Raw genomic sequence first — 120,406 nt, forward strand, 5'->3', positions numbered from 1 at the left:
CTATTATAGCACTGACAGAGCTTGTGATGGGAGCATGACTTCGATTACTATAATTGTGCTGAAGTTTCCCTTTGTTTTCATATAATTTTTTTGAGCACAGCTGAATTAGAAAGCAAGTTACTAGATTTTGTAAGAGGAACACTGAAAAATTTATACAATACCTATAAAGAGGAATAGAGAAGTTTAGAGTCTGGGTCTCAATAGCTGGCAGTCAGAGGTGTGTCATCTTCTAGTTTAAATAGCTAAGGAAGCCTGTAATTACATTATTGCATTCAGATAAAACAAGAGTAAATCTAGCTGACAGGAAGAATATAACAAAGAAAACCTTGTTTAATGTAACAAGGCATGTGTGCGTGCACACACATGCACACAGAATTTTAAGCAAACGCTGAAGTTCCGGGTTTGGTTAAGTGCCTGGCTGCAGCACTAACGCAAGTGAGAAGAAAGAATGAGAGCAGCACAGCCGTGATGTATACAGATGAAATAATGTTGTTTTTCCATGAGACACTGTAATTCTGAAGAGCTTACAGTTGAAAACTACAGTAAAACTAGGCCAGTTACTTACTTTTTTTGGCCTCCTCCACTTTGTCTTTGGCACGTTTTTCTGCCTGCAAAAGCTGCTGGATTCCCTGAGACTGGCTGGTCATGCTGGTTGCCGGGCCAGAGCACTTCTGCGGGGACCAGGGCTCGGGGGAGCTTTATACAGCTGCCAGCTCTTCCCTGTGCTTTCTGTTCTCTCTGTTATTCCAACAGCCTCCCGGATTGCGCCCAGCCAGCCGGCTCTGCCTGGTTGCTGCCGGCTGAAAAGGCCTGCTAGTGCAATCAGAACAACAGCAGCAAGGTGGAAAGGAATGTTCTCCCCTCCTCAGGGTCACGGGAAAGCTGAAGTGTCCGATTAACACGCTGGGAAGAGCACTCCAAGTGGCTTGTAGTTTAATGTGTGGGGTGGTTTGTTTGTTCGTTTTGGTTTACTATTTTATTGCTGAAGCAGAATATAGTTGGTTTTGTCAAAGCAACTGAGGAAAAAAATGTTTCTTGGAATTTCCTTTTAATAAAGCTTTCCCTAAATGTGAAGAATCAGACTCAGTCAACAAGTAGTTCTGGTTGAACACCTTCTGTTTGGTTTTACTTCTTAACGTTATTCCTTAGAGTTTTCTCACTTAAAAAAAAAAAAAAAAAAATCTTCATTGGGAATGAATTTGTTGGGGACTACAGTTCAAAAAAACCGTGTGGTGGTCGTGCGCTGTGTTTTAATCTGCCACGTGGGAGCTGAGTGCTGTGGTGGGAAGCTGTGGGATTAGCTCCAAGATCCAGGCTCTGGTAAGGTGGGACTGGTGGTCTACGTCATACTTTCAGGTCCTAAAACGGACAACAGTCTAATGAACATGTGAGCGTGGCTGTGGATGCACATCCTGTTCCGTACGGTAAGAGAGGGTCTTGTGTGCTGCTGCATGAATAAGCAGCATGTTCGTATTTTGAATCCTTATTAAAAAGAAAATCCATTGTCACCAGTACTTTACACATTGCACAGGAGGGGAAGATGCATAATTAAAAAATATGTATATATATATATTTTTTTAATACTTCGTTGTGTGAGTAAAGCATATTTTTATATTGCAAATTCTTCTGACACAACTGTGTTGGGACTAGAGATCATCTTGTGATATAAAAGGGTTTTTCTGGCTGCGATTATATATATACACACACTTACACGTATAGAGGTATGATTTCTGCATACCTATTATAAAATAAGTATATATAAAAATTATTTGGTGCTCTCTGCTAATGGCCTTTGCTGTAGGGCCCTTTCTTTTCTGGGGCTTCCCAGGGCAGCTGTGCCATGCTGTCTACTTGCTGCAAGGCAGTTACCTGGTCCTTATGGGGAATGCGTCCTGTTGTTATGAAGTTTTATTCTTTTTCCCCCACAAATAGCTGCAGGCTTGAGGGAAAATGGAGGGAGAAGCCTCTTGCCCTATTAGTGACTTTGGCTGTGCTCTGAATGACAGCAGCACTGAGACTGTGAACAGGAAGGTTTTTTTCATTTTCTGATTTGTGATATTGTAGAGTCAAACTCCACTCAGGCTCCTTCTCGGGAAAATGCCTGTTTCTTACCCCGCATTAGTCACCAAGTCTCTTCCTTCATCCAGAAACCATGCGAGATGCGTCTACATTTCCAGCGCTGAAATCAGAGGGCTGCTCTAGCTGCAAGAGAGCAGGCACGGCACTATTTTTAGAAGACTTTTATGTATACCCTTGAAGTTTATTTTGTTCAGACATAGAAGTGGAAGTTGCACAGAAAATGTGGGAAGTGTAGGGCTAGAAAGCCTGTTGTGCCGCTGGGGCTCAGCTCCAAATGATCTGACCAGCAAAGAAACGCAGAAGTGGAAAATGAAAGTAAAAAATGAAGAGATTTGTTTTACTTGGGGCAGGAAACTTGGGCTCAGAAATTTAAAGCAGTAGTTACTTAAAAATTAAATAGGAAGCGGAAATGTCAGGCTCGTCTCAGACATCAGAAGTATATTCCAGGCAAAGGGTCTTGTCAAGCAAATTTGATTGCTTACAAGAAATGTTACAAAATGGCTAACAAACTAAACACCTTCAGAGTTTCTAGATTTTGGCAAAAGCATCAGGAGTCAGAGCCTTTGATCTTTTTTTTTTTTTTCCAGAGCAGTTCTCAATGCTGTAAATATGTTATATAGACCTCAGTAATGATCTGAATTTTGATATTTACAATCTGTTAGTTTTAATTAATATTTCAGAGAAAATAGCTCTATATGATGAATTTTTATGGAAAAAAAAATCCACACGAACAGATTACAAAGATCTTCTGTTGTTTAAAAAATTCATCTATTTATTGAGCAGATCATGTGAGCTACAGATGTCACAGTTCACATATTTCAGTGTTTTTCTGAATAAAACAAAAATCTCAGTTTATAATTTTGCTTGTAGCTAGTTCATACCCAGGGTGGTGGCAGGCCATGCCGGCACTCCTCACGGCATCGGGCAGGTACTGCTGCACCTCTGCAGGGGAGATGATGAGCATTTATTTTGGCTGGTGCTTATACACATTTCGTTAGACTCCACACCAAGTACTACCACTGAGACCTAATTTTAAAGCCTGTCTGATGATGACGGTGATGATCTCAGGCCGCGTTGACACTGCACCTCTGTGTATCCCACTTCATGGATAATTCATTAAAATAAAGTAAGTAGGTTAAGCCACCAACTGACCAAACAGGCTCCTACTCCATCACGCAAGCTAATAAGAAACTTCTCTGTGCTGCAGTCGCTGGCTTTCTTTCCAAGTCAGCTCCAGACTTATTTAATTAGAGAAGCTGTTGTGGTGACTGGTGATGGCGGGGAGGAGCGGTGGAGAGGTATGACCAGAGGGAGTGAGGGCAGAGAGAAGTTTGGTTCGTTTTGTTTCTAAAAAAAATCCTCCTCCCTTTTCTTCTCTGTATCTCATCCAGCTATTTCAGTCCCCGGAGTTTCCTGAACTTTTTCTGGTTATCCCCCCAGACAGAAAGGGAAAAATGCTCTCAGTTCTGGGATTCTCGCTCCCCCAAAGCAAAGACGCGGAGCAAGGAAGTGAAGAGTCTTACTAGAGGTGAGAGACTGTGCTGAGCTCCCCCTGCTCACCCACAGCCAAAGCAGCAGAGATGCTCTAAATCAGGCATTTCCAGCTGAGATGGAGGCTGTGCAGCTGCTGGCTCCTCCCTGCAGCGGCAAGATCAGGCCCAGTGGGTAAATTCAACCCAGGGAGATTGGGTTATTTTATTTGAGAGAAAATCTGGTTGCTGTTACACAGACTGAGCCTTGCCTAGCGTGAGTATAACAACTTCTCAGTCTATCTGCCACTGAGGAGTGAAGGCAGTGCTGTGGCATCCTTTTATTGTGGTTTAAGGGTGCACAGGCTCTTCTGTATGTAGGAGGGCAGCTGGCAGAGTTTCCGCTGAAATGTGTTCAAGTTGAAGGTCTCCCATGCATTGTCTCTGTGGGTGTATTTCCCAAAGCACATATATTTTTTTTAATCACTTTTTTATTATAAAATAGACTCTTTCCAAACGAGCTGCTATGACTACTAAGTAGTACGCTTTGTTCAGGCAGCGACATCGATCCAATGATAAAGCGTTAAATCAGCAGCGCGTCAGGCAGGGCAGCTGGTGCCGATGCTTCTGTGTGTCAGTCTGCGCCTTTTGTTTTGTTGCTCTAGAAAGCCTAAGTAAGGAAAAGCAGGGTGCACACCTGCACAGCATCCTGCATCACAATGGGGACTGCTTTTCTGGTGAAAATGGAGCACCTTCACTTGGAGTAAGGTCTATCATGTCAAGAAAGAGTAGTGGGCTTCTTTCAGCTTTAATGTCAAAAGGTCTTTGTGCATAAATTAAAACGTACACAGTGAAAACCATCACATTTCTAAACATCATGGCCTTTTCTCTCTGAATTCACCATCCATGTTTGCTTATATTAAGAGGAAAATAGTTATGAACTTTGTACTGAAGTTGTAATTATGTCTGCAAGCTAGGATTCTCGCTGCAGCATTTTCTGACAGTGACACTGAGCAAGAGCAAGAGCTCTTCTCACATCAGTGCACTACCCATGCAATAATTCTGGTAAATAATAATAGAAGTTAAAAAAGGTAAAAAAAGCTATAGTCTCTAAATCTTCCAGGTTCATTTATAACTTGACCATCAGTATGGTTGTGATTTTATTTCCTGTTCTCAGTGTATGGTGTGTTCATCCCAGCCAGCAAGTAAGAAAGGAAGCTCCCACTTAGCAGATTGCTCACTCCCCTGCAATGGCATGGAGGAGAGAATCAAAAGAGCAAAAGCAAGAAAACTTGTGGGTCAAGATAAAAACGGTTTAAAAGGTGAGGAGGGAGTGGGGAGAGGCTAAGCAGTGCAAAGGCAGTCACTCATCGCCTCCCACAAGCAGACCGATGCCCAGTCAGCCTCCCAATAGTGGCTACTTTGGAAAGACCAAACCCCTGGTGTTATTGCTGAGCCCGGCATTACGTGGCATGTCCCTGCGGTCAGTCCGGGCTGCTGTCCTGGCTGTGTCCCCTCCAGCCTCCTGCCCACCCCAGCCTGCTCCCTGGGGCTGCAGAGGGAGGGACGGGGACAGCCTTGACACCCTGCAAGTGCTGCTCAGCAACACCTAAAACATTGGTGTGCTATCACCACAATTTTGGTCACAAGCCCGACATGTGCGAGCTGCAATGAAGCAATTAACTCCATCCCAGCCAGACTCGGCATGCAATGTTGAATTTCACGTTTCCTCTTTTTTTTTTTCTTCTTTTTTTTCGCAGTGCAGCTATTTGCCATCTTCTTGCCCACCCTTCTGCATACAGAGCATGCCTCTTCCCTTATTACATCCTCCTGATGATTTTTAGCGTTGCTGCCTTCCCCAAAAGAAGTTTGCAGCCTCACTAGTGTTTGCATGCAGGCAGGGAGGGGAAGTGGGGAGTCATGTAAGTGTATTTTGAACTAGGTAGGCTAACCAACAACTTGCATCCATGTCACAGCTCAACATGCACTTGAAGAAAACGAAGCATAGTATATCAGAAAATTTCAGTGCTGTCTCAAATTAGATCTACCGAGATCGACAAAGATAGCACAAAGAAAACAGTTCAACTTTGCAGCCTAGAGGAGCTGGACCTGTAGTCCTCTGTACTGTACTTATGTGCTGCTGCTTTGTCTTTAGCTCAAGGTCATTTAAACCAATTTGCTGAGCTTTGACAAAAAAATCTTAATTTTTTACTCAGTCATTTCATTGTATTTCATTACAGCTCTGAGCAACACCAGCTTAAACTGAAAGCGAATAAAAGGAATAAGAAGGATTTCCTTTCTTCTAGTGAAAATATTAATACTACAATATGAAGAAGGAAAGCTGTTCATTTTAGTCCTCACAAAACAAGTGATTATTTGGAAAGGTAAGACACAAAACCTGGGGTGAAAAAATGATGAGTGCTGGCAGTCTGTCTTTAGGACCAGAGGAGATGTTGCCTTAGCTAAGCTAGCCCCTGTATAATTTCCTGACATTATTCCTGAAGCAATTATGAAAGTGATGGGGGTGTTTTACTCCTTATTTTGTAAGACCTGCTTTTGAATTAGTGTTCTTAAAACAAGAAATGCGTACATGTACTCATGCTAGTACACGTGTAGGTACACAAGCAGGTGTTTGTGCACTGAGATTTAGATCTCTATTTCTTCACTTTCCAGTGCCTTCTAGGATTTTTGGTTTAATAAAAAAACCAAAAATAGAACTTGCCTTGTCTTCGTAAAAGAAATCGGAACATTAACTAATTTTAGCCTATTCACCACCTTACATCATGTCTCCAGTATTTCTCTTCTCTCTCTCACTCCTCATGTGGCTGCGAGAGTAGCAAGTCTTGTATGTCAGGCAGTTCCTCATCTTAGAGGGGGAAGGACTTTTCTTGTCAAGCTGTCATGCAGTAAACACACTTTTTTTCCTCCTTCTTCCTTTTTTTTTAGCCAGTCCTCAGTAACTCATAGGGGTTTGAGTTTTGCTTTCCAGAAAGCAATTCTGCTGCTAAGGATCTCTGCATGTTCTATGTAAAGCTTTTCTCCCTCTTATGGGCTTGGAAAAAAAGATTGAAATTCACCATTAGTTTTGCTTTTCTTTCAAACACTTCGCTTGCAAGTAATTTCAGAGCTTAGCTAAACTGAGCACGGTTATAGCATGTTAAATGTGTCTGACTTCTAGTGTCAGATTTCTTTAAAAGCTGGTTGATTTATGCTGCTGTGTGCAGAGTGTAAAACACGCCAGCACGTCTGCATACAGCACGCTTCACATTTTCCCACTGTGCGCAATTTTGCTGCTTTATCCAGCAAGGAGATGTGTCTTAGGCCTTCCTGACAGATTTTCCTTATATTTCCCTTATATTTCCAGGGCTACCACTGCAAAAATTGCATCAGATTATTTTCTCTAAGGCAGCATCATGCGTCAGTGTTTCTAACCCACCCCTTCAGGGGGAAGAGAGAGACTCTGCTCTAAACTCGGCTTTTGGCCCAGTGGTGTTTGAGGTTGTCCTTTGTGTGGGATGGAAAATAACAGCAGTGGTGATCCAGAGAGAGGCCAAAACTGTTGTGTATCATTGTCCTGGAAGTGTAATAGACTGAAATGGTGCATTTCTGACAGGAATTGTGCTTTTCATGGTGGATCTTAGAGCAGGGACCACCATGGAAGAGCTCCTCACGGCTCCTGTGGAGATGTTGGCTCCGTATTTCTGTGGTTATTGCACAGAAGTTTTAGGGGTCAGACTCTGCCTGGGAGAGGCAAGGAACAATGAGGAACGAAGTACTGTACAGCAGGAATGTTTTGGAAGTTCCTTATCTACCCACAAGGAGTATTTTGTGACCCTGAGGAGAGACACAAGATTTGGAGTATCACATGGCATTTTAAAGGAAGTGTCTGACCTCCCATCTGTGCTATTCTGAAGCCATCACGAGAACAAAACACACGACTTTTTTTCTTTTTTTTTTTAATGATTTCTATTTTTAATATAAAATGGAACTTCATTAACATATAGTTAATGTTGTTATGAAAAGTTTTCTCTAGTAAATATATGGTCAGACAGGAGCTGGAAATGACAATATAGACAAATTATTATCAATTTGGTTCTTCTGAGCAACTGCCTAATTTATCTTCGAAATATATGCCTGGAAAGATTTATTTTTCTAGAGAAGGAATGGCATTAGACTAGTATGAAAGCACAAAAGTGTTCTCTGTATTCATATCTGAGGATATTGTGAATATTTGCTCTTTTTTTGACACTATGGGTAACAGCAGAAGCAGCATGGATTAAACCTTCTCTCACAGAGCATGGCACAGGCTATAATAAAAGTCTCTCAAAAGAAAAAATCATTGCTTTGAAAAACCTCAACAGATACATTAAAAAAAGATGCTTCATGCTTATGGGAAGGCAACCCTTGATAAAAGGCTACAGAATATTGGCTCTCAAAACCCTCTTGAAATTAAATTAAAACCATTGAAATTCTTTAGTAAAGGCCTAACAAGTAACAGCTTTTATTATGTCAGTGTGTCCTACTGGATCTCTTCCTTCTAAGCCACCTGAGATCCTCCTCTTAATAGCAGAGGTGATTGTAGATACGTGTCCTAGAATTCAGAATATTACAGCAGTTTGGCTGTCCTTTTCCTTTCTCCCCCTTTTCTAGGTAGGGGTGAACAGCTTACGCCGAAGTACTGAGACTCTCAGAAATTATTCTTTTTCTGCCTCTTTCTAGCCACTCGACTGCTCCTTGCTTTCAGAAGAAAGCTGACTCTGGCTTTATGAAATAACCCGTGGTAGTGTGGAGAGCAGCGCCTGCATTTTGTAGGTGCCAGCGGCTCGCTCTCAGCGCTGGCCGTCCAGCCCCTTGTGCTCAGTGTGACTCCCAGGTGAGCTTCTGCACCCCCCTGCATGCGCGGCACTGCAGCCCTTTCGCTCACCCCCACAGCTGCGCTTGTGAATCCCACCTGGGAAGGAGAGGCATAGAAATGGTGATGAAAAGAAAAGGCTTTCTCCTTGTGAGGTGGGGCGGGAAGGACTCACCTGTGTGCATCATCTAACTGTGTTGCGTTACAGTGTCAAGATTTTTGGGTGTTGTGGAAACTGACTACAATAACAACACGTCGATATATTTTTCATCATGTGCATACTATGTCTTATATATTCCAGAAAAAAAAATTGGAGGAGTGTTTTGAAGCATTACAGGTAGAGCACTGTAATTTCCCAAAATAAATTACCTCCTCTCATTGTAATGTCTTTGATATCAGTGTTTTCTCCTGACCCTCTCACATTTCTGTTTTTGCAGTTCTGCAGTATGTGAAACGCTTGTTATTACAGCAATGATGATACTGAAGAAACAACAAGGCTCTACAGCATAGAGAGTTGTGTCAATAGGTATGTGAATTGAAGGGTGGGAGGGGAGCTGGCGGTAAGAAGTTCAGAAACCTGACGCTTTACAGTAACTTTGACTTCCTCTATACAGATTTTTTCTCTTTTGAAGTTTGCAGATGAAAAATATAAAGGGATGACTTGGTTATGGGAAACCTCTCCCTCCCTAGACAGTATCTGATAGGCTTGTTACCAACAAACCAAAGGTTTGCGTGAAAATATACTCATGCCTGTGTCTAGATGTATGTTGTGCTGGTTTTGAGCTCACAAAACTTAATAACATCTTAACATCTCTATATTTATGGCAGAAAAGTGACCTTAAAAATAATTTTGCAAGGGGAACCTTCGGAGCTACCTGCAGGAACATGATGTGAGCATGTTGAATCCTACCAGCATTTGAGGATGCAGATGCTTTAATTCCCGTCTACCAGCAGTTTTGCTTGAAGCTCTGGAGGACCAAGTTAGTGGTGCAGCAAAGAGGTGTCCTCAGTCCCCAGAGGCAAGAACTATGGGTGCTTTGGCATGACAGGACCTCTGCCACACAGCCTAGGCGCAGCCTGTCTGTGTCCTGGTCTAGAGAGGATGCAGAGATGAGACAGTCCTTTCCTGTACTGCGTGACGTCTCTCAGGTTGTCTAACAGCTGCAGGCAGCAGTGGGGAACAAGCACCCACCTTCCTTTAATGAGTGAAGTTTCACTTCTGGTGCTTGTTCAAGGGATGTAAAGTGAGAAAACTGCTGCACACATCTAGTCTCTAAATGCCTCCTAGGGGAAGTGTTCTCCGGCTTGCACTAATATCCACGTGGGAAAATGGCAAGGTTGCATTTCCTCCTACAAAATCACCAAGAGCTCAGTTAAGTGTTTTTAGGCCTATGGTTTTCAGTAATGTTACTAAATCACAGCCTCTGCACAGAAACCTTAAAGTGGCAGACTTCGAAATTTGAGCAAAGGAAAGTCTAAGTATTGGGAAATGGCTGGAAGATTTCATTGCATTTACTGCAGCGATTACACAGACTTCTAATGCTCAGAGTTTTAGTAGAAGGTGAGTGGCAGTTGTCTCTGCATTTGGAGGAAACCTCCACATGAAAAAGAATTTTTTGAAGCAAAAATATTTCAGATTCCCTTCAGAGTGGAATGACTGAGGGGAAAAAAGGCAGTAAGGGTCGCTCCTTATGCATGGCATAAATGAAACCTTTGCTTTACTTTTGAAATTATAAAGTAAAAATATTTTTCTTCATAGACTGTTCATTCCAGAGGTGTGATTTTTTTTTGTTGTTCTTTTTGTTTTCTAAGTGAAATGCCATAAAAATGGAAAGAATTTCTAATTCTGCAACTTCTAATTGTAGAATTTCTGCAGTTTCAGTATAAAGTGTGCCTATGTCTCTGTCAGTGATTGGTACTGACTTTAAAGGTCATGTTACCTATCTTTTCCTCCCCCTGCAATTTGATTATTATATTGGGCAGTTATCTTAAATCGTAAGCGAGATTTAAGAGGTGGCTTTTGAAAGCCTTTTTTTTTTTTTTTCCTTCTGCATAGTTTGTGGTATCTTCCTCTGCTGTATTTATATTGTCATCCATGGTACCATTATTGATAAAATAATGGTATCAGAAATATATACTGGAGATATTTTTATCTCAAAACCCCTATATCAAATAGGCAGGAAATATCTATATTTATCTATTTGAAAACCAAAACATAAAATTCAAGTTTAAGGCAAAAAAATGGAAAGTATAGTCTTAATTATGGACGACTGGATTTTCATAATAAATAGATAAATTTAAGGTGCCACAAGCTTCATACACAATTCTGCAAACTGCTTTCAGTTATAGCTCTGTATGTAAATCTATAAACTCTCTATATTAAAAGAATGCTGGATTCAGTTACTGATTCATAACAGAATTCACCATCCAAGTTTCTGCAAGAAGCGATGTCACTTCAGAGTCCTACCGTTTCAGAGCTAACTTGTTAATTATGCAGGAAGTACTTAGGAGATAATTACTTATGTAATCTTCTTAGCTATGTAGATATTTGCAACAACAGAACCTTGACTTTTTCATAGTATTCGTATGCTGGGTGTGACATATAGAAAAATGGATTGTCATATTTTTGTTTTTCAAATACGCAACGTGATTTTGAACAGTATGAGGCATTCAGATACTGTGATTGATTTAGTGGGAACCGACTGGTGGTTAGTAATATTTTTTAATTAAGAAAGATAGTTTTAAAAATGAACAAATTTTTTATTTAATTAAAAATTCATAGTTGCTAAGGGAGGTGAATGGGAATGAATGCAGACATTGGGTAGCCTTATCTTACTTTTTAGGTGTTCTTGCTGCACTGGAAAGCATCGCCAAATTAAAATATAAAATACGTTATTCTGATTGTGCGTATGCTGAACAAGTACTATTGTGTTTACAGTAGTGGGAAGAGATTTCCTTGATGAAATCTAGAGAGCTGCTGTACACAAATAGCAGACACTCCTTCTGTCGTGTTTTGTAGTGTGGAATTTTTTTCAGTCCTTAGTGGCAGTTGCAGATCAGGGAAGAATCTTCATTGGAAGTGAGGTGGCTGGTGTGAACGCGTGTTGGTGTGGACACACTTGTTGATGAAAAGCTCTACCAGTCCTACTCTGTGCTGCAAAAATAGTTTTAAAGTCTCTCCCCCTCTCCCTGAACCATCTTAGGGCTAATTTCAGAGATAATGAGAAATATAAATGTGGGATTCAGAAGGCAGAAGTATTTATGTATAAACCAGAAGGAGAAAAAAAGTTTTTAAGAGAAAAGCCAAAAATAAATGCAATGGTCACTTTGAATTGCCTAACTAGACACTACTGCTTATCTGCATCTTTTATCTTTTCTACTCTTCTCTTCCTGAAATATAGTTTTAATATGTTCCCAAAGTTGATTTGAAACATGCAGCAATAGAAGACTGTAGAGCACCATCTCAGGAAATGATTAGCTAGTGATACCAGAGAGTATGTAGGTTTCTGTGTGGTATGACTAAAAATAAGAAGGGATAGCCTTTTTAATCTGGCTAGCTCTATGTGGAAGGAAGTGTGTATACACGTGCGTATACGTGTCTGTATAGACACATACAGATAGTTATAAAAATGCCAGCAACAGCATGAAAATTTCAAAGCTGCTCAAATGCACTGTAATACATTTCTGCTGTTTATTGGGTGCATTTTAAATGCAGTTTATCTTTCCATATGGACTGCATTTTCAAGCTCCTTTTCTTTCTGTCCTTCACCTCATCGGAGTATTCATTTTCTTTGTGCAGAAGACCAGCAGGATGTCGGTATTTTTTTTTTTCTTTAGTAAAGACTACAGGATTTGGCCTATAGTTTTAGTGTAGATGAAAGAAAAAACCAACCAACCAACCAAAAAAACACAAGGAGAATCGGGACCATTTTGTTCAATACTACACCACTGTTTCCTGTAATTGCCTTGTACAGTTTGCAAGTCTTTCCACTTTATGTAAATATATCAACTTCTGAAAAAATGCCTTATAGCTGTGAGGTGGGGCCTTTTGAAGGAGGTTTTCTTTTGAAGATTCGTGGGTGTCTTAAACACACATTTTTTCTTCAAAGTAAATCTTGTAGACTCCCTGTCACAAATCCTTCTTGTTAGGAATTCTCCTTGAAGAACTGTTTGAATTTCAATATCAGGTATTTCAAACAAACACATCTAATGCCTCAATACATTTTTCTTGTGGTCAGTCAGTGGCCCTAAATAAGAAAGAGAACCTCTGATAATTTGAAATCTATTCCTAGCAATCCTTTGAAGAAAAAAAAAAATCTGAGGTTTTTATAGTTACTCCTGAAAACTAAGAAAGGGAAAGTAACTGTAAAGTAAACTTTCAATTTTTGAAGTTGTTGAAAACAACCAAAAAAACAACAGTCTTACCAAAAAAAAAAAAAAAAAAATTCAGAAACTTCTCACCCCTTTCCCCCTTGGTGAAACTCTTCTGGTTTATATTCATGTAACAGTGTTAGAAAGCTACAAAATCAGCTGGGCTAGCAAAGCTCTTGGGACATCGTCTGCCTGGATCCCTTGCTCAGAGGAGCGTTAGCTGCTCACAGCCTTCCCGAGTGAGTTCTGACTCTGAGGATGGGTGCTCTGCAGCCGCTCTGGGCAGCTCATTCCACCAGAGGACTGTTCTTGTGAAATTTTGGGTCTTGGTATAGAGTTGTAATTTTGCCTGATGCAATTGGTGCCTGTCGTTCCTCATCTTTTTCATTTTGCACCTCTAAGAAGTGTTTGACTCTGTCTTTTCTAGAACCACCCACCAGGTTGTTCAAGACAACATTAACATTTTTTTTGGTCTAGATTGACATAGTTTCCTCATTCTCTGCTGCTTCATCATATGCTCCAATTCCCTATACTTTTATAAATAAGATAAATGAGAGGTGCAAAACTCTGTTACAGAAAACAATGCAATAACATATAGGTAGGTTTTTGTCTTGCCTCCTAAATAGAGGAAATAATTCATTATTAGGGTGTTTATCATTATCAGTTTAAGCTGTCAAGTGACCAACGGTTGTGTTTAAGTTTTCTGTGTTGAAATCCTATTCTAGCAGATTTTATTGACTGCAGGACAAGGGATCCATTTTCCACGTCATGCAGGAGTGAGGCCATACAGTTTTGAAGCGTTTACCTCTGATTTTTTTTTCTGTGGCTAAGAATGGCTATTTTGTTTGATATAATTTTGAAACTTCTGATATGTTGTAGTGCAAAGGTTTTGTAGGCTATAAACATGGAAGGAGAAAAGGTACATTTACAGTTTGGATATGGCGAAAAAAATATCATCTCAAGAAAGATTTGTAATAAAAGCTTGAATTTTTGCTCAGTGTCTCTGTGCATTTGTGGACATAAGGAAGTGCGTACCTCATCTTGGATTTAAAGCCTTTAGCTATAAGACAATTAAGAGGAGCACATAGATTACTTGAAAGCTTGTCTGGCTTATATTGAATTGTTATGAGACTCCAAAAGCTCAAGGACACCATCTTGTTGGTAAGAAAACCAGAAGTGAACTTGCTTCTTGAAGTCCAACCTCATTTTTACAGTCAGGGTCTCCAGGAAGGAGAATCATAAATCTGGAATGTTATAAAATTTTTTTCCCATCGTTCAAGGTCAAGCTATAAATCTAAGCTACCAGGTCTGCTGCTAGATATGTATTTCCTGTGGTTCACAGAGCTTAAAGCTTCCGAGAAGTGACCCTGTAAATGCTATCAACATTAATTTTAGCAGCAAATGTGAACATTAACCTTGCTGAGCTGGGCAGTAGGAGTTGCTTAAAATGAGTATATGATCAAAGGTTTTTGTGCAACCTGGAACACAAAGTGTGTTCCATGTTGTACAAACATGGAACATGTAAAGAATCCTCTAAGCCTGATAACCCTTTCAGATAAAATTGACAATTGTTTTGCAACTTCATACACCTGTAACGTACTCATATACATGTTCCTGTATCCACTGACACACACACTGAGAATTCTGTGTATCATTGTGCCTTTGGAACAGTCCTTGGGACCTCCCAAATGCCTGTTGAGCTGAGTGTAGAACACAACCACCTTACACCTGGATAGAGTTGGATATAGTGAAGCACATTGTACGAGCATTCATGCTTTCTCTACTGAGATTATTACCAGCATCTTGCTTTCATCTGCAGTGCTTTGCGTGGTCGCCACTTCCTACTTCATGATCTACTTTTCTCCTTTGCTCTCCTCCTCCCACTTCCTTCCCATATGTATTTACATTCTTTGTCCAGAACACGTGTGCTGCATGGAGCTGGATTAATCAAAGCATGCATTTCCCTGAACAGTAGCATGGTTAGGGGACATTTGGTGAAAAAAAAGACAGACACTGTCAGTACACATCCCCAGTGTATAGGAGAAGGACAACACAGATCTCTGCCACTAGTAATATAGTATGTCTTCCAAATATGAAAACGTTCAAATTATTCCAAAGAATGCTGCAGAAATGGCCATAGAGCAACAGCTATGGCTTTCTAAACACAGAAAACCCAACCAAGTGAGAGATGTGCTCTCAGCACTTGTACTGGGCAGAACTTCAAATTCCTGCCCACTTCTGCAACCCTCCACTGCCCCAAGCAGGGTTTGGTGGTCCTGCAGGACCTGGGAGTCGTGTCAGGCAGGCTTTAGTTCAGTGCAAACTTCAAATCACTCAATGTATCATGACAAGAGCTAAGAAACCAGCTTTTCAATTTAGGAGCACCTGGAGTAACTGAAAAAGTTTTGCTGAATCTTTAAAGTAGCCCTTAGATGAGAATTTGGGTAGTATTTTTCTGTCACTGCACTTTTCTAATTCCAGTAAGAAAGCGCTGGCTCCTGTGGCACCTCAGATACAAAGCCAGACTGGTGATAAGGAGCTCGGTACCTCTGACGTACAAAATGAAATCCGAATTATTAATTAGATTGTACCCCAAGGACCAGCCTTTTCATCCAAGCAATCCAAAGGTAAGACGGCGTGCACTGACATAAAAGGTTTCAATTAAATTGACTTTGGGGAGTGTGGAGCTGGATATCGACACTGCTGTTTTCAGCTCCCAGAGTATTTCTTACCGTCAGGGACCTGCAGTGGGCTGCTTCAAAATGCCTTGGCTGACCTCCAGAAAGCCCGTCTTGAAAGACAATACCAGAGACAACATGAGTGAAAATGTGGCGTCACCCGTGTCGCTTGGATTTCACTAAGCCAGAAGAGGCTACATTCACACCCCCAGTTATGATTTTGCAACTCGGCCCCGTTGATGGGCCTTGGTAATTATCAGACAGGAACCAGAAAGTGAAACCAGCTTGGAAAGCTGAGAGCAGCATTACTTTGCAGTCCAGGTGGAGGCAGAAGCAGAAAGCAGCAGTCAGGAGATTTTATGGTTTTTCAGTTTTAGCTTTTTTTTTTTAGGCCTCATAGTCTTAAACTGACAGTCTGGAAAACACTGCTGATCTTTCACGGTGTAATTGACAGTAAAGGCATTAAATGTATCTAATGTTGCAGTTAAACAAAACTTGCTTCCAATATATAAACTGTTGATAAACACAGCATAAAAAGTAGTATCAGCAGTAAAGTAGTTTAAGTGGGTATTTGCTTGGATTAAAGATAGATCATCTGATTGACAGGACATTTGGTTTTTCCTTTTGAGCTTTTACTTGATCAATAAGCAATTTTAAGAGGTTTTGAAGATTGGTGTAGATAATTTATGAAACTGGTTTTACACAGTTTAACTATCGTAGATTGTGCAAAGCAAATGATTTTCTTCCTTAATTAATTTGACTGTTAATGAAAGCATAAAACTCTTGAAAATAGATAAACAAGTAAAGATGTGTGATTTTCAGTGAGTTCATGTCGTTGGATGGCTAGATAAAGAATATTTACATTTTCAGCCTGCTAAGCTTTCCAACACTGAGCCAGAACATATGTCAAAACTAGAATTTCTCAAAAACACTTTTTCTACTTCATGTTACCCCTTGGAGCAGAGCAGAGGCCACTGTGGAAACAGCAAAGAAAAGCTCTTCCCACCTCATTTTGCAGCTTCTCTTTTCTTGCCCTGCTTGTGTTCCTCATGCAAATGAAATGGAATGAAGACTGAAGTCCTCACCTCACCCCAAACTCCCCAAAGTTGAGGGTTTAATTGGAGCTGGGTTTCCCCAGGACCAATATTTGCTGCTCTCACTGTCTGAATATTGTAGTAAGATGGGAAAAACATTATTTGTAGCTAGAAGGAAGGGTAATTCTGACCTTAAAGGTTTGTGATTTAAGAAGGCAAGGTCTCTGTGAACAGTGGTGAGAAAATTTAGACGTTGGTAGGTATTTTCTCAGGCTAAGGTGGGAAACTTGGAGAAAGAGAAGTTCCAAAGGTAAGGAATAGCACAAAGGAGAGGTTTTCTGGGTCAGAGACAGTGGAGAGCAGGTCAGTCTTACTTTGCTCACTACAATCATCTGTCTTTAAATTATGTTCCTGTTTACAGTAGAAGGAAAACAAAATGAAAGTATTAATTGCTTTTCTTAGAAAAACTTCTTTGTGAATCTGTATTTTTCCATAGTGGTTCATCTCTTCCACCTAAAATGACAATGTGCTGGACAAAGGGGTAAATCTGTCAGAAACTTCGCCTCTTCAGAATGCGTCTCCATTGATCAGTATGGGGCAACTTGCTGAACATCAGCAAAATGAAAATAGAGCTGGGATGTCAAACTGAAATGAGATTGATATCTTTCTTGGTATACCTTTGTCTGAAGGAAAAAACCTTAATTTTCATTTACCTGTTTACAGGCTTGATAGACTGACTTTACTCTATGAACTGGCAGTGTTTAGCTAACAAGTTTTTCTTGTTTTACCTAAAAAGCAGTTTAAAATAATGCCTCTATATTTTAACCCAGAATTTCTTAAACTTCAAAGTGGATCTTCTTGTGAGAAGAAGATGACAGACAGACCCTCTTGCTAAACAATTGTTGCATGGGGTTTCTTCCGTGATATTTCCTAGCATACTAAGTATAGGAAATGACACTTGCTATAAGGCAGAAAGAGGATGTGCAAATATTTTATGCTGATCTTGGGTGGGGAAGAGCACATGACCTCAGTTAGTATGCCAGCCTGCACTTGATATGGGAAAAATGAGCTATTCTTGCTATGCCAGAATTTATATTACTAACACTTAATCACTTTTTAAAAAACAAACTGAAGAACCAGTAGAAGAGACCAGATTTTTGGCAGTGTACACATGAGCACAAAATATAAAATTCGCTGCTGTAAAATTGTGATATTTCTTTGTAAGACACTTGAAAAGCTTTTTTTTTTCTCTTTTTAATAAAGAAATCTGATACTGTTTTACTGCTGTCATGATTCAACTGCTTATATACTCTGAGAATTCCAGGTATTTTGGGAATATCACAGCATGGACTTTTTCAGCATGATAGATTACAAGCTTTCCCTCCTTCTCCTCCCTCCCTCCCTCCCTTCCCTCCTCTTTTGGCTATTTTTGGCTATTTTATTGTGTTGTATGCAGTAAACGTATTGTATGTGTTTATAAGCCCACAGCAATATGTTTCTTGAGCTTTTCTGACACAGTTAAAATAGTTGATTTGTGCTAAATGTCTTTGAGTGTTTATTACAAAATATCCTACAGTGAAATAGAAATAAGCTATAAAACAAAAACAATGAGACGAATATTTTTGTTTCAGAATGTTTAATTTCCCAGTGTTGTCTTTTCACTTACCTGTCTCACTTAGGTATTTACGTGGCTCTCTGCCACAGTTTGTCTTGCACAAGAGCCTACTGTTTATCTGACTGTTACTTTAAAAGTATGTATTTCCAATATTCCTGCACCTCTGTTAGCTGACCTTAGTTATACCCTTAAACAAGAAGGGATAGAGAAGCATTAGAAATTGCATAAATGACTTTATATCATTACTAATTTTAATACTTTTAATGAAATTGAAATGCTTAATTGAGTCTCTTGCTTTTGCTCAGATTTACTTTCTGCAGTTCTCATTCAGATGAAACACCAATCTACCCCAGGAGGATGACTGTCACTGAACTTTCTGAATACTGTAGAAATTTGGAGAAGGCCAAATGAATAAGTGATCTAAAAGGATCAGCCACACCATCTTAAATTTGGTAGGTCCCAGCTGCAGGTCTCATTTTTCATGAATAATCTAGTAGTGTCATCATTTTTTCTCTTCCATTGTGATTTTTAATCTGCAGTAAATGTTTCTGTGTCCCTGTTCAAAGACCATTCTTGAGTAAAAGAAAGGATAAAATCGGTATGGAAGTAGCAGAGAAAATGGGAAGGCTGATAGTTTGGTAAATTTGGATTTAATGTAACCATTATTGCAGACAACTAATCAATTTGAAATATTTTTACCAGGAATTACATACAACATGCAGCAAATAACCTTCTTTCTATGCACGAAGTTTCACAAAACTGAATAGAAAGTGTGTCTGGGACAATACTTTAAAAATGTATTTCAAAAGTCTATGTCCCAGGATGTGGCTTTGTGGGATTTTCAATGTTGCAGAAATCTTTTTATGCTACAGAAACATCTCAGGAAAGTTTGTATCTGCTTGTACTGAACTATTTGCCAATATTTCCTTCCAGTTTTGATAATTTTAAAGAAGCTTTGAATTTACTGCATGTGCTAATTACTTTGTTGGGTGTTGGTTTGTTTTTTGGTTATGTTTTTTTTTATTATAGCGTGAGAGTAAACAAAGACAACCAGTGTGTCTTTAGACAGACTTTTTCTGAATATCAGCATTATGATCTTGCTGCATTTTCAGATGGCTTACAGTGTGTGTGTGAAACATAAATTGAAGAGCTTACAGGCAGAGGAACTGAGGGAGGGAGATGTGACGTAGACCCTGATGTGCAGGGTAAGTCTATGGGATCAGTCTGGTTTCCTACCTGTTTCAAATTCAAAGATGGATGTTATGGGTTAAGATTATAGAAATCTTCTGGACCCTTTTAGCTTTATGACAGTAGTTTCTTGACAAGCCACTGAGGAAGAAGTAATGCCTGCCACATGCTTATCTTTGGAGGCATCTATCTAACCCATTTGGACAGCCCCAGAGAGAAAAATCATGTCAAAATGTGGAGAAGGGTAAGAGATGGGCTATCAGAAGATGACCGACAGCATCACTGTAAGCAGACCAGCCTTCTAGGTAAATATTTGTGGTTTATGCTCCTAAATACCTTGCTTAGAGGCATTTTTGTGCTTCCGTACCATAATTACTGTAATCAGCTGTGGGAATACATTTCCATCCAAAAAATAATAATAGTTTGGATGCTAGGAAAGCATTTGGTATAAAGTTAACCTCTATCTTCTTGGAAAAATGAACACAAATACTCTTGGACATAAGCGCTGTCATTTGACAGATAGCGAAACACCAGGAGGACATGCAGACCACGGCTAATAGTGGACGACATTGAATCCGGCATCCTAGGTGGGAAGCAGTCTGCGTGGAAGCAGAACACAGTGCTAGAGGCGAATAATGCACGAGTTAACATCATGGAAGTTATCTACTTGGGAAAAACGGAAAAATGGACAGGGAACTCACAGAAAGCAAGCTGGTCTACTTGTTTATGACACAGACTAACCAGCTGTTAGCTCAGAAGTATTATATTGTAGAAAGATAGCTCAAAACATAGGTTCAGTAGCCTACCTTCACACTGGTTCTGGCTTGCCTCAGGTAAGTTTGTGCTTTAAAAAAACCCTAAAAAATTAAAAGTCCCCACGCTGTTTGGTTATGTCAAGCACTAGCTTCAGAATAAACAGCCAGGTCTTTAAGCAGGCTGCAGAGCACACAGGAAACAATGTCCAAGAGATAAGAGAATGTCCAGCAAACTGCAATGGAATATGTGAGTGCTATTTTGAAACCAGAATGGAAACACTTTGGGAAAGATTGTTTCTGTAGGCATTTTATTCTTTCTCTGTGTGGGCTCTTTTGTGTTGCCTGGTGTTGCTGTTGCTTTGACTTCTGTCAGGCCTTCCACAAATATGGCACAACGATGACTTTCTGCATGGTGTAGGTAAGGCAGCACTTACTGCAGAGTATCATATAGTCATGGATAATTTTGCATATAATTTGGGAAGATTAACAAGCAGATTAGCTAATAGGAAGCAATCAGCAATCAGTTTTGCTGAAGGTAATAGGGGGGATCCTGCACAGAGGGAGCTTGTTTAGTACCTCCAGCTATGGTACTCCTGAGTTTCAGTGGAATTGCGCAGAGCACAGCTCCCTGCCAGGCATTCAGCTTGTGACTTTTTAAAGCTGCGGTTGTTCATTTGCTGAGACAAAGTCATGTGAGTATCTGTAAGAATCTAGAGGTTAGCACTAGGAGAAATGAAACTGGAAAAAAAAAAAAAAAGAGAATTGGACTAAGAAAAGGAAAAAACAAATAAGAGTTCCACAAGGAGTGATCCATGGATAGCAAATATTCAAATAAATGTCTCTCCTTTTCATTTTCCCTTTCAAACTGGATGACAGAATGATGATGGAAGGATATGAAGAAAAGACACTGTGGGTAAAAATGTTGATGTTTCGTAATGAACTCATTCGTTATGCGATGTTTGAATGCTGTATATGCTAAATCCTGAGCTGTTGTCAGCATCCAGCACTCACTCAAAACCAGGAGGAGGAGCAGATGTTCAGCACGAATCTGCCTCAGTGCTTATGAGCATGCTGCCACTCTCTGAGAGCAACAAATCCAAAGGGGGCATGCTAAACAGAGGTATTCAAGAACGCCCATTTCACAATAACTGTGCCTAGTGTTATCCTGGAATGGTTTTATGCGTAAGCAAGAAGTGCCTGACACTTCCGAGAGATTATTGTAGATTTATTGCTTGTTTTGGGACGGATTGTGAGTAGTGCCTCAGGGATACCAAAATGTGATCTCTGTCCTGAGCAGGTACAGCATAGATCATGCAGGCAACAAATGAAGATGTCAAGTCATCATTGCTTGAGGGTTGACAGCACCATAGCAGTACGCCTGCACAAGGAGCTGTATTGTTTACTCTTGGCCTTAAAATAATTTGATCCAATACGACATAATAAGTAAAAATGTTTTCTTTCTTCAAGAAATAGTTCTTGGCAATTGCAAAGAAGCCTGAAAAAGTATGCGCAAAATGGATCCCTTAGCAAATATTCAACATAAATATCAGAGTATTATAAGATATATTCTTTAGCGTGAACAATGTTTTCACAGTAAGGTTGTCAAATTAATTTTACAGGATGAACTGCGTTATGGAGGTAGCTCTCTTGATTTAAAGAGAATTGCCCTTGGGACGAATTTATCCCGTGTCCATTAGTGTTTGCTAAGGTGTGCGCCTTTAGATTCTGTGGAACTGTTTAATTCTGATGTGCAGCCATGGCGAATATCAGTGTAACTGAGCTGAGCCATAAGAGCTGACTTCCATGCAAAGAAAATTATGCAAAACAGAGAAAATGTGCATATTTTTAAATCCAAGTGATGTATGGAGTATGTAGAGAATTTCATTTTTATTGAATTGCATGCTCTGTACTTTATTCTTTCAAGGCTTCTGAACAAAAAGAAAACAAAGTTGGGTTCTCAATAATACATTTCCTGAGAAAATTAATTTATACATCTGTTTTTAAACATCTTAACACAAAACAACATCAGGTTTAGGTACCAGTGGAGAACACATTTTCCCGAACTAAAAACCAAACCAAAACAAACAAAACCAAAATAAAAAGTGCAACCCACTTAACATTTTTTGCAGTGAATGCCAGAGTGACACCACATTGACTTTGAGAATCTGGACTTGGAAGTTGTGTTAGGGGAGGAAGCCGATTTGCCCCATCATTGTTTGGCTAAACTTTTAGGGAAATGAACACAGGGTGAAACCGAGCAGCATAAAATCATATGAAGAGAGAAAAAAAAGCGTGCAGTTCCATTGGCCTCTTTCAGTCACAGTTTCTCCGGCTCTGAACCTGGAGCCAGCACCAGGAATGATGCTTTTGGGTGGCACAGGCACTGCTGGTGTTAGTGTGTGGGGTGACCATGGCTATTATTTGATGCCTGATGGCAGATACAGGGTGGCCCAGGCTTTTCGGGGGCAACCTGCAGCAGTCCAACCTGAGACACAAGTTTATTTGGCTTGTACGAAAACGCTGCTCGTACCGTGGTTACCGCTACTCTTGCCTTCCCTCCAACGTTGCTGTTACATGGAGGGAGGAAATAAGGCAGGAATCTGTACTGAAAAGTGCAAGATGCCACACGCCCTGAACTGCTTCCTAGTAAAGCTATGGTACAGCAGGGAGCTGTGGAGAAGTTGTCATGTTTATCTGGCCTACACGGGTACCTTTTCACTCTTCAGTTGTTACTCGTTCTTCTCCCTTCTTAGAGGTATTTGAAAATGCTGTGGCTTCATTTTGCAGGTTTCCCACCTGAGTATCATTGTCTTCATGGGTGACTTCATTCCCTGTGAGCTCCTGCATGGGCAGGTACAGCCCAGGCTGTCCACTTGGTTTTGTCTGAAAGTCGGTGAAATACTTGGAAAGGAAAATCTGCTTAACCACAAAATCAAGCATGTTCAGATGTATTTTATCTTCTGCGTGACGAGATCTGGCCAAGCAGGACCACTGCTAAGTAGCGATGCTTTCAGTAGCCAGAAATGTGAGATGCTTTGTGTAGCTGTGCTTGAGGATCACACCATGCCCAGTGCACTCTGTAATCTGATGCCTTTTTGCAGCACGATTTACAAAACAGAGCTACAGAAACGCCTCCTGGTAGAAAGGAAGTTGACAGCAGCTCTGGAGGCCGTTAGAGATCTTGGTCTCTCTCTCGGCAAGCTCTAAGGTTGTTTGGGATCTGGGCAGACCTTTTGCACTGTCTAGGATCGGTTACTGAGTAACTGCAGCATATTTGCCTGATGTGTTATGAGAGATTGTACAGGAGTATGGGCATGTGTAGTGTTTTGAGGATCACACCTCCTTGCTCTGATGCTGCAGTCCCATTAGCAGTGAGAACCAGATCTTCCTCCTGGCTTAACTAGGGCAACAATCAACTAGGTCCAGGGCTAAGACTCAGCCCTGGGAGCAGGAACAGTTGCCCTCCCCTTTCTCTTTTAGGCAAAGAGTTGAGGGCTGGCACTGAAAGGTCCATCTGTGGTGAGACCCTTCTTTCCACCCAGCTCACGTCACGCTGCCACAAACAGTGGATATGCGGTTAAAAGGGAAATACTTCCCTGCCGGAGAGGGACTCTTGGTGCAAGGGCTTGCATCAAATGCTGTGAGCATTTATTAGACCTAGCCAAGGGCTGCAGAGGTGGGAGAGAGGAGAATTGGGAATCAGGGTGGATATCTTTATCATCATCTGCTTATTCAACAATTATTATTCTCATGCGGGGCATCTGGGTCATGTGTAAATCAATACAAATCAGAAACAGTGGGAATTTTCATTGCATCTTTCCAAAGAATGATTTGATTTTTCTCCCTGTTTATATAACCTCTTTCAGAAATCTATTGCAAGGATAGAGCATCTGAATATACAGAATCTAATAGTATGTTTCTTTGAGACTTAATTTCAGTCTCACAGTCGAGTCAAATGGTTTTTGACGATTGTCAGTCAAACCCATTTGTGAATTTTAGGTGTTGAAGCTAAATATAGCCTGCATATGCTTCTGTAAACTATTAGCTAGTTCGGAAATGCAACTTGTTTTATGTTTGTTATTTCTTGTGAGTTTGTTCTATTTGTTGTTTGCCTTTCCAGTCAAAAAAAAAAAAAAAATTGAAAAAGGTTTACACTAGATCTGGAGTGGTTAATTTATCTGCAAATATATGGTAGCTTCAGCATAGAAATATTTCCAAATGGCATCTTTAGTATCATATAACAAAGATGTAAGTAATAAATCATTTTAGATAGTACAGATGAATCAAATTATTTTATGACTATGATTTCAATGTATTTTCATGTAAAATTATGTGAATTGCTTCATATCAATATTTGCAACTCATCTAGAGCAAGGACATACTGCTTTAATTCTTTCTACTTTGAATTCTTTCTTTTACCTATAGGTCAAGGGCTCTATTAGTTAATTTTTTTGTGTGAGGCAGGGGGTATGCATTTGTGATCTTTTCTAAAGGCTTTGGATGTAAATTGAAAGGAAAAGTGATTGTTATTGGCACTTCCTATTTTTAGAATTTTATTGCAGTTGTGATATAATTGCGCTTTGAACTGATGTTTAACTGCACAGAATATGGAGATATATTTATGGTAATTTAACAAATCAGCTGTGTTGCAAGCTAGGTGAATTGGACAAGGAAAGATTTTCTTCTTACCGGCTTTTTGTTTGCTTGTTGTGGGTACTTTGGCTATTTGGATAACTTACAAAAGAGAGAGACTTCCGAAGAGATGGTTAACTTAAGCATCTGCATGTTTTTAATGTCATTTTAGAACTCCTTAATAGTACTAATTGGTGGTACTGGCTTTGATTCTTTCCAGTGCAGGGGAAGTATAGTGTGATAGTTACATACTGGATGTAATCACTTGGCTGATTAAAAGTTAAGGCTCTTTCTTGAGAAAGTACTTATTTTAGTAGCCCACTGCTTAAACTGCAAGTAGAGTAAATTAATCCTCTCCCACTCTCCCAGAAGTGGATTTGGAATTTATCCTTGGGAAGAAGACTGCAGTTTATGTTTGGGAAAAGACTTCATACGTTCTAATAGCCTTAAACATGCTTGTGATTCATTCTGAGTGAGCCGTGAATAGGAAATAATACGTGGGGTGTAAATGCATTAAGTGTAGCCATGATATTTATAGATATGTTTATAGAAAGCTGCAAACTGAAGCTATGTGATATGGAGCTCAATATAAGATGACGAGTGTAAAATCCCACTATAGCGTATTTATAGTATCACTTTTGGCACATGTCTGAACCACACTAGAACTGAAATTTCCATACCTTGTAGTCTGTTCCTTGGCTTGCTCACAAAGCAGTGATCTTACCTAGCAAAACTGAGCAATCTCTCCTTGACAGAAGAATGAAACAGAAGAGCTTATATCGCGGCCATCAGCCAGCCCTACGCTGTAGGAATTTCCCCTTCAAACCATCTTATTCTCTTTCTTTTTTTCGCAGCAACTGCTTTTACGGACCATGTTTTCCACTCAGCAAGTGTACCACAACCATTCCTTGACCTTCTCTGTGGCTGAGAGGAACTCAGCTGCCCTCCTTTGCTCACCAGTGGAGCTGAGATTGCTCTGTCAGTTCCGAAGGTCTCTGATATACGCAGCTTTATTTCCCATGACATTTAGGGTTTTCTGACTAATGAAAATGCTAGCAGAATATACTGATTCCCTCTGGCTGATTCTATGGTTTTGCTTAAATCTGAACTTTCTTTTGTGTATCTTCCAGCTTTGTGTTCGTAGTTGATAATTACCTGCTTTCAAAGGCTTATTTTGAGAGGAGAAATCTTGAGAGAGTTTGCTTCTTATCACACACTTCCCTCCTCCTTCTTAGACCAGGTCTGCAGCTGTTTTGAGGACTCAGTGACTAAAATGCACATGGCATCTCTCAGTGAAAATATTGGCCTCTTAATTAGAGTCTTTGAAAAGCTAGTGTTTTAGTACCACAATATCCTTTATTTCTTCCTCAGTTGTCCATATTGACAAATGTCAAATAGAGAGACCACTGAGATTTGAATTTCAAATGCACTGCTAACAGATGGAATATTAAAACATCTGAGACTAATCTGAAATCAAAGACACTATGTAATTTCTATGAAGGTGTTTGTTCTCTCTCCATTACAGGGCAATGGTTCATTGCCAGAAAATGGGCACTGAAATAATTTGCTGATTGAAGGATCTGCTCTTGGAAAGAGAGATTTTTCTTCTTAGCCCTTCACTGAGACTTAAGATATATGGTTTGAGTCTCTGAATCCTCTATGAGTTTTGTTTGTAACTTCGGTTAGTAATTTTAACATTTGATGGTTTATAATTTCTCAGCTGTTAGGTGAGAGTAATAATATTATACCTGAATAGTATGATAGCTAGAGTGTGTCGTGTTGTCACTAAGTGATATCTATGATATGTTGCAATAATTAAGTGCTACAGAGGCTCTGTAAATACTGCACAGCCTGAAGAGGTCCACTGTGCAGGAATTTGTCTTGGGGACACAGCTTGAAAAGTCAAGTGGAGGTTGTATAAACCCGTTGGGGAAAGTCGGGTGGAAATGGAGCCTGGTTCTTGTTGAGAACCTTTATGCGAAATTCTCCACAGGGTATGCAGTGTGTTCATCAGATGGCACACTTCACCCTTCTGTTAACCTGGCTTTGCCCAGGATAACAGAGACTAAGGTGTCAGTACTGCAGACAATGTGTGGCTATAGTCCAAATTCAGTTTGTGACAACTCCAGGATGATGAAGTTATTGTATATCAAAGTTGGAGACTTTGGAGTGTCAGAATGGTTATCACTATGTCAGTTTTGTTCTGAACACGTTTACAATATAATTATTACAGCCAGTTTGTACAGAGACACACCGCTTAGTGGAAGCTAAGGTTTTGGCCTATGTTATAAGACTTGACTCGAAGCTGGATGTGTAGAAGCTGGGTTTAATGTTATGAGGAGTTTGATTCCCTCATGTCATTTGTGAACTATGTGAATTTGCGCAACTTTTCCTTGTATGATGCTTAGGAAGTCTCTGAAGGACTTATGAAGAATAAACATAAATATATTCTCTTCCCTCCTTTATCTGGCTTCTGACAGGATCCTGCTGATTCTTTTAAAATCTTTGAAACCTCCAATAAAAGAAGCAATTCCAATGTTTATTCCCTTTGTAATCTACTATGTAACAGGCATTTGTTATCAGGTTGTTGAGTACTCTCAGTGCATGTCTCTGGTGTACCTTGCATCAACTCTAGGAAAGGGACCACAATCCTCTGGCACTATCATAGTAAAGAATTGCATTGAGCTATCTAACAAGGAACCAAACATTACAGAAAACGAAATTAGACTGCATCTGTCTAGTTGTTGTGTGTTACTGTCATACCTAGAATTGCATCCTTGCAGAAAGATTCAGAAATACGTCCCATGTTTGACGGGTTTTCATTTAATCAGCAGTCACTTTACTTGAGGGTGCATCTTTTTATGAAGGCCTTGTTGCCATCATAAGGGGTTTGTTGACTGATGATCTGGGTTTCTCTTTCTCTCAACAGAAATCTCAAGAAGCATCCATGACATAGAAAGGACTCAATGTACGCAACAGAAAAGTGAATATGAGGAGAATGACTGTTAAATCCAGCACTTTGAAAAGGTAAGTCTCATTTAGATCCTCAGTAGAAAGAAACGGCTGAAAATAATCTATTTCATTTGAATTAAGGAAGCTGAGCATTGCTGCAGCAACTTAAGAAAAACCCTCTTGACTTCCTGGAAACTGAAAGACTTTTTTTTGAAGAAGTAGTTGTCTCTGACATCACTGAACTGCATAGCGAGTTTGCGAGTGGTTAGTTGGGGTAACAGAGGAAGCAACTCCTTTACAGATAAGCAGGCAGTGCAATGTACGTGCCTAGTTATTCTCCTTTTTGGTTCAAGTTTTGCTGAGAAATTCTTTTGCAGCCAGATAACACTTATTTTACTTTCCAGAGAGAGACACATGCTGTTTCATAAGGATACGCCTGATTTCCAGAAATAACCATGTTTTTGTGGCTTAAACTCTTAGCGTTCGGCGTTGCATTTCTGAGGCAGGATGCGTTTGTCAAAGGTAGGTAGCAATTGATATTTCTTTCTCTCATTTTGATCCAATAATGTCCTCTGTAGAAGTTAAACAAATTAAAAGCTTTGCAAATTGGAGAAATAACATCTTTGTTCAGGGAACTAGAATACAACTGTATGCAATGGTGTCAGAACCTAGATCAGGAAGACTGACACATACTGTACAAGGCTCAAATGTCCTCTTCATAGTCATACGCGAGAGTTTTAAGAACCATTTGAAAAAAAATTGTACTTGTATTTGAAAAAGAACATATTTAGAACTCTTATGTGAACCTGCTCAATGCAATCTTTGTTTGCTTTTATCTCACAATTCAGTACTTTGTTTTCTGTCTTTAAATCGTCCAAGAAAAAAATCTTCTCATCCATTTTAGCCACTCCCTGACCTCAGAATCTGCTTACAGTTCCTTAAATTTTGATTTTTACTGCAGTGGGGTTAGTAAAAAGATCTAAACGTTGTAAGTTAATATCTACAGTGGTGAAATTATTTGTTTTATATAATTTTTTTAAAAAATTTGAATTATGTATGTATTTTATAAAAACTGCTTCTTAAAGAGCCTTCAAAATTTTTAATTTTCTGTCTGATTCCCCCACTGCAGGTGAATTTGTCACTTGACTTTTTAAAAATTTTTGTAAGAGAGTCCCAGAGACTGATCTCACAAAACATGCTAGGTTTGACAGATAATGTGAGTAGCAAGAGAAGCAATTAATTTTGACGTAGTGCTTTATATAAAGACAAAAATGGATCTCTGTTTAAAAAAATATTTTCTTGAAAAGAACATGTAGCATTTTATGTATATATACACCTTCCGTCAGTTTAGTTAGTTAATGTAATTTGGGATAGTTGACGGCAGACGCAAAGGCTTTTCTCTGAAGTAATGTTCACCTTGAAAGGTAGCTCAAAACATGTATTTTGAAATGGCAGGAAATGATATGCAGGGCTTAAACCTCTTTTCACATACACTGAATTTACGTATGGTTCTTTCATCATGTCACTATAGTAACTCCAGGTTTTTACTGATGTAAGCAAGAAAATGATCTGCCTTTAGTTGATAACCAGCTAAGAGCAGCATTTGAAGCCTGAGCATTAGTTCACTTGCCCTTCAAAGTCTCTGAAGAGAGGCAGCACTGAATGAATCTGGTTGGTAGCTGTTGGATATTATAAGAAAACAAGTGAACGCTGTACTGCAGAGGACAAGAACAAAATCTCTTGCTTTTCCTGTCCTTTTTCTTTTTTTTCTTTTTTTTTTTTTTTTTGTAATCTGCTGTCCTACTTTCCTTTTTACAAGTCTTTCTAAGACTTCCCACTGCTCCCTTTTCTCCAGAAAGGGCAGGTTACTGTCTGCGCTCTCAGCCACCTCCACAGTCAGTCGATGTGTTAGCTAACAGAGAGGGCTGGAAGACAGAAAGAGGGATATTTTATTTCCAGTAATAGTTTGTTGTTTTTTTTTTTCTCTGTCCACGCACAGCAGTCTAGCTGGAGCTAGTTCTTTTCTACATACTTTTGCTAAACAGAAGATGCTCAAAGAAATGACAAGTTTTAACTTCTGACTAGTACACTTAAAGCAATTAACAGTCTCAAGGTGTAGTATCAAGTACTCAGCCTCACAGGCCTTGTTTTCACAATGTTGTTTGACACAGAGATTGATTCTCCTGGCAGGGTGGCAGAATCATTATAGTTCATCTTTGCTGTGTAGATTACTCTGCCGTGTAGCTATGGGCAACTGGGCGGTCTTCTGGGGAGGAGTTTGTTAATGGAAGAGCAACATTTGGAAAAGGTGGTGTAGAGTTTGGTTTTATGGCAAGAAAAATTTTCAGACACTTGTTAGTAAGTATTAGGTGGGCTTTAGGACCTGTTTTGTTATTACTATTGCTATTGTTGTTATTCTCCAAGAGCCTACTGCACTTAGTCAATTTAAAGACCTAACAGGAGAAATTTTAAGGTTGTTCGATTTGCACCACAAGCACGGACATCCTCTAAAACATATCTAATTTCCTGTAATCACCAAGCCACTTATAAGAGCATCAACTACATTAAAACAAAAAAGGTCAGGAATATCTAGATCATGCACAAAGGCCTTTTCACTATGTAAACAGGTCAAATAAAAGGCATGTATCCCGCTGCTTATCCTGGCAAGAAATAGATGAGTAGAGGAATTTGTGGATGTGCCCATACGTACCAATATATGGAACCAATAAACACCAAACTTGGAGTTTGATCTGTCCTTGTAAACATTTCCCTGCTGAAACATCTGATTAATTCATCACTGTTTTGTGTGTTGTTTCTTAGTTCTTCATCTCTGCATAACATGGAATAGCTAGCTTTACTAAAATCTTTAGATGCCAGATGTATGCTGCTTAACATCTTCAGTGTAAGGTTGATAACATAACACCTTCTAATATTTAGGTTGACTTCCCAATCAGAAAAATAATGCTAAAGTACCTGATACAATGTATCAATGCCTGTTTATGCAAAAAAGGGGAAAAAACTCCACAAACATAAAACCGAACAAACCCCCAAACAAACGAAAATAAAAGAAAATAAAAGACTAAAAAAAAACCCCAAAGAACCAAAAACCCACCCCGAAAACAACACAATTAAAAATAATAATAATTAAACCCACAAACAACCTCCCTAAACCTCCAACACCCTGCCGACCCCCACAAAAACGAACAAAAACACCAGACCAAACAAAACCCCCAAAACAACACCAACCACAAAACAATCGAAAAAATACACACAGAAGAAAACCTTTGCTTCCTTATAGAAAAAAGAAATGTTTATAGGGCAAGCATTTTTTTTCCATTAGATCATTAATTTCAAGTTCCTTCCCCACCGCCGCGAAAGTATGAGCAATTTGACAACTTTCAAAAGCCTTCACCCACTTGTAAGTCACTTCCTTTATGTCAGGAAACTAAATAATTGCTTGATAGTTCAGGGTGCGACTTCTTTATTTTCCAAGCTAAAAGTACCAAGTTTCAGCAGGCACATGCGGTCTCCATGCCCAACAGCTGGGGAGGTTTCCACCTAGAAGTGTTGTGTTTCCTCTGCACAGGCATCCATGTCAGTACAGCTCATCCTATGGCTTTGACTTTCTGTGAAAAGCTTTTTCACAGGTTGGTCTATCCCTTTGGAAAGAGTCTGGCAGACCTAAGTTTTGAGTACTGGAACTCAGTAGTATTGGCTCATTTTGCATGTAGGGTAAAGGATGAGGGGAATTCCTCCGGCAGGAGGGGTAGGTATTAAGGTAGAAGAAAGTGAAGTGAAGGCTTGAGAGCACTGCCTCTGATATTTTCCTCGTATGGATGCCACACTGTAGGTTCTGTTCAGGTCTGTATCATACTCTTTTTTTTTTTCTTTTCTTTTCTTTTTTTTTTTTTTAATAGCGGTGCACTTAAGGCTTTCTGAAACACATACCTCAGAGTCCTGCACCCAGGGACCTCTTAATCATTTGAAACAAATTCCCTGCTTTTCACATGTTGCACAGCTCCAATACTTTACTCAAAATCAAAAGGAGACAGTTTGTGCATGCACAGGGGTGCAGGGAGTCCTGCTCACCTCCTAGGCTGGCCACGTGCAAGCCAGTTCTCAACTGGAAGCCATTCAGTTTCATGGTATTGTACCTAAGCCACCAGCAGGACACGTGTTAATTGGAGCACAGCAGCACACTAGCATAGCTACACAATTTCTGGACAAGAATTAGCTATTGATTTGGACCAAACATGTAATTTTCTTTACTCGTTCACCTAGACCCACACAAACATAACGAGCAGATGGCTGGGTTGTTGATGTGGTATATTGATTATAACTGCAGATAGGGCAAGAGACGACAGTTCTGGACTAATGGGTCTTATGGTCTTACTTAGTATGGAAAAGGCATTTGCTAGTCATTCGGTATTCGTGCACATCAGTATATTGACATACTGACAGTATTTTACAAGTATAGACCTAAAGCTGCAAAACCGCCATGCAGAGACCAGTTCTAAAGAAAATTCAGCTCTTACTGGTGTGGTATGTCGGAACCATTTCCGTTAGTTTTAGTTTTAATTTGGTCAACTTACGTTTATATATTTAGGTTCTGAAGAACAAATCAACAATGAGCGGGTTAGAAACATTGCATTTATCATGAGATAAGGCAGAAGAATTGGGGGGAGGAAACAGGGTGAAGTGACTTTTCAAAATGTTCCTACTATCAGGAATCAAGCTCTGCTTTTCTGCCTGCCGTGACCTATCTGCAGAGCTGCCTGCCTCCGTGGGAGCATGTGTGTGCATTAAACAAGTAGGCAGTCTCCACAGTGAAATTGCGAATGCATTGAATATAGTGCATAAAAATTATCCCATTTTCTTTTCCTGTGCAGCTGCATTGTGCTATATTCTGTACCATGCTGGGAGCAAGGACAGGAGAACAGCAGTCCATGAAAATGTTCTGTCCTCTGTTTACGTTCATGATCTAGTTTTAAGAGTTAATATCCGTAAGCATACATCTAGCCCACCAGGAAGGCAGACCAAATTAACCCACAATGAACTCTCTGCTGTCAGGGCTTGACTTCTCTTCGTACTCATTCAACTACCTCATTTAGAGTTGGCTCGAGTGTCTCTGCATTACCGCGTGTTTTGCAGCACAGACTTGCCCGGAGTCTGGCCACTGTCATTTCCCTGCGTTTGGGTGGCTGTTCCTCCCATGCTGCCAGCCCCGGGCATGGGGACCATGGGGGTGGCTGCAGAGGTGACACCCGAAACAGCAGAGGAACGAGAGGCATTGCAGCAAAGTGCCATGTGCTGGGCAAGGCTCGCTAGCGTGAGTTCAGCTCCTTGTGGCTGTGAGAGAACTTTGGAACCCTGGCCAGGAGGTGTGTTACAGATGTCACAGCTCAGGTAGGGCTGGCCTGGCTGGCTGCGCCTTGCTCGGGACAGACATGCCCTTTAAGCTGGCTGCTGGGGCCGTGACTGCCAGCCCTGCCTAGGACAGCGATGGTCCCTGAGCTCTACTGCTTTCTGCATCCTGTGGAAATGTCCATTGCTCACCTTGATTCATCTTTAATCGTATAGAACTAGAAGTCAAGCAGTTCGTTCTTTCAGGCAAACTCGTGAAATACAGAGCATCCGAAAGCTTTTTGACGGAATAGTTTATTCTCTTCAAAGCTCGGTTTAGACCCTGAAGCACTTCTCTGCAAAAAAGGTAGAAAGTTTTAAAGTGACAAAACTCTGTATTCCTCCTGTAAGTATCAAGATTAAAACAACAGATACAGTTGTGAAAGCTGTTTTTTTCCCCACAACTTTTCTGTCTCTCGGACTGTTGTACTGTGTGTCCCAATGTATTTCCAGGCTATCCATACACTTGCGAACACATCTTGTTCACTGGCATTTCAGTAACTGTTACAGCATTTTATCTATTTCCAGGCTCCTTTCCCTTTCAAGTAAAGCAGTTTGGGGCCTTCAGTGCCAGGATTTTAGAAACTAGCTGTGAGCACTTCACTGCCAGCTTATATTATCCGTAGTGTTGGGCAGCTGACAGGATCCACTTCTTTTCTTTTATACCATTACCTTGCAGTACCGTTCTTCCAGTTATTCCCTCTGTGTCAGGGCCTCCTCGGCTAGCCTGCTTACTTGGGTTTCTATTCTCTAGTTTCAAAGACCCCTCTTACAATCTCTCTTTTCTTCATTCACAATCCCACCACCCTGCACAAAGCTCCAGAGGTATCTTTTGTTGTGTATGAATGACTTTTTTTGTTGTTGCAAAAATGTGGACTTCCTGGAGCAATATTTTTAATTGCCTTTTGAAAGATATTATTTTCCTGACAAAAAGAGAAATAATCAAACTAGCTATCTAGCAACAAAATGAAACCACGCACTGAAGCTTTCTGTGCAACATATAAGGAAATAGCATTTTGTTAAATGAAGCATATATGTCCTATATGAGCTGAAAGATTTTACACTCAAGGAAATGTAGTACAATACGGGGCCTCAGCTGAGATTGTACAAAAATATATGGCTAGTAAAGACTTTCTGGGTAATCATATACACTGCAGAAGCTGTGAAATAAATATTTAAGATAATATTAGTCCCTGAACTGTTTCTGGATGCTTGTGAGTTAGGACGTGTAGGTGGAAACAAAGGTAAGATAAATGGCAGAGCATAGTCAAGCTTCTAGAATAAGATCTAAGAGACAGAAGTCAGCTTCAGTCTTGGCTGTCTCAGAAACTCAGGGTGTGAAGTGTCATTTCTCCAGATCTCAGTTTCATCATCTGTTAGGTTGGAGATAGTAATTTTTTACCTTGTCAAAAAATGTAGAGTCATAATTCTTTAAATATTCTGAGGGATGCTTGTTTCTTGCAACCTGTAAACTACCACAAATTCACCTGAACAAACCAGTTGTGCATTAGAGTATTTTGAATAGTGTATCTGAGCAAAGAAAATGAAAAGTATGAAACATGACTTGTGCATAAATTTCTACCTTGTTCTCAGTCCTAAAGCACAGGTGTTGTCGATGGAGAGCCGTTACTTTTGTGCTGAGTAAAAACAACCCATACTTTGCTTAACTTCAGCAAATCTGAAATTCTCTAAAACATGATCATGTCAACTGTAGTCTCCATTTTAACCAATGTTGGGCAAAATAACTGAAGTTGATCAAAAAGTCCTTGTGAGACACACGAACAGAGCTGCCATTTTTTCCCTTCTGGTGTCTGCGGATGAGATGAGGAGGTGTGCTAAACGGACCATCGCTGCAAAAGGCTTCATGTTACAAAACATCCTCCAGACTTAGGGGTAAATACAATAGCGAGCCCGTCTAGTAAATTAGATGTTTGAGGAGTCTTAGTAAATAAACATAAACCAACTATTCTAGGGAAATGCAGGCCAAGCTGTGTCAGCGTGTAATTTAAATCACATGGTTGCATAATCAAAGGAAAGGTGATCAATGTTGCAACTGCAGCACTTTAGTTAATCTTGAGATAGACCTCAGATGTCTCAAATGAATGCAGAATCATGTGCACATACACCTTAGAGAAGTCATTTGGTTGTAATGAGTTTTGGATAGAGTATCTGGAGGATTTCTTTATTCCTATCACTCCTGGAAAACTTTGAATGAAAATGAAACATATGTTTTTAAAATGATGTGTGGGGTGGTTTTATTTTTTTTTAATTTTTTTTTACTCGGTCCCTGCCGGCAGTGAGAGATTGTTGCCGTAGGTGTCTCGTAAGCAATATACGAGTTCCCTCATCTCCAAATAACGTGTGTGAATGTGCATACCAGTACCATCTATTTGTGTGTGTGTGAGTGGAAGTATAATATTTATGATACTTGAGACTGCCCAATCAGTACACAAAAATACTTGGCCTTATTTGCACTTTCCTTAGTCGTTCTGTGCTTAACTGTCCTGCCTCAGCAGAGCTGAAGACTTCTCTACATCCTTCACACACCTGCAGTCTAGTGTGTCAGTCTGAAGTACGAAACGTGGTTGAGGTCTGGGGGAAAGACGTGAAACAGCAGTAAGAAATATGTGTTAGTACAACTTAGCAGCATTTCTGATTTTCCTGTCCTAGTCTGCTAATCAAATGACTTAGAAATAAATGTTTCTGTGAGGCACCCAGTGCACTCATTCTCATTCTTAGAAAATGTTAGGAACACTAGTAGCTTAACCCAGTGTCAACTTACATACTTACATTTCATAAGGTTTACAGTGGAATGGTGCTGAATACGAGACAGGCAATTAAAGGAAATGAATGTGAGATCTGTAAAGTTATTTATTCTTGATATAACGGACCAAAGTTTTGCAATACTTACAGGTTTTCTAATACTCTGAGGTGAAGCTTTAATAAAATCCGGTAATGCGTGGCCTCCTGCATTTAGCACTTTATACTTTCCTGAAGATGGGCTAGTTTGGCCATGAGGATTTAGAAGTGATAAAGTAGACATATTTTAATATGTAGTAAGATAGTATTTATAGAGGCATACCATTTATGGAAATCTCACCTACAGATGCCTTTTGAATCAACACAGGATGTATTAATTTGTTAGAAATCATAGAATAGTTCAGGAGAAAAGGTCCCACAAAAATTCCAAGATTTGAGGATCAGATTACTCCAAAAGCTAATAAAAAAAGCGACAGCTGCATTTGTCTTCCTGCTGTGGTTAATGCTAGACTTAAGGGCCTGCAAAGACACAGTTTTGCACCACCCTGAATAAACAGACAAGTGTTTGGTGCAGTAGCTTTTGTGTTAACGTTGGGAACAGAGGCATTTACAACGTGGAAGTGATTCTGCTCCAGACATATCAACAAGTGTGTCGTCATTGCAGGAGGGTGCCTTAAATGGCAAGGGAAGGATTGCTTGCAAACCACAGCTTCTGAAAAACACTCTTCACTGAGCAATGAAGACATTTGAATAACACTGAGCATGTCAGATATGCTATTTTGGCTGCTCTTTCTGCAGCTGATGCTCTCTGTTTGTCTTTGCAACAGAATTTCTGCTCACCTAAGTCTCACCTCAGTGTTGATGTCAGTGGAAAGTCCGAAAAGACTTTCGAGTGTCTTATAGGATTTATTTTATCCTTTTGTGTGTGTTTGGTTTTGTTTTGTTTGTTTCATTTTGGGTTTGTTGTTGTGGGGGGTTTTTTTCTGTATTTTGTTGTATTTTCTTTGGCTTTATACTAGAACAGGAAAATCAGTCCACTTGTTTTTATTTTTAACCTACTAGGGCTCTTCAGATTCAAAGTTCTGCTTTCTTGTTACCTTCCCTGAGAAAGCTGTTTGGAGGAGACACTCCCAGTTTTGGCTATAAGCTCCAAAACGCTTGAGAACTGTGGGGTTTTTTTTTGTAGAAATGACCAGATTTTCAGAAGACCTCAATGTATTGGTCACTGAGACAATGTGAAAAATTGGAGTGTGCAGCTGCAAGTTAATATTTTCTGCAAGTTTTTCTGAAAGTGTGAATACGGAACACTTGGGAAGTCAGGAAGAAGCTGCTCCTGTGCATGTGTGACTGTCTGACCTGTGTGGACAGCAGGGCTAATGACCACAGTCATAATCAAACGTTCTTCTTGGGCCCAGTGCCGTATAAATGTAGGAGGAAATACGATCTTGGTCTCAAAGGGTTTACGAGCTGATCCTGGACAGCATGGATACTTCTTAAAAAGGAATGGTGTAGTGGCAAGAGGAAAGACAAGTAAGGGAAAAAGTAATGGTAGCGTATGTGCCCAGCTGAAGAGCTTGCATAATCCCTTGGCTATTTATTTCTTTTTCTCAGAAAGTGACATACAACATCTTATTTAAAGCAACATGCGACTGAATAAGTTATTGCCTGGATCCAAAACAAACTTTCCTGCATAGGGCCATGTATTACAGGTCTCACACTGTGCTCTTATAACTTCTTTATGTGACAACTGATGCACATATTCCAGGAAAATAACTCTTAATGACAAAACTACTGCCAGTGAAAACTTACAGTGCTCCAAAGCTTCTCTCTTGGTATATCGAAACAATAAAAAGTCAAGTCACATACAAAGGCACTATATTTATTTGCAATGATTATTTTCTCCAGCTGTTTAATCTTTTCATTAACATATTGCATTCTCTCACCAGCGAGTGAAATACAGCAAGCAAACAACGGAATGTGTAGACGATGTGTTACAGAGACACACATATTCACTGTCTTGTATGGGAGAGCATATAATCTCACCCCTCTGATTCTCAATTCTTGTAGCAGGCACTCTATCTGCAGATGAGCTAACGTGAACAGCATCTGGATATGAAAAAGAGGGACCACATTCAGTTCAGAAATTTTTTATGTTGCTTTTAGTGTTCTCATATCTAAGTGCTTATAAATAGTAATAACAATAATAAATTAATTTTGACCTGTAATTGACCTAACAGATTTATTTAGACTGAAAAAAAAAAAAAATCACACTATAACTCTTTTTGCTTCAAAAAAGCAAGGAGTCAAAAAATACAGAACTTATCTTCAGGGCTGCACAGGATGACGTCATGTTTCCTGAATATCAGATGGTGAACTCTGTAGACACAAGCTTTGGGAGTTGCCTAAAATTAATTCAGGTTTGACCTGGATCCATATTACTGTATAGGATATTTATTGAAATATTTATTGAAGTCTACAGAGGGGGCTTTTTTTGTGGAATCGGTTGTGATTCATTTGCTGAGTTGGAATTCAGGGTCATAAGGACTTCTGAGTTCTAGATGGCTGCAAGTTTTAGTGAAAAGATTTTGTTGTGAAATGCTAAGGGTTTGGAATGGCTATGTTTGCTGTTACAGCAGTTGGTCATGAAATACAGCTGTGAGTAGAGTCTTGGCTGAAGTTGATGTATTGATTAATAACTGTTTAATAATATTGCCTTTCTGTAAAATCTGAGCTCTTTCTGTTATGTCAGCTTGTCCGTGTGGCAGTGAGCAACCATAGGTAGCAGCAAACAGGTATGTAACTCTACATTGTTTTTAAAAATATCACTTAAAATCTTTATGATAGTCTTTGAAAACCACTTCAAGGATTGACAGAGTGATAAATCCTTTAATTTCTGGCTGATGTCAGATCTTTTCAGGGGTAGTGAATGCAATTGGCATCTTTGTAGTGAGTCTTTCTGTAGTTACAAGAATGAAATTCAGAAAGAAGTTCTGATCAGATATGAAGCCAGCTGAGGGGAGATCAGTGTTGTGGGACAGTGAGTCAGGATGTGATGGAACAGCTATTGCTACCCCAAAGCGTCAGAGAAAGGATGATGGAACTGATTTAAGAAGAGAGATTGGATGCTGGGACTGAGATGGCAGTGGGGAACAGAGCAGCTGGAAAGAAGAGGAGACAGAAAGACATATAAAACTATTAGAAAGGCAAGGCCTGAGATAGGAGCCAAAGTCCCTGAGTTTCACCACTCCTGTGCTGTCAGCAAATGTCTGCAAAACTCATTGATAAATGTCCTCTAGTGCTGTCTGACACAAAAAGAGAAAATGTCCTAATGCTGTTGGCACCCCCTAACCCCAAGGGGCGGATCTGAGCGAGGAGATACACACATCCCAGTCCTGCTGATAAAGCCTGGGGAGAGCAGCATCGTGCCCTTTCATAGAGTTTCTGAGGGGTTTTTTGAGGGTGGAGGATGTTTTTAAAAGCTAAGAAATCACGTGTACAGAGTGACACGAATTTTGCACATCTAAGTACCCAGTTTTCGGGAAGTAGCCTTGTCTCAATATCTTATGGAAATTTTTGATGTCACACACCATTTTTCCACTACAGGATCCTCCTCTCTTTGTAGAGAATGAAAATACATCCAGCGTATTATTATATCTGCGTTGCTCCATGTATAGTTCAGGCTGTGTTTACGGAATTACTGTTCAAAACTTTCTGCAGCGATAAATATTAGTTTCTTCTTAAGCTTTTTGGTGATGGTGCTCATCTTTTGTAGCTAAGTGCCACACACAGATTTTCATATTGTAATGACAAAATGATCCAAAGAGAAAATCAATCTATTGATTCAGAAAGCTTAATCTGAGACAAGCACCATACTCTTTAAAGCACCCCTTCAATTAATTTGCAGTTTGGAAATGTCACCACTTTCGCAAATTGGATTGGTACAATTAAGATAAGAACCTGTCAAACACAGACCAATTATTAATGACTGCTGTATGGAAAATCAGTATAAGTAGGTTTTGTAACATGATACAAGAATTCTGTGAAGAGCTGGAGTATAATCCTGTTACCTAAACAAGCATTTTACTACTTAGCTGTGGGGTCTCTTTAGTTTTTGTGGTCCATGGCTCACTAACTCCGTGGCTCATGCAGAGCGTTAGCTCTGCAGGCAAAAAGTGTCCTCACCACACACTCTGGAGCGTCTCTGTGCTGCACCGGAAGAACAGTCTGCGATCACAGAATGAAGGAGCTCGGCGACTGTCCATAAGTCTTAGGAAAGGAAAAGAACTAGGGCTTTGCACTGGCAACACCAGTGCACATTTGCCAGCTCTTGAATAATTACCTCTGGTCCGCAGACTATGTCTTTTGGGACAGCTTGATTTTATTATAAAATAGCCATCGGTGGGTTTGGTTTTCTTGTTGGTGGTGGTTTGTTTATTTTTGCTTTGTTTGTGGTTGTTTGTTTGTTTTTGTTAAAACACCTAGTGAGGTCCTGGTATACATTCAGTTCCTTGCAGGAGTGTAGCACCAAACCTGCCACATTCCTGCACCTCTTGACCAAGGGGAACCCATCGGCAGCTTCCTTTCCTACTTATTTCTGAGGATTACAATTGTTTCTATCGTATTTATGTCCATAAAAGTGACTTGCATTGTGTTAGTGTTACCATTATTTTGTATTGTTTTCAGTTGTTGTTATCAAAATGGACATTGCATTGTTGATATTGTTTATTTGACAAAGGGCTTAAAATGTTGTTTTATGAGGCATTCCTCTTTTTTGCAAAAAGGAGTGAAACGTATTAAAGTAGATGCCACATTTTAAGTAGATCATGTGAATGTTGATAACATTTATAACGATCTTCACTAGATCTGTGCAATATCAGGAAGTGCGGAACATGTTAAATTTCAGTTTGGATGAAGGGCAGTATAATTCCCATTTAATAGAGCACACAATTGAGATGGAAGTAGGAGGGACATCATACTGAACAATCATTGCATTGTATCTGTTTTGAGCTGTAGCCTTTATTTTTATATTCTTAATCAGCACCAACACTTGTGAGGTGGATGTTGCGAGGAAATTTAAGTGCAAAATATTGTACAGAAATATTTGATATCTTTTCTCAGGTGTAGGAGATGTTTGAGAAGAAAAAAGAAAACTGATTTGTTGCCTATTTCATGTCTTTGTAAATTAAGACATCAAGCAGGTTTTGTGTTACTGCTCTAATGCCAAGATAAGAATGAAGTAATGAAAGAAAACAGTTTAGTCTCTTTGGGTCACGTTTGGATCCCTGCAGCACAAACTGATTTCAGTCTTTCTGATAGCAGGCAGGACTAGTGCAGAGTTTAGCTCTGCCGACTAGTTAACCAGTACCCACTGACTTGCTGCTTGGTCCCTTGTCTCCTGTCACCAACTCCAAAGCCAGGGAAGAGCTGGACTGGGGGCCAGCAGTGGGAGAAGGATAAGATAACTGTGGAATCTGATAAGATTGTAATGCTGAGCACGTTTATAGTCATGGAAATAATGTCCTTCATTTTCTTAGTGATTATTTCTGATTCATTTTGAGGGAGAAGGACTAACACTCTTGAACTGATTCATCGAGATAGGTAGCATCTTTGTCTCTAGATGAGTATGGAAAATTACCTGACCTTTGATAGATATTTTGATAAAAGCAGACACACAGGCCTAGGCTGAGTTTCCAGGAAGTGTAGGCAGAATACTATCATTCTTCCACCTATAACAAAGATTAAAGGCAATTCTTGAAGGGGAGGGGGAGGAATTCTTGCTCAGAAAAGTTGCTGAGGATGTCTCTCTTCTCCAGAGAGTTAGCATGTTGTGCAAAAAGAATGCAGAGGGGAAGAAGAAATGTCTAATTAAGAAAACATCGTTCTTTTTTCCAGTCAGGAAGGCATCTCATTCATCTTAATAATGGTTAAAGCTGCACTACTGAAATTATTACAGTGCCCCTTCAGAAATTCTTACCTGGAGAAGCTTTCAAACTATGTGAGAGTTTTGCCTGAGAAAAAATAGCTTGTCTTTAAAATAAACATTAGTGAGATTTTACTAATTTTACTAATTTAAATCCGTGCCTTTGAGAAAGCGAAGAGTTATTCACTAGTTTAAATTTGAGCCAACTTCAGTGGGATTCTTTATAGTGAAGCTACAATACATCACTGTCAAGCTAGGCACACAAGGCTTGATCCCTCAACCACCATCCGGAATTCCCAAACCATTAATGGGATGGCAATTCTTTATAGCGTGTGATTTTAAGTATGTAAATAGAAAGACAATAACTCTTCCTAAATGCCGAAGGGTTTAGAATAGATTTCTGTGATCAGGAATGTACCTGAACCTTGGTTATTTGATACATGTATAAGAGGTTTTGAGTGAAACATGATGTCAGTGACCATCTTCTAGGTGAGACAAATAAATGTAATTTCCTTAAAACATCCATAGAACATTTTTCATTACAATATTACCTTGCAAAATATTTGTGTCATTAGAAGGAAAAGTATGTATTTGCAGAAATCAGGCCACCTATTTATTTTAGAAAGTGCTGCTAAACATTAAAGGAGATGCAAAAGAAAAGAGCCTTGGGACACCTGTTCGTCACAGCAAATTGTCACCTTATAGAGCTGATATAAAATTTTTCTGCTTCATAAATGGACTTCAATGCACTTTCCTAAATATCTTGCTGTTACACAGAGCTCAGAACGCTTTAGCAAAGAAAAGTCATTATTGCCAGGTTAAATGGAAACAGATCCTGAGAGCTGACTTCTAAAAGGTCACCTGGAAAGTTGTTGGACAAAAAGAAATACTCTGGAAGTTTTGCTGCATAAGAAGCCAAAGAAAGGAGGGGAAATGAAGACAAAAGACGGAGCGTTTTTGAATTAAAACTTTTAAGTTTGTGTGTGACTGCTGTTTCATAAAGGACGTCACATGTTTTGTAGCAAACTCAAGCAAAAAGTCATCTTGAACAAAGCAAAACAAGAGGAGAGTGTAACATTGATTACCGTGCAAAACAAACCCTTTATTTAATGAATCTTGTTAGTCAATCAGCACAGTGGTGGGAGAAGCTAGGTACAGAAACCCTGGGTTAACCTTCTGCATAAGGTGCTTGTCACCCTACCGAAGAACAGACACAAGAACTTAATCTGATATTCAGCAAAGACTAGCAGGAAGACATGAGGGTATTAATCCTTCTTCCTGGGAGAAGATTGCCGTCAGCTTCAAAAGAAAATTTCTGCCTACTTCAGGCAGGGGTATCACACTGAAGCACAAAAAAAGGGTTGCATGGACAGTTGGGGAAGATCAAAGGGTGGGACCTTTCAGACGTTCTGGAGCATGAGCAAGAGTAAATCAAGAGCAGAGAATTACCAATAAGGCACTAGCAATTTTGCAGCAAGAGTCAGTACATTTAGCAGCTGTGTTTAATTTTATGATCTGGAATTATTGTGGTACTGCAGGAGGCAAATGGACATGATCAAGACACTAAGAAGAGGTGTTAGTGAGGCAGATTTCTATATAGTTACAATCTCCTCTCCTTGTAAAAGAAATCCAAACCCAAATTCAAAACAGTTCAGCTGTGCTGGTGATGCAGCCTCCTAATCTGTGTCAGAGTTGCACATCTCTTTGAGTCCCGTTTCACAATCTGTGCCCATAAACCAGTGTTTTCCCTGGAGGTGGAAGGTGTTGCAGAGCGTGTGTGGTTGCAGTGTTGGTGCAGTCACAGAGGCAGACGAGAAGTCTCACTACCGGAAATGTGATCGCTAGGGAAATGATTTGTCATAAAATTCATTGTAATGCCATATTTCAGAACAAAAAGTGTTCCAAAGCTTTTAGCTCAGAAACAAACTCAAAACCAAGTCCCTATGACTTCTCATACTGCGACAGGAGATTTCACTCATGATGAAGAACACTGGGAATGGCTGACAGTGTGTGATGCTGAGTATTTCAAGTGTTGGATGTTGATTTCTTGTTCACAGATTTCATCTAGGAGCTTCACAGTACAGTTGTTGGAGAAGAAACCAGTTCTGTTGCAAATACATCCTAGCTTGGTCTCTCTACTCGTTATCTTTATAGTACGCTTGCTTTTCGTATGCTTGCTATTGTTATAATATTCAAAATGCTTTCTGAGTTTCAGTTTTTTGACGATTCTTTGCTAAAAAGAATTAGATTTGATGTTTTAAGTGTCCAGTGCTTACAGTCTTCCTGGTGCATGTTTAAAAACATTAAACGTTTCAAAAACATATTGCTTTTGATGCAATAACTAATGATCAAATTGGCGAGCACCAGCCCAACTCATGCCTTCTTCATAGGTGAAGCCTTGCTACAAGGAAATTAGAAGTTGAAAAGATTTCTTAAAGTTTCTCAACTCAGACAGGAGTTGTCTGTATGCAGCAGGAAAAAAAAAAAGGGTTTAAACATCATACAGTATAGATTCTCCAGATCTGGGGGGATTTAAAGGATTCTCTGGAGATGCAAGGCTTGTTCGTCTTCTGCAAAACCCAATTCCTGCCACTTTCTTGGCTTACAGGGCCAGAGGCAATTCAAGGACACATCTAGGTCCATTGCACTAGCTTTGTACTGTCAGCAGACTAATGATTCATCAGAATGAACTTTCCGTATTTCTTTATATAAATATACCTTTAACCCAGGGTAGGAAGCCTTATTTTCAGTGGCACTTATCTGTTTATCGGGGCAACTCCATTGAAATTGACTTATTTTTCACTGTTCTCTGATTTTTGTAATTCTGTTAAGCAGACAGAAAGAATTTTTGTTTATTTTATTTCTGGTTTGGGGGGTGGGGGATTCTTGTCTGTTCTTTGATTTAAAGAAAGTGTATTGATAAGAATCTTTTTCAAAAGCTTAATAACGTGAGCTAGGAAACAAAAAGGTCCTTAAAAATTGTAAGGTAGACAAGAAATATGATGTGAAATGCCCAGGCATAAACATCTTTGACTGGATCCCTTCTGCAGGTAGGAACATGCTCTAAGCTGCCTCCTGCAGCCTTGGCCCTCTGGCTGTCCAGGGGATGTCCTGCTCCCTTCCATCCTGCAGATTTAGGCTTCCTTCATGTGGCAACCAGAGCGTGGCAGATGGAAACGCTTCCCCTTTGGTGTCTGGTATGCTTAATCTGGACCTGTAATCTTGGAAGTGTTTTCAGCTTTGCTGACATAAAGATGGCCATCCATTTCTATTGATGCATTAAGGATGAAGTCTGGGGCCTTCTGAGGGTCTTCTAGGTTGTTAAAAAGTAACAGAGGCAATCAAACAGAAGGCTAAAGCTGCCTTTTGACAAAGTTCTCCTGCAGTTGGCCACAGAGAGATTCCCGTTCACTTCGCGAAAGTGCGAGGCGATGTTGGAAACCAGGGCTGGCTACAACCTGTTAGCGGTGTGGGAAAGGGCACAGCAGTGTGACGGCACAGCCTGTTTGCTTCTGTGAGCAGTGGGGAAGAGAAGAAAGGGGGCCCATTGCCTTTTTTTTTTTGACACTAGATTTTCTTTTACGAAAGATCTCTGCATATAGCTTCTGAATGTTGTCTTTAGGAGGTAAGCTTCAGAGCTAAATGGTGTGGGATTCACCCAAAATTTCTTGAAGGACTTATGAATATGAACTTAAAAATAAAACCCAGCTCCCTAAGCATCAGTTGCTATGGTGGAGGTAGTTAGTGTATTACAGTAATTGTCTTTTTAAAGGTGGCTCTTTGGACTTTAGATCAATGAACTTTCAGTAATTAAATAATACTTGAAATAGCAATAGCAGAACTATAAAAGGAAAAAGTACTTTGGATGTTTGTACTGGGCAGCTCAGACCACCCTAATCAGGACAGTCACTGGATTTCCTGTGTCTGGTATAATGCTCATGGAAGGTAAACTACAAACAGTCTTATCTCTTAGATAACAACTATGTTGTACTGTGATGTACCACAAAGCCTGTGTTATTTTAGAGGCCACTTGTTTAGTGCTTTGTAGCTGAAGCAGCACGCTAAAAATGAAAGATGAGTCAGTAGGGCATCTACATTTTCTGCTAGTTTAGTTTTGCAAAATTCTGTGTTTTCAGATGGTGGTACGCTGAAGTCTGAGTATTTTTATACGTTGCTACTATTCACCTTACCTCAGTGAGGAAGTTTACTCATTTGTGGGTTGACAGGCAGCCTTGCCATGGGAACGGGAAGGCGCTTGCTTACAAAGCAAGCTGAGGGCTGGTTTGCTAAGAATAGACCAGTGCTCTGCAAAATGGAGATAAAATTAAGGCACCCACATCCCTTGAAACCATATAGTTCTTGCAGGCTGCCATTTACCAGGAAATTGAAAGAAGTCCTTTAATTCCAAACACTGTTAAAACACCAAAATGCTTGAAAAGTTCTGCTTGATTTCCCTTCTACTCTATCTAGTTGAAAGCATGCCTTGTGAGCTAGATCTGCTGATGCAACCGAGCCTCGTCCTGGTGCTGTCAGAGGAGGAGCAAAAACCAGCTCTGGCTGCTTGTCTGCCATGTTAGTTTTGCAGGTGAACATAAGTACATTCCCATCATTTGTAGTTAACGCCGCAACTCTTCTTGTACATCTATAGTCCTTATTTGCTATTAGTTCTGTCTGTTTTACCGTCATTCAAAGGATGTTACATATATAGCCTTAAATTATTAAAAAACATAAACCGTGTGCTATTTCTGGGATACATATACATTTCGGATGAAGTCATAGATCAGGTGGAAATAGCCGTTTTCTTTTTATTTTTGTGTTTGGGAAGAATAATGGTAGGGACTTAAATTTTTATTTCTCTTTAGCAATAAACTATTAAATGAGGCTGACTGTGTCTATTTTGGAAACTCCTCTAAATTGTGTAGGTTATCATCTGAAAAGAAACAGAAATTTTCATTAGTTTACCTGAAGCCAAACAGTATTTCCCCAGTGAAATCTGGTCAAGACTAGGAAGATAAACGTAATGCCATGGTCACACGTCACAGGCTTGCTGGGCAGGCAGATCTAAATTACTATCTCTGTGGAAGACCAAACCAATTTCTTTGATCTTATCACCTCTGAATCTCAGAATTTCTGACCAAGTTGGCAGAGAGACGGCAAACTGTCGAGGCATCCCAAAATAGGCAACCTCAATGACAATTCTGAAGCAACTGCAAGTTCACAGTGAAACTCTGGTGTAAGAACACGTCGGTGTTTAGGCTATGGAGACTGGACACATCTTTAGATGGAGATTTTTGTGCTGTGGAGGCATCGGAGTCATGGACCAGTTTCTTGCAGATGCGTGATGATAAGATAATGACTAGAGCCAGGCAGGGAGGGATCAGCCCCTTGAACATGGGCCCATTGCAGTTTAGAGCCAGGCTGCTGAAACTGCTTCAGAAGAAGCAGAGAATAAGGAACTTCTAACCATCGGGGGGCGGGGACAAAAACTAACGGCAAGAAATAGTCTCTACACATGGCTTTTGCAATTTGAGGCTTCCCAGCAGAGAGTAGCATTGTCTGGTACATGTGCAGAAAGAAGTGGAGCCCAGCAGGACCCACAGCTAGTCCCAAATGGATCGACACTGCAATGTGAGCTGTTGTGTCAGCATTAATGCAGAGCCTGAGAAGGAACACATCAAGACATTTTGTTGGAGAAAGCTACTGCTAGAGACCAAACTTATTTAACAACAGTTTTGTTACTTTTAAGTCTTCAAATAATTCTTCTGCTCCTTCCTAGTGAGGTGGTGGATTGCAGTGGGTTAGGTTTACTTTATGTGATATCTCTATATCTCTGCCAAACCAGCATATGAAGAGTATGTGAAACTTCAGGTGTACTCATGGGTAAACACCAACACTGACCTCTCAGTTTTGTCCCCTGGGGTCCAAAGGCAGAAGCTTAACAAGACAACGGGAACCCTCCCGTGGTTAAGCCACTCAAATCTAAACTGAAGCTGAATTATATTGAAATGGGAATTTGACCATGTGGCTGTAACGGCAATAACTCATAGCCAAAAAGGATGTGATTACAGGATACGGCAAAGCAAGACAGAGAGCTCCCTGAGCAAGCAGTAATGCAACTAGCTGCAGAAGTAGGATTTTTACAACCACACTTGGTAGCGTAGTGCCAAAGCTCATTAACAGTGATGAGGCGAAAGATTACTTTCATTAGCAACTGCCAGTAACTTCAGACTGAAAGACAACACGTGCTTGGTGATGAAGCCGTTTTAGCATTGTGTACCTTCGCGCAAGTAAAAGCACCTGCACTCCTGGCTGTTCACAGGGCGTAAGCCATGGTCAAATAGGTTGTAGTCAGTCTAATTTGAGAAGTTGCCCATGATATCAAGTGCAGTGGGATCCCACGCGGCCACAAGCCCCTCGCCTCCGCAGAGCCAGCTCCTCTGCTACAGCCAGTTTCCCAGTCACCCGTGACGGGGGTTGAACAGGGGGGATGTCAGCTCATGTGGGAGATGCTGGGGACCCCAGTGCCATTTCTTGCATTTTTTTGGAGAATGCTTTTGTAAAAGCTCCATTTCCATTTATCAGAGAACCATATTCCTTTGGGGTAGCTATCTGTCTCTGAGATCTGCCAAAATGAATTGACAGCCTTTAGTTCAATTTTCTTTTATACCATCTGCTGTGGTCCTAGAGGAATGGCTACTCATCCCCTAACAGAAACACATGATGTCCTGGGTAGGGAGTTTCATTCCCTCATGACTGCTCCTTTTTTTTCTTGGGAGTTTACTAATCATTGTAAAGGTTTTCTTTGGTGCTGTCAGCCTAAAGAAGGCTGGTGGTTTCCTGCCTTATCTTTCACTACGCTATTTCAGATTGCTTTACACCATCATCGCTGCAGATGCTGTTGGTCTGTCCTTAATGCCTTTGGGTCTTGGTTATGTAAATGTATGTAAAGACCATAACTTATTTTCGAAAGGAAAGACCTACATGGCGTTGTGTTAACAATGCACAAACAATTGATTTTGCAGCAGACATTATGATGGGCAGAGCATCATGCATTCTTTGCCATGCAATTCCCTACAAAACAATCTTGTACAGCGAAGTGGAAGCCAGAAGCTAGAATTTAACTTTTTTATAGATTTTTTCACACTTTGGAGGGCAATCTTGAAAACCCTAACCAGAATGCTGCAGCCTGTTTGAGTCTTTGGCTATAGTGATCTTAATTGCCTTGCTAATGGTGGGCACCATCATAAATTGCCCTTCATCATTTTAATATAAATGAAACTGCCTTGAAATTTTCAGTTTGCGGTATGAAGTGTTATAAAACCAGACACAGAGTTTGGCTGTGGGTGCCGTAGACTGTGCGGGGTTTTAATAAGAGTTCTGTTTATCCAAGCACTCCTGGCAGCTTACGTGTGGGTGCAGAGCAGCCCGTGGAGAGCCAGGTGACTCCACGCTGGAGCTGCTCTGGACACAGCAAGCGGCAGGCAGGGAAAAGGCTCCTGTGGCCTCCTGAGCCAGCAGAGCTAATGCTGAAATAAGCACTCTCAGTCCCCTCTTCCTATTTGTACTCGTTGCTGAGGTGCTATTGGGGATCTGTTCCATGCTTACGTGCTGTGGCAGTCCTGATTCAGAGCATCATCTTAATTCAGACTATGGGCTTAATTCCTGCTGAAGTCAATGATGAATTTCTGCTTCTTGAAGTGCTACTTAAACACCAACTAGAACTTTTTGTCTCTTTTGGTTTCTTCATACTATTAAATCTGTGCGGCGTACGTATGAAATGCTGTATAGGTGCTAAGTAATATCTCCAAGTGTCTTAATCTACACAGTTGCAAAATTTCTGACTCTTAGTTAAAAACGAAAGAGCATTTAATTTGACCAGGTCACATGATCATAAATTAATCAGCATTTAAACCAAATGCCGTTAAAGTATAGACGTTGAAAGAATAAAATCTTACCCGCATTTGCACATACTATGACTTTCTGCTTCAGCTTTTCCATCTGTCCTCACAGAAGACATTACACATGCTACTTCCAAACTGCTCCATCTATGAGTATGTGAATATACAAACTGATACTTGTTTTACAGATCAAATCAGGTTTCTGACCTCCTGCTTCCAAGTGGGAGTTGTTCTTGCTGTTGTCATAAGATGTGTAATGCTACCATATACATCGTTCTTATTATTAGACATCAGAAATGTTTACAGGTCTGCTGAATTTCCTGGCTTGTGCGTTGCTGTGCCTATATAAAGAGTGCAAAATTATTTGGAGCATGAAATTGGATTTTCTCTTAGCTTTGGCCTGAGGGCTTTCCATGGGTCCCTATACTTTGAAAGGTCCATAAAATTATTTTCCTAAATAAATTATTGTCTAGCATTTTTATCTAATATCTTTGATTTTACTTTTCTTTCCCAGACTGCTCACCTAGTATTTTTAAAATTAAAAATCACATAATAAAAATAGGAAAAAAAAATGAATGCTAATGCAATTAGCTTGCCACATTCAAAAGATGGAAGCATAGAATCTCTATGTTCCTTTCGCCTTTGATTATTTAAAGCAATACTGAAATTAGTCTTGCTCAAATCTGAGGAACATGAGCTTTAGATTTTTCAGGTTCTCTGCTGGAATATGGGGCTCCACAGTCCCTGTGAGCAGAGTGGAATCCTTCCACCATTCTGAGCCTTTATTTTCATCTCCTGAAACATTCAGCATACACTGTCTTTTAGAAAAGAATGGTCAGCACAGAATTCAAAGCAAAATCAGGTGAGCTGTTTTCCCCTCTTTTTGCTTACGATTATCAGATAGATTGTTAGTTAAAGTCAGGGCTTACACCTCAAGTTTGTTATAATGAAAATAACCAATAGAGAAAGAGGAAAAAAAAGGACACATCTAAAATGTAGGTAACTGCCCTGAGTTGGCCATCAAAATTGATGATATGATTTTCAAAAGAAAGGTGAAGAAGGCAACGAGATTGAGAAACTACTTTCGCTGAAGGCTTTTATTGAATTCAAGAGGAATTGTGCTGCTCAGCTCTCTTCAGAATCTGTTCATCATTGCTTCTGGCAGGACATGAAGTACAGGTCTCTTCTCGATTGCACTGGCTCAGCTTCCCTGAAGGGGCAGAGCCCAGGTTTTGCAATCCAGATTTCAAGATAGCGAGAGGCTTTTTGCATGTGCCTGCACTGTGCTCTGGGAAGTTCAAGTTCTAGGATTTTCTCTCTTTGCAGCCCTACAACTGTTCCTGTTTATGCAATCAGACGATGTGGGCGTATTTTTTCATAGCACTTTCAGATCCCTTGTCTGCAAACTTCGTGATTTTAAATGAATTTCTACTTGCAATACCCCGGTTTAGTAGGATAGCGCCATTGTCTCCACTTTGCACGGGATGTTATAGAGGCACAGAGATGGGCGGTACATCCAACCACCCTCCCACATTAGTAAATGTGGAATCCCTGGGTAGGACTTGGTGACAGTCCCAACTTTCCTCATGCTGACTGAGTACAAGATGGATTTCAAGTTATCTATCAAATGTAGGAAATTTTGATTAGTTTAAATACTGGTAATTTCTGGTTTTCAATAAAAAATGGATGATTCTGTATTAGTTTATACAGGAAATATATAAAAATACTTTTCTAAATGGGCGTTTTTTCTAAAAGGTCTTGATATGCTTCACTGAATGATTTACTTTTCAAAAAGGAATTTTGCATGAGTAATGCTGGTGGAATCTGATCCTGCGATGCTTCCTATCAACATCTTGTGTGTATATTTTACTGTGTTTTAAGTTGTACCCTAACAAGTATACAGTAGATTTAGCTCTTGATCAGTGAATACTGTTTGTCACAACATTTTATGCACAGCAAGAATGTTATTCAGTGGCATGTTTGATGAATGATATTCGATACTGATCATTTCTGGCCTGAATGTCTGAAGGAAAAACAAAAGAGTCGGGATAGTAACTGAGTTCAATCCCTCTCTCCCTTGGAGGAAAGCGAGCTCGCTGGCTGCAGCTGTTGGTTGGTTGCAGTTGGTATGGGAACAGTTCTCCACTGAGCTGCCTGATTTTTTCCCCCTCTCTACTCCCTATCCTTTTAAGAAACAGAAGCTAGATGTCTATAAGCCAGTGCTGGTTAGGATCTCCTCTTAATGCTGGGAGAAATCTGGGTCACAGGAGATGACTGAGACTAGCAGGGTAGTTTAGAGCATTGCTGCTTGGAGATGTGAGGCTGGGACTTTGGCTCGTGGAGCACAGGGACTGCTGAGGATCCTGTTAAGCTCGGAGCAAGAAGCTGTAGGAATAGAAATGACAGACTGCTGGAAAATGAAATTTTTGTGGCGTGTCTTTATTCTGTTTTCTGCCTTTCTGCTGTAGTTAAGGATCTTTCAAAGGCTGGGGCTGTGCAGGCAGAGTAACTGAGCACAGTAAGACCCAGCGCTGTGCACTGGAGGTACAGAGCAGTGGCACGTGTGTTGCTCTGCTGTGGAATAAAGCAGCCCATTTTCTTGAAGCCTGAACTGCACAATCATCGGAGAATTCAATTGAACAGTCATGTCAGTCTGGTGAGCAGATAAAGTCAGGTCCTCACTCTGCCCCCAGTGTGCTCATCTGAGCCACGGGACCTGTTCTCATCAAAGACAGCAGCTGACTCCCCCCAGCCCCAGCCTTGGGCTCTGTAACAGGGACACCTCAGCAGCAGCAAACATCACTGCAGTCCTCAGATCACCGCTCCCGTGAGCTGCTTGGCATCTCTTCAAAGTGTGAGAAATGTTGTATTCAGGGCACTATCTGAAATACGTGATTTTTGCAGCAATAGTGCATTACTGGGAGCTTCACCTTCGTGAGAAGAACCATCCTGCGGGAACAGTGCGGCTACTGCCTCTGCATTTACCTGTGTTGCTACAGCAGACGTATTCTGCAGCTTTGGAAAGACTTGTGGGGCTCTGGCTGTTTCTGTCCCCAGCCCCTAATGCCGAGGGTCTTGACAAGCAGGTGCTGTCAGAGGGTCAGAGCAGCCCCCGGGAACCCCCGCTGCACCTCGGCACCAGTGCTGGGTGTTGCTCTCTAGTGGGTTGTTGCTCCGTGGTTCATCGCACTCTGGTCTCGCTGGCTTGGGGCTGTTTGCTACCGCTCAGCCCTGCTTGCCCTGCCCTCAGCCTTTCACCAAGGTGAAGGCATGGCACTCTTGTAGTGCCTTTATATGTCCTTTTTCATTTAAAGAAATCTGCAATGCATAAGAAAAAATGAAGTGCTTTGTTAGGGACTAGCCATTTGTGAGATAAAAGTTTGGATTTGTGAACTTGCCTAGCACTAGATTGTTGTTTGGGGATCCTGTTTGTAGCATAGACTTTTTGTAAAAATTTGTGAATGCCTGACTCAAGTTCTGTGGTCGGTTGATTTGTTTGTTTTTTAATCTTAATATTACCTTTGTAATACTGGAAATGTTCTTTTCCTTTTCTCCATCTTATCTGACTGAAAGGCATAAGTTGTCCTGTACAGCATCCATAGAACATAGCACCAAGCAGTTGTGGTTGGGACTGAGGGATAATGATACTTCTTCATTATAAATAAATTAAGAGGAAGCAACCTCACCTTGAAAATCAGACGTCCATCTAAAACTCTCTACTGGCTCAGAATACAACGTGCATCTAATGTTTTAAAATCAAAAAAAAAAAAAAAGAGAAAGATTAAAATAAATGTTCTGGTCTCTTTTCAGAGCCTGTGTGTTTTCTTCCTATTTTTGATTGTGCTTTGATCCTGTTTTGTAGGAGAGCTGAGTATTTGCAAATCCAGGTGATGTCAGTAGGAGACATAGACGTTCAGAGCACCTGAACATCAAATATTTGTCTCTGTTACCTGCACTCCTCATTCCGCTCCCCCAGACCAGTTAGCTATTTTTGTTCAGGTCTTTAACATAACAATGGATCAGAGAAAAATATTAGTACAAAAAGGAAAAGCTCATAGACAGCTGTGATTTCTGGAAAGAAATGTTCATTTCTTTTTAAAAATCACTGCCTGCATCTTTTTGAAAATCACTGATTGGAGTCCCCATGGATACAATGCTCCCAGTAGGTAAAGAGCTGTTGATCCAAGGACTTGATGCTAATGGATCCCTACCAAACAGGTGTTTCAGATTTCAAGAGGTTTTGTATTACCAGTGGCTAAAGTGCTGCTATTCATACAGTGCTGAACTGTTTATGGTTTGACATTTGAGGTGATTAAAGATAGTTTAGAGAAATATTTCCAAGTTGTTTCTGTTTTGCGGAGTAGAGGAGTCATTTTCTATTGCTGGCAAAATGAGGTAAAAAGTAATGTGCAGTCAGGAAGAGATCTACAATACCAGATAATACTTTTATCTTGAAGGAACTCAGAGGCAGATAGAGAAGCAAGTCAGATATTTAAATAAACCATGGTCCAATGAGACAGTCTGAGATGAAGAAGTTTGCCCTTACCTCACACTCTCACCAACAGTCAGTTCTCAGCTGCAGCCTCCTTTTCTGCTCAAAACTTTTGAGCACTGAGCTGCCTGCAGCTGTGCTCAGTAGCTCCCCAGGACTGGTAGAGCCAGCAATTGCAAAATCATGGGAGCAGGAATTGAGAGGACAGGGTAGTAGTTACATGTCCTTTCCTCCTTCTGCTTGCCACAAACAATATGCATTCAGCAAATCCACAACCAGCCTGTTGGTATCGTTAAGTGGAGCGATTTGGAGCAAGTGTTTCTTTCTGCTCATGGTAGATGTGGGAAAGGAAGATCAAGACAGGTACAGAAGGGCTAGAAAAGTCATCACTCAAGTTAGGGACTGGCCCTTGAAAACAGGCAAGTTTAGTGCGGTATCAGCACGAGTCTGGCTCTTGACTTTATTCATGCTCACAGACTGAAAATATACAAAAGGCAAAGCAAACATTGTCACAGGTTTTCTTTTACATGTAGCACAAAATTGCCAGGTGAATATGAAAGCCAGTGTTCCATTCCTCAGGCAGAGGTGTTTCTTAATGACTGTGGGCAGACAGTAACCAGCATTTCACAGTAGCTGTTCCAGGAGGGTTTGATATCCTCCCCTCCTGCAGACAATGCACATGGTGACAAGTACTCCCTGCAAAGCAGCCTGGAGTGTATCCCCAAGATTGCCACCCCCCACTGTATCATATTAATGAACCTGTACGACTAAAATTACAAATGCAAATTTGGTGAAAAGGAGTTTAATAGGGAAATTTCATGACTGCAGTAGAGAAGTTGTGGTTTAGCACTGAGATAGGCCTGATTGCTTGAGCATGTGGGTGCTATGGTAACTCGGTTTCACCATTTGGAAGCACTTAAGCTCTAAACCACAGTATGCTGCACCCTCTTCCTTTTGAGTAGGGTTCTGTAGAAGAAAAACAGAAGTAAACACCACGAGAGAAACCACAGAGCAGCAAAGGCGTCGCTAACTGGAGTTGTACAAGTGGGTTGCTGTAGTTGAAGTCCTATGAACACTGAGCATGTCATTCAAGTGCAGCGATAGCAATGCCTTCCTTCTGCCCGCTAAATACACAATATTCCTGGATATTTACGTTAAGTTTGCGACAACTGTGTACATGGTGAAAAGTATTTGAGTTGCGGCTTCTAGTTTTTGTTCTATTTCAGGTTTCTACTTCGGAGAAATTCTAGATACCGTTGGTAACGAGCGTTGTTTCCATGAAATTAATACTTTTTGAGGGAAATTTCTGGTTTTCTCTGTTTTTATTTTTCTCTGGAAAAAATTAAACTCTTAAATTTATTTCGTATAATCAGAATCAGATTTTTTTTTTGATGATCAGAAATATTTCATTTGATTTCAGGTTAGTTGAGAAAAAAGTATTATTTCCATATTTTTCTTGTGTTTTCCTTCTTATCCTTTCCTTAAGACGGGCCCTGTATCTTAGCAGAAGTTATGCTTGGTATTAATTTGTTTGAGCTGATAAATGTTGACAAACTTTAATGTTTATACTTCCTTCTCTTTTCTGAGCCTGCAACATTGTATTCCTCCTTGTATCTGCCAGCTATAAGTTCTTAATTCCATCTCTTTCTTCTGGCTGCTGCCCTTGTACTTGATTGCTGGTTAATTTGAATTTTTGGCCTTCTTCAATGCTATGAATGCTGCTTAAGCCTTATAATCGACTCAAATTGAGGAGAGAGACAACTCCTGTCCTGGAAGCTGCACAGCAAGGAGAGGGTCAGGCATGTTGGGAACCCAGAAGAGGCATTAATTTCAAAGGTCGATCTTCATTTAAAAAATAACGCCACATCCTCTTATATTTAGCTGTAGTGTATTGACAGGATCAGGCTCTCAGATGATGATTGCAGTGTGTTAAGGAGCCACTCTGGGGGGCCATTAATAATGAACTATAAAAGCAAATGTTTTGAGAAATTCAAATGGAAACTATTTTAATTTTCATTTTGGAGGCAGAATGAATGTTACATCCTGATGCCAAAACAATTGGTATTTCTCAGTCAAAACATTTTATAATTTCTTTTCAATTAAAATTTACAGTTTCAACTTTTTATTCCTAATTTCTGGTGAAAATAAATATTGTAAATATTGCCTGTGGGAATATAAGTTCTGATATTTATTTAGTTTTAACTCTCAGCTGCAGTCACTGTATAGCATTGCTACGATTGCTGTAAGGCTATGAAGATTTTTATCAATTAGATTATGGATTACTTTGAAGTGATTTTGTGGCTGCATCTTCAATGACCAAAAGCGTAGGCACCCTTTGTAGGAGCCTCTGAAATGTCCCAGTTAGCTGAGAAGTTTCTGCATGTTAAACTCAAATGAGTGATTCGTTTTTTTGACTCAGGGTATGCAAAATTTCACATATTTTTAATGTGACCTTTATCTGGCATTCTTTCAAGCAGTTTTCAAAAAACCAGCAGTGTCTTCAGAAACTGGAAACAGTTTTTCTTTATTATTTTCTTTTTCCTCCCCAGAGTTAGTGATAAATAATAAAATGTAACTCTGCAGTTTGTGATTATGAAAGCATTTCAGCACACGTGATCCTTCCTATAAAATTTGAGGGTTCCTCTGTGGTATAGAATTACTCAGATGTTTAAGTGTTTGCTAGCCTACTCAGAGGCCTGCCCAGATTTATTTGTAAAGTAGCAATGGATCCCTTTATTTTGTGTTTGCAGCAAAAAGAAGCAGTAACATCTCTGTCCCTGATACTCATTTACTTTAAGGTCCCTTTAAGTGGTTCTGGCAGCACAAGGGAGCCTTAAAGTAGGTGTGAATTACATCCTATCCCACTTGAAGTTTAAAAATAAATCAAAGAAGGGTGGCTGGCAGCATTTTGTAAGGCTCTTTGCCTTACTCGCCCTTCACCTCCCACCAGGAACTGTTCTTTTTTTGCAATCTAGTGTTGGCTTGCAGTGGAGCTGACTAATGTCTGTGCTGTTTGCTAGAAGACCCCCTCAAAGAGCTTTACTCCATCTGAACGAGGACACCACATCCTGTTGCGTTCTGTGAAGAGCCCTGACCCTGCTGCAGCGGGGCCGTTCGGCTGTAAAAAGAGGGAAGACAGAATCAGGACCTACCCTGGCTGCTTTGTGTGAAGTGCTGCTCGGTGGGGGTTTCTGGGGTCTGTCCAACATGCTGAAGGGTGGAGAGATCCTGGGAATAGGGCAGCAGCTCTGCAGAATCACTAAGCATTTTTCCTGGCAGAAAAACCTGGCTGCCTGGTTTTGCAGGCGTGAGGCTGAGAGGAAGGATTGCTTCCTCTGCCCCTCCCCAGCTCTGGCCAAGACATACGGAGTGCAGCTGGATGTGAAGAGCCTGCTGGTAGGGTACCATGCTAGATAAAACACCAAATGCACTAGTAGCAGAAAGGGATCCTCCTTTCCATGTTTCTCTATGCTGTGTGCATCAGGGAATGCAATGCGCAGCACTCCTTTGTGAAGAGGGGACAGCCCGAGATGCTGGTGTGCAAGCGCCGCCCCCTGCCCAGCCCAGCAGGAAATACAAAACCGTGTCCATTTTACCCACTGTGCAAATTAAGCAGCGGAATGGAGTTAAACGGGACGTTCCCTTTCATCAGCTAATGTGTTTTTGCCCATATAAACGTGGTGAAGTTTTTAGGCTCTCAAGACGGATTCAGCAATTTCTTCACCTTATCACCTGGAGTTTCCTTTAAAAACACACGCGCACAGGAAATGTGTGCTGGCTCAGGCCCTGGACTAACCTGGAACACAGTGCCTTTTAACGTATCCTAGGTCTCAGCTGTTTTCTGTTGAGTCTCTTGGTCCTGCCCAGTGGAAAGCATTTTCAGTGTGTTCTGTCTTTCCTGGACGACATCAGCGAGCAGTAACTTCTTGCTCGGGTGCGACCACAGTTCACTGCAGCAAGTGGAGAGTCGCTACCGCAGTGGCGATACAGCAGCTTCTGTACCTCTAATGTGACATGTGCAAACTGCTCTCCATGGGATTTGCCGTATTTGGCATTTGTTAGTTTTGCAGCCTTGTTTCCTTCAGAGTTTTTCCATTTACTCTTCTTGTGGAACATTGAAAGGTTTCTTCAAAATATGGTAGTCTCATATGTCACTCCCAGGGCCTGTATGTCTTTGAGCTTTCAGGAGAAAGGGTGATCAGCTCATCCGTTTTAGGTGTATTTCATTGACAGCCTGTCATTCCACCTGAAACCTTTATTTCAAGCAGTAGCTGTGCTCTGTCTGCCAACTGGTAGCAGCAAGGAAAGGGAAGGAAAGCGATGAGCCAAGCTCCTACCTGCCTGCGGGATATGTGGCTGGATGTTTTTGCAGGGTACCCGACTAAGGCCAGACCCACTCAGACGTTACTGATGGGTTGCAAATCTTTTGGGTAAGTCAGCAGGAACCAACTGCTGGCCAAATCAAGAGAAGGGAAAGGGAAGCTTAGAAAAGTTCCTTCAGCAGTAGGAACTTTTTTTTTATACTTTAATTCTTCCACTCGGGTTATCTGAGCCTATCCTACACATGCTATCTTGAAAATGTCTTATAGCTGGATGCAGTTTAGGATTTGAGAAAAGGTTTGGGATGGTTCCTGTGTAAACCCAGACCAGCTTGCTTAGTTGGGTAATTGTCAGGCTTTCATACCCCACAGCATGTTTTTTGGGGGTTGTACATCCTCATTAGATTTTAAAGATATTCAGCCTTCAAGATTCCGGAGTCATGTTTTAGAATACAAACATGAACAGTTTTTACTTTGTTAACATGAGGTTACTCAGACATATTTGTTAGCTGTGGGACATTTTGGGGTAGCAATATGCCTATGAATATTGGTGTAACACAGTCTGATGTGTCGGGATCGTTCTTCATTTTCCTTTCATTTACCTGGTATCTCTCAATCAGGTTAGATGGGGAAATTTATCTATCTGCTCTGCTGTTTGAGGGGATTCTTTTAGTGTCTGCTGCCACCTATCGAATTCTTTTCAACTGCATCATATTCCATTGCTATAAGCATATAATAGAATAGGGTCATAGAAGAGCGAGAGACATTTAAAATGCTTAGAAGGACATAAAACTGCCATGAAATGCTGTTGAAATACTAGTGCTTATTTGGAGGGGGAAAAAAGGGCAATCTAGGAGTATTGTTTTAAGAAGTGATCTGCTGGTCTGAGCAGGGCAGCTGGACCAGGCCATGCCGTGAGGTCACTTCCAGCCTCGTGTCCTCTGCTTGTGTGTAACGTTTAGCACCTGTTGCTGTGAGTGAGCGATAAACTTCATGCTATATTTAAGCTAGTAGCGGTATTCCTAACTTTACAGCAGAAAGGACCTGGAAAATTACTTTCACAGGAATCTTAAGGAACTGAAGGAGGCAACCAGAAATATAACACTGTGACAAGATTATGAGCTCTTTTGCTTGTATTATCTTACTTCACTTGGAAGAGAGAATCATGAAGTATATAGTTTTGTCTCCATCATGTTTGCATTATATATCAGTAAATAGCTTGAAAAGTATTTCTAAATGTTTCACTGGTCTCTGAGCAGGGTTTCCTTTAGGATTTTTTTCTGCAACTCCTCTTATTGTCTTCTTGGAAACAGTTATTTAAGTGAAGGTTAATCTGTGTAGATGCTCACAGAAAATTAATTTTGGGCTTGAGGTATATTTATTGTGCTGAACCAAAGGAAGATATGGGAAGAAGGGGGAACAATTGATTCTTCAGCTGATAAGCCAGCCGTATTATGGAATTTGGAGTAACCGACTGTCAGCTTTCAAACACTGACTTTAAAAAATATTAAGGTACTCTGAAAAGTAGTTGTTCATGGCAGATGTGAGTACACATACGTGTTAGCTTTGACAAGGTTCTTCGGCAGTTTAATGCGTTAATGTAGATTATATAATTGCAGTTAATAAATGTTCTAGTCCTTACCGGAGATTTCAGATGCTGAAGGTACATTGATAGTTCAAAAGATCATCTGTAATTTTGTTTCTTATTTGTAACATCTCTCAGGTTAGGAAGCTACATCTACTGTTCTGTAGTTCTGAAAAGTATATGTTGTCCTTTGTTTCAGTGGTGATACATAGATAAAAATGAGTTAACATACGAGAGCTGTTAATACAGTGGCTTCTACTACATTTTTAACATACTATAGTCTTGCAATTCAGACTAATTTTATTTTGATAGTTTCTCATTATTTCAGACAAACTATAGGCAGGCCCATATCATCATCTCATGGGCTGGACTTTGGGGAACACTCCTCCCCACTTCTGTAACGAATGAAGTAGCTAGCTCTGCATTACTATTTTTAGATGACCTTCATTTGACTTCTCTTGATACTTTTTCTTTCGAATATCAGACAACTGGCTTTTTCAAAATTTTAATTTGTAGGAAGAGATCTCGAATAATGCACAGTCCACAAAGAATTCAACTGCTCACTAGAAAAGTACTCACAAGATTTTAGCTTTTGTTTACATTCATTTTTATATCATGGCATTTCATGACACTTCTGAGCATAAAGAAATTGCTCGCTCTCCACAGGGGAGATTTGAAAGTTTGAAGGAATTTATTTTCAAAAGAGTAGAGCTATAACAGTTGTGAAGTACCACGCAGGGAAGCTGAAGTAATAGATAAATTATAAACAGTCAAGTACTATCTGAAAAACACGCATGCCAAAAACACCAAAAAATTCAGGAAATCGCAGAATCACAGAATGTTAGGGATTGGAAGGGACCTCGAAAGATCATCTAGTCCAATCCGCCTGCCGGAGCAGGAACACCTAGGTGAGGTTACACAGGAAGGCGTCCAGGCGGGTTTTGAATGTCTCCAGAGAAGGAGAATCCACAACCCCCCTGGGCAGCCTGTTCCAGTGTTCCGTCACCCTCACCGTGAAGAAGTTTCTTCTCAAATTTAAGTGGAACCTCTTGTGTTCCAGCTTGAACCCATTACCCCTTGTCTTACTGTTGGTTGTCACCGAGAAGAGCCTGGCTCCATCCTCGTGACACCCACCCTTTATATATTTATAAACATTAATGAGGTCACCCCTCAGTCTCCTCTTCTCCAAGCTAAAGAGACCCAGCTCCCTCAGCCTTTCCTCATAAGGGAGATGCTCCACTCCCTTCATCATCTTTGTGGCCCTAAAAGAAATAAACATAGTGGGAAAGAATTAGTAGCAAAAGGCAGAGAAAGGAAGAGCCAAGTGAGCGGATGAAGGTTTGTGGACAGTCACAGCACGAATGTGTGAACGAGTGGGTTGGTTCCTTGCTGAAAGCAGAACAGGTGGTGTTAGAGACAGACATCGTGAGGGGACAGGCAAACTTTTGGGCTAGCTTTCACGATTCTTATGTCAAAGTGGAAGCTTCTGATCCTCAAAATGAGAAAAAGACATAGTGACGAGAAAAAACTCACGGTTCCAGCCACTGCCGTTTACTTTTGTCTTCCTCACAACAGAAATTTTACATTACAGAAACACAAAATGTTTTGGGTCAGGATTTCAAAGCAGGGTGTAAAATTGAGGCTTGCTTTTATAGATATGAAAAGATCATAGCTCCCAGCTCAAGTCAGGAGGTAATTTAAAACTTGGAGATAAGTTATTCAGAGAAATTCTTAAGTATCAGCAGGCTGAGCCAGGAAGGGTGCTGCCATTTAGAAATTAATATTAGAGAAAGTAAATGGCTTTCAGGAATGCCAAGGCTTGGCTTTCCAGGTCTTCTATAGTGAGGATTATAGACAGGTAGGATTTTTCTCACCAATAGAATTAGTGTTGGTATCTCTTCATAGCAATGAAGTCATTCATCATTCAGCAAAAAGTCTCCCTCTGTTGATATTGCTTGCATTTGTATGCACTGCTGTGTGATGATGTGAAAGATGTTGAGGGTCTTACCTTTTGGTATTGCAAAATACACTGATAAACATGAAAACATTTTACTATCCCTCAGTAAAATCTGTCCTGAGAAATGCGGTTCAGAGAAAGCTATACAAATTGTTGGCCCTTTTCTACTATAGATGAACTTCTCACCCTCATGCATTGTTCACCTGGTGATATCTTTTCCCCACTGTGCAGCAGGAGATGAAAATCTGGCAAGTGCTAGCTCTCCTTCCCCTGCGTTGCCTCCACCTGCACGCTCCACATCACTCTCACCTCCAGGTACCGCAGCATTGCTGCTCTTCTCCTGTCTTAGCTGAACTGGCATCTACTGCTATCATACATGGTTTATGTTGTCTGAGGTCAGTTATATTAGAGCAAAATTTGTTGATGTGATGGGGATGTTTTGGTTTGTTTCTTTTACTTAAAACAAAGGTGGGGCTTTGAAACACGCTTTTCAAAGAAAGCAATTAGAATTCAGGCTGTTGTTATGAGTTCATGTTTTCCGTATGGACACCCCTTCCCCTTGAGCTCTCAGATGAGAGTTTCATGCTGAGTTGTCACAGTGGCACTTTCCTGCAATTCCTGCAGCGCTCTGTGGGCACCACAGCAGTACCTGATGCTTGTGGGGAGATGGTCCTTCCTGGGTCAACAACATGAGACAATAAACCCCAATCAGTCTGGGCTTTTTGCAAGCTGCATGTTAATTCACCCTCTTCAGCTGGTGTTTTCAAACACCTGAAATCAGTGAACATCCCCCAACCCTGCTAAAGGATGATCAAATCTCTTCACCACAAAGGCATCCCAGAAGAATTGGTGGGAATTTGGAACGAGTGGCCTTGCAGACCTAATCACAAGCCATGCTCTTGCAATAAATCCAAGCAGATGTGTTGCACAGCCTGTGCAGGAGCTGGAGAGCAATGTAAACGTGTTCTTTTCACCAGTGCAGGAGAGAGAAATACAATTCAGACAGCGGCTGGCAGCCTTTCTGCTTGCAATGAGCTTCTCACTTTCATGCATTGCTCACCTGATGATATTTTTTCCCCACCGTACAGCAGGAGACGAAAACCTGGCAATCGCCAGCTCTGCCTCTGTTACGTCACCTCCACCTGCACGCTCCACATCACTCTCACCTCCAGGCACCTCGGAAGGTAACGGTGAATCTGGGACCAGGGCATTGCTGCTCTTCTGCTCCAGCTGAACTGGCATCCACTGCAGCCTTCCTCATGCTGTCTCCACCCCTCTGGCCATACAGCACAGAGTCCCGGCTCAAGGAAAAGCAATTTTTAATGTGGGCAATATCAATCCACATATCATATGCTTGATGTTTTGGGGGTCTGGTTGTTGCTACATGCCACTAAATATTAAGAATGTGTAATTCCCTGGGGAAAGCTCAATTGATACTTGGGAGGAAGGAATGTTTCTTTTTATATTTGTGGCATACAATTGTGTTTAATTCCTTGAAAGCTTAATTTACCCTTTCTCTCTCTTTTTCTCAGGAGTTGAAACAGCAGCAACTACACCTGGTAAGAAACTCCTAATTCATATGACAGAACTGCATTGGTGTGTTTTTCCTCACAATTTCTTCTTTCCTTTTCCTGCATACAGATATATTGCAAAGCGTGTAATACCTTTTCATTTAGCCCACTGAAATGAAATACGCCGTCTTAAGAGACAAGAATATGATAGAAGTCTGGGCTTGAGTCATGAATTTGAGTATATTTTAAAACCCAGCACTTAGCATGAAAGAGATGCGGTCAGCGCCAAAAAGGATTATACTTACTGGATGTTCAGCTGGCACCTCGGGCGTTCGGTGTGCCTTTGCTCGCTAACAAACCCGCGGTGCCTCAGTGCGAGAGTGCTCCAGCACAGCGGTCCTGCCTGGTGTGCAGCCTTGCGTCCCTCCTCGAACGGGCAGCCTTGCAGCCTTAACGAACTGCTGTGCCTCTCACCACAGGTGTCTCTCCTGCAGACAGCACGCACCTCTCCACGCACGCAGGCTCCGTCCTTGCCGCGGCACTCAGCAACCCACCGCGCAGCAGCACCGCTGCCCTCACCACACGCACTCCCGTCACCTTCAAGAACGCTTCAGCAGGTTTGCTGCCTTCCTTCAGATGCCACTCCCTGCTCTCGGAAATGCAGGGAAAGACTAAGAAATTACTGTAGAGGAAAACTAAGCATTTCCGCCTCAGAGCAGCCTTTTCCAGCGTATGGTTCATCAGATAGAAGTGGTGTCTGCAATTTGGCATAGTGGCAATACCATAATTATTTCCAGGATCTGGTATCTGATGGCCAAGTCTTGCAGTCATTACAAAAGTATCAAAATACAAGGGGCTGTCAATGAGGTTGTTGCCAAAACAAAAGCAACAGGAATGGATCTAAAAGCAAATGTAGAAACCTGTCAGCGGTTTATAAGCTGGGAGATAAATATTGAGATATAGTAAGTAATACAGTGAGCAAGGTATGTGATCTGGCAAATGAACACTACTGGACTGCTTGTTTCTGACAGAGCACAAGCGCTATCCATAATTGTGTTTTACTGTAAGAATATAGCAAAATGATATAGTTTTTCCCGGTCTATAATTATTAATGCCACTTTTATGGTGACTTCATCACGGATTATGCCTAAATAATGACAAGAAAAAATTGTCCTTGTACACTGCAAAATTAATTAGTAAGTGCTATATTCCTAAAAATTTGCTTTCCACTTAAATACTCATATTCTATTTTATTGGATATATTAACATGTTTTTCTTTCATCATTCTTCTATAAATTACAAAAATCCTGGAAGACAAAAAAAAGAAAGTGGAGAAGGGCTGTAGAGTAAAACATTTCTGATGACATAGCCATATGAAATAATTAATTTTACTTTTTAATGCTGATTATGTTGTTTATTTCCTTACAGATGATTACAATTCAACATCCTTGCACAGCACCATCTCACCAGTCAGCATGCCAGCAAACACTGGGATCATCCCCACTCACACAATAGGTGACAAACTTGCACACAGTTATTGCAATTATGATACTACAAGCACAGAAAATGTGTTAGAATGAGGGAATTAGTTTGGAATTTCTTTTATCAAACCAAGGCATACAAGTTAGGCAAACAAATGCATTAAATGTAAGGGACTTTTTAGGAAACTTATTAATAGTTTATGAGTAATGCTAAAGATACCAGATTTGCTACCTGTCAAGCAATTGAAAAATAGAAATTATTTCCACACAGTGCCATAGTAGGAGGGTAAATCTGTCAATTACTGTGTCCATACTCCTCTTGATATTCACTGAAATTTGCTCATGAAGCAAAAATGTGTGAATAAATGCAAGATCTGTGTGCTCCTGTTTTCCGGTGCCTTCTCTTTTGTTTCACTCAGCATTAAACATTTTCTTGAGATCTAATATTGCCAGGACTTACATTATTATTGCAACTGGGCTGTAAGGAATTACTCAGTAGAATATATGTGTGTGCTTGAGCATCTCGGTAACTCTCTACCGCATCCTCTTAGTTCACCTGCTCATTAGGGGCACCGGGCTGCCAGATGTCTCCCAGCCTGGAAGGATGCAAATCTAAGGCCTATCTTCTATGGAAAAAAATAAGATATCAGTCTCTTTTGGTAATACTTATACCTTAGTATATTATAAGTAATTGTTTTCAGGATGAAGTTCTCCACTGAAGCTTCCATATAGATTTTCTAAATACCAGCTCATAATTTCTTTTGGATATTTCAGTGTAAAAGTAGTCGTAAAATGATCTGTACTGTTGTGTAAATCTCTTTACAAAGGTAAAAGGAGCTGTGCAAAAAGTAGGTAAATTTTATTTCTTTATTGACATTGGGTACTCTTCAGTTAGCCGTTCCACAGCGTACATATCCTGGGAAACTGCTATAACTTATCATACCGCTAAGAGAGTGTGTGATTTTGGAATATTCTTGTGTGACTTTGTATGTAGAAATGTTGTTAATAACCAGTTTGATTTGTAGTCAGTGATGCCATTGGAAAATTATGAAAGACACATGATTCCTAAAGTAACTAGTTGAAAAATGAGGTTGTGTGTAGCTGATGTTTTCTTCTCTTTTTTTTCAAATGTGAGTGAAGTGCTAGATACAATTACTTGTGTTCAATATATTGAATGAAGAATTTGGGGCAGTACCAGTCAACTTTCTCCAATGTTCTGTAAAAAACAAACCAAAACAAAACACTCAGACACAAAAACCCGGCCCTGCTGACCTGCACCTTAATTTTGTTCTATTTTCTTACAGAAGTTCCCACAGTGACAACTGAAAAACCTTGTGGTAAGAACCAAACCCCTTGTTTTTCCTCAGTTTGGAAATCTGACTAAATTGGTAAACCCAAACACGGAAAACAGATCAGTAAAACTGATCAGTTAGCAGCTCAGTTTTTTTCGTAAACTGTCTTCCAATTCCGGAAGAGTAGGATTAAAGTTATTAGCATTTCTGGTCTTCTCATCTCCATTTCCAGTTCTGTTTAATTGCCCTGCACTAGGCTGTTGATACCAGGGCTGCAGAGGAGATCTGTCTTCATTCCACTAGGCCCTCCCTAATTTTTCCCCATCATGCTGATAATCACATGCTGCAAACTGCAATTCATAACTAAAGTAAAAGTAAAGTTTGGACATTGGTTTATCTCTCTTCAAAATCAGAGACCTTTCCTTTCTAATTTTCAGGAGCAGACCATAGCCATTATTTATTAGACGGTAACGAAATTCTTTGAATAAGAAAATTTGAAATTTCTGTTCAAACAAATGATTCAGTGTGTCAAAACAAAGTATTTCACTTTGAACTGACGTTTTTAAATTAAAGCAAAACTCATTCTGGAATGTTCATCCTTTTAATTTTTTAGTTTTCCTAACTAGAGAATTATTTAAAATAATATTTTCCTAAAGAAACTTTCTGGTTTGGTGAAACATTTTTTTAAAGTAAAAGATTTTTAAAACAATAAATAAATAGGAGGTGCTAATTTTGCTGTATTTTCTGATTCTTAAACTACATATGGTACTGGGGGCACCACAAAACATTTAACAGTTCTTAAAATTTGTCATAAAATCATTGTTTGCTCTTTTATATTTTTCTCCTAGACGACATTAAGCACAGCATAACAAGTGGCGACAATGGAACGGCTGAAGTTACACTGAACAATCTCAGAACAAACGTAAAGTATGTTATTCTGGAGGCTCACGAGAACTTTACTGGGGATTCCGGCACCTATAAAGTAAAATTAAAGAGATGCAGGAGTTACACAGTTGAATTTCAAAATTGCACGTATATTATTCCACCTATTCCACCTGGTAGGTATAGAAGGGGATTAGTAGTTTCGGGGGGTTTTGTTGTTGTTGGTTGGTGGTTTTGGCTTTTTGCTTGTTTGGTTTTGGTTTTGTTTTATTTTTTAACATGCAGTAATTCAGCTTTCCTGGATTTCTTAGTCTATTCTTGTCTCTTCAGACAGAAGGTTTTCATACTTCATGCTTGGCTTGCAAGATATTTTGCATTTTGAAGTTGCAGCTTAAAACTCTTCGGGATTTTCTTAAAGTAGGATGTAAAAAACCAGTAATTTTTTCATTGTAAAGGATAAAAGGAAACTTTAACTACATTGGCCATATGCAGCATGGTTCGCAATAGCAAGAGCAGCCAGCACTTGAAAGCAACTATTTATGCTGGATGTTTTGTTCACTAAAGAGATAGTTGGATTAAAGGTTTCATTTATTATTTGAATACCACCAATGTCTTCATCTCATTGTGAAATTATTTGTATTAATGTATTACTCTGTACTAATTGTATCTTCGTATTGCAGCACAGGTCAACAAATACAAAAGAACAAATTGCTTTTTAAAGAATCAATATAGCCGATGTCACAGTGACATATAATATTAATCCTTTACAGAGAGCAGCAAGAGTCCTTTCAAAGTTGAGGATCAAACCAACACATCTGCAAAGATTTGTTGGGAAGACTCATTGTCCTGTGCTAATGTGACTGTTCACTGTACAAGTAAGACACTTCTAAGATATTTTAAATGTTGATCACTTACTTATTCAGTTATTTTTAAAAGCAATGTGGATGTTGTCTTTTGATGTGAGACTGGCAGATTTGAATTTATTGTGCCAGTTCGAGGAAAAGCCTGTTCAGAATTTTGGGGATTGCCAGGTTGGGGACTATTGTCCCCATGGACTGAAGATCTGGGGAAAATTCAAACCTAGAGAGCTCATTTCCTGAGTTTACCGGCTTCACAAATTGCAGACTTCTGGAGATTTTGAAGTCGTGCTTGGTGGCCTGAAGGGGAGCTGGCAGTTTGGAAGTCCTGCAGTCTGTGGGTCTGCTATGAGCTGATCCCTTGCAGACTGCCTGGGCAGCTTTGCTCTGCAGGCTTCAGGATGTCCATAGTCCAGCCTCTCTGCTCTTAGAATCAGAATCGTTTTAGTTGCAAAAGACCCTCAAGATCCTTGAGCCCAACCATTAGCTCAACACTGGGACTAAACCATGTCCCTAAGAACCTCATCTACGTGTCTTTTAAGTACCTCCAGGGATGGTGACTCAACCACTTCCCTGGGCAGCCTGTTCCAATGACCAGCAAACCTTCCAGTGAAGAAATTTTTCCTGATATCCAATCTGAACTTCCCCTGGCACAACTTGAGGCCATTTTCTCTTGTCCTGTCACTTGCTACTTGGTAGAAGAGACCAACACCCTCCACGCTACAACCTGCTCTCAGGTAGTTGCAGACAGCGATCAGGTCTCCCCTCAGCCTCCTTTTCTCCAGGTTAAACAGCCCCAGTTCTCTCAGCTGCTCTTCATCAGACTTGTGCTCCAGGCCCCTCACCAGCTTCGTTGCTCTTCTCTGCACTCTCTCCAGCACCTCAACGTCTTCCTTGTCTTGGAGCCGGCCAGCCTGAGGATACGTTGTCTCAAAGGCAGCTGGTGTGGTAGGGAAAAGATGGATGCTCCATGTCCTCGTGTGTCCCAGAAAAACGTGTGATGAATGTCCAGGACTGGAGATTTCGTATTTCAGGGAGCCGAAGAGCTAAGAAGCCACTCCAGGGTTCTTCCAGACTCCCATGAAATGTTTTGATTTCCGCGGGAAAACCGGTTTCTTAGAAAGCTTTACTGATGAGAAGTAAAGATCTACGCAAACTGAGTTAGTAGAAAAGAACCTAAATCCCAGTCATTGGGTTAGGTTGTACACTTTTCTGTTTGGAATATCATGATAGTTTATTACAAATTATATTGAACACATATGGTAGAGAAAATCCCAGTTAAAATGGTACCATGTACTTTTGGAGCTGTGAAAAATATTGATTAAATTCTTTTTGTGGCTACAGATTCAGTCGTCTTTACAATATTAAATGAAAGTTGTGGGACACTGGACCCTTTATTACCCAACCATGAGTACGACTGCAATGGTAATGCACGTTTTTTTGAAAACGATGTTGTCAACCAAGCCTTCAACATAACAACAGATCATGGTTGTAAGTGTAATGCTTATTTTTGCTTTATGTTCTACATGTTTCTGGAAACCCCTACTATGAATCCTGCTATCTCTGTTTCCTGGGGTTGAAGATTTTTGAAGCAGCATGCTCTGCCACTCCAGCTCCTGGTCTCTTGCCCTTGTGGTTTTTTGACTGCAGTCACAGTCTTGCTTTGCCTCTCCAGCCCCAGTCTCAGTCTTCCAGGTGGATGCCTTCCTCTCCTTCTCTCAGAGACTGTGATTTTTTATTTTTTTGGAGGATGGGAACATGGCCAAACATAAGAAGTTCGAATAAGGACAAAAAAAAAAAAGTGCAGGCCTAGTCAAAAACAAGTGTTAAATTGTTGATTTGAAGACGTGTGATAAAATAATTGCAAATAATATCTCCAGATAAAATTATCTATTTTTGAAAGCATTGTCCTTGGAAATAGCTTAGTTTTTTTTCTGAATTAAGAAGGAAATTGGCCTAAATCAAGTAACCTGCAAATAAAAATTCAGACCAAACATTTAAAGTTTGTTAAAATTATAAGGAAAGCAAAACAATGTATTATATTTGGACATGTTGGACAATTTTAGTAATATGTGATATTGCTGTATTCACCTTGTCCTGAATTAATAAAATGTATGAAATTACTCTAATACAATACTTTACATATACTCAGTTTATACTTATGTATAATTTCTTTAAATGAAATAGACTACCAAAAAAATTACATGTTGGTATATTGATTTAGTATCCAGTTAGTCTTAAATCTAAACTTAATCAAAGTAGGTAAAAAGAGGAATATTTTGCATTTTCATTCAAACATTTCCTTCCATCCCTGTTATTTTTCTCTTTACAACAGTTCCAGAAGCACCAGAAGACCTTACGGTAGTTTCTGATGCCAGAAATGTATCAGTGGAATGGAAGCAACCTAGGAACACTTCAAACGGTCCTATAAATGGCTATTTGGTGACCTGCAATAGCACAGACAGACGTAAGTATATGTCCCTTCAATATTCAATAATTCATTTCATGTTTTAATATTTACAGAGCACCAAGCATGATGCACTGTCAAACCATATTGGAATATCTTCAAACCGTGCATAAAATATACTTTTTTTTTCTTTTTTTTTTTTGGTACAAGTCCCTAAGTTTCTTTCCTTCGAGGTTGTTTCAGTTGAACCATATGGTTATTCAGTTTACCATTTTAGGACACAACCCTGTCACTTTTCACTTCTCATGCTTCTTGTATCAATTTATGACAAGATCATCAGTTGCCTGGTCAGTTTGTAGCATGGTGCTCTCTGTCTCAGAAAATGCTGCTGTAGCTGGTTAATATATTCTCTGAGAAGACAGGGACCTGGCTTCTGAGTAACAACAATGCATGTAAAAGTCAGGGGTCATAAGTATGTTAGTTAGCATATACATGTATAGATAGGCAAAGCCAAGTGGTTGTCTTTCTCTAAATGGTTACTCTTTTCAAATGTGCTGCTTTAGGCCACCTTACATTTAGATGGATAAGTCTGTGTCCATTATACTGGGACTATGTTTTTCACATGTGAACTTTTCTTCAAAACAAGGACTGGAAAATGATGTTTTGAAAATGAAGATCCTGATACATGATTTCAGGGAATATATGTCAGGTTTTAGCTAGGTCTGGGTTAATTTATTCTTCACATACTGCATGTTTTGTAAACCTTGGCCTGCCACAGGACCCAAAGGCTGTCATGCCCCCGTGCTCCCCAGATACAAATACTCTCTCCCATTCTCCATGCCCCGAATCTGACCGCTACTCAAAAGGGTGGCAGCCCCACGCACCAGTTTCTGTGGTTGGTCTGGCTCGTTCAGTGCAGGAGACCGAGGTCCTGTGCTGGGGTGCAGGGAGGTCACATCTGAAGCAGCCAGAAGGAAACACGGAGGGGCTGTTGCTCCTCAGTTCCCCAGGCCACCAACACCCCAGCTGCAGTGTGGGCAATAGCTTCGTGCATGTTGCTTCTCATGCAATTCCTTGCTGTCCTGCTTGCCGATCCTGAAAGCACACGACTTCCCTCGCATCATACCAGAACAGACTTGCCCAGTGTACAGAGTGACTTCTGACATCTGTCTACTAACCCCATCCCAAGCTGAACACAGAAGGAAGCATCAGCTTCTCTTTATCAGTGCGCTTTATGTTAGGCTTTGATTACACCCGTTTAAATGACATACAAAACCAGCATGACAACAAAACAGAGCAAACACACAGCTTCCTACCTTTTTGATTGGGGAATGTATTTCTTCCTCTTCTTGAGCCTTCACTTAGCATTACTACTCAAGGCAAAGCAACTAATTACAAGGTAATTAAAATAGAAATTCACATGACAGTGATTTCAGGTGGCTCTGATGAAGTCTAAGAGTTCCTGTGGCCTAATATAAATTTCATTAATTTAATTAATTTCTTTTTTCTTTTTTTAAGAAGAAGAAGTCTACGTGACTCACCATATTTGCCAGAATTTAGTACCTTATATGAAAGGTACTGTGTCTGTGACTCCATATACAAAAAGCAAATATGGTCATGGAATATTTATGGGAAAAACTGAAACATATGACTTCAGAACAAAATCAGCAGGTAAGTCTCTTGTTTGCTAACTGTTATGAACAAGGGTGATACTAGCACAGGGAATATGTACTTTCTTATTGTACATCATTATACTTTACATATTTTATTACTATTAGCCAAGAACCTGATCAACACTAAAATAATTTTGACATTCATAAAATTAGTGTATTTTTTAATTTATGTTAATATATTTTTAATTACGCATTTAGTATTAGGATTTTTCTTACATATACTAGATTAAAAAAAAAAAAAAGACAAACTTCTGCATTCATTTGAATTTCTTGATAAGATTCTAGAAAGATCTGTGTCCCAATCTAGAGAAAAGTTTCAAATTAAACAAAAAGACAATGAAAACCATTTCTTTTTTCTTTGTGGCAAGAAAGCTACCCAGACGTGCATAATGTACCTTCTGTTCTAGAGTTGAGTGTTTGCTCAAAGCAGACGTGCATTCCCCTGGTTGCGCCAAAGCTGATGTCTGTTCCGGGTTTTGCTTACTTTGGATGTACATATGTATATGTACATGTACATTTCCCCCCCCCGCTTTTAATCCTCAGTTATAGAGCCTTGTACTCTTCTAGTTTCTTCTTTGAGATAGAAAACAAACAAACAAACAACCACCCCAAAACCCACGTATATCTAATTTCTTCCGGTACTTTCAGCCCTAGTTCCACCACCTCTAGACTCAGCTAATATAGAGATACAGCTATAGGGAAGATATGATGGTTTATACCTGGTAAGATACTAGATTAATGTTTCCTTTAATTTCACTGAAGAAGCAAAAGATTTTTTTTAGTGAAAAATAAAATACTATTTTTGTGCTAGTGATGTAATGATAGTTTAAAGTGTTGACTTTTTTCCCTCCCTACTAGCAGGAATAATTAAATCTTTTGTTGCTTTTTAGCACTCCTGAGAAGTATGTAGGAATGGATGTATTAATATAAGGGCATTACATCTGCCTGTAGTTTTTATTAAATGTGTTTCTGTAGAGCTTTGGGAAATTCAGGGACTTCTGGCAGACTATGGTTTTTAATCTGAATCCGATCCTTGTGTGGAATAGGTAGACCTTTTGTATCCAGTTTTATAGACAATTAATGAAAACATTTCTCTTCCTATTACTCTGGTCATTGAGCTAACAAATTTTAGTTTATAGTTGAAAGAATACACAGATGAAAATTATCACCTGAAGCCCCAAGGGGAAAAAAAGATGATAAATTAATTGTTCGATAATGTAAACCATTTGATCTGAGACTTAACTGAAACAGAAATTGAAAAATGTCTTTAATTTTTAGACAGACCTAATTTGAGCATGATCATGATTTTTCTTTCTGTGATAATCTAGTTAGAGCATATTATATTTGGGAGCCCTCACTTTCTGGGGCTCCACCCATATTTTAATAACTCAGGTGAAGTTTACTGTCCAGGATATAAGTTTATCGGTCTGGAAAACAACCTCAGTTCCCTTAATTTTTCAGAAAATAACAAGTTGCTTGCCTTCATGAATTAATGGTATTTACTAAACCTTCTTCAACTGTTACAACAGTTGATAATATGATCAAGCAGATAGCGGAAGAATTTTATGGCTTCTTGAACAAGAGATTATATCAATAGAGCACAACTCCTCGGAAGCAGAAAAACCCTACATTTTATGAAATATTGTTTAATCTTCCACAAACACATTTCCTCTAGAAATGTTCACTTTCTCCTTGTCACAGCTCTTTCAGTAGTCTGCTGAATAGGAATCTAACATCTGCCCTGTGAATAAAAACGAGCAGATACATCATAACCAAGCACTTAGCCAAATAAAGTATCCTGCCACTGCCCACCTGGGATGTTTGATCTGCTCATAGAGCCTCACACATCTTAGCTCCCCATATCAAGAAAAAAGCAACTGCCTTTTACTTTTTTTTTTTTTTGTTAAACATGCTAGCTTGCAAATGAAAGGTCTCTTGGTCTGTGTCCCTAGTCTGAAACCCATTTGCTACAACATACAAAACTAGAGTTAGAAAGCACAGATTAGACTTAAGAGATTCCTTATCATTAAAAAGGAAAAGGATTTTGTGGGTTTCGGCCAGCCTTAAGGCAATGTGACACTTTAAGCAAAAGAGGATTGTATTTCAAATATTAAAATATACTAGTAACTCCTGGTAGGAAATTTCATTTGCAGAAGTTTTGAAACATACCCTCACACAGAAAGCTGTTTGTTCCCCTGTCTTGTCTGTTGTCCCATGTTCCTCAAATGAGAAAGTGATGTCAGGCACAAGAGGGAGAGTTCCCATCGTGTTACCTTTGCAGCCTGTCAGGAGAGCTCTGATCTTCCCAGCCTTTTCAGTTCTGCTTCACATTTTTTCCAGTTCAGATAAACCTATGGTTAACTCAAAATCGATTTTATTTATCTTGCTAAATTGGAACCGAAATTTTTAAGGAATAAAATGTATGAAATTATTAAGAGAGAAGGTAACAGACGTACGTGAACACATGCAACTGTTGAAATGTTTGGTTTGAAATGATGAGAATAGAACCAGTAACAAACACTTCTTTTGTGAATAGAACCACAGCCAGTGATTGATGTTAATGCAACATTGACAGCTGATAATGCTGTCCAAATTAAGTGCAAAAGTCAACAAGTGTATGGAGCAAAAAGAATATTTGAATTGACTTGGGAAAATGATGGACAAAAAAACTACAGTAATGGTTCTTGTGATTTTAAAAGAGAAAATCTCTTGTTCTTGACAAACTATACATTCACGGTAAGTAGACTTATTAAATTAATTGTATATAATATTGCTGTATTTTCATTTTTGAAGCATATTATACTTGATTTTAGAAAAAAGGCAAATATGGTGGCAGAGGAGTTAATCTATGGATCTGTAGGCCACAGATGTAAAGAAGTAGCTATTAGTTTGGAGATAAAATGCATATGTGCCTAGCGTATCGAAAAACCCCTTGCGTGCTATTCCATACACATTCTGATAGCATGAAAAATGCAAGCTAAATAGATTGCTTGTACTTGGGACAGAGAGAAATTTGGGGTTGCCATAAGTTTTCAAATAGTTTTTTAAGTATAACTGATACTTTTTAAGTGTTTAAAACACATTTCATTTGATGAATGTGGGAGTGTCATTTCAATCAGAAGATAAACATGGGATTTAAGTCTTGAGGTAATTGCTGAGAAATAAATTATTCAGAATTTTTCACTGTGAACATTTTTGATGCTTCACAGACTCACTACTGTGAAGCAGTTCAGATCCTGTTGCGTGTCCTTACATCAGCCTTTTACGAGCCAGTTGTTGTTTCCATACAAAATGCATCATCCTCTGTTTACAAGCTCCACTTTCCTGAAGGTTTCCTGCAGTTTTCTCTTCTTTCAGGCATTTCACCCTTCTGGCATTTGTGGTTTGCAAAGCCAATGGTCTTGTGTGATCCCTTAATGTGGCCAGTAGGAATATTTTTTATATTCTGATAGCTCTTCTCAGTAAAGTTTAAGTAAGAAAGTAATCAGTAGGAATGACAGTTTTATTACTCATTTTCCACAATCTTCTCTGTGTCTTCTTGGGGAAATGCAGTATCAGAGAACCTGAGTAGTCTAGGTTTTGTTCCAAGGCTTTGTCAGTACTTTTCCCGCAGATTCTGCTCAGAAAACTGTATTTGGAACATGGCAGTGAAGTCCTGTAGGAGCCAAAGATGCTTGCATTGCCCCCTTAGCAAGAGACTCCTGCACTCTCATGAGCTTTTTGTACAGCACTTGCAGGGATCAGTTTGCCTTGCAGAAGAAATTGGCTTCCACTTCAAACTTACTTTGCCCACTTGTTACTGGAAAAACAGAGAAGGCCTTATGGTCTTACTAGAAATGAAAGGGTTCAGGTTATGAAAGGCTCAAGAAAAAACAGAAGAGATGGCCTGTGAGAGCTGGCAGATGTCACGATCGCCTTCTATCTGCACACTGAGCAGTGCAGGGAATAAGCAGGAGCTGGCCCAGAAAACTTGTTGTTTTCCAGAGGTTTTGACCCCACCTGCTGCAGCGGGTTTCTGCCTTTTGCTATTTGAGAAGCTCCTTGCTTGTTTTCTCTGCCACTCCTCTGGGTGTTGCATCTGAGCATGGCTTTCTTCCCAGCTGCAGAATTCAGAAACCGCCAACCCCCTGAACACATCGGCCTTTGAGAGCAGGGGCTGGGAGCTGGGGCACGGCCCTTGACGCTTCAGGAGAGGTTTCTCGTAAGGGACCGGGTAGGCTCAGGAAGGACCTCAAAGCTTCTCCTCCCCTTCAGATGATTTGCAGCAGGAGAATATTACGAATAAAATCGCTATTATTCAGTCCCATTAGTATCCTCCACTGTTTAGTATTAAATCTAAGTTTAATCATAAGATTAATTTTTCTTCACAAGAAACGTATGAAATATTTGACATACAAACTTCAAGGTGCCTATTAGATCTGAGAGGAATTTCCATTAAGGTAATTTAAAAGACTGGATAACTGTAAAATATATTATGAAATATATACACATCTAAACAAAGTTAGTATTTTAACACCAGTTTAAGTATTCAAAACTTAATGTTACAAGAAAGCAGCTTATTTTAAAGTTTATATGACTTACTTTCCGTACAGGGACTTGTGTTAAAAAGATGCAATTCAGTTGACTGTTTGTATATTTACTGTTGAAGCAAATAAAATAAGGACATTTTATTACATATTACATGACTGATTCAGATTTGAGAGATTTGATTTTGATTTGATGATAGATCTGATTTTTTTTTCCTTGATTTCCATCGATTTTGATTTTGTAAAATATGTCTCCTATTTTGCTTACTTTTTTCCCAAGCATCTACATATTTTTGGATATAAATCTTGCTGTAACTTAGGTGGAAACCTGAGCTGCACTATGGCTGGCTATAAAAAGATTGATACTAGATACTGCTGTCAATGAGGCTGATTCGTTAAAAACAGATGTATTTCAAATATGCACTGTGCTTTGCTTTTAAAACAAATTATGCAGAAATTTTTACGTGTTGTATCTTAACATCTCTATTTTTCTCACCCACTGCATGCAGATCTTAGTGGATAATGGAGAATATAAAGGGCAGCCAGTAAAGAAGAGTATAAGAACCAGATGTAAGTGAATATATACGGCATTTTTACTTTTAGACTTCAGCAGAGTGTGGAGTAGTAGTATAAATTGTGAAATCAATTACAAGTGCTTCTAATTAAAAACCCAAACTACCTGTTTTTATACTTCATAGTTGTTCTGCATTTGAAAAAATAATGTCCTAATTCAGCACTAATGTAACAGATGATGTTTACAAGTCATTGACTGTAATTCAGAATTATGACACAGCTGTGCTTTCTTCAGGAAACATTCAAATGCAACTAGAAATTGATTTCTCTAACTTGAACTCTTCACTTTAGGATTCCTTTCTTGTGTTCAGATCCTGTATTTCAGGAGTTGAACATGTGTGACTTGCCAGGGATTCCCAGCTCCCAGATCATGAGCAGCTGGGAGCTCCACTGCTCAGGTGTACAGATCACACAGGGCCAGAGACAACCATGCTGATGCTCAACCAGTGGGTCACTTGTGGCATTTCGACAGGTGGACATGAAGAGCTTCAGTTTTCTTAATGAAGAAATAAAATTCCCTCCTTTTCTGTGAGCTTGGAAGTTTTTGGTGCTTTGGAATAACAAATTTAAACTAAACACTTAAAAATTATTGTTTTGTTCTTTTCCAAAAAAAAAAAAAAAAGAGTCCTCATTCTAGGAAGCATACAAATTAAATGATAAAAAGGAAAATATAATTTTTAAATGTATTCTTTTTCTCTTGCTAGATAATTCTAAAGCACTGATTATATTCTTGGCATTCTTGATTGTTGTGACATCACTTGCTTTACTACTGGTTCTGTACAAAATCTATGATCTTCACAAAAAAAAGCTTAGGTAAGCTTCGTGTTTCTCTCCCTCTCTTACAGGTAGGGGTGGAGGGGAGGCTTTCTGGTTTTCCACAAGATTTCCCAATGGGTGGTGCAAAACCATTTCAAACTGGATGTTTCTTTAATACTGGGAAAAGACATCCTTTTAGCTTTTAATCCTTTAAAAAGAAACCCAATTATTGGTGGGTTTTTTGGGAATGCAAATACAACAAAATAGTTTTAAAATGTCTCTGCTACACCCTTTCTCAGGGCACAGAAGAACTGATGGGCTAGAACAACATGTTTTGTCGCTCGTTTTGTGAAAAAATATTCACAGCTATCTGGAAATCCTTTCCTTTGCGATTTAAGTTAAAAATAATGAAAATAATACACACTTTATTGGAATTCTTTCAAATGCCCGTTCACCAGAAACCGTATCTCCGGAGGGGTTTGAGTGTTGCGGTCAGCTCTAGGTGACTTGGCGGCTCGGGAGGACAGCAGGAGGTCGCTGCCTTCCCCGAGGCCTGTGCCAGAGCCCTGGAACGCCGGGAACCGCTGCCGGGGCTGTGCTGGGACGTGCTGCCGTGTGCCAGGGGGCGTTTGCTGCTGTTGGGGGTGGAGGAGTTGGGGCAGTTTCTTCAGAAACTTCTCGGCCCTCTGGCAACAGCGGAACTTGGGGACTCATCTCAACCACCTCTGCGTGGGGCCTGTAAGGCCCGGTGGTAGCGCTGTGGTTTCAGAGGGCTTGTAACACAGTCTGCTGGTTATGGTGTTCAGTTTTGGTGTTCACATACAAAACTGCTTTTATTTAACTCATTGTCACATATATGCCTTACTAGTCAGAGCTTTTACAGATCCTTATGCTTCTTGCAGCAATTCTTCTGAAGGCGTTAACCTTGTCACAGGTGAGTATCTTTATGTATTTGGCTAGTGGAAATAAAATTAGCCATGTCTTGCTGCCACCTTTGGGTTGTTTACATTCTAGGTTGTATAGATAGATTACATGATAAAGCCTCATTTGGAGAAAAAGAATGCTTTGGTAAATACACAGCAGAGGTGTTTATATTTAAATGGACTGAAAGTCTGAAAAACTCGTATTTGTTATTTAATTACAAACCCAGTTTTGTTATCCCAGACAATGGCTGTGATATGTTTAACCCTGAGAGTAAGTCCAGAATCAAATACAGCTTCAACCAGAATTTCCCTTTCCTGTGCACCTTTTTCAGAGCAAGAATTTAAACATAAGCTAGTAGGGCTTTACTGCAAAATTTTGAAGGCTTTCAAATCCCAAAGACTGAAATTGAACATTATGTGCAACTTTTTGCACAGGATTTCAAAGCCTGTAAAGAAAGGCAGAATCAGTCCTTACCAGAAATCTTCAAGAAAAAAATAATTTATGACATTCAGGCCCACAGAAATTAACTACATTGAATGGGAAGTAATACTGTGTTGATATTCAAATCCATTTGCTTAGACACACAGTTGTTAGAAAAATATATCTTTTCAATGTAAATGAAAAATGAATAAATGTGTAGTTAGGAATGTTAAAACTTGTTCAGTCATTAAAGATGATATGGCAGTTTATTGCAACTCAGAGAATAAGTTGGAGAAAATCTGGAAAAGTAGGCAATGGACGTTGTTATATTTGTAAGTTGTTTGCACAGCAATCCACTTTAGCACTGATGACAAATGGTCAGGATGGAAGTAGAGGGTAAGACCACGTAACTATTGTGGATGTCGGGGCTGTTGCCGTGACCTGAACGTGAGAATCAGCACTTTGTACAAAAGCGCTGTCAACGCAGTGTCCCTGCATGTGGTCTCCTCCAGAGGTGTCTCCAGTCGGGTGGCAGAGCTCAACAAGCTCTGCTGTTCCCAGCACCTGTTTGCTCACAGCTGGCTGGGGCAACACCGTGTTTTTTTTAAAAATAAACATGCTTATTTAAAATAAAGAGGTTTGTCCATTTGTTAATTTATCTGGCATTTCAAGAATCATGTTTACCGAAATGTAGTTAACATTTTCAAAGTCTTTGTTACTAAATGTTCAACATATTTACACAGTTAAAGATGATGACAGGCAACTTCTGAACATAGAGCCAATACCTTCGGAGCAATTGCTGGACATGTACAAAAGGAAGATTGCCGATGAAGGAAGACTTTTCTTGGATGAGTTTCAGGTTTGTCATTGGCTCAAAATACACCATAGGTTTGTAGCCAGGTGGTTGGAAGAATTCTGTTCAAGAGCATGCACTGGTTATATAGATAAATAAATAAATAAATGAAATAAGCTAGACAATTGAGTGAATTCTCATCCAAGATCAAATAGGCTTCGGTTAATTTTGCTACCAAGATCTCCTCATTATAAGATGATGGCACTTTTTCTTTTTCTTTTATTTTTTTTCTGAAGGTGTTTTTCAGAAAAAGTATTAAATACACAGTGTAAACACTTCTCATTCTGAAGTAGCTTTTAATGCATATTAATACTCTCTCTTACTGAATAGCCATGGGGATATAAATAATATATAATTGTGGAGATATATATTATTTACACTGAGGGAAAATAAATTTGTTTATTTTAGAGATAAGAAATATGTGAAGTAGTACCTTATGAAACAGAATGCTATCTTCCAGACTCAGTACGAAATGTTTTCCATATGCATTTGACTGAAAGTAGAAACTATTTTAAATATATGCTTACCTAATAAAAGAAACATTGTATTTTACAGAGTATCCCTAGAGTTTTCACTAAATTTTCAATAAAGGAGGCCAAAAAAAGCCATAATCAGAATAAAAACCGTTACATTGATATCCTTCCATGTGAGTAATTGTTACAATTTATTCACGTTATATAAATATTTGTTTTCTCAGTGCCTTAATATAATAATTTTGGTTTAAATTCTTTAAACAGATGATCATAACCGTGTTGAGCTCTCAGAGATCTCGGGAGACCTAGGATCAGACTATATCAATGCAAGCTATATTGATGTGAGTGACTTCTACTTAAAAAAAGTTTTAAGCACTATCGAAGAAATTCTGTAGTCTGTATATTTCGTGCATCAAACACCTTTGAGGATTTCCATTTGAGTCCTTTCCATCTTTGTAATGTATTCCGTATTATTGGACCGTTGCATATTGAACTCATTTTTAAAGCTGCAAATCTTTTAAATTGTTCATGCTTCATCCTTTCTCAAAGTTGATATCATTGTACCTTTTGTAGGGCTTCAAAGAACCAAGAAAATACATTGCTGCACAAGGTAATTTTTAACCTTAAAAGAATATGCTTCCTTTGCTCACCCATTTTTGTTGGAGAGTAATAAAAAAGTATTAGTAAATTTAAATAAAAACTGGAAACCTGACATTTTGAACTTTAATATGAAAAAGTTGCTGATGAGTTTTTGCTTAGGGAATTTTGTGAAGACGAGCAAGTTGTACTTCAAAGGCAGATTTCTCATGATGTATAATTTTACCTCAAAAGTTTTCAGATTTCACAGCTATGCACTAAAGATATGAGACTTTTAAAATGTTGTAGCCTAATGGCAGCAGTCACAATGATATCAAGCGTTACTTGCATGATCTCTGGTTAACTTTTCAGACTGCATGGCTAAGCATGTCAGGAAGGTGCGTGTTTTTAATGTAGCTGCACTCTTTGAATAACTCGCTTAAAATACCTCCTGCTAGGCCCCAAGGATGAAACCACAGATGATTTCTGGAGAATGATCTGGGAACAGAAGGCAACAATTATCGTCATGGTGACTCGCTGTGAGGAAGGGAAGAGGGTAAGAAATGTCCATCCTTCCACCCATCCATCTTTCCGTCCTTCTTTTGTCTGAAAACAGAATGGGTTGCTGTGCTGTGGTGAATTACAGTTTGTTCTTAGCACTTTGTTTTCATTCTTTGGTGTTCTTTTGCTGTGGCAGAACCTATGTTGGAAAGCATGCCAAAACAGTGTCGCCTTGTGGAATTACCAGTCTTATCAGAAAATGTCACTTTAGTCACAGCTATAAGTAGCAGAGAGTGGGCTTCCAGGTTACAGCTAATAAATCCAGAAAAGGGCTCAAGGTAGAACTCTAGCTCCTCTCAGATCTGGCTTAAAAGGTATGGTTTGTATTTTTCTCCTGTCTATCATCTTCCGATATTCTGTCAATGCCCTCAGTAAATGCTAGACAGAATATGTTTTTCCTTTAACTGGAAAGTTGGATGCTTCTGGCTTGCCTTTGTTCCTTATCCAGGTACAGCAGGGAGAAGGGGAACTGCTGTTTTAGCTGCTTTTAGAGATGAAAAGGTTGGCAGCATGCAGATTTACAGCATCCCCAAGTTGATGTTATAGGCAGGCAGGAGCAATATCCCTCACTGAAGACTGAGAGAGAAGCTGTAGAAGTAGCTGCAAACTTTTCTACAGCCTTCAGGCAACAGCACACTTCCTCGACTAGTGTACAGGATTTTTTCCCCATTTTATGTTCCAAGTTAAATTCCATGGGCATACACTTCAGGCCAGACACCTGAATTGTTGGATATTTGGAATTATTTAGCACTGACATCCTAAGCAGTGACGGCCTTTCCAGGAGAGGACAAGACCTGCAAGAAGGTGGAAAAACTATACCAAGTTTCCATCTATTTTAAATTAGACTTTCTTCCAGCTCTCAGCTCTCTGCCACTTCATTGTCATGCTGCTCACCTAACTTCATATCTTCATAGAACAAATGTGCCCAGTACTGGCCGTCAATGGAGAATGGCTCTGCAACGTATGGGGACATCATTGTGAAGATCAATGAAAGTAAAACGTGTCCAGACTATGTCATTCAGAAACTACACATCACAAATGTAAGTTGATTCAGAAGTGTAAGACTGACTAGGATTGGAGTGTCTCTTTGAAGTCTGTACGTATCGTTGAGACTCAGCTATGAACAGAAGATGATTTGCTGTTTTTCCCTAAGCAACATACAGTGAAAGAGAAAACTTCTTAGATGTAGATGCCATTCCTTACAAGAAATATGAGTTACAAATATATTTCCCAACTTAAAAATGTATTTTCCATAGTACCCTGGAATTGACATTTAAGAAGAAACTGTTAATATGCTGTTAATGATAGAAAACTTAATACACTGTGGTTTCCTTACATATTTAGCTTGTTCTTTAACAAAGAAATTTTATTGGTTTATGTGTATCTCAGCACAACCTTTTGCAAGTGAAATCATTGTGACTCATAGGGCACCATTATCTACGCTCGTGATAATTGTATAGTGGGGACAATTACAAATTCTGGTAATCTCAAGTGCATTTATAAATATAAGTGTTTTAAAATTACAATTTGGCTACATGTAGAATCATTAAGGCTGGTTAATTGCTTTCTTCTGTACATCTGAAATCACATTGGTTGCTCTGTGCTTAATTGAGATCAATATTTGCCGTCTAAGCCTAAATGCTCCCCTCAGGTCCCTTGCGAAAATATTTCAGTGAAGGTAAATGAAGCACAAGTCATAGATAAAAGCATTAAGACTCAAAGAGTAAAAATTTGCTGACAGATCTTCAGCAAAATAGTCAACCAATAGGCTCCACCCATCTTTATCCATGATTACAACTGGAAATTCCTACTCTCATGTGGTCTGATTAAAAGAAGTTGCAACTTAGTGTGAAGACAGCGAGAATATCAGGATGTTAAGAAGTAATTATTAACCAAGACATGGCTCTGTGACTAGAGCAATCTGACATTAGAAATGAGAGTTTGCTGCAGGTTGAGGACTGTTATTTTTAGAGGTGTCTGCTCTCTCTTCGGCTGACATCATGTTAATACAGATAAAACTGATATTGGTTGTGGAATTGAAGAGCGGTCCCTGGCGAGAAAGCTCAGACTTCTGCAGTTCTGGTGGCATAGTGATGTGTAATTCCTGACTCAATGGCAAATACCTGTATTAATAACTGTGCCACGACTGGGTAATTCAACTTTGAGGCAGAATTTGGGGGTTAATTACAGGAGAAACGGCCATATAGCCATACTAAATCTTGGCAAGTAAATGAATGCCATTGAGATGTCTTTCTCTTTTTTTTTTTTTTTATGATCATGGGTATCACATTGTGTGTTCTCTCTTTTACTCTAGCAGCAACACAAGCAAATAAGACTCCAGGCTTGACATAATTTAAGCTTTAATCAAGTGACTTAAGAGAGTCAGTCTCATTGAAAAACATAGGTTTTCTTGTATCTGCCTCTAAAAGGTAGAAGTGTGAGTTACAGTTTAAATTTCTTTAAAAAAAACCCCAACAACAACAAAAACCGCGCACAGAAAACAAACCAAAAACCAACCAAACGAACAACAAAAAACCCCACCAAAACCCAACTGTTACACCCTCAACAGGCTACTCCTGGGAGATGTAAGAGAATTACCAAGCTGTACCCCTTGAAGTAAGCAGAGATATACACTGGCCAGGTTGTTTATGAATAGAGTGGGGGAGATACACTGTACTCTAGATCATAGGCTAACCTGAGAAAAAAGTCTTTATAGCAACACTTTAAACCTCCTGTTTGTCCTCTATTGAAATCATGTATTCCTGATTTATAGGTATTTTTTAATGAAAATCGAATATGAAAAATGTTGTAAACTCAGAGACCATTGGGATTACAACATTACAGCACACTGTTTGAAATTTCTGTTTCAACATTTGAGGACTGTTGCCCTTATTTTTCTCCTTCTTTGTATATCCGCACTTGATTTTGGCTTTGTATATATATAAAACCCCGCCCTCTACTTTGTCTAGGGAAGAGAAAGGACAGCTGGAAGAGATGTCACTCATATTCAATTCACAAGCTGGCCAGACCATGGAGTCCCTGAGGATCCGCATCTCCTTCTCAAACTCCGACGGAGAGTTAACGCTCTCAGTAACTTTTTTAGTGGCCCAATAGTCGTTCATTGCAGGTAAATACATATTATTTTTTAAAAATTATGTTAATGTTAAATGAACATGAAGTGAAGCTATTCTGAAAAGGAGCTGACAAAAGTATTTGACCGATCCCAAATTTTGTGACTTGATCACTTGAGAGTGAGGCAGCCAAAGGTGCATGAAAAGGCCTGGTTTCTTCAGGTCGATAAAATCTGAGGTTATGTAGACTTTTGGACCTTTGGAAAGCAGCCAGATAAACGTCCGACCGTCCCGTTGTTGCACATTTTCACTTTCGCTCTCCCACTGACTATTCCCCTCCAGCGCGGGAACTGGGAGATGCCGCTCCTCAATCAAATCCCTTTGTGCTTTGCAGTGCCGGAGTTGGGCGCACCGGGACGTACATAGGAATTGACGCCATGCTGGAGGGGCTGGATGCAGAAGGCAGAGTGGATGTTTATGGCTACGTTGTGAAGCTGCGTCGGCAGCGGTGCCTCATGGTTCAAGTAGAGGTATTTCGCCAAAACTCCTGTCGCTTAGGACTCTCCTTTGCTAGGGCTTCATCAGCATTTCTCAGAAGCGTGCTGCTTAGTCCCGGGTACTGCTACAGTTCAGCTGAAGTTGTTCATACAAAATGTAACTCTGAAAAACATAAAGAGAGAGAAAAACTTCAACACAGTTTTTCAGTTTTAGTAACTTTTAAACTTTTTAAGTTTAGGCTTTAAAAAAGGAAGCCAAGAAGAACATTTTAGATTTGATAATCCAGCTTCTGGCATACAATTCACAAACGCAAAATTGAGCTTGCGTAGCCAAACTCAATTTTCAAATTCTGTGAATTCTCTGTCTAGGTGGGTGAGTTGAGAGTACAGCAAAAGTTACAGACTGATGCAGTGCATGTTTTTAACTTATTTAATCGTTTTGCAGATCTTTCAAATCTCAATTGTGTATCTATTGAATGACATTACATTTATTTGCAGAACACTTTTCATCCAACACACTAAACATGCTCTAAAATTTCTAGTTTGGAAGCCGCTCTGATTTGTAATACTTTTATTTAATGATAATGGTTAATGTTGTTAACACTAATGACATAATGGGAGTAATGGTTTCTTACAATGGTTTTAAAAAGTAATGATTTTTTTTAACCTCTTCAATAACTTCATTTTTAAACCCTTCAAATGGGAAACACCAGTCACAGTACATCCTTATCCATCAAGCGCTAGTGGAATACAATCAGTATGGAGAAACAGAGGTCAGTCTCTCGGAACTGCATTCCTATCTTAACAATCTGAAAAGAAAAGATCCTCCAAGTGATCCTTCTCTGCTGGAGGCAGAGTTTCAGGTAAATCAGCGTTACATTCTAGTGCCCTTACCTCTCACTTACATTAGAAAGTGTCCTGCATAATAGTCGTGGGAGAGATACCATACATAATAGAGCACTTCAGTGCTATTTTATTTCTCTGACACAGAAGCAGTAGGTAAAGCTGAAAAAAGCTGTAATTAATAAAATTTTATTTCTGCATTTGATGTTAATATTCTTAACAAGGTTGGGGAGCATAGAACAGTTAATTGTGTCTATGTGCGTGGTTTCTTGCACTATTGTTCATGCTATAGCAGACATTTTTAAAGTATAGTCCAGATGTGACCAAAGTTTAAAGAATTGAAGTAAGAAGTGAGGCACTGGGAGATGAAGGCTAGGTGTGGGTGTCCAGAGGGGACAGTGATCCCAGGAACCATTTTAATCAAGCTTAACCCCAAACATCCTCTTTCTTTAGAGATTACCTTCCTATAGGGGCTGGCGGACACAGAACACTGGGAATCGTGAAGAAAATAGAAGCAAAAATAGGAATGCTAACATAATTCCATGTGAGTGTTTTCCAGGAACCTTCCCTTATTTTATCTGTTATCTTCTATAAGAAAACCGACTAAATTTTGAAAAAATGAGGACGGTAGATTACCTTACTGAAATATATTTGATTGATTAATTTTCTCAACACTGTAATATTAGAAACTTCTCACAGTGTTTTACAAAAGAAGACATGGAGTTTTAAAAACATGAATTATTGGGCGTGTTTAAGTTTATTTCAAATAAAGTGGCCTTTGTTCTGCAGTCTGTTGTGAAATGACTGGCCTTTTTCTATCCGTTTTCTCCTCCGCACGTGCGGGGAGAGCCCCCTTCTAATGCCGTACCTGAGCAGCAGCGTGGCATGACGGTGACACTTTGTCTCATGCAGATGACTTTAACCGAGTGCCCATCAGGCACGACGATGAATGCAGCAAGGAAGGTGAACATGATTCAGATGATTCCTCAGATGAGGACAGTGACTGTGAGGAATCGAGCAAATACATCAATGCTTCCTTCATAACTGTATGTATTTTGAGTATCCACTATAAGTATTTCACAAACTTTCAGATCAAACAATATTCTAGCTTGAGCCCTTATTCTCTTTTTGGCTTTACAAATAGAACAGGATTTACCTGAATAAGGGAGAAAGATCTGTCAGTTGATTGGCAAATCCATTTATAGTTCTCATCATCAAAATCTACATTTTGCAGCAGTTATGCGTCTTTTTCCCTTACATGGTCTTGTGCAATGTCAGCTAGTGAAAAGAAACACAGAAACAGTTTTTTTGTTTTGCATGTGCGTGTCTGTGTTATGTTTAAAAGCACTAGCTTTCATGCTGGCCTCACGATGACATATATTTCTATTAGTGGGCATCTGTCTATGTACAAGTTGATCTGTATTAATATTTTCCCTGTTAGTGAAATGTGAGTATAGTTATTCACATATACGAAACCCTGTAAGTGATCAGTTTTTTGGTATCCTATATACTCCCAAAAGAAGGAGAGCAGTTATTGGTCACTAATGAAGTAACTGATTTTAATGGACTTACTAGCTAAATTGTATTTACCTGAATCCTTTAAAATGCTGCACAGTTAGGATATATATTCAGAGTAAATTTATTTTTACTTTTGGTTAGGTCGGCGTGAACTGAGTCATGCACCAACTTTGTGTGGTATAAACTCATTTTTTTGGTGATCAAATTAAAAAGCTGTTTAGAATTAAATGTTTCAGCCCTTAAAAATATGCTTTGCAGGAAATGGCAGGGAGAGATCTCACCCACTGCAGGATGAGGATACCTTGTTGTCAATCTGGAAGTGATAGTGTTGTTAGGAGGACTGAGTTTAATGCCATTTGGCACCTAGAATTCCTGTAAGATCATTGCCCACTGTGATAGGCATGTTTTCCCTATAAACAAAAGGGTTCATTAGTTTATTTCACTGGGTATTCTTTAAATGGCAATGAGTTCTGTTGCTTGACAATCACAGTTCAAACGAATTTAATAAAAAAAATATTAAAAATGTCTTTTATAGGGTTACTGGGGTCCGAAAGCCATGATTGCAACACAGGGACCACTGCAGGAAACTATCTGTGACTTCTGGCAAATGGTCTTCCAAAGAAAAGTCAAAGTCATTGTTATGCTGACAGAGCTGAAAGAAGGAGATCAGGTAAGGGCATTGTCTTCACACTGACACATTAAGGGTCCTCTACATGCAAAACCACTGCACTGCACTCTCCATTCCCTTCCTCCAGTTAAGCGTGTTTCATGGGATGAGGAATTTGGATTTCCAACATAATTTCTTCTATTATTTACTTAGTTTACTTTCTAATGAAGTTTTGGGGGGAAGCGTATGATGCTATATTTTGAAATATAACAGCACTCCTCCTACTTTAAAGTCAATACATTCTGTAAGTGCACGTGAAAGATAAAATAAAAGGAAGTTTGAATGGTAAGCACTGACTTGTACTTTTATCCATTTTAGGAGCTCTGTGCACAGTACTGGGGAGAAGGAAAACAAACATATGATGGCATAGAAGTTCAAATGACAGATGTCAACTGTTGTCCTAGCTATACCATACGTGCATTTGATGTTACGCATCTGAAGGTAAAAGTTTCTTTGCAAATTCCAAAAGGAAGATTTTAAATTTGTTTCCCTTTTATAAACTTAGTCTAAAGAAAGAGAAGGGACAGTTCCCACTGCACTTACCTCCTGCTCTACGAAATGCAAATATTTTTGTCTTCCAGATCAGCAGCCAATCATGATAAATGCTATAAATTTTGTCAGATTTTCCATTTACTGAATTGTTGAGATGGTGGTATTGGAGTCTCAGGCAGTCAGCTGTCTTTCACACTTTAGGCAAAGTGTGGATGTCTACCTACCTCATATTCATGAGGCAGACCTCGCATCACCATGCAGTTCCTCAGGAGTATCATTTTTCTGTTGTAAATCAGCGGCAATAGATATACTACTTGAATCTTTATTTTAACCTGAACATTGACTACATCTCCACTGTTGTTTTTCAGACGAAAGAAACACAGAAGGTGTATCAGTATCAGTATCACAAATGGAGTGGCTTGGATGTTCCAGAAAACCCCAAAGATTTAGTTGGCATGATTCTCAACCTTAAACAAAAAGTCCCAGCCAGAGCAGTCACCGAGGACAACAGGAGTACCCGCAGTGTCCCGCTCGTCATCCACTGCTGGTGGGTCTGAATTCAGCACATACCTTAGCCTAGCTCTAAGTTCTGGATATACATAGCAACCACAATTCTGGGATGCCTTCCTTTTCCCACAAACCTTTCCATGTGTCTGGAGACTCCGCTCTCCCTAGCAGATTCCTTAAATTGCTCAAGCTTGACCTTTTTGATTGTAGTGTTGAAAAGTGAACACGCTTCGGCAAGTGTGGGCATGGAGTAGGTGGTCAGAGCTGGCTGCTGCCGCCTGGTACACACGTTTGAGAAGAAATGCTTGGTCAGAGTGCTCTTGTAGCGCACTACTAATGAGGATCTAGCAGAGCTTTTAGGTTCGTCTCTCGCCCCAGTACGTAAGCCCACTTTTTTTAGGACCATTTCCAGGAATAGGCTTGCATACCACCTAAAGTGGAGGATAATCCTGCTAAACAATTGTTGAGACTGTAAATCTGAAGCTTTTCTCTTTCCCGTTAGGTAGCCATGTGAGATCCAGGTAGTCTCTAGATAAACTGTGTCTTGTGTATACAGATATTCTTAATAGTAACAATTTCAATCCAGTAAAAAATGTTTTGGAAATGTAATTCATTATGTAGACTTTAAAATATATCTAACATTTAGTCAGAGGACTTGCTGATTTTATATGTTAAATTTGAATGTACGTTTTATATCACCTTCTAGTGATGGATCACAGCAGACTGGTGTATTTTGTGCTTTAATGACCCTCTTGGAAAGTGCAGAAATAGAAGAAGTAATAGATGTTTTCCAAGTAGTAAAAGCTCTTCGTCGCACCAGGCTGGGAATGGTCTCCACCTTTGTAAGTAAATTTTGCAAATTACCAGAAGAAATTATGAGATTACTTATCACGGTTACTAATATCCTCATAACCTTATGCATCATTCCTGCATAGGGAACACTAATTCTAATCAGGATGTTCACTGCCACTCGCCACTACTTGGGAATTGGCCATTACTGCTAAGAATGAAGGAGTCTGTGAGATGTCCAGAGCTGTAATTCTGCAACACCTTTGTGGGAGGGTGCATATTAAAAAATTACAGATTGCACAAATTGATGCTTCTGACGTTGCTTCAGGGACATACGTGCACAGTGTGCCTTCACTTCTGCAGTTAGGAGGCTAACTCCCATTTCACAGCCTGGCAGCCACTCACTTGTGTTGTTTGGATCACTCCAGGGGAACTGTGTCTCTGTGGCAAACACTGTGCATTTGCTGATGTCGTGGTTTGATTGCGGGGTGACAATAAAACCGTGGCAGATGTATTGTTAACCCCCTCTCCCCCCCCTTTCCCCTTCAGCCTCTCCCTCTCCCCCCTTCCCACTAAGGGCAGGCGATTGGGAGGGAAAGGAGGACAGAGAGAAGAGAGTTGGAAAAATTTAAAAATGTTTTACTAATGCTACCAATAAAAATAGAGAAAATAATACAAAATATACAAAACCAATCTTGAAAGTCCTAGGAACTGCTCTGGCAGATGTAGGGCCGGCACCCGAAGTCCTGGACTGGACTCTGCAGCCAACCGGAGCTGGATTCAGTCTGTCACTAGGCCTCCGTTCGCAGGGACAACTCGCAAGGTCCTCTCCCAATGTCGGCCATAAGGAAAAGGGACGAGATCCTCGTGATCCCCCACTTTTGTATGAAGTATGACGTGAATGGGATGGAATACTTTAGTTGGTCAATTTTCAGTTCACTTCCTGCTTGCACATCTCGTGGGATGCATCATTATCAATGACCTTGCATTCCATTGCTATGTCTACCAAAACATGTATCTAACTTTCAGGAAAACTGCAGTTAGTAAGAAGACTTTAGCTGACAGGGAAATTCACTAAAAGAGAAACTTGTTTTTAACAAAACCAGGACAGCTAACAAACCAGAACTAGGAGTCATCAATATGCGGCAGGTTAATAGATGACTCTCGTAAACTCCTTACAAAACGTGTTGTTTACAACTTAGGTCCTCTAAAAAAGGGTATTTTTGATACTTTGTGAGTGAAGAGGGTACTGAGTGACTCAACTTGGAACATCCGATGCAGGTAGTTACAGAGACATTAGACGCACATGAAGTCAGAATAAACTGCAAAAGCAATGCTCTGTACACCTGTGGAACTGTGGAAGCTGTTTTATATGCTTTATATGCAGTCTTACATGTTCGACTACGTGTTATGTTTCTAAAATTCAAGAAAACAGAGAAAGAGTGGGTTTAGTCTTGAGCTCTGAGCATTCCATTCATACTAACTTCTTCTCTTTATATTTAAGGAACATTACCAATTTCTGTATGACACCATTGCCAGTACCTACCCTGCACAGAATGGACAAATAAAGAAGAATAGCCAGCAGGAAGATAAAATTGAATTTTGCAGTGAAGTAGAAAAAACAGATCAGGAAACTGATTTGATCACTATTGACCTTACTCCATCAACACCAGCGGAAAATGAGCCTTCTGAAGTATGTGATGATTCTAATGCTGCAGATAGCACTAAGGGAACAGAAAGCTCTACAAATGGCCCCACAACTCCAGTTCTAACTTAGAGGCTATGCTAAAAAAAAAAAAAAAAAAAAAAAAAGAAGTGCTTTTTCATGTGCAAAAATCTTAATATAAGAAGTATAAGATTTCTTCCTCTTCCCACCTGTTTTTTAGGAAACATTTATTGTGGTACCAGTTTTTCAAAGGTACAAATTTAAAGAAATACTTGAAACTTTTAGAGAGCGACAAAGAACTGTGAAAGTTTAATTTTTATGTAGATTTGCATTTAATACTTCTTCGTAAACCTTTTCAACTATTTTTATACTTTTTCTTTTAAAAATATGTACAGTGTAATACTATGCTGGACAGTGGGAAGGAATTTTTTTTACTTCTATTACAAGGAGAAAAGCAACTCAGAACAACAAGGTTAGTGTGTTGCAAAAACAGGTCTGTCTTCAAAACTATTGGCAAGTAAATTAACCCAACTGGTAGGCATATATGCCAGCATTTCAGGAGTGCTGACCAAGCACTGCTTTAATAGTACTCCATGGAACTTGTGGGACTTTGCCAAAGAGCTTATCGTTTACATCATGGGGCAATTCCAAGGAATTCAGATTTACAAAGAATCTGGATGTCCTCCTGTATCAATGTGGAATAGAAGTTTTTGCATTTTTCTAACATACCTCCAGGTGTCCTTGTTGCTCCACATATATTAATCTGAGATTTCAGTGTTAGACTCCAAAAAGAGTTTGGAGATTGGCATTTGAATGATTGCAATGATTCTGATAAAAAACTCTCTCTGTTTACTCTTAGGGCTTACAATACTGTGTGCTTGCACATCTGTTTCTTAGCTTACTGTTATTTAAAGGGATCGCTTCCATGAATGCGTCTGACCTGTTTTCAGAATTGGAAAATACTTAGATGCTTTTCCTCCAAACCTTGTAGATTTTAATTGGTACAGGATTATTTTTTTTTTCATTATGAAGTTTTGTATGTTACAATTGCGCTATTTTTACTATTTCTTGCTGGATTTTAGCTCACTGTTTTTAGAACAAAATAAAAACTAATTAGTAGTTGACAAGGTGGAAGTTATTTTGTTCTGTTGGACTCTGCAAACTGATCATTTTCTTCTAAATGCGCAGTCTTGTGTTATCCCATACATGGATAAAATTTACAAATTTCAGTAGGAAAACACACCTTTTAATTCTTATAAAACTGTGCGTGAAGCTAGGTAAGTGTCATGATTCTCCCATTACAGAGGAAGGAAACCTCAGTTTTCTTTTGCATGAAGTCATTAAGGGAACAGTCACTCAGCAGATTCAGTGCTCCTGAATCACTGCATATTCCTAATCTCTCTTTACAAAACATAATTGAAAATACTTAGAGACCATGTAAACAACATGTACGGTTGCACTTGGTTAAAAAAATCAATTTAATTTTGCTGTTACTCTAGATCGAATATTTCATTCACAGTTAGCAGCTCAGACAAGTGCTTCCTGGCAGTCTTGCTTGAACACATGTCAGCAAACAGGGACCGAGGCAGTGGGATTCTCCTCGACTGGCAGCTGAGCTGCTTTTCCAGCTGAAGCTCTGTGAGGTGATAAACTAACAAAGCTGAGGGAATAACCTGTGGAGAAAAAGCTCTTGAGACTAATTGTGAAGGTAATCTAAAAAAATTGTATGCTCAAAACCTGTTGGCTATTTTTAGAGGAAAAGGTCAAAATGGCAAAGCTGGCATACCCGTGAAGATCAAAAGGATAAAGAGCCTTGGATGCAGATTGACTTACTGGTGGTCATTGGATGACAGAAAACAATTAATTTCTTCTACTTCTTCCAAGATTTGGCAACTGTAAAGCCTCTTTACCTGGTTCAGGTAGTAAAATAAAGAGGCCAGTGGATCTGCCTATTGTAAGAATGTGGAGACAGAGACTAGTCACACTTTTATGAATGACTGAAAATATTGCCCAAATTTTAATTTCGTGTAAGTCTGAGGGCACTGATACTCTTCATTTCCTTGAAAAATGGCTCTCCATCTTTTTAAGCTCCTGCAGCACCTGAGCTGTAAATATTGGAAGTTAGGGGGTTTTGGGGGGTTTTTTTGGGTGGGTTGGTTGGGTGGTTTTTTGGGGTTTTGTTGTTTGTTTTTTTCTTAAAATGTTTTCTATAATGATTTCAATGTTATTTTGACTGCATATATTTTTCTTAAAAATGGATGCCAGGTTAACACTTGATTTCTGCATGTATTTGGAAAGAAAAGTCCTGAAATATGCTAAATTTTGCCTCATACATGTCTTCATTATTAGCCTAAAAAGATAAACAGAGCCTGATGTTAAAACTGCCCTCATGTGCCTAGTGTAAACCACTTTTGTTCCTTACAGTCACATGGGGATAAACTGAGCTCTTGGCTTTCAATTATTTTCAAATTAATTAACAGTTTGCACAATTAAATCCCAGTGTGACAATTGAGGGAGCCTGTTTTAACACAGCTTAGAAGTTCTATTTGCTTCAAGGAACTCTGTATGTATATTCCAGGGATGGTTTTTTGTCTTCTCTGTTGTGAATTGAATTTCAAAACTCCACCAGGTGGTGACACGGAGCGTGTAGAAGTTCACTATGCTGGATGCTCCATAGTCACTTGGCTTATTCCCTGTAGGCTTAATTTTGTGTCTCCCAGGAACACAGCGAAACATATTACAGGTGAGGCATGAAGCTCAAGCTAATAAACTCTGCTAGGAAAATACTCTGGCTTTGTTATGGCAGGAACAAGATTGTAGCAGGCTGGACACCTGGTATAGCCTAAAACCTGAGAAACAAACATGCAAAGTAAGATGCAAAACATTTATTTTCTCAAGTAGAGCTAAGCTGCCTCAAGCTAAGAGTTAGCTGCTGTTTGGAAGTGTTTTAAAATCTAAATCCAGGATAAAAATAACTAAGCAACAGATTGGCTGGGAGAGGACTTTGAGCAGCAAACAGAGGTAATCAAGGGCTTATGCGACCAAAGGGGCTGGATTTCTCCCACAGTTTGCTGGGTAGAAGCTGATAGAAAAGTGAGTATGGAAAACTGACAGTGATGTGTCAGTGGAGTCCAGTGCGGGAAGATGGGCGAGAGGAAAGATCCCAGAGTCTCCACAAGATTCTGCTTGGTCAGGTAACTGCAGCGGGGAATGAAGTGTGTATTTGCTTTTGGTTAGACTTTTATAAGTTTCTTGTGCTCTGCAATGAAGAAGGTCCCCACCTGCCCCTGCCCCACTTCCCACTGCCACGGTTGGGACATTGCCTGGGGGAATGTCGCCCAGAGGAGTGCAGAAAGCAGCGGGTTTCCAGCTTTGCTGCGAAACTGGGAACTTCTGGTAAATCTTGTATGAGAGGCACAAGCAGAGCTGGATGGTGAGTCCGTGACACATGGCAGTGCGGAAGCTAGGAGCTACAAAGGAAAGAAAAAGACATCACGAGCCATTTATGTGAGTTGGTAAAGAAAGTAAGAAAGAATAGTGACACCAGATAGGTGTCTCATTAAGCTGGAAATTATATCCTTTATTTAACATTCCTCAGAAAAACTGTCCAGTAGCAATGCTTATCTCTTTGACAAGGCATCTTGCTTTTGTAAAGGCCGAGTTTTTTTGATGTTGTACATTCTCCAGATTGCCTCTAAAAGAACATCAGAAATTCCCTGAGGGCTCCACACAGCTGTACCACAGCTATTTTTCCCTACATAAAGCAACTGTTTGCCGAGAACCAGTGTGCTGTGTTTTAGACTAGGAAAAAACAAAATAGAAGAAAAGTAAAGTTTCAGTTGCAGAGTACAGCACATTTCTATATGCATCAGCTCTAGTTCAGAAAAAAATATGTGTTTTCTGAAGAACAGAAATCAATAATTTTAAAGGTACAGCAATGCAGAAATAAGATTTTGTGCAAAGGCTTCATAAGTCAATCTTTCTTTCGAATGCAAATGAAAGGAAGATGATGACTACAAAAGTAGTAAGCGAGTTTATACTAAAAGATCTGCCTTCTAGGGACAAAAAATAATTATTTAGTAGGCATGCTTAGTACAAGTTATTTAAAAATATTGGTCTCGTTGTTTTAACCTCAGTGAAAAACAGGGTTTTATAAAATAGTTATGTCCTCAGACTCAGGATTGTCAGCATCAGCCATGCCTAATATTACTGAATTTTTGAAAATAACACATAACTGTTTACAGCTGGGTTGTTTCTGGAATCCCACAGCTGCACACACCACCGTGGCTGGCAGTACTAATGTTAGTCATCAGCGTGACTGTCTAACATACAGAGGAAAAAATAAAAAGGAAGTTTACTTTGGCCCAATTTTAGCACTCAGTATCAAATTTTGGGGTTTGGAGATGAAAGCTCTGGGCCTGCCCTCGCCTGGCAGTGAGCTGAGACCCAGAGCTCGCACACATCCGTACTCCATAGAGCCCTTGGGGTGGACCTGGTGTATTTTCAGAGCTTACCCGCCAGGCTGTGCTGAAACTCTTCCAGTGCCGTTTTCTCTGTTCAGAGCACTCCTGCAATGCTCCATTTCAGCAACGGGAACCATTTGAGGTAACGAAGATTACATTTGTTTATATAGCGCTGCAGAGATTGTATCTGTCCAAGACCAAGCACTAGTTAAGAGTGAGAGTGTGTGTGCACGTGCGTCATTCATAGCCCGAAGTGCGAGATCACGTTCCCAACCAGAAATCGATGAGTTGTTGACTTGGGAGCTGCCCAGTTTAAAAAAAGAAAAATGAGAGAAACAAGGATGATGTGGTGGGCCTGTGCTAACTTTTTTGTGGGGCAATGCAGAACTGAGACGATATTGGATTGTGTGGCTGATGGGCTTTATAAGAGTGGTTTTCGAAAATGAATTGGCAAAAGATAAACTACAGATGAGGTACAGGAGACTGCATGCATACAGAGGGCTCATGTCGTCATAGACTAAATAGGTGCTGGGATCACTGGCAACTAGAATTCATTTGTCAGTTCTCTTGATGTTGCAATAAAAGTCAATGTGCATGTTCAACTGCAGAGAAAAATGGTAAAAAAATGACAATAGAAAGTTACCATTGGAAGACAGAGTTCTTGCCAAATGCAGACATTTGGCATGAAGTGTCGATTTTGGTTGTTTTTTTTTTTTTAAGAAAGAAATAATCATTTTCATCCTATTTTACTAATGTTAATCTGTCATTTCGAGAATAACAATATCTTGTTCTAAGTTCAGCACTGTACTTCCTTTTACTCCAGCTCTTTTCTGAAATATTTAAATATATCATTTTTAAAATATCATGTCATTGAAACCACTTCAAGACTAGAACAGTTCAGTATCATTAAGTATTTCCTTCTTCCTATGCTGCTTTCTTCCTATAACTTCTATTCAGCCCTAACTTGAAATTCTGACTTAATGTATTGATTTAACATAAAATTCTTACAGAACAGGAATACAATTTCTTAAATGGCAGTAATAAATTATTCCACAAAGAGTTATGTCACCTTCCAAAGAAAGAGAGGCATTTCCACTGTCAACTAACGCCTTATCCCACTCCAGTCATGGTGTAAAGACTCCTTCTGTGGCCGCACAGGTCAGACAAGGCTCGCAGCTCCCCCAGCAGATCACCCTCTCATCTCCACAGTCCCATTAGTTGAAGTCTCTGACTTTTCCTTTTGTAGCTCTTGCTTCAGTCGCCGAACAGTGGCCTCTTCCTCTTTGAATATTTGTATCAAGTTTCTAGGTTTTCTTCTTATTCAGGACATCCAGCTGAAGAGCTGTTTTCTGCAACTGCCTTCCCCTCCCGTCGCAGCCACCTTGCCCATCCTCCTGCCCCTTCTCCCCTCCTGGGGCCGCTGGGGCGTGCCGTGCCGTGCCGTGCCGTGCCGTGCCCGGGGAGCGGAGCCCAGCGCCAGGTGCAGCCCGGCGGGCAGGGGCGGGACAGCACCGCACGGACGTGGTCCCACGGCGCCCGCGCGAGGCGAGCAGGGCAGGTCTGCTGGCAGCGAGCGCGTCGGACAGCAGTCCACTGCTCGCCGGGCACACGCAAAGCGATGAGGCCAAGGAGTTCTGCTGGTGAGTCAGGGTCAGCTGCGAGCGCGGCCAGCTGCAGGTAGACCTACAGCACAGCAAGTCGAGGCAGGGCTCCTTTCCTTAATGCCTCTCATTTCCTGGCCTGCATCAAGATACAGCTTTCTCTTACATCTTCTTTTCTCGTGGCCTTGGACTCTACTTTGCAGCTGCTGGCTGTGTAAAGTGCCCATGGCACATGGCCAGGCATTGTGGAGGTTGGTTACTTGTCACTGTGGCATTTGCTGGAGCCTGTGACATACTGACTCATGAAGACCTCGTGCCAGGTTGGTAAGGTAGGAGATGTCAGCAACATGTCTCAGCAGCTGAGCTGTTGTATCACAGTGCACGATTCCATGGGCTCTGCATTACTGTTTCTGAAGACTGCTGATATTTTAAATCTTACGTGTTTAGATGACAGGGAAACCATTGACCCTCGTAAAATCAATGCCACAGGCTGAGTGCCAACTGAATATTTGGACTAAAACTTGCAACTTTGTTTATAAAAATTGTTAGTTTATGATGGACTGTGCAGAATTTCGACTTAAGAGTTAAATATATAGAGGTGAGAGAAAAGCAAGTTAGCAGAGTTCATTGACTTACAGATAGGATATTCATGCAGATTTTCATTCAAGGGCGTGTTCTACGCTGTGAACTACATCTGCATCTTCTGCATCCTAAGTGAATCCTCCTGTCATCTGGTCAGCTGAGTTATTATTTTGAAAGTTCATCTTGGACAAGATAGGAAAGAAATAGCCACAAACCACACATCTTGTTCTCAACATCTTGCAGGAACAGCTTTCTGACAGTGTTTTGTGAGAGTCACAGTTTCACGCTTCCTAATTTTGTATTCCTAATTGAGTATACCTTGAGGTCATGAACTCTGCATTGCTGCACAGAAATGTATTAACAAGCACCACATCTCATTTTCTGGTCTCTCGTTGAAGGATAAAGCTATATAATGTGCTGTATAATTGCTGTTGTTTTCTGAGAGACCTGTCTCTCTCTCTTTGTTTTTAACAAACGAGAGAGTCGCGATACTAGTTACTCCTCCTTTTTTCTTGCCTACACTCAAACAAGAAGGAAAACGTTCCTTGTCCCAATAGATGCATGTATGCAGACAGCATCACAACTCATGACAGGCTACAGCACAAACATGTGGTTGAGTTCTGGCTACAGTAATTTTGTGGTCTTTGCCATTTCGAGTTTCGAAGACCTTGAAGCTGCTGCATGGCAGGACTCTCCTAGAAGGAGACACTACTGGAGAAGGAGTAAGGTAGCTTGAACTGAGGTGGCCCCACAGGCGTATGCTCTTTTTCTAAATAAATGCTCAGGAGTCATCACACGAATGCTATTCAACAGTCATTTCAATCTCTTCTCCCTTTTCTCCTCCAAAGTATTTGGATGGAGCAGAAGGGTATGTTTTTCCTTGTATTTATGGACTTTGCTTTGGTTCCTTTCTGCACTGTGTTTTTTAAATTGCATGTAGCACTCCATTACTTAACTTCAAGCTTTTGCTTGTAGCTAAAAATATAAATAAATCAAGAGTTTGTTTAGTTTAATTCCTGGTGCTGCGATTTTTTTCATCCAACTGTCATTATGAATTAGTCGTTTCTTTGCTCAAAACCATCAAGTACAACAGCATCCAAGGTAAATAGCTCAGCAAATCAAGTCTGATAAATTAAATAGTTATAACTTCAAGCATCTAAGATAAATAGGAAGGAATGAATATTTTTGTAAGGTTTGTTCAGGTTTCCTTGGCAAGAGCTTGATCTACAGTAGACATCCCAGCCAGTACCTTCCCCGGCAACCTGACGCTCTTGGCTGAGAGACATCACAAACACAAGCGAGTGACCGTGTGATGGTAACTGCTCCGAACAGCTACAACTGTGTGCCGGTGGCTCCTCTGAAGTGGTTCACAGGCACAGATCGCATGGAAGGGGTTGTTAGAAGGCGGCCTGAGCAGCCCAGCCCTGAAGCTGGAATGGGATGTGCCTCCACAGCAGGGAATGGCCTGTGTGCAAGAAATAAGTGCAGGTGCCTGGCTGTTCTGCTGGACTTCTAACTTGGAAAAGGGCACACCAGATTTAGTGACGAAGATTTTTTTAGTCAATTATATAATTTTGTAGCAGCATTTAAGGGAGAAATTGTGGAGCGCATTAATCATTTTTACAGCAAATTAATCGAATTATTTGATAGGATGAAACTTGTTCACTACGTTTGCTCCCTTGTACTGGTTCCCTGCTTGTCCTGAAAAACAGAAGCACACTTAAGGCTGCCCCTGGTCCTCGAATGGTCAAGGCAACTTCCTCACAGAGGACTGAGCTACACGGCGCCAGCAGTACGTATTACCATAAATATCCAAGCATCCATTGTTTATCAAGGACTACAGAGAGCAGAAGCTTATATTAAAAAAGAAAAGAGCAAATGTTCCTGCTGCGAGTACTTTGAGGTAAAGGAGGAGCCCAGTGTGTCAGAGTTCAGCACTGGAAAGGAGAGCTCTGGAAACTGAGGATGTCCTTTTCTGTCCAAAGAGGGGACGCCGTGACAGTAACGGCATCGTCTTAGTCCTCTGTTAAAGAGCATTTTTGATGACGTTAACCAGACTTTGGAGGGCAGCTGTTACAAAGTGCAGCTCAAGAAACTGTGTTGCCTCCAGGCCTTGGAGCAGCCTTTTTACTTTTATGTCTTGGCTAATGAATAGGCTGCCCTTTGGCATCTGTTATATAAGCCAAGAGCCTTTTAAGCTCAATGCATTTCACATTCTCCTGAAAAAAACCAAAATTTTTTGACCCCATAGGATAATGTATAAGCAATTCCCTGAGTTATAGCTTTCCCTGAGTTTTCCCAGTGTGGGTTTTTGCTCCACAGAGCGCATTATGAGCATGTTCCATGGACGAACTGCTTTTGCAATCTTACATAAAAGTGTCCAGTGATGACAATATGATCGCACCATTCTTCCGAGCTGGGACTCTGTCCTATATCAACTGAAATTAGTGGGATTATTTCTAACAATTTTGCTGTGCAGTAAGTTGGGGCTTAAACAAGAGAAGCAAGAATGAATAGATTACGTTCAATATATTTTTTTAATGCCCTTCAGTGCCAGAGATACTGATGCTCACAAATACTGCCTCTACGCAGAAAGTTTTCCTCCTGTAATAGGCTCGCTTTTCTCCCCAAAATCAAGGGGAAAACAGAGGTCATCTACATAAAAATGTGCATTTGGCACACTACTTTGCCTTGAAACAATCCAGTTCTTGGATTCCGCTGCCTTGTAAGTGGAGAACAGCACAGGGCACGTTTGTGATGGACTCAGTATTAACTTTCACATTCTGCTTCTTTAAGAAAACAAAGGTACAAGTAATAATCTGGTTTAAGTTTTATCTGGAGCCCACGGTTAAATTGGTCCTCAGCCAATGGCAATCTAAGCACCTGCTTTCCCACTGGTTTGGTTCAGTGATAAGGTCCCTGCCAGCTGTATATAGTGGGGATACTGTATGTGGTTAGTCTTGATTCCTTGGCAAACAGGCACACAATTTGAACAGCAAATGGGAAATTCCTCTTGACCTGGTTACACTGTTTTTCAGAGGCTTGCACCTGTTTGTTTTTCAATGCGCTCTTCCTCTGCGTCAGTTGTTACTTGGGATTTTTTTGTGCAGGTAGAAGATCAAAGCAAGAGGCAAGATGAATTTCCTCTTAGAAGTGGCTTCTGTTATTATATATTAAGATTCAGTCCAGTAGATTAAAAATTGGCATGTAATAACAAAATCCTGAAAACCATCGTCACAGATACAACTTCTGCCACCTCATGGTTTATTTTTGGACAGGGCCAGTTACATGAGCATAGTTGGAGAACACACAAGTACCTGTTACAGTATCAGAGCTGGGCGACAGGAAAGTGTAACTAAATCTGCTGGTGTGGGGGGCTCGAAACCTATTTGCAATCACGCAAACCACTGAGCTTTTGAGCAGATTGGGCGCTGTCCCCGCAGCAGAGGTCCCGTCCTGGGGCAGCAGCCGTGTTTCCCTGCCACCCCTGACTGAGGCGCATTGACAGACACGGGCAGGGGGGTCACACAGGGTCTGCTTGCACCAAACCTTGCTCTGGCCAGCCTTAATCTCTCATTTTTTACGAACGCTAAATTTTAGCAACGTTTACCCCCAGATTAAAAAACTGGCAAGAATGGATTGCTAAAGCAAATAGACTTTGCTTTTTCTGCACAAATAAAGCAGAGGCTTATTTAATTTTTGTTGCCTTAGATGAGGAGAACGCGGTATTAGGTGCCAAACCTTTCATGGCCTCCTGGATGTACCTGAAATTCACTCTTTGAGAGGAAAATGGAAGTAACAAGTTGCGTACTGGTTTGCAGTTTCCTTTTATCTCCCGTATCACTGGGGCAAACCTATCAAAAGCTGCATGTTATTGAGTCTCTGTACAATGTATGCTCACTGAAAGGCAGGTATCTGAGGGTGTTGTACAGCTGCACACAGCGCAGGAGCTCCTCAGCTCATGCTGAACCAGTGGGGCTGCAGCCATGAGCCAGATGCAGCGGAGCAATGTTGCTCCAGCAGCCTCATCAGAATTAATTAGCCTGGCTGAGAGGCAGGACAGATTTGCCCGGGCAGACTGCAAAGACAGAGCAGCTATAATACCTGGTACCTGAGCGAGTCTATTTGGAGCAATATGAAAGTGCCATCAGTGCTGACAGAATTGTACTGACTTAAAGGAGTGCCAGATCATACTGTTTATTAGGTCAGTTGTCTCAAACACACATGTACAAGGCTGTATTTAAAACAGATAGTTTTACTCCCATGCTTTTCTTTTTTTGGTATAGCTTCAAGAGAAACAAGGGTCCGAGTATGATTGCTTGAAAAGCCATTCTCTATTAATTCAGCAAAAGAAATTGTAGTAAAGCAGTTCCCTCTCCCACCTCATATGCACATACAAATATTAAGAATGGAAACAGAAGTAGGAGCACAAGAGGTATGTATCAAAGTAGAGATCTTTAAGATTGATCTGTACACTCACTAATCTATAATAATTAGATTTTATTTTAGCGGAATCCTTTAAATGAATGTTTGGCAAATGGTATGTCTGTATTTTATTTCTGAAGTTGTAACAGTAAAGCACATGCATTCACATGCATTAACTTCCAGGAGAAATGACTTTGGGAGCATAATCTGCTGTTAAGATCTCTCCAGGTAATGTGAACCTTTCATCTAATAGGGTTCTCTCAGATCAGAGCTGTTATTGCCAGGCACTGTAACTCCAGTTTTGAGGAAAGACGACTCACTGGAAGAGGTGTATTCCCACCAGTGAACACCGACGGAGACTTAGCTCCTTTGCCCTGGTCTTCCTATGTGATTATGGGCAAGCCACTCCAGGAAATAAGACACAAAGGCTGTTTGGAAAGTGGGCAATATAATACTTTGAAATAGTGTTAAGTGATTGTGAGATTTAAAAAAAGCATTGAAAGACTGTGAATTTATCAAGAAAAAAAAAGTACTGTTATGTGGCTTCTTTTAAGGGAATCAAAGAGGAAGCAGGACATAAATGTGAGTAAGAGAAAGTGTTTTATATACACATACCTTTAACTGATGGGATCAGTAAGGAGGAGTAGCTCTGGCAGGCTAATCCCTGCCCGTGTTCTTCACATTATACAGTTATATCTCAATCCTACGACGAAGTCTGTGTTTCATAGCTGAGACTTCAGTACAGTTATACAGGCCATGCAGCTGCTGCTGTATCATAAAGCACTCGGGTGGATGCTGTAGCAGTTTGGCAGCATGAGTATAGAACAGGAATTAGGACGTTCAGAGCTATCCATTATATTTACATGTCTGTTTCAATTCAGTTAATGGAATAAAATTCCAAACCTGAAGATTTTAACTATAAATGTCTGGAGAAACGCGACGTAAGATTTAAATAGCTCAGAAAGCAGCAGATAATGTCCACATTTTTCTGTGCAAAAATGTGCTGTACTAATTCTGTGTCAAAAAAAAATATTAAAACCCAAACATTTTTGTGAGAAGCAACACTAATGGGGAGACATGTTAACAGGAGTGCTGATTCATATCGTTAATGTAGGCAGGCAGGAACCGTGGAGAGTGAAAGAGCTGTTGGAACATGCTTTTCTTGAGAACACACCTAAATTAAGAGGCTGTCAGAGACATGTGGTTCAGAGTGTTGGCAACTCAGGTGTAACAAATTTCCAAGATGACTATTAGTGAGTACTAACAGCTAAAAAGCAATTCTAATTTCTTGCTGACTATGGAGACTTAAGTGTCAAGAGGAACAGGGGACTGTAAGCAGAAGTGAAGGTCAGTTGGGATACGCGTGCAAAGCAATGCCTGTTAGCAGGGAAAACATAAATGACTTCCAGATACCATGGGGTTCAAATCAAGTGGTGTGATTTAGGAAAAAGAACCAGGAATGGAGGGAGTGGAAAGATCATCTCATACTTTCCTAGTATAGAATTTTGTTGATTTCCATGTCAAGCTTTCTGTCTTAGATGGTGGTTCTTGGATCTGGTGAAGTATGGAATTCCTGTCTTCCTGTATTTGCTTTTCTTTTGATATATTTTAGAATAATGTTAATTGCACTAGGAAAAAACACACACTCTCCTATTATTTTTCTTTTCTGAGTGCTACCTTGGTTTTAGTTTCTGGATCAGTTTCTTACTGTAACAGAACCAAAGAGATGATAGGATTTTCTTTCCTGAATGTGATTGATCAATGCCTGAGAAAACTACTTTTTTTTATTTCGCTGGGGCTGCTTTGCAGAACAGAAGAGGAAATTAAGCATGACTTTCAAGAATTTTTGTCACCTCTACTACTCTGCTGCTTTCAGTTAGTGACCAATGATCTGCAATGGTAGAACATTTAGGAGCATGATGTAAAGGAAACCAGATCTTTGTGCATTTTTTAATAGCTTGTAGGTATCTTGCTAAGAAAACGTTGATTTGTTTCATGTTTGATTTTTTTTTTTTCTTCTCACTTTTTTCACTTGGAAATTCTCCCTGAATTTTAAGTAAGGGTTGAAAAGAAAAGCCAGAACTTCTGATGCCAAACATTAAGACAGGGTTTAAGGAAACACTGAGGCAGGGTTCAAGGATGTATATTTTACCTGGTGACTTATTATTGGCAATGTTTATTATGAAAAGGTTAAAATGGCGCTCAGTTTGGTTACTTTCTTTTTAACAGGCAGCTCCCAATCCCAGCTGCACCTATGGCATCTGAAGCTATGAGATTCATGCTACTGATTTTTGAAAAAACAACCAACTAACCAACATTTTCTTGCGTATTAAAGAAGTATTTTAAAGTGCTGACCCATTCACAAAGCAGGGCATCAAGGCCAGTGAAAATGGTAACACTCAGACCTCTGAAATGGAAGGTGTCCAGCTCACATCTGGAATATCCGATGCTGGTAGCAGAACTCTGGCTAGCCAGGCAAATCACATAATGTAGCTCTATGTCAATCAGGCTTGAACTCTGGTGTTGTGGATTTATTTTATTTTTTAAAATTTTTTTTACAATCATTCAGTACTCCACACTTATGTAATTCTACAAGCTTTATTGATTTGTGAATCTGATTTATAGTGTTAATTAAAATTGTGTCTGGGAACACTCTGGAAATGCATGTTATTTAGGGCCTGTGTGAAAAACCTCTGAAGGACAAGGGAATGTTCATTCCCATGAGTTTTCCATCTGTCTTTTGAATGACAGCTTGCAATGTGCAAGAAGTTTCAGGTGGTATTTGAGCAATACATGGAATCTGTATCTATGGTGTTTTCTGGGGAAGAAACAGCATCAGAAATGAAATTGCAATCCACTATGTGTCTCTAACCACGTAAATAAAAATAATTTGCTAATGTTGCCTCGGCTAGACAGAGGACTTCTGGGTTCTAATCTCTCCTCTGATATACTTTCTAGATGACGCTTGTCCTGAGTGACTGTTTCTGGTGTCTGTGTCAGGCTTGCAGAACCTCCTGATTCCATGGTTATTCTTTCAGATGTACACACAAACCACGATGTGACAGAATAACTTCATTTTCTGCCCTAAGATCCAGTTTTATCCTGTGTCTGCCCTGCCCATCACACAGAACCTTTCTTCCAACCAAATACCTTTGCTATTCCCGGTGTTTTGAGCTTGAACTGCTGTCGGGCACAGCAAGAATAACCAGATAGGAAAGGAGGCAAAGGCAGCAAAGGGCTGCAGTGTGCTCTCTCAAGCAGCCTGAAGTTTATATCACTTGCTGATCGTTGTCACGGTTGTTGACTGTTCGCCCTGGGATCTTGGCTCCCAGGAGCTAAGGGTTTACCCCTCACACGGAGATGACAGGTCCCAAGCAGCTGTACCAGCCTTTGCACCGTTCACCTCTGCTGCAGGCGCCTACGGGCCGGGAGCGGGCTGACAGGACATCCAGCCCCTCTTCCTGGGAAAAAAGGGGTCAGTGGGGAATATTTAAGTCAGGCCAGGGTCAGGAGATGAGTCAGGATCCAGTCAAAGACTAGAAAAGCTTACGCAGGCTGACTGTGGAGCAAACACCATGCCCAATGTTCCCAGTGCGAGTGTGTTTAGGATGCCCTAAGGCTCTGGACTCAAAGGTATTTTAAAGGGATTGTACGATATATTCCTTCTACTACTTTATGGAGCTATTTATAATAGCTGAATGTCAGGAGTTTGGGATTTTTTTGAAAAACAAAGCAACTATATAAGTGGCCTTTCTTTTCTTCAGTCTTGTGTTTTTATGGCAGACAGATAACATGGAGTAGTCATATTACTATTTCAAATTGGCATGTTCTTTTAAAAATAAGTCAGGAGATACCCTGTAATGTCTCCTGAATCCAACAGAGCTAATGCAGATTTACACTGACTTTAGTGAGAGGAGAAAATGGCCATTTTTAGACAACAACTTTTTCTAAGTAAAGGGCTATGTTGTGTTTCCCATAAGGCTTCATAACCCCTCATTAATGGGATTTATGGAACTTGAAGAGAAAATGGACTGCTGGGCAACAACTTTATTCTTTGCAATCTGGTGATATATGCCTTTTATATTTAATAACAAAATACCTGCCCGGAGCACTTTTTACACTTTTGTTTGTGTGTGTATTGTGCCTGAGTATTTTATTTCTATTTATATCAGGAAGCTATGCTGTCTGTAACAATATGTTATACATGAAGAGTTTTTACAGTGCCTGGTAAAGTTCTGTCTCCCTAAAATTGGATTTTGGAGTTCTCAAGTAGGGCATTCTCTGCAATAACTTTCTGCCATCCCTTCCAACATTCTTTGTTTCTTTTGAAAATCATGGCTGATTAAAAGTCTGATGCAACAGCTGTTTGTGATCATATGATTGATATGTTTTCTAGACAGATGTTGACTATTAGAAGCAGAAACATTCTGAATTCTTTGCAGTGCTCAAAAATGTTTGAATTGATACTTTTTGAAGTCACAGTAGGATAGAGCTGCCAGGCAAAGCAGATTCTTTATGTACTTAACTAAGAATTAATGCAACACAAAAGACTGATCACACCACACAAAAAGTGTCTGTAGGCATGTCATCAGGAGGTGAAATTCAATGTCTGCATGAATCAAAAAGTGCTCTGAAAACTTTAGCGACCCGCTATGCCCATGGACTACTGTGGAATTTTTTTTTTTTTTTTTTTTTTTTGCTGCTTAATATCAGAAGTGAAGTCCCTTTGTGAAAGCACATGCTCATTAGCCAGCATTAGCCGGCCACTATGGGACAGCTGGCTGGAGGGTGGTGAAACCAGCAGAAGTTGCAGGAGCAGCACAGGTAGTGATACGGCATTTAAAGAGTTTGCGGTATGGAAGACGTTAAGCTTTGTAATTGCCTTTAAAAAAATCAACCCGCTTGCAGTCGGTCAAGGGCAGAACCATTGCTAGTGCCTGTCCTGGGCGTTTTCCCCTCTCAGACGGCCTGGTGGCTCAGCCGGTCCCCGCAGACTACTCGTGTTTGGGCACTTCAGGCAAATGGCCCGATTCTGCTCTCTGTATTTCCCCCGCACGACCTCCCTCTGCCCAGGTGGTGACAGGAGCCATCTCCCTGCAGCCACCATGGGGAGGGCAGGCCTGACACACACAGCGTGCCCTGGCTGCTGCCCGGCACCCGGGCACCGACCCGCACCAAACCCACAGCACCTCGGGGAGCCCTCGGCAGCACCCGCCAAGCACACCAGCCCGGGGCTGCTCAGAAAGCAGCTCCCTCCAGCCCTTATCCCCCATGCAAAAGGAGCTGGAGAAGTAGCTTCAGCGAAGGTTTGCAGCATGGCCAGAGGGCTGTGCTGCCATCCAGTGAGATCTGGACAGGCTAGAGAGTTGGGCGGGGAAAAATTTCATGAAATATAACAAGGGAAAATGTAGAGTCTTACATCTGGGCAGGAACAACCCCAGATTCCAGTATAGGTTGGGGAATGACCTATTAGAGAGCAGTGTAGGGGAAAGGGACCTGGGGGTCCTGGTGGACAGCAGGATGACCATGAGCCAGCACTGTGCCCTTGTGGCCAAGAAGGCCAATGGCATCCCGGGGTGGATTAGAAGGGGGGTGGTTAGTAGGTCGAGAGAGGTTCTCCTTCCCCTCTACTCTGCCCTGGTGAGACCTCATCTGGAATATTGTGTCCAGTTCTGGGCCCCTCAGTTCCAGAAGGACAGGGAACTGCTGGAGAGAGTCCAGCACAGGGCCGCAAAGATGATGAAGGGAGTGGAGCATCTCCCTTATGAGGAAAGGCTGAGGGAGCTGGGGCTCTTGAGCTTGGAGAAGAGGAGACTGAGGGGTGACCTCATCAATGTTTATAAATATATAAAGGGTGGGTGTCACGAGGATGGAGCCAGGCTCTTCTCGGTGACAACCAATGATAGGACAAGGGGTAATGGGTTCAAGCTGGAACACAAGAGGTTCCACTTCAAATTTGAGAAGAAACTTCTTCTCAGTGAGGGTGACGGAACACTGGAACAGGCTGCCCAGGGAGGTTGTGGATTCTCCTTCTCTGGAGACATTCAAAACCCGCCTGGACGCCTTCCTGTGTAACCTCACCTAGGTGTTCCTGCCCCGGCAGGAGGATTGGACTGGATGATCTTTTGAGGTCCCTTCCAATCCCTAACATTCTGTGATTCTGTGATTCTGTGATGGCCTGGCCCTGAGGGCATCCCCAGCCAGGCTGAGGGGCTGCAGCCAGCCCAGCCCCAGAACCTTCCCCTAGGCAGAAGCTGTACAGGGACGGCCTCCAGCCAGCAGCAAACCCTCTGGGGAAGGTCTTGGGCAACATCACAGGAAAGAGCTGGTGCACTCAGGTGAGTTGCTTCTGTAACATCTCCCACAGCCCTGGCTTGCTGCCGGAGTAGCTGTGTGCGTGGTGGGAGCAACGGGAAGGGGAGGGTTCCTTCTTGCCTGAAAGCCACGTGGACTCTGAGATTGGGAACAAGTGATAAACAGTGTGTGAAATGGACATTACAAAAAAGCCTTATTCCCTGTGTTATACAAGACAAATAGCCTGTGTGCATTAAGTCTGTCTCTCTTTAGTACAGGGCTTGAAGAAAACTGTCCACGGGAATCTGCTGCTTGTGGTTGATGTTGGGCACAGTTTGGCTTTAAAAATCTGACTCCAATGCAAAACCAAATAAACGTGTTTATTACTTAGGAGGAATTAAAAGAACAGGACTCAGCACCTGAAGAGAGACAGAAAAGGGCTCTGAAAAAAGAGGGGGCAGGGATGAAAAATTAGATATGTAACTTGAGCATTCCTAGTATTTGTGAAAACATGCTTTTGAGACAGAAAGGTTGTGTCTCTTCCATAACTATTGTAAGTTTCCCTTCAACTACAAATTGGTAATAAACACAAACATACAAAAAGCTGTGTGAATAAAATGGCATGCATTCAGTTTATCTCCGTGTTCAGGCCCCTTATAGCAAGGGATGGTCAAAAAAATTTAGCAACGAAGTTGAACCAATGTATCAATACATACAAAAAATACCCTAAACCAAATACCAAGTAAGTATTTCTTATTGCTGTTTGCTACGAAGGAAAGCAATAGATTTAAATGAGTGCAGGTGATCTCAGCTACAAGCTAGCAAATGTGTATGAAGTGCAAGTACCCATATATCAACTGGCTCTTGATAGATCTGGTTTTAAAGTCGCCTGCTTCATTATACAGGGTGGAAATACTTGCCTAGGTTCCTAAGCTGCAAAATATTCTCAAACTTGCCTAGTTGATGCTTTAATGGAAGTGCTTGTAGTAAACCTAGGCATATACATCTAAGATTGATTTAGCTGATTTTTCTTTTTTGTATTTTCTTTAGGTATTTCTGCTTACATTAGTAACGTGTCAGAGTTTTCATTCATTATATTTTAGTTTAGTTTGCCTTTAATAGCAGGAACAAAGAAAATGGGCAGCTATGTAACCCGAATCATCTCACTGAATTCAGGCTGTGTGACTAGAATAGTGTAGAATATGTAACTGTAGTCCCTGCAAAGCCAACAGAGTGCTGCCTTTCTTGGCATTGAGAAACTCCTTTGGAAAGAAGAGGGCCAAGCTGTACAATAACTTACATAAAGTATAGCTTCCCTGAAAACGTTTCAACAGTTTTACTTCAGTTTGGCCTCAGGATAATTTCTCTGAAGCATGGATGCACTTGTAATTTTTACAAAACCATGAGACTACCGTGGGCAGATAAAACACAGTAAGTTACGGGGTTGTTTTCCGTGTGGATTATCCATTAATTGTAAAATTCGCATAACACAATTAGGGTTGATTAACTGGTTGATTAGTTATCTTCTAAAGAAGCACGTAAACATCTGGGGAAACAGGTGGTGCCTCTCCTAAATGCATCTGCAAGAAGTGGAAAGCTTCATTGAATGTCTGCCCTGCTTGAATCCAGGGACTTTGTCTTTGACTGCCTATTAGCATTTTCCTGTAGCTGGTCCCAGCTTCTGACTCAAATGGGATTTTGTCTGGATCTGGTGGTGTAGCTATTTAATATGCCACCCATGTTTCTGATGCCATGGTAAGAGCTCCAATGGTTAAAACTTGAAAGGCCTCTTCATAAGAGCTTTTTTAACCCCTAGTGGATTGGATTCAAAGCAGTTCTAAGCAGATACCAGATTTAGAACATGGACGGACAAACTCAAGAGAAATAAGAGATCCGCAGCCATGTCTCCATAGAGGGGATGGCTGAACGGATATGAAATTAGGCATTGTATCACAAGACATTTTTGTGTATATACATTTACAGTAGTCTCTGGTCTATATATGTATGTTCTGGTAATACAGGTGCAGATGTAGTCTGCCACACAGCTTCTTCTCGTCAGCAAATGTGGGGTTTGAGAGAGAAATAACATCATGTCCATAAAGACAGCTTTGCTATAAAGCTGACTCTGTGAGTTTAGGGGCATATGTTTGTTTATTAATTGTGTGCTTTGTACTATGTATATAAAGAAAGGCCATCAAAAAGTCAATTTCTGATTTGTAGCTTGAAATTCAGATCTTTTAATAAAGTTTATTTCTGTGCCAAATATTTGCTCATAAAGATATACGGGTTTGTGTGCAGCCTAGATATTCGGAGATTAAACTATTGAAAAGAAGCAAGCTCGACTGCTTTGTTTATTAACGGGCAAAAGCACTGTCTAAAAATTTTACAATAGAAGAGTAGTTCTAGACAGACAGCAAGGCATCACTGTAGGAGCTGATTGCTCATTATATTTATAGATAAGCATAGAAGCAACGTGTGAAAGATTGCTTTAAGGGGTGAAGTTTTCTAGTGTGTGATATGAAGTACGAGTCGTTTCTGAGAGCTGTTGAGAATACAGATTTAGAAATGGGACCCCGTCTTTAACAGCCGTTTAAAAATACCAAGTGATAGTTCTTTCTTTTTAAAGACCCCCTTTTTTTTTTTTGAAGTTATAGCAGCTCTTGTTGTGTGAGTGAGGAGTTTCTTAATTAACACCTAACTCTGAATGCCTGATGAGCAATGAGGAACTTGTGAGCTCTTGAATCAAGGTTTATTGGAATGTTGCATAATCAAATTGATAATAATTGATAATAATCAGCTGTACCTTGACTTCACTGAATTGATTATTTGATTTACTTTAAATAACATCCATTTGACGCCTGCCGGGCAGTTCAATAAAGATTTGGCTTCCCACTCAACCAGTTCAATGCAACACATTTAAATAATACTTGAAAGCTGGGTATTTTATCTGTGTTTTAATAGGGTCATTTTCTGTGCTTGGGAAGTTCTTAGACTTATCAAAGAGTAGTAAGGTTTGGGGTTTTTTTGTTTGGTTTTGTTTGTTTGTTTGTTTTTTTAATAGGAAACCTTATGTAGTAGTAAGCATGATTTTGGATCCTCAGACTTTAATTTCCATACTCTATTGAACACAGCATGATTAATTCAACTTATATTAACCTTTTTTCTGAATCTTGCATAACATCAAAATTGCTATAGCTGACAATTTAAAAAAATTCCTGTATTTTCTCTTTTCAACTTTGTTTACCGTGTGCGTTTTCCAGCCACTTCTGTAAGGGAAGACTATTCAGGAGTATCTTTCTCCTCCAATGACATGTTAATATATAGGCTTAAGAGTAGTCTATGGCACAATTACTTTGTTTCCAAAATCAACATTCTGAATTTTATATTTGCTCTTTTTTTCAATAGGTCTATTATGTGTTTGAAGTTCATAACAATATTGTCTATGTCATGAGGTTGCGTGGCTTCTTGTTAGAAAGCTTTGAGATTCTCTAAGGAACACAAGCTGCCAGTGTTATCACTGCTCGTGGTTTGGGAGTAGACTGGAGGGCCAGCAAACCCAAACGTGCTGAAGTGCTCCTGGTATTACTGATGGGCTGAAATGAAGGTCTTCCAGCGAGGGGCTACACGACCCCTTCCTTGTTTGTGTAGAGTCTGTGACAGACACAGCAAAAAGATTCCAGTTTGCAACGTCCTCTACCAGGTTCTTTTGGTCTCCACTTTGATAAGGTCACCACTTGCTGTGACTCCTTAGTGATGCTGCTTTTGTGTGTGTGTGTGTGCGTGTGTGCAAGCTGAAGAAGGTGGCCTGAACAGCAAACTCGTGTCCTTAACTTCCCTGCACGCCCAGGGTGTTTGGGTGCTGGCTTGCTCAGTCACTAAGGCAAACTCCCTGCTGAAACCGGTACAGGCATCTTCACTGATGCCTTGGGCCACCCTTGCGTCTCTACCAATGAATAAAGTGTTCTAACATTAAAAATATTATTCTGTGTAAGTTTGGACAACTTTACAGCTACTGTAATGAGATAATGTGCAACAAGAATGTGTGATAAATTCTCTATTACAAACCAGGTTCCAGAAAATTTTCCGATGTCTGACTTTTGTCATTTGTTCTACATTGTGTTTTCAGGATGTGTTAAGGAATTATGACTGGTTTTGGTTTATTTTCTTTTGAAGAATAGTGTGTACTTTGTGTATTTTGCCAAATAAGCTGTACCTAGAATCCCATGTTCATTCACTCTTTGATCTTAACACTGCCCCCTCCTAAAAAAACCCTCGACAAAAATGCCACAAACCAAACAGACCCGCCAACAAAACAAACAAAAAGCCCACAAACAACGACAAACAAAACCAAACAAAACCCACAACTAAAACACAACAAGGACCCAAATAAACAAAAAACCACACGCCCATAACCCAAGAGACTGCAAGTTACAGTAAATTGCAGTCCAGATTTCTGATGCCAGTTTGTGCTCTCTTCTGTCTTCTGCCGTGCAGATTTAGCTGTTCTGTGCTCATATGTGCTATCATTTGGGGATTTTCATATCAAAAGCATTCAGATGGAATGTCGAATTGGGTATTACACATCAGGCAAAAACATTTTCCAGAAGCAGTGATGAAAGAAGTACTACTGATCTCATTTCAGTTTCTGTTTTTAGAGTAAGGGTAACAGCTCTGGAATGAGACTGAATGGGGTGGTTTTGCCTGTATAATGGAAAGCGAGCAGGTCATTTTGCCAGGTTTCCAGTACCTGGGCGATTGCCTGGGTGGAAAAAAGCAAATAGTGGATTCTCAGAGCTAAAATAATGGATTGTGTTTATCTACATTTTTCTTGTTTACTTTATTATTACTTGGATTTTTCAGAGATGACTAAGATAGCAATGTATTCAGTTTTTACTCCTAAAACATTGAAAATCCCAGCCCAAAAAGTAACTTGATAAACTAAAAGCAAGTTTTCTGTCTCACACAGACCACCATGGTAGTTGAAATCACCCTGCAAAATATTACTTAATTTGCCAGCTTTCATCATCCCACATTTGACTTCATTCTTTATCTAACACAGTAGAACCCTAGTTTACCCTCAAATAGCTTTGTGAGACATGTTTCCATGCTGCTGCTTATGAATGATAAAAGCTTAGCTCACTCTCATAAGGACCTTGCTTTTTCAAACGTCTTAAAACTGGCAAATGCAGAAACTAAATTAATTTTGGACAAGCTGCAAGTGAATAAAAATGCTGCTCTGTATCACCTTGTACCGTGCAACCACCACTCAACCTTGGAGATGCAAAGCACAATTAACAGATACTATGTAGTTTGAACAGGCTTCTCGGATTTTGAATGAAGATTCATACAGGAAGGAGAGACTTGTCAATATGCCTGGAAATCGTTGGGAGGAAAGGGAACGAGTGGTAACGGGAGGTCATTGAATGACGTATTTTATCCCTGTATCTTCATATTTTGGTTGTCATTGCCTTTCACATTTTTCTGAAGCTCCATTATGAGTAAATACCATTTTTATGCGTACACCAAAAATGCATAGATTCTGGTAATTCCTTGGGATGAGGGAAAGTTGAAACACAGCAGAAAATTCTTTCTGCATTGACACCAACTTTTTGCTCATGCTTCCGTGCTTGTCTATAATGTTTATAAAGCAAACAGACATCTGCTTCGCTTGCCTCAATTGTAGCCTTTGGATCCAACGAAACAGCTTTTACCGTATGATATTTAATTTGCCTAAGTGATAATAGTGCTGGCTTTTAATGTGGATATTGGTTCTTACGCTTTTGGAGGTCCTGCATGACGCTTTGGGTGAAGGAGATACAATCTGGGGTGTCATGGTGGCAACAAGGGGCAAAGCCTACTGGAGTGGAAGGAGTCTAAAGGGAGCAAGGAAGTAACTCAGTTCTGTCTGAATTTATCGTGCAGCACATTCCCTGAAGTGATGGTTTGTCCACTGCCAAATTTTTTCTTTGGTGGTATCTAGAGAAAATTACTATGAATTCTGTCCCCAACCTACCAGTTATGTTTACCACCCGTGTCAACGTGTATCAAAAATCCTAACAAATTTAAAGGTGTTCCTTGCAAAATATAATTGAATACTGCTTAGCAAAAGGCTTTGCAATCTCCCAGTTATATATGCGCATCAAAGTACAGATGTTAAATAAAGCTGGACTTTTTCAGTTCAGTGATTGAATTAGTGCATTTGAGAGGAAGAGAGAGGAAATGGTTTCAGGACAAACCAAAACAGATGGGAGAAGGTGGGCATTAGCTTTCCCATCACTTACTTTTGGGTGAACTCAAATATATGGTCTGAAAATAAAGTTTTAACTTAGGAATTATTTTATATTCGTGTAATCTATATTAAAAAGAGGTTATTTTAGATGAAAAATGTTCCATGTTTTCGCTTGAAAATACTGAAACTAATGATTCCGAGCTTCCAGTTTTTCCCCTGTCTGTTTTGATTCACATTTATTGTGCAATTTGACTGGAAATCACAAAAGGCTTTTTCTTCTGAGCAAATGTATTTTCTGGTTAATTCATTAATTTGTTGTCAGGGTACAGGGAAGTCCAGTTGCTATATTAAATGCTTTGGTTCATTTATTGCATGTTTAATGGCTGTTATATGTTCCTCAAGACTGTGATCTGAGAGAAGAATGATTTCTAAGTTAAGTTACACTGAACGCCAGGTCTGTCCAGATCAAATGACACGAAAAATGAACCTGTCATACAACCTTATTTTAGTTTTCCCTAATGTCTCATTGGTGAGAACTGAGGTTTTTTTGCCTCAATATTATTTTTAAAAATTTATTGAGTTACCAAATTACTGTACATTGTGTACAGTAATACTAGATTTGGAAGCATTCATTTTTTATTTCAAATAGAATTTTCAATGAGAAGAGAGATGTTAAATCTTTCTGATCATCAGAAATACCCTCTGTAATTCTAACTTTGGAATCTCACTTGGTTAGATGATAAAGGCAATACTCACACTTGCTAGTCGATGGAGCTATTTTGATCCCAGTCATAAAAGTCACCACAGACTGATGCTATATACTACTCCATTTACTAGAGGCTGATGTGTGTAGACAGTTGGAAAGGTGAGTGCTGTGGTTACTGCACTGAATTTTGTAGGGGAGTCTGCGTGGTTTTGGCTCAAGACATTTATGCCTTTCTAGGTGAAAGTAGAACATCAGTTTGCTGGAAGCCAGATTTTTTTTTTTTTTTTTTTTTAATGAACCCTTAACAGTTTCAGAGAGGGAACAAAACAAACTTAAAGAAAAATGAGATGAAAAAAATGAACTCCTGGAAAACAGTTTTTGCTACTTGCAGGAATAACAGGAATGCCTTCATTGTTCGTGTGTTCCCATGTTCTTGCTCAGTCTTGAAGCAGAAAGCAACAGCAGTCAGACTTCTAATGTCACAGGACAGAGCAACTTCAAAATTATATTTCAAGAGGATGAAAGAATTTAGTCAGGTACTGCTGCAACTTGTTGTCTAAAGCCAATGGGGTTTCACAGGGTGTGCTTTCTGGATGAGGCCAATCCTCTTGCGTGTTTAAAACCATCCCAAATTAAAGTGTTGCCATAAGAGAAGTCTAACATGTGAACATCAGTAATTACTACAGTCACAGTCCAAAAAGATAGTTATTTCTTAAAACAAAGGAGACGATAAAATATTGATTAACCAAATCACGGAACAAAAATTTGGGTTATTTGTCTTGGCATGGCAGTGCAGACAGCTGCACTGTGAGATGCTGAATCAGCAGCTGTGCATGGACGTTGTTGTCCAAGCATGCAGGCAGGAATGGGATATTCCTCTTAAAATCCACCCAGAAAAAAAGCCTTTAAATAAATGAACTGAGCAATCAATTGTGTAAGGTTTTTATCCTAGGTCTGGCTACAAAAGGACTAGTATTTATTTGTAAGAATTCACAGTGCATTTCTGAGACACTGTTTTTCTTCAAGACAACTAAACCTTTCAGTTTGAAAAATACCCACAAAGTGGAAAAACAAATCAACAAAAAACCAAACACACACACGCGCGAAACCCCAACACCACAGTGGTTATGCAAGCAAACTTCAATGATCATTTTGATCCTTCTAACTCTCCAGTTCTTATTGCAGTAGTAGAAATAGGAAAGCTTATTTTGAAAGTGAGCTAGCGAAGATTCTTCTATGGGCTACATTACCAAACGATATCTTAGGGAGGAGGGGGAGTAGGACAGACCTTTTTAGCTGTGAATAAGGGAATAAGGCCCACGACGTGCTAGATATCACCAGCCTGTGATCCAGTGTAAACCCACCTTTGCGATGGACCCTATTCCAGCATCTGACTTGCAGAGTCACGGCAAGACAGCTCAGCCAGATTGCTAACTTAGAAAATTATGTGGAAGCTTTGTAGAACTATCCATGCAGAGGTAAGCCCAGCTGGATGTCAGTATGTCATCTTTTTTAAACTATCAAAGTGATTAGTGGTTGTAAAGAGCTCTTATCAATTATGGAAATGAGCGAGAAGAGGGGAACAACAGCTGCATGATGGTATGCAAGGTTTTGTCCCAAGTGCAGGACTATTCAACAGCTTCACTAAGAACCTGGTGTTGAACTTGAGAATCTTCACTACCTCGCAAATAAGAATTAAGTTGGGAAAAGGTGGGGGGGCTACAAGTATGTTGGGGAAATTGAGGAAATGGTCAGAAGGTGTATCTATTGTAGTCAGCAGTAATAAAACACCATCCAAATTACTGCATAATATCTTGGATGTGCCACTTCCAGAAATGCTGAGATCCTAAAAAGATCATTGAAAATTATCAGGTATCTACACTGGAAGAATGTAAGTGTTTTGGCTTAAGACAAGAAAACCGAGGGGAATATTTTAAGATATAAAAACTTCCACCATATAGGAAGAGAAAAACTTCCTTTCAGCAAGACACTACAGTCTTAATCATAACATGAGAAATGAGATGGAATTGATGTGACTTCTCAGATTAGCTTATGATTTCAAAATGTCACGTGCTGTTAAAAATGTAGGGTAAAGTAGAATTGTTTTACATGAAAACATAACTATAAACGTTGTATGTGTACAGAATAAAGGGGAAAGCTGTTATTAGATTTTTTTGTTGCTGATATGATTGTTGTATTAGACCATACCTCATTAATGCTATTTGAATCCTTTTAAGTAATGTAAGCATCTGTATGGATGGGATGGGAAAAGAGAAATCAACTGTATAGTCACAACCTCTCTCCTTCACACTGAAAGAATATACGCTTGCATATTCTAGCATAGGTGGATTAATGCAAATTTATAGACTGAGTACCTCTAAAGTCTGGAGTGGAAGACCAAACTGTTATATTTTCTTCCTCAAATCTTTCATGGGCTAACATTAAAGCCCTTTGAACTTTTGAATGCATGTTTAAAGTTGTAATTTTATCTTGGGCCAGTCCCATGCAATGAAACATCAGAAATTTGGTACTACTGACATACATTGTATGATTACCTGTTTCATTTTACATTATGATAAACTGAATACATCTCAAAAGATTTTTTTCTTCATATGGTTCTGTGAAGATTTAGTGAAATTAATTACCCCAGACTAATAATATCATAATAGTATTTTTTACTTCCAAAGAAAAATCGGAAATAATGGTGGGGTGCTGTGATGGTTAAAGAGATAGCATAAGAAGAACTGATACTAGCACTTGTCCCAGTAGGAGTGCATTTCATATCTGTTATTTATGAAGTGCCATTAGGGACAGATCCAGTAACTTTGTATGTAGTAATACCTTTAATTAGACTAACAGAATAAATATTGCACACAGACTTTAGGGATCTCATAAAAGCTTTACCCTGACAGGAGGAAACTGGTGCAACTGGAGAATAATTCCAACAGGAACTGCAAACTGGAAAGAACAGTATCTCCTAGCTTCTTGTGCATTGATTCTTGCAGCACTTACAGATAAATTTAGCGTTCCTCTTATGACCTTTCACAAAAGAAAGCCTTCCTGTGAACTTGGAAAGTTTAAGAATAAAATTTATTTGTCAGTCAAATGACAAATGTCAGATGACCTCCCGCTATCACTGTGCCTATATCAAGATTTTTTTAAATTTTTTTTTTTTTAATCTTTAGTAAGCGCTACAGAGACTAGGTTATTGGAGCAGAAAAATACCTGAGACTATGCTGTGTCTCTTCTGGGCTGCACTGCCTGAGGTACCGAGCTGAAGTTTGGGGGTATGAAGGCTCTGAAGTTAAACCATAACAGGCTTTTTGTTTTCTCTGTTTCCATTGCCATAAAGAACACGTAACTGGAGGGACAGAGCTCAGCGAATAGAAGCTTTACACATCCACCCATTGCAACACCTGCGGGCAGCTGTGACAGCACCGCAAACCTCTACCCATGGCACTGAGTGGGACACAGAAACCACTTGTTCAGTCTCATGTTTTATAATAGTCAGAAACACACATGTAGTAGGCTGCATTTTCCTCGTTCTTAAGCCATTTTTTTCCAAGCGTTTCAAACAAAGCAATGCCGGCAAACATTAAGACTGATTTTCTAGCTCAATACTTTAGAAGCAACTATGGCAATGCCACAATCGTACCATGTCATCTTCAGCTTGTGGGGCCAGCTTTGATGACCTTACAGTGGTGGGCAGGCACAGTCAGGTAGATGGGGTACTTTCATAATCTGTGACTGTTGATAGTGTCTCGTAGTTTGTGTCTACCTTGAAATAAAAGGCCAATTGGTCGGGCTCCAGAAGAGAATATAAATGGGATTTTAAAATTGGACTTTTTTTGCGTGGTTATTGCAAATCGAGGACTCCCACTTGGATGCTGACTGTGAGCAAGGTGATAAGGGAATTAAGCTAACAAGAGCTCTGAGCTGAACCTTGTGGGTGGGCTGAAAAATGTATGCTTGAACTGGGGAACCCCAGTAGGCTCGGCTGCTGTGGAACCACTTGCACGACTTACCAGACTCCAGCTTGAAGCTGTGTTCTTTCTGTGCTCTGCTATCATTTGCATGCCTTGATCCATTAACACCACTCCTTAAACATACACAAAATGCAGGCCAAATTATTATTTTTTTTATAGTACCTCTCTAAATTGCTTTGTCTTCTTTTTTTTTTTTTAACAGAAAGGTCTCTTTGTCCCTTGAAATTATGAGAACTACTCTTACAAAGAACATATCTTGTAGCAGCCATCAGATCTTTTTCTGACTTTTTTTTTTTTATGTTCATCTCCAAATCCGGGTCTTGAAAACATAAAAAAACCTATATAG

The 120,406-nt window shown here is 40.0% G+C and overlaps 2 protein-coding genes across 2 annotated transcripts in view; one reads left to right on the top strand and one right to left on the bottom strand.

The window, feature by feature from the left end:
• Window positions 1-847, bottom strand: part of ATP6V1G3 (ATPase H+ transporting V1 subunit G3) — an 11,924-nt gene extending 11,077 nt beyond the window's left edge. The window contains exon 1 of the mRNA XM_065656716.1: window positions 566-847. Coding sequence (XP_065512788.1) covers window positions 566-647 — 82 coding nt within the window. The 5' untranslated portion in view covers window positions 648-847. The remainder of the gene's footprint in view (window positions 1-565) is intronic.
• Window positions 848-27,912: 27,065 nt separating this feature from the next.
• PTPRC (protein tyrosine phosphatase receptor type C) lies at window positions 27,913-91,988 on the top strand. The gene is made up of 31 exons (XM_065656500.1): window positions 27,913-27,944; window positions 28,030-28,147; window positions 63,048-63,143; window positions 63,492-63,518; window positions 64,899-64,985; window positions 66,256-66,288; window positions 67,092-67,301; window positions 67,896-68,000; window positions 69,327-69,473; window positions 70,318-70,449; window positions 71,908-72,060; window positions 74,599-74,798; window positions 77,098-77,158; window positions 77,866-77,974; window positions 78,820-78,851; window positions 80,005-80,120; window positions 80,670-80,760; window positions 80,852-80,928; window positions 81,161-81,197; window positions 81,622-81,719; window positions 82,639-82,764; window positions 84,694-84,851; window positions 85,190-85,325; window positions 86,006-86,155; window positions 86,589-86,679; window positions 87,048-87,181; window positions 88,189-88,323; window positions 88,639-88,761; window positions 89,181-89,359; window positions 90,026-90,161; window positions 91,613-91,988. The coding sequence occupies exons 2-31, from the start codon at window positions 28,081-28,083 to the stop codon at window positions 91,883-91,885; spliced, it is 3,519 nt and encodes a 1,172-aa protein (XP_065512572.1). The 5' UTR covers window positions 27,913-27,944; window positions 28,030-28,080; the 3' UTR covers window positions 91,886-91,988.
• Window positions 91,989-120,406: the final 28,418 nt, after the last annotated feature.

This window comes from Caloenas nicobarica, chromosome Z (assembly GCF_036013445.1).
Source record: "Caloenas nicobarica isolate bCalNic1 chromosome Z, bCalNic1.hap1, whole genome shotgun sequence".
NCBI classification, from domain to species: Eukaryota; Metazoa; Chordata; class Aves; order Columbiformes; family Columbidae; genus Caloenas; species Caloenas nicobarica.

Coding starts and splice junctions, on each gene's coding strand:
- PTPRC (XM_065656500.1), top strand. CDS start 28,081: ATGTTTTTGTGGCTTAAACTCTTAGCGTTCGGCGTTGCATTTCTGAGG. Junction 85,326..86,005: donor GCCTCATGGTTCAAGTAGAG/GTATTTCGCCAA, acceptor GGGAAACACCAG/TCACAGTACATCCTTATCCA. Junction 87,182..88,188: donor TCAATGCTTCCTTCATAACT/GTATGTATTTTG, acceptor TGTCTTTTATAG/GGTTACTGGGGTCCGAAAGC.